Source organism: Carcharhinus amblyrhynchos, chromosome 35 (genome assembly GCF_965287045.1).
Source record: "Carcharhinus amblyrhynchos chromosome 35, sCarAmb.v2.hapA, whole genome shotgun sequence".
In the NCBI taxonomy this organism is placed as follows: domain Eukaryota; kingdom Metazoa; phylum Chordata; class Chondrichthyes; order Carcharhiniformes; family Carcharhinidae; genus Carcharhinus; species Carcharhinus amblyrhynchos.
This window is the reverse complement of record NC_137358.1, coordinates 10,233,829-10,378,007: the sequence shown is the minus strand read 5'-3', so window position 1 is coordinate 10,378,007 and position 144,179 is coordinate 10,233,829. Positions and strand designations below refer to the sequence as shown.

Below are 144,179 nucleotides of genomic sequence, written 5' to 3'. Positions count from 1 at the left end.
CTGAACTGTGGCACGCTGGCACAGTGGTTAGCACTGATGATTTACAATGTCAGGGTCCCTGGTTCAGTTCCAGCCTTGAGAGACTATTTGTGTGGAGTTTGCACGTTCACCCTGTCTCTGTGAGGGTTTCCTCCAGATGCTTTGGTTTCCTCCCACAGTCCAAAGATGTGCAGGTTAGGTGGACTGGTCATGCTAAATTGCCCCTGAGTGTCCAAAGATGTGCAGGTTATAAGGACAGTGGGGTAAATATGTGGGGTTATGGGGATGAGGCCTAGGAGGATGCTCTGTCAGAGAGTCGGTAAGACTGAATGGGCTGAACGGCCTCCTTCCACACTGTAGGTAATTCTATGATTCCATGAAATGACCAATCTAAGCCTGGTACTTTTACTTCAACTACTTTTGCAATACTTTCAATTGTTTCCTTTGTCAGCTGTGATTCTCATTGCTGAGCTAAATACTGCCAATAAAAGTTGAAGATTAATTACAGATTCTTTTATGAACCCAAACAAGGCTATTCAGCCCTTCATACCTATGCTGATTCTCTGACAGTCACAATTCAGTTAGTCTCGGTCCCATTTCCTCAAACACTTCTCAGTTTGCATTTCCAAATGCTTAGTCAGTTTTCTTTCTATGTTTATTATGGATTCTACTGCCACCAAGCTTTCTAATAGTGACATTCCATGATTATATCAACAACAGCATTTATATAGCACCTTTTGTGTAGCAAAATACGCAGGGCACTTCACAGGAGCATTATCAAATAAAATTTGACACTGAGCCACATAAGGGATATCAGGACAGGTTGGTTCAAGAGGTAAGTTTTAAGGAATGCCTTAAAAGAATGGAGAGAGATAGAGAGGTGGAGAGGGTTAGACAGGGAATTCCAGATGGAGTCTAGGTAGTTGAAGGTGGTCAAGGCAGTTGAAAAGGCAATTAAAAGCTAATTAAAGCAAATGTCCTAACCTCTCGCTTTATATTAAAGTAATAATTCCAGTTAATGCTCATTGATCAATGGAAATCATTTTTCCTAATTTGTATCATCAATTTTCACCTAACTTTGAATACCTCGATTAGATCGTCTTTTAACAATCTTGTTCTAAAGGAAAGTTCCCCAATTCCTCTGATTTTTCTTCCTGTCATAGTGAATCATAGGCATACAGCCAGAAAATGCACTGCTTAACACCAGAACTGAGATGTTAGTCATGCCAAAATAAATCGCCACTGGTAGATAGATTGATGGGACTCCCTCCTCCCGCCTCACCAGTGGTTCTGAGAACTTCACCTTTTTTTCTCACATTCTCCTCTTCTCTCTTGAAGGCACTCGCTCTAATGGAATGTGGTTCCCGACATTAGGCATTTGTTTGGTATTTAATTTGCCCGTATCAGCACTTTGCATGTGTGTGGCATGACAGAGTTTGCTGGCTTTGGGACTAAGCTCGATCTGTCCTCCACTCAATACTATAGCGAATTGATCAGGAATGGGAAATTGGCTCCCATTATTTTAAGCACTGTCACCTCCCTATCCATCAAGATCTTGCCAACATCCCTAACCTCCACTTGAAGACCTTTTGGACCCAATGACTATACAGAATCATAGTTTGGCCTCATTTAGAATATTGTGAACAATTTTGGTCACCACATTACTAGAAGGATGTGGAGAGGGTACAGAAGAGGTTTACCAGGATGTTGCCTGGTCTGGAGGGTATTAGCTATGAGGAGAGGTTGGATAACTCAATTTATTCTCACTAGAACAACAGAGGTTGAAGAGTGACCTGATAGAGGTTTACAAGATTATGTGTGGCATGGACAGAGTGGATAATCAGATGCTCTTTCCTAAAAAAGTCAAGTTCTAGGAGACATAGGTTTAGGGTGCGTGGGCAAAAATTTAGAGGAGATGTGCGAGGCAAGTTTTTTTATACAAAGGGTGGTGAATGTCTGCAACGTGTTGCCGGAGAGGTGTTGGGGGCAGGTACAATAGCAGCATTTAAGAGGCATATAGACAAATACACAATTATGATGGGAATGAAAGTATACGGACTCCATAAATGCATACGGTTTTAGTTTAGGCAGGCATCATGATTGGCACAGGCTTGGACGGTCAAAGGGCCTGTTCTTGTGCTGTACTTTTCTTTGTTCTTTGTAACTTCTGGTATTGTGACTTCAACCTTGAAGGAACTTGGAAAAATGAGAAGTTATGAATAAAACACCTTGTGGAGGACCCAACAGAAAATGTCCCTGTTTTTGACCTCCTGCAAGGCTCGTGGACATCCCTAAACCACATCCACACAAATCATGGCACAAATGGAAAGTTAAAAACTCTCCTGTGTGCGACTATGGTCACCCACAACAGAACATGGAACAGATAATCGCAATGCCCCACTCATAAATATAGAATAAAACAAAATTATAGAATCCCTACAGTGCAAAAGGAAGCCATTCGGCCCATCGCGTCTGCACCAACCACAATCCCACTCAGGCCCATCCCCATAACCTCACATATTTACCCTCCTATTCCCCCGATGCTGATGGCCAATTTAGCATGGCCAATCCACCTAACCCACACATCTTTGGAGCACCTGAGGAAACCCACGCAGACATGGGGAGAACATGTGAATTCCACACAGATAGTTACCCAAGGCCAGAATAGATTGTGGGTCCCTAGAGCTGTGAGGCAGCAGTTCTAACCACTGTGCCATCCAAGATAAAGTCGTCATAGTCCCTTTGAGGGGGAGAGCTGACTGGTGGAGATTTAATCTGAGGACTACCATAGCTCAAGCAATCTGCAAGACTGAGAAAGCAAGGACTATTTGGGAATTGAACCTGTGCTGTTGGCATCGGAATACATCACTAATCAGCCATCCAGCCAGTGAGCTAAACTGACCCAAATGTAGGAAGTATTATGATGATACACACCACTACTCCTGATGGAATATTCTGACTTGACTACCTTGATGTTAAAAGATATTGCTGTTCTATATCCAGCCATATGAAAGACGAAGGAGTCATCTTACCTTTGACTCAGAAGGCTGTAGTTTCATAAACTCAGAGATGGTGGCATAGCAGTAATGTTACAAGACTAGATGTGCAAGCTAATGCTCTGGGGACATGGGTTCAAATCCCATTACAAGAGCTGGTGGAATTTAAATTCAATGAATAAACCTGGAATTTGAAGTTAATCCTAACAACAATAATCATGACAACTATCATTGATTGACAACAATCATTGGTCAACTGACAATGATTGTTGTAAAAACCCATCTGGTTCATTAATGTGCTTTAGGGAAGGAAATCTGCCATATTTCCCAGTTTGGCCTACAAGTGGCTCCAGACCTACAGCAATGTAGTCAACTCTTAACTGCCCTCTGAGGTGATCCAAGCTACTCAGTTCAAGGGTAATTAGGGTTGAGCAAAAAATGCTGGCCTTGTCAGTGATGCCTGCAGCCCATAAAAGAATAAAGGAAAAAAACACACTTCCTCCTCCTGTATGGAGCAGCACGTGGCAAGGTAGTTAGCACTGCTGCCTCACAGTGCCAGAGACCCAGGTTCAATTCCAGCTTTGGGTGACTGCCTGTGTGGAGTTTGCACATTCTCCCTGTGTCTGCATGGGTTTCCTCCAAGTGCTCCGGTTTCCTCGCACAGCCCAAAGATATGCGGGTTTGGTAGATTGACCATGCTAGATTGCTCCTTAGTGTCAAGGAACTAGCTGGGTAAATGCGTGGGGTTATGGAGATAGTGGCTGGGTGGAATTGTTGTTAGTGCAGGCTCGATGGGAATGGCCTCTTTTTGCACTACAGGGATTCTACAATTCTATGATTATATTCTTCACATTTATGAAACCCAGTTGTATCCTGTTCTTGTTTATTCTTGCTCAACACCTAACGTGTAAAAATTTCTTTCGTCAGCAGTTCCTGAGTGTCAAGGTTGACTTCTTTCCACTCCAGGGAGGTGGGTTCTGCCATGAATAGACCAATTCTGGGCCACAGTCTCTGCTGCTGGTTTGACAGGTGGTGTTTGGCAAGATGGGTGATTGGAACGCTCTGGATTCTACGCTCTCTCTCCGCTGTTTATACTTTGTTTCTACATGCTCCACCCAATGATGCTCGAAGCACCTTCGCAGATGCTTCTTTTCCAGTTGTGCATTCCAAGGCAAGCCATTCCCACGTGTCTGATGGGCATGTTGCATTTATTTAGGGAGGTTTTCAGCTTTTAGCACTTCCTCTGCCCACCTTGTGATCACTTACCATTGCTGAATAGAGCACTTGTTTTATGTTGGGCATGTGGATAATGTGACCACTATTGCAGCTGGTCAAGCACGACCAGTGCCTCAGTACTGGGGATATCAGCCTGGGAGAGAATACTCATATTGGCATGCCTATCCCGCCAGTGGATTTGCAGGATTTTGCGAAGGCAACTTTGATGCTATCTTTCCAGAGATTTGCTGTACACTGTCCATGATGATGAATGGGATGGATAGGATAGAGGTGGAGAGACTCTTCCCGCTCAGAAAGGACAGTAGGACTAGGGGGCACAGCCTCAAGATAAAGGGCGGGCGGTTTAGAACGGAGTTGAGGAGGAACTTCTTCACTCAAAGGGTGGTGAATCTCTGGAATTCTCTGCCCGTTGAAGTGGTGGAGGCTGCCTTGCTAAATATTTTTAAGACGCGGGTTGATGGGTTTTTGATAAGCGAGGGGATTAAGGGTTACGGGGAGAGGGCGGGAAAGTGGAACTGAGCCATGACAGATCAGCCATGATCTTATTGAATGGCGGGGCAGGCTCGAAGGGCTAGATGGCCTACTCCTGCTCCTATTTCTTATGTTCTTACGTTCCTGATGCATATAGGAGCGCGGAAACCGGCCGCTCTGTAGACCATGAGCTTGGTGCTGGATTTCAGGTCTCAGGCTTAGAAAAGTCTGTTCCTCGGGCTTCCGAACACTGCACTGGCGCAATGGAGTTGATGCTGGATTTCATCATTGATGTCTGCTCACTTCGAGAGGAGGTTCCTGAGGTTTGGGAAATGATCCATATTGTCCAGGGGCTCTCTGTGGATCGTGGGGGGCAGGGGGCATTGTGTGACAGGAGTAGGCTGGTACAAAGAACAAAGAGAACAAAGAACAGTACAGCACAGGGACAGGCTCTTCGGCCCTCTAAGCCTGTGCCGCTCATGCGCCCAACCATTCATTTGTATCCTTCTATTCCTAGTCTGTTCATGTGGCTATCTAGATAAGTCTTAAACGATCCCAGCGTGTCCCCCTCAACCACCTTGCTTGGCAGCGCATTCCAGGCCCCCATCAGCCTCTGTGTAAAATATGTCCCTTGACGTCTGTGTTGAACCTTGCCCCCTTCACCTTGAACTTGTGACCCCTTGTGTTTGTCACCTCCGACCTGGGAAAAAGCTTCCTACTGTTCACCCTTTCTATGCCATTCACAATTTTATACACCTCTATTAGAACATAAGAAATAGGAGCAGGAGTAGGCCATCTAGCCCTTCGAGCCTGCCCCGCCATTCAATAAGATCATGGCTGATCTGTCGTGGCTCAGTTCCACATTCCTGCCCTCTCCCCATAACCCTTAATCCCCTCGCTTATCAAAAACCCATCAACCCGCGTCTTAAAAATATTTAGCGAGGCAGCCTCCACCACCTCAACGGGCAGAGAATTCCAGAGATTCACCACCCTTTGAGTGAAGAAGTTCCTCCTCAACTCCGTTCTAAACCGCCCGCCCTTTATCTTGAGGCTGTGCCCCCTAGTCCTACTGTCCTTTCTGAGCGGGAAGAGTCTCTCCACCTCTATCCTATCCATCCCATTCATCATCTTATATGTTTCAATGAGATCTCCCCTCATTCTTCTAAACTCTAACGAGTACAAACCTAATTTATTCAGCCTCTCCTCATAGCTCAACCCCCTCAACTCCGGTATCAGCCTAGTAAACCTCCTCTGCACTCCCTCCAAAGCCAAAATATCCTTGCATAAGTACGGCGACCAAAACTGCACAAAGTACTCCAGCTGCGGCCTCACCAATGCCCCATACAGCCACAGCAAGACCTCCCTACTTTTATATTCAATCCCCCTCGCTATGAAGGCCAGCATCCCATTCGCCTTCCTGACCACCTGCAGGCTGGGTTTTTGTGACTCCTGCACAAGGACCCCGAGGTCCCTCTGTCACCCCTCATCCTCTGTCTTTCCAGGGAGAACAACCCCACTTTGCCCAATCTCTCCTCATAGCTAAGACCCTCCATACCAGGCAACATCCTGGTAAACCTTTTCTGTACTCTCTCCAAAGCCTCCACGTCCTTCTGGTAGTATGGCTACCAGAACTGGACGCAGTATTCCAAATGTGGCCTCACCAACATTCTATATAGCTGCAACATCATATGCCAACTTTTATACTCCGTGCCCCATCCAATAAAGGCAAGCATGCCATATGCCTTCTTCACCACCTTTTCCACCTGTGCTGCCACCTTTAGGGATCTGTGGACTTGCACACCCAGGTCCCTCTGTGTGTCTATACTTCTGATGGTTCTGCCATTTATTGTACAGCTCCTCCCTACATTAGATCTACCGAATGCATCACTTCACATTTATCTGGATTAAATTCCATCTGCCATTTCTCTGCCCAATTTTCCAGCCTATCTATATCCTGCTGTATTCCCTGACAGCGTTCATCATTATCCACAAGTCCAGCAATCTTTGTGTCGTCCGCAAACTTACTGATCACACCAGCTACATCTTCTTCCAAATCATTTATATATATCACAAACAGCAGAGGTCCCAGTACAGAGCCCTGCGGAACACCTCTAGTCAGACCTCCAGCCGGAAAAAGACCCCTCCACTGCTACCCTCTGTCTTCAATGGCCAAGCCAGTTCTTCACCCATCTAGCTAGCTCCCCTTTTATCCCGTGAGATTTAACATTTTGCACCAGGCTGCCATGAGGGACCTTGTCAAACGCTTTACTAAAATCAATATAGATTACTTCCCTCGTCAATCGTTTTTGTCACCTCCTCAAAAAGCTCAACCAAGTTTGTGAGGCATGACCTCCCTCGTACAAAACTATGCTGTCTATCGCTAATGAGATTGTTCCGTTCTAAATGCGCATATGTCCTATCTCTAAGAATCTTCTCCAACAATTTCCCTACCACGGATGTCAAGCTCACCAGCCTATAATTACCCGGGTTATTTTTGCTACCCTTCTTGAATAACGGGACCACATTTGCTATCCTCCAATCCTCTGGGACCTCACCTGTGTCCAGTGAAGAGACAAATATTTCTGTTAGAGGCCCAGCAATTTCATCTTTTGTCTCCCTGAGTAGTCTAGGACAGATGCCATCAAGCCCTGGGGATTTGTCTGTCTTAATGTTTCCTAAAAGACCTAACACTTCCTCCCTTGTAATTGAGATTTTTTTCTAACGGGTCAACACATCTCTCTGAGACACTACCAGTCAACATGTCTCTTTCCTTTGTGAATACTGATACAAAGTATTCATTTAGGATCTCACCTACTTCTTTGGGTTCTAAGCATAATTCCCCTCCTTTGTCCCTGAGAGGTCCGATCCTTTCCCTGACAACCCTCTTGTTCCTAATGTATGTATAAAATGCCTTAGGATTCTCCTTAATCCTGTCTGCCAAGGACATTTCGTGACCCCTTTTTGCCCTTTGCTTTCTGGATGTTTAGTCTGAAGCCCATTCTCTCATATATCTCAGTGAATGCATCCACGATGGTTTATAGTTCCACCTCTGAGTGTGCACACACACAGGCATCTCTGCAAACTGCAGCTTGAAGACAGAAATTGAGATGGTCTTGGCTCTGGCCTGGAGGTGTTGGAGGTTGACCAGTTCCCTGCCTGTCCATGGAGTTTAGCTCCACTCCAGCGGGGAGCTTTAGAGTGATTGGGTGAAGTGTTGCTGTGAGGAAGTTGGAGAAGAGCATTGGCTGATGACAATGGTCTTGTTCATTTCTTCGATAACCAAATGAGGAAAACTTTTTTTTGGCTCTTAGCATTTGGAATGCACTGTCTGATAAGTGGTGGATGCAGAATAAACTATATTTCAAAAATGAATTGGATAAATATCCAAGTTACATACTCAGATTACCAAATAGTACAGATCAAGTGCTGGAAAATGGCATTAGAATAGATAGGTGTTTGATGGCTGACACAGACATGATGGGCCGAAGGGTCCCTTCTTATGCCATAAAGCTGAATGATTCTGTAAGTCCATAAGTCCAAAAAAGAAAAGTAAGAGTGCAACCAACATGAGCCAAGTCATAAAAGTTTACCACATGTTCTCCTCAAAACCTTTCGGTGAAGCGAATAACAACAGCTTGTATTAGGGCGGCACGATGGTACAGTGGTTAACACTGCTGCCTCACAGCACTAAGGACCAGATTCAATGTCTAGCTCCCTCTCAGTAACACCCACTCCATCACCCTGAATCTCCTTGTTGGACTGGACCTAAACTGCCTTCTGCATGGAGTTTACACGTCCTCCTCATGTCTGCGTGGGTTTCCTCCAAGTGCACCAGTTTCCTTCCATAGTCCAAAGATGAGTGGGTTAGGTGGATTGGTCATGCTAACTTGCCCCTTGGTGTTAGGGGGATTAGCAGTGTAAATACATGGGATTATGGGGCTAGGGTGTGGGTGGAATTGTTGTCGGTGCAGGCTTGATGGACTGAATGGCCGCTTCCTGCACTGTAGGGATTCTATGATTTTATATAGCATTTTCAGCATCATAAAACTTCCAAAGTCACTTCATAAGGACATGATAAAATAAAATACAACACCAAGCTACGTAGGATGTTAGGTCAGATGACCAAAAGACTGGTCAAAGTGTTTGGTTTTAAGAAGCGTCTTCAAGAAAGAAAGGGAGGTGGGGAGATTGAACAAGAGTATTCCAGAGCCTTGGAACTGAGACACTGAAGGCACAGCCACCAGCATTGAGGAAATTAAAATCGGGAATACTCAAGAGGCCAGAGTTGGAGGAAGCAGGTAACTCGGAGGGTTGTTGGGTCAAAGGAGGTCAGACAGGAAGGGATAGAGTCATTAAAGGATTCAAAAGCAAGCTTGAGATTTTTAAAATTAAGACATTGCTTGACCCAAAAGCCAATATTGGCCAGAAAGCAGAGGGGTGCTCGACGATGAGTACAAGTTACATGTGGGACAACAGCTTTTTGGATGAGCTCAATTTTATGAAGCGTTGACTGCAGAAGACAAGCCAGGAGTGCATTGGAATAACAAGAGTCGACAGACAGAGTCACCATATGTAACTATTAAGAGGCATTTCCACTGCTATAATATTCCACAATGTGCTAATTTACCATTTATCACTGTCAGCTGGCACTTAACCTACGTCTAGTGCTTAACTAAGCCTCTCTATGTCAAAACATAAGAACATGTTGAAAGCAGAATTGAATATTCCCAAAGACTTGCATTTCTATAGAGCCTGTCCTAACCCCAGAATGTCCCAAAGGACTCTGTAGCCAGCGAGCACACAAGAAATAGGAGTAGGACAAATACTCTGTCATTTCTGCTCCTATCCCCATATCCGTTTGCAAACCAAATTAAGTACCTTTGAAGTGTACTTACTGCTGGAAGGCAGGAAACGTGGCAGCCAATTTCCATCCAATAAGATGCTGCAAACAGCAACAAAATAATACTTACCGCCAGAATTATTCAACCTCGTTATAGCTGGGATTTTCTGGTTCTGCTGCAGTGAACTGGACTGAGTGCCAATTCTCCGTTCTCGTTGGCAGTGATGGCAGGGTGTACGACATTGGAGAATTCTGGCCCATATAATCACTTGTAATTGGATATAGTTGGAATAAAGAGACATGCCGTCAAAGCTTTCACTTTGAACTCATCAGAACTGTTTTGGGGAGGCGATGGCCTCGTGATATTATCACTAGACCATTAATCCAGAAACTCAGCTAATGTTCTGGGGACGCAGGTTCAAATCCTGCTATGGCAGATGGTGAAATTTGAATTCCATAAAAAAAACTGGAACTAAGAATCTACCAATGACCATGAAACCATTGTTGATTGTCAGAAAAACCCATCTGCTTCACTAATATCCTTTAGGGAAGGTAATCTGCTGCCCTTACCCGGGTCCGGCCTACATGTGACACCAGAGCCACAGTGATGTGGTTGACTCTCAACTGCCCTCTGAACAAGGGTGACTAGGAATGAACAATAAATGCTGGCCAATCAGCGACGCCCATGTCCCACAAATGAATTTAAAAAACTCAAAAGAAACAACAATTTGTTCTGCATGGAAAGAGAATGATGATCGGTTGGCAAGTGGGTCAGTCAAGGGTTTGCCAGGAGAATGCACCAGGGAACAGTAAACTGCCAAGCTGGTGACCAAATTCAAACAAGGCAGGTCGACTTTGATTGGTAAAACTATGCAGGCTGCATGTCAGCTAAGAAGGTGGGGTGGAGGTAGGAGGATGTGCACTAGTCCAAGCATAGTCAAGGGCATGGACATGGAGCAGAGGGGTAGCTACTAACAGTCGCCTGACTGCTCTTGCTGCTGGTCCTCTTATCCCCCCACAAAATAGCCCCTATTTTCTCTGCAAAGCAGTCCCCCACCCCTCCCACTTTCCACAAAGAGCATCTACTTTTTTCCTAGGTCACTCTATAATCCCTAAACTCTGGGCAGCGCTGTTCTGGCTCTAAGCACAGCCTCTTGCTTGGCACTGCTGAGTGCAAGATCTGATGGATTCTGATTTGCCAGCAGCTTTTGGCATGTGGGAAATCATCTTCCAGGGTCCTCATCTGGCAGAAGACTGTAAGAAGTCTGAACAGATAACACACGACAATTGTCAGGCAGGAGTACTCCCTTCCAGTTGGGCAACACTTCAGCAGTCAAGGGCATTCAGTCTCTGATCTTCGGGTAAGCAATCTCTGAGACACACGACAACGCAGAATTGCTAAGCAGAAACTAATAGCCAAGTTCTGAACGGGACCTTGGGTTCATGTCACACTTCACGTAACCCCTACCATACTGCCTGGGTTTGCAAAATTCTACTAACTGCCTTGGCTTGAGACAATCCACACCTCTTTAACCTGTGATTATCCCTCTCTCCACTCACACTGTCTGGATCTGTAAAGACTTGATTACCTGAAAAGACTCACATTCCAACCATTCTTCACATTCCAATCTGTAATTTTCTTGCAATTGTGTCTTTGTTTATATATGCCGTGTTTGTGAATATACCTCTCCACTCACCTGATGAAGGAACAGCACTCCACAAGCTTGTGATTCCAAATAAACCTGTTGGACTTTAACCTGGTGTTGGGATACTATTTACTGTGCCCACCCCAGTCCAACGCCAGCATCTCCACATCATGGTAGAAGACCTGCAGCTGTCTTGATGGGCAGAAGATACAGCAGGCCTGCGACCTCAGAGTCAGTGCCAATGTTTTGCCACTTTTTCAGGCATTGAGGGAGATGCCTGCCAAAACCAGATTCCGCAGACAGAATATTGGCCACACCAACAGAGAGAACTCTGCCCCTTTACTGTGCAAAGTCAGATGGGGAAACAGGATCTCGGTTTAACAACTTGCCTGAACTATAGCACCTCTTCCTCACTCATGGCACTGAAGTGTCAGTAAGGGATTTGTATTCTTTGGAGTGGGACTTGAACCCACAACCTTTCTAGGCACAAGTGCTGCCCACTGACCATAGCTTATACCTCCTACCCAATTGCAGCTTGAATTCCTGCAGTGCTAAGCACATGTTAGATACTTGGGGTGGGATTCTCCGATCTTGTCCGTTCCCGCCCTGCTGCCGGCGAGAATGAAGAATTTGACACTCAGTCAAAACTTTGTTCACTGCAGCAGCAGCACCAGAGAATCCCAGCCCCAGATGAAGTTGGCGGTTATCGGCATTAAACAATTGCACAGGCTTTAACACATCAATATTCTCTGAACTGTGCTGAATGCAGAATAAAGCCCTGCTCTGCGGAGATTCCAATCAAGTGAGATGGCACTAAACAGGGAGAAGGAAGATTTGAAGGGAAGTATCAGGTCGGTAGGCTTGTGGTGCTATGGTAGAATCCCTGCCTCAGAGCCAAGGTCTGGGTTCAAATCCCATCCAGCACTTGAGGGCCAAGGAAAGTGTGTTCATAACGAGACCAAACAGGTTGAGGGTGTAAACCTGCAAAATCCTTCCAATTACACCAAAGGTTGGCGGTTAAAGCAAGAGAGACTTCCGGCTAGCCACACTTGTGATGTCCCTCAAGCTTTAAGCGTCTGGCAACAGACTAGCAATCTATCCCTGGAATTACTAGCTATGGAAATGGCCAGAAGTCTGCCTTAGTGCACCACTGGCTGTGGGAATATAGGAGCATAGAAATTAGGAGCAGGAGCAGACAGTTCAGCCCTTCAAGCCTGCTCAGCCATTTAACATGATCGTGGCTGATCTTATCCTGGTCTCAATTATACTTTCTTGCCTGCTCCCCACAGCTTTTTATCCCCCTTTTCATCAGAAGCATATTTATTGATCTCTCTCTTGAATCTGTTGATTGATTCTGCCTCTGCTGCACTCTGGGGCAGTGAGTTCCACAGATGCACAACCCTTGGAGAGAAGTAGTTTCTCCTCATCTCAGGAAGATAATTGGAATCACGTCTAAGGCACCCAGCTGCAGCAGAGAGTCTCTGACAAGATGGCCTTGTGCCCATCTTCTCCATCTAAAGACATGAAGAAATGGGGATTCACGACGAATGGGATACACCTACGTGCGGAAAGCAAATAAAAATAGCATAGAACAAACAATTACATACACAAAACAGCACATCCTATCGACAGAACTGCACAGAATGTACAGCACACAAGCAGGCCATTTGGCCCAAGTGGTCCACACTGATGTTTATGCCCTGCTCAATCTTCCTTCTATTCTTCTTTATCTCACTCTATCAGTCTAATCTTCTACCTCTTTCTCCCTTGAATGCTGATCTGAAATTTCCCTTTAAATGCTGTTCATTCCGAATGTTTCAAGGCCAACTCAAACCAATTATTGAGGGAAAAGTTATAATATAATAGAAATGCCATGACAGCGATTCAATGTGCAGTTGTTAATTTTAACACTGTGAAGAAAAATCAATGGTTTATTAAGTGATTGAAGTTCTCTGATGAGCATCTTTAAACCTGTCCACGTAACTTCTCTTTCCTGTTTAATATTTCAATGTTCCCTCACTGCATGGGATGTATTTTTAGTGATTCCTTTCTGACTGACTCTGACAGTCATTTCTGATCTGTGGCAAAACTCTCCTCTGAGTTAAAAAAAGAGGCCAGTGAGAAACTTCAAAGAGAAAAGAAAATGAGATGAAATGCCATAAGGAGGGAGGGTGCCTGTTAAAGGTGCTGGATTCGTCCTGTGTTGCCTGTTTCAGCAGATTGAAAACCCAAGCATAAATACAGGGGAGGGAGCGGAAACCAAGGATGACTGACAGGCAAAAAGTGAAGAGAAAAAGGGAGCATTAGAAAAGAATTAAGAAGTATGTGAGAGGAATTGAAAACAAAGGAAAAACTTGCATTCATATAGCGCTTATCGCAACCACTGGACCTTTCATACAATCCCTACAGTGCAGAAAAGGGCTTTCAGCCCCTCGAGTCTGCACTGACTCTCTGACAGAGTATCTTATCCAAGCCCCCTCCCCTGCCCTATCCCGGTAACCCCTATGCATTTACCATGGTGAATTCATCTACACATCTTGGGACACCAAGAGGCAATTTAGCATAGCATATCACCCTAACCTGACTGTGGGAGGAAACCAGAGCACCCGGAGGAAATCCACACAGACATGTGGAGAAAATGCAAACCACACACAGTCACCCAAGGCCAGAATTGAACCCGGTCCCTGGTGCTATGGGGCAGCAGTGCTAACCACTGTACCTCCATACTCCTCTCAAAGTACTTTACAACTAATGAAGTACTTTTATTGTGTAGTCACTGTTGATATGCAGGAACTGCAGCAGCCAATTTGTGTACAGCAAGCTCTCACAAACATCAATTTGATAACGAGATTGTCAACTTTTGTGATGTTGATTGGGGGACAAATATTGACCTGAACACCAGGGAAAACTCACCTGCTCTTTGAACCAGTGCCATGGGACCTTTACATCCACCTAAGAAAGCAGATGAGCCTCAGCTTGGCATCTCACTCCAAAGACAGCACCTCTGACAGTGCAGCACTCCTTTAGTTTGGCAACGGAGCCTCCGCCTTGATTATTGTGCTTAGGTCCTGGAGTGGGGCCTGAATCCAGAGCCTCAAAACTCAGCAATCAGCTGCCAACTGGGAAGTAGGCAGCTAAATCCTTCCCATCATCAGGCCAGATTCACGGCTGCCATTTTCTTATTGACACTGGGCCTAGAAACTAGGTCATGCAGTCCGTACTTTTCAGATATAAAAGGCTCCAAAATGAAGACCAGAAAGAGTGTGTGTTTCCAGTTGGAACTGCACCACCCACCATGTTGGGTAAGGACACTAAAGATGCGTCCTTTACCATGTCTAAAGTAAGTGTCAGGCCCTATATTTGGGTCTAAACATTCAAGGTCACCACTGCAAGTAATTTTCCTTCAGATAGCCAGAACCATTGATCAACCAATGATTCACTTCCCCTAAATATAAAATACCCCCAGCCCCTGCCCTCCTAGTGTCCCCCTCCCCAACCTTAATCAGCATCTCTCCTTATATCTGGGCCATGAAAGGGCAATCCAGATGTTTTCCAACCAGGAACCTGGGCTCGACCATTCCTTAACTAACAATTTAAGAAATAGGAGCAGGAGTAGGCCATTCTCAATATTTCACCTGTTTTTCCTATTTTTTTCAAGCTGCACTTCGAGGCCTAAGGTAGATGTGGGTAAAATTTTCCCTTGGCTGAGGAGTCTAAAACCAGGAGACGCAATTTCAAAATCAGGGAGAAGCCAGTTAAGACCGAAATGAAGAGAAATTTTCTTACACAAAGGGCTGTGAATCTTTGGGATTCTCTATCCCAGACGGCTGTGGAAGCTCAGTGTTTGAGTATGTTTAAAGCACAGATTGATAGATTTCTGATTAACAATAATAAAGGCTTATGAGGATTGTGGGTGTAAAAGGCATTGAAGTGTCTGATCAGCCATGATTACATTGAAGGGTGGAGTAGGCTCGATGGGCTGAATGGTCTACTCCTGTTCTTATGTTGTATGCATGTGTAAGGACTGGAGTCTCCGGAGCACGAGGATTTGACTGGTATTATGGTCACCACAGTCATTACAGCCATTTTAGCAAGGAAATGATGGCTACAGCAGCACTAAATCAAGGAGGCACCAAAGTCACAGCCTAAGCTGAAAGCTCATAAGCAGACTCATGAATCCTAATTCACTACTGCTCAATCTTAAATCTACAGAACACGGACGAGATACGTTTCCTGTCTTTATGAAGTGTACCCTTCTGTCCACTGCCATCAGCTCACAAGACAGTTATTTCCTGTGAAATACATGTGTAAACTCCTGTATGCTCACTAATACATGTGCGATAATAAATGTGTAATATATGTACTTGTAATAATTCTTGTTCTTCCCTTAACTGGTAAACAAGAATTCACCACTTAGGTAAATGACAACTGCAATGTTTATTTACAAATAAGTATAATACAGAGGTTTGCAGCCTGATGGCTGCCAGTCAGCTCCCAAGAAGGTTGTAACTGTTAGTTAAAAGCAGGTTACTGCGGATGCTGGAATCTGAAATCAAAATAAAAAATGCTGGAAAATCTCAGCAGGTCTGGCAACATCTGTAAGGAGAGAAAAGAGCTGATGTTTTGAATCCAGATGATCCTTTGACACAGCTTTGATAAAGGGTCATCTGGATCGAAACATCAGCTCTTTGCTCTCCTTACACATGTTGCCAGGCCTGCTGAGATTTTCCAGCATTTTCTTTTTTGGTTGTAGTTGTTAATTATCTATCTGATGAACCAGGATTATTACAGTGCTGTGTATTAAGCTTGCCCTTCTTTGAAGCCAGTGCATTATGGGATCTAATTATCCATGTTGTTTGTGATAGTTTATTTGCTGAAGTTAAATAAATGGAAGCCGCATAAATCATCTCCATAACTACATGTGTATTGATTGATCTAACAGTGTTAAGATGTGGCAAACTGGCGACAAGATGCCTTATGGTACTCAAAACTATGAGTAAATGGGGACTGTTTTTATAAAATTTACTGTTGGACAGCCATTTTATTTATCTACTTAACATGCAGCAAAATGATTTCTCACCTCACCTTCCATTTCCTCCTGAGATCTACAGGCTTCCAAACACATATCCTTTGCTACTTCTTTCTCATTCACCTGTTTCTCCTCTTTTTTCAAGCTACACTTAGAGGCCTAGGGCCTTTTACCCAGCTTTGTCAATGCACAGAAGCTCTGCACCAAAATTGATAAGAGATTGCATGAGAAAGGTATATCAGAGAGAGACTCAGAGAGTCTCCTGGGCTCTGTGGGAACGTCAACTATTAATGAAAAATGCATTATTTATCAGACAAAATGCTAATCCATAAGTAGCGTAGTTTGTATACAGTCTTTACAGGATAACTGACACAGTGACACAGCTGGATTATCCTTGTTAACCAGGTTCGTCAGCTATTCCCCTGGTGAAACACAAGCTTAAATACGCACAAGTGAGGCCTATGAAAGGTCAGAGATTAAAAATGTCCAGGCATTTGAATTCCACTCATAATATCGACTGCAGCTGACACTTAACTATCTGCCTGTTTGTCACAAGCAAATGGATGGATAGATAGAAAGAAAGATGGATAGAGAGGTAGAGGTAGATCGAGTGATAGATGGGCAAAAGATGGATGAATGTGTAACTAGGTAGCTAGACAGATAGGAAGTATAAATAAAATGGAAAGAACTGAAAGTGCTGAAAACACACATCAGATTTTTCATTACCTAGAAAAAGAATAGATAAATTACTATACTGGATAAATATTTCAGGTCCAGTCTGAACTAACAGGCTGATCATTTCAACTTCTACTCCTAGTTAAATAGACATTTGATGGTGACTTTGGGAAAGAGTTTTGGGTGATTTGGCCCATGCAAAATGCAGCTGCCAGTATCCCATCCTATGCCAACTGGCACCCATCCAATGCCCATGTCCTCAGTAACCAAAGTGACTGCCAATCCTCTTAGTGGTTAATATTTCCAATTGTCAATCTTGAACTGCCTCCGTGGCCTCAGCCCTGTCCATCACTGGAACCTCCTCCCGCGGACAACCTCATCACATCAATTAGCTCTCCTGTCTTTCGAAAGATTTGCTATGAGAATCAATAAAGCAAAGGAGGAAAAAAAGTAGACTGACCGTGTTCTATCAAACACGAAATGGACTGGTGGGAGTTGACAAGACAAAGCACCTAATACCCTCTGGCAACGACAAAACGGGGCAGTATGGTGGCACAGTGATTAGCACTGCTGCCTCACAGCACCAGGGATCAGAATTCAATTTCTGGCTTGGGTCACTGTCCGTGTGGAATCTGCACGTTTTCCCCCGTGTCTACATGGGTTTCCTCCGGATGTTCCAGTTTCCTCTCACAGTTAGGTGTATTGGCCATGGTAAATTGCCCCTTAGTGTACCCAAGCAGATGCCGGAGTGTAGCAATTCAGAGATTTTCACAGTAACTTTATTGCAGTGTTAATGTAAGCCTAATTGTGACAATAATAAATAAACTTTAAAACATGACGTAGCCAAACGTACAAGTGACAAACACCATGGCCGGAATTCTCCCAAAGAATTTGCGTGAAAACTGGAGTAAATCAAGCTATTTTTTTCAATGCAAGTTCAGAGAAGAATCTTCTACAGTGCGCTTCAGTGCACTGAAGAGGTCACTAGCATGTATCATTAAAAATCAGTAGGCGGGATCTAATTCCACTGGAGAGGCCAGCAGCATAGCGCTGAGCGGGCCACTATGCATGCATCAATCTGTCAGCACCGAGATCGGTGCATTACGCAGTAGCCCTGCACTGACAGCCACCTGATTGCTGGCCAGATCGATCGCTGTCCAGCCCAGGGACTCCCGCATTGCTGGCCCTCCGCCCCCATCACAGCCCAATCGCTGGCTTCCCAACCATTTCCAGTCCAGCCATGAACCCACCCTCCCAGCCTGCCCTGGTCTCCAACTCCCCCGTCAATTCCCCAGCCCTGCAGTCCTGACAACTCCCCCCACCCCCCCACCCCTAATCACTGGTCTCCCTCTTTCCCCCAACGATCCCTATGCAGAGTGGCAGTGGAAACCCCACCCCCGTCGGTTGCCCCACCAAGTCTTTCCCCATCACGCTCTGCTCCCTCAGCTTCATCCCCACAGACCATGCCACCTTGGCACTGTCCCGTGCTCCCTGGGCATTGGCACTTTGCTCTTTGAGCAGTGCCAGGAGCCCAGGCTGGCCCTGTCAAGGTGCCAATGCCCAGCAGGCAACTCCAGCCACCACCCTACCCTCTGAGGGCCCCATTTGCTTCCCCTTCATTCCAGCGGAGTCAAGTCACTATTCTCCATTAGTGGGGAGCTACTGTAAGCCCCACTAGAGTGAACCACTCTGGTGGGGAGGATGATGTTGATGGGCCCAGAGACTTCAGTCCTTAGCCCGCTAATTATACTTAAATTGTATTAAAATTACCATTTAAATGGTCTTTGGGCCTTCCCACTAATTTTTGGTGCAAAGCTGACCCCACTGGAAATTCGGCACTGGGAGACACTATCGAGGCAGGAATGCACACGAGCCCCGTGAATCGGCCGACGCGAGAACCTCCCGGCCCACTGCATTGAGACATTAGCACAGCGGGATGGGAGAATTGCCTCCTCCCTCCATTTGTCTCCAAGACAGCTCATCAACATTCTTTCTTCCCAAAGACAATCCCACAATGGAACAGGCCATCAAAGAGAACAGTCATAGCCCCTCACTTGAAATTTTCATGAGGTCTTCAGATTTTTTCCATTTATAAGATCGTTCATCACAGTTACAATATGAGTTGGTTCAACTAACCACATAAATGCAGGGATGTTGTTTCCTCTGACTGGAGGGACTCGAGAACAAGAGGTCACAGTCTCAGGATACAGGGTAGGCCATTTGGGGCTGAGATGAGGAGAAACTTCTTTACTCAGAGGGCGAAATTCTCTGCCACAGAAGGCTATGGAGGTCAAATCACTCAATATATTTGAGAAGAAAATAGATAGATTTCTAGACTCTAAACGTGTCACAGGTTATGGGAAGAGTGAGCGAGTATGGTGTTGGGATAGAGTAACATATTGAATGACGAAGCAGGCATGAAGGGCTGAGTGGCCTACTCAGCTCCTAATTTCTGTGCTCCATCTCTATCATTGGCTTCACTGTCTTCAACTCTTAAGGGAGTAAAATTCTCTCCCTTCACTTCTTTATCCTCCTTTAAGATCTTCCATAAAATGCTTTGCTCAAGGTTATCGATCATCCTTTAGAGGCCTCTGCAAAGTGATTTGGGACACTTTTTCATGCTAAATGCACCATATAGATATAAGCTATTGTTTTTTTTTTAAACTTTATTCCAATCCAATCAAGTCAAATTAAACCCAATTCAGAGTCCCAACAAGTTGGGACATTCCCGATCCAAGCTGACAAGACAGGGCTCTCACCTCCTGTCTTGGGCTTGATCTACATGATCCAAGCTGACTGGAGTAGGTGTAGCTCCTCCTCCAGGGCTTGATCTTATTTGCATCTTAGCCAAATGGCCGAGTTGCCGCTTTAAAAAATTGCTTCAAATGAAGCTGAAATGTAACCTAATGACTTCAACCAAGTGCAGCATGTCGATACTACACTTGATCTTAGCCAAAAGGCCGAGAAGCGATATAAGCTATTGTTGGTGCTGCTGGGCAGTCTGGTTGCAATGCTTGAAACAGCTCCATAATCTACCCTACTGAGGTAGTTCCACAGCACTTAACCCCGACAAAGTGAGGCTGTCGGTCTGAAAGCCACCTTTGGCTTTTTTTCCTGTTTTTTGGTAGATTTAAAACCATCTGAAAGGACAGAAGTTGGGTCATATTCTCAAAATTTCAAGTGACCTTTCGAAGATTGCAGAAGATTGCAGACAACAAAGTAGTGTTTATTTCAATATCCACCTCCCTATGTATTTCTTCATGAGATGGGTGACATTGGTAAAGTCGCATTTCAGTTCCATCTTTAGTTTCCCTCAGCAGGTGATGGTGAGTCTTCTCCTTGAATGAGAATTTTGATTTCGGAATGAAATGAGAACGGCAAGATAGATCCAAGACAGCAAGACTTGGGGGAGGACTTGGAGGAGCATCTGGAGGTGATGGCTATCCACTCTTGCCTACCATTTCATTTTCTTCATAGCATTCTTGCCAGCTTTCTAAAAGCATGTCTAAATTCCAATGGCCTATTAAAATCCAATATAACCGACACAATTCTCCAGCTGCTCATGCCCTGCCGGCGCTGCCGGAGGGGATGGAAAATTTAGTGCTCAGTCAAATCTCCATTAACTGCAGCAGGAAGGGAGAATCCCACTGGCATGAATGATCAGAGAATCCTGGCCAACATATGTTACCTTAGAAACTGGACTGCCATCTATGCGTTTTCCAAGCTGCTCAAACTACCATCATGTTGGCAGGAAATGTGTGCCAATTTATTAGTTTATTTATTAATGTCACAAGTAGGCTTGCATTAACTCTGCAATGAAGTTACTATGAAAATCCCCCAGTCACCACATTCCGGCACCTGTTTGGGTGCACTGAGGGAGAAATTAATATAGCTAATGCACCTAACCAGCACATTAGGAAACTGGAGCACCCAGAGGAAGCCCACGCAGACACAGGGAGAACATGCAAATTCCAAACTTTTAGGCATGGTGTGCAGTGATTAGCACTGCTGGCTCATAGTGCGAGGGACCCTGGATCAATTCCAGCCTCAGTGACTGTGTGGAGTTTGCATGAGGATAGGGCCTGGGTGGATCTGTTGTCAGTGCAGGCTTGATGGGCTGAATGGTCTCCTTCTGCACTGCAGGGATTCTATTATTCTATGATCCACACAGTCACCCAAACTGGGAATTGAACCTGGTCTCTGTCACTGTGAGGCAGCAGTGCTAACCACTGTTCTCCATGCCATTTTAAACAGTACATGGCCACCGTACCGGATAAGGACAAAAAAGGGGCAGCCTATACTCATATCTGAAGCATGTCTGAGGCATTTTCTTTAGGCCAAAAAGTAGGCTCACTGATATATACTTAGGCTGAGTTTCTCTCTGTTCTTGGACAAGCTATTAGTTGCTTTTATATCCATTGATTTCTGATTCCACAAGAGTAGAGGTTCAGTTAGACAAATAAATCTTTTTGCTTTTTCCTTTGCACTAACTTGGCACAGGGTGATGAATGACTTTTAAAGCACATGCGTTTAAATACCAGAAGCTACAAAATTAAACACATTCTACATCCCAAAAGCTACAGCACCATCTATTGGACATCTCCCTCAGCCGTGCTCTATTTTCACGTCATTGCAATTGCTGCATCAGAACTGAAGATTAAACCCATTGTTAATCTGTTGCTATGGAACTGAATGGAAAAGCTGCTACCGACTGCAGACATCCCAAGTCTTCCTCTGGCTCCTGAACACAAGCGTTCGGATATGGTGCCAGTCAGTCACTAGCATCTCATAAAATCGTACAGAGTAGAAGGCGATGATCTAGTGGCATTATCATTATCCAGAAACTAAGCTAATATTCTGGGGACCTGGGTTTGAATCCCACTATGGTAGATGGCAGGAATTTGAATTCAATGAAAAAAATCTGGAATTAAGAATCTACTGATGACCATGAAACCATTGTCAATTGTCGGAAAGACCCACCTGGTTCACTACTGTCCCTTTAGGGAAGGAAATCTGTCGTCCTTACTAGTCTGGCCTACATGTGACTCCAGAGCCACAGCAATGTGGTTGATTCTCAACTGCCCTTGGGCAACTAGAGATGGGCAATAAATGCTGGCCAGCCAGTAATGCCCATGTCCCACAAATGAATACAAAAAATATTCATTCCATCATCCTTGTCCCAGCTTTTTCAAAGAACTGTCCAATTAGTCCCACTGCAAAACCTGTCAAATATTTATTTTCCAATTCCTTTTCAAAATGGAATTTCCTTGCATTGCCTTTTCATGCAGTGTATTTCAAATTGTAACTAAATGTATGGATTAAAAATTCTCCTTGTCTGCCTTCTGAGTCTTTTGCTGATTAGCTGATTCGCCCAAGAGTTCATGTTTCACGTGGAAACCTTTGCAGACGCTTCAATCATAGAGTCCCAGTGCAGACAGTACAGGAGGCCCACCAATTCTGCACTGACTCTCTGACAGAGTATCGTACCCAGGCTCTTTCCCCCACTACATCCCCCTAACCCCACACATTTACCGTGGGTAATACACAACTAGGAACACTAAGGGGCAATTTTGCAAGGCCAATCCACCTAACCTACACATCTTCTGACAGTAAAGGGCAATTTAGCATGGCTAATCCACTAACCTACACATCTTCCAACATTAAGGGGCAATTTAGCACGGTCAATCCATCTAACCTGCACATCTTTCAACATTAAGGGGCAACTTAGCATGGCCAATCCACCCAATCTGCACACCTTTTGACAGTAAGGAGCAATTTAGCATGGCCAATCGACCTAACCTGCACATCTTTGGACACTAAACGGCAATTTAGCATGGCCAATCAACCTAACAGCATGTCTTTTGGACTGTGGAACAGGAGCACTCGGAGGAAACCCACACTGACACTGGGAGAACGTGCAAACTCCAGTCACCCATGGCCAGAATTGAACCCAGGCCCCAGGCACGGTGAGACAGCAGCGCTAACCATTGTGCCACTGTGTACAGGGTGTCTAATATGATGTCAAATCTTGAGTGCAATAAGTCAAGCTTCATAATCAATGACATTCAACCAAAGGTGTAGTGGTATTATTGCAAGACTATTAATCCAGAAACTCAGATAGTGTTCTCGGGATCCGGGTTCGAATCCCCCAACGGCAGATGGTAGAATTTGAATTCAATTTTTTTAAATCTGGAATTAAGAATCTACTGATGGCCATGAAACCATTGTCTATTGTCTGAAAAACCCATCTGGTTCACTAATGTCCTTTAGGGAAGGAAATCCTAAGAGACCTGTCCCGATGACCCAGAGCTCTGACAAAGGGTCATCTAGACTCCAAAAGTTGGCTCTATTCTCTCCCCACAGATGCTGCCAGACCTGCTGAGATTTTCCAGCATTTTCTGTTTTTATGCCAAAGACGTGCAGGATAGGTGGATTGCTCCTTTGTGTCAGGGCAATTAGCAGGGTAAATACATGGGGTTACAGGGACAGGGCCTGGGTGAGATTGTTGTTGGAGCAGGCTCGATAGGCTGAATGGCCTCCTTCGACGGGCAACATGACAGCTCAGTGACTATCACTGTCTGCTGTGCAGATATATGGATTTGGGCCAGTGTCTGTGGGAGTTTGCACATTCTCCCCAGGCTTGCGTGGGTTTTCTCCAGGTACTCCGGTTTCCTCCCACACCCCAAAAACGTGCTGTTAGGCTGATTGGTGTTAACAAATTGTCCCTAAATTAGTTGTCCCTCAATCTGGTTATGGTTCCTTTATTGTGGAGTCCAATAGGCATAGACAAAGGTCGTAGGTAGAAGAGGGCACTCACAATGTTAAAATGCGGCGCGGGCTCGTTGGGCTGAAGGGTCTGTTTCCCATGCTGTATTGTTTTTTGTTCTGCACTGTCAGGACTCTACCCACTCTGTCATTATAGCTTCCATGAGTTTATGCCTGAAAATAAGGGTTAGAAAGGCAGAGATGGTTTGGGCTGTTGAGACTGAAGTTGTATCTGAAAAATCGAGTGATTTGAAAGAATCAATACTCTGCTGTGAAAATTAATGCTTCAATGAAAGATGTGTCCAAAGTATCAGAAACTCAATCTGGTGATTTAAACACAACATTGGAGTTTTAGACTGGAAACAGAGTTAATGACAGTTGGAGACAAATTGAAGCTGTCTGAATTAAAAATACAAGGAAAATGTGACCAAGGGGTGACAAGGCTGATGGAGCTTTACTCAAATTTAATGGTGAAACAATGGAGAAAAGACCTCTGAAAAAGAGTGGCACCACTGCAGCCAACACTGACACCACTGAGCTGTGATGGAAGATTTGTATTCTATAGTGCAAATCAAAACTTCAAAATGATAAAGCAGTGACTCTTGCTTGAAAAGAATTAGACAGAGCTCAAACAGAGTGGGAGAAAGAAACGCAAGAAGAAATTAAAAGCATTTGTGAACTGACTGAAAAGGAGTATCAGAATTGTGGAAAGAAACTTAAAGATAAAAGTGATCCTAAATTTAAACAGGATATGAATTTAATTACCTTGCATGACAATTTGGATGTGTGGATATGGAGACTTCCACAGACTTGGATATTAAAAAAAATCACGCAGCAGAAAATGGAAATCAGGAGTTAAAACATGGGCAGGCTATTTTAAAAATTTAAAATCTTGGTGGGTCGGGTTCTCTGGTCATGCTCACCCCAAAACCGGAGAATCCTGCCCAAGGTCAATGGACCTTTGCATGGTCTGCCCCCTGCCCACGCAGTGGAGGAGTGGGGGAGGTGGAATGAGAGAACTCCCCCCTCGTCATCTCTGCTGGTCAAATTACAAAGCGCCAATTTCAACCCCACAATTTTCCAATATTAGAAATCATAGAAAACCTACATTACAGAAAGAGGCCATTCGGCCCATCGAGTCTGCACCGACCACAATCTCACCCAGGCCCTACCACCATATTCCTACATATTTTACCCAATAATCCCTCTAACCTACACATTTCAGGACACTAACGGGCAATTTAAGCATGGCCAATTAACCTCACCCGCACATCTTTGGACTGAGGGAGGAAACCGGAGCACCTGGAGGAAACCCACGCAGAAACCACACAGAAACTCCACATAGACAGTGACCCAAGCCAGGAATTGAACCCAGGTCCCTGGAGCTGTTATGCAGCAGTGCTAACCACTGTGCCACTGTGGGAAACAGTGGGAAAATCATGACAAAATTTCCAACAGGGCGGCACGGTAGCACAGTGGATAGCACGGCTGCTTCACAGCTCCAGGGTCCTGGATTCAATTCCCAGCTCGGTCACTGCCTGTGTGGAGTTTGCACATTCTCTTCCTGTCTGCGTGGGTTTCCTCCCACAGTCCAAAGATGTGCGGTTTACGTTGATTGGCCATGCTAAGAAATTGCCCCTTAGTGTCCAGGGATGCGTAGGTTAGAGGGATTAGTGGGTATAATATGTAGAGATATGGGAGTAGAGCCTGGGCGGGATTGTGTTCAGTGCAGACTCGATGGGCTGAAGGGCCTCTTTCTGCACTGTAGGGTTCTATGATTCTATGATTAGGTGCTATCAGCAGGACAGACACCAGCAGGAAGTTTGAAAATGAGTGCTAAATCCAGCAGTTTAGTAAGACTAAGGGAGAATGGGTGGGTGCGGTGAGGGTTGAAAGCACATGTCAAAATTTCCTGGGAAAGGGTAAAATGCAGGAGCATTCAGAGTGGAGAGAATCCAATCTGTAAATTCTAACATGCTGAACACAAAATATAATAATCTCGCCTTGCACTCAAAGCAAATTCAAAATCTCTTATCTCTGGCTATGAGGGAATTTAAGTTTTAAAATGAATTAACATGAGAAGAATATGTGAATCATTAAAGTGTTCTTCTGTTTTTTGGTGCTAATGTTATTTATAACGGTTCTCTGAACGTAGCAACAACAGGCCATCTAACGGAATGAAAATGTCAACATTCTGGAGAGAAGAATCATAGAGCCTTATAGCACAGGAGGCCATTCAGCCCACACTGCCTGTACCAGTTCTTTAAAAAAGCTGTTCAATTCGTCCCATATCCCTGATCTTTCATCACAGTCCTGAAAGATGTTCTCCCTTGAATCATTTATCCTCTTTGGAAGTTATTATTAAATCTGTTTCCACAATCCTTATTGGCAATGCATTACTGGCATACAAGTTATTCCCCTCATCACCCCTCTGGTTCCTTTGCCAAGTATCTTAAATCTGCGTCTTATGATTATCAATCTGCTGCCAGTGGAAGCAGTTTCTCCATATTTGCACCTTAAAAACCCTTCTGAATTTTGAACATCTCTATTAAATCACTTATAAGAAATAGGAATCATAAGAATCCCACCTCTGCAGAAGGAGGCCACTTGGCCCATTGAGCCTGCACTGACAATAATCCCACCCAGGCGCTATCCCCGTAATTCCACATATTTAACCTGCTAACTTCCCTCTCCCCTGACACTCTGGGGCAATTTAGAATGACCAATCCACCTAACTTGCAAATCTTTGGACACTAAGGGACAATTTAGCATTGCCAATCCACATAACCTGCACAGCTTTGGACACAAAAGGGCAATTTAACATGGCCAATCCACCTAACCTGCAAATCTTTGGACACTAATTGGCAATTTAGCATGGCCAATCCACCTAAACTGCATATCTTTCGACTATAGGAGGAAACTGGAGCACCCAGAGGAAACACATGCAGACACAAGGAGAATGTGCAAACTCGACACAGACAGTCACCCATGGTCAGAATTGAACCCAGGTGCTAATCACTGTGCCACCGTGCCACCCAAGAACCATCTCTTTATTTACACTATAGTTCAGTTTCCCTTGTTTACGCTATCCAAACCAGCAGTTTGGTAGGATTTTGAACTGAAATCTCCCAGCATCTTCTCAACACAGAGGACAATGCTAGTTTCCATGGTTTATCCTTCTCTTGAAAGCCCCTCAACAGAAGCATTGGAAGGGGCAGGAAGATGGAAGAAACATGACCTTCCTGGCAGTGGGAGGGGTACAGTGTAATTTGAGAGGTGCAGGAATGTGTTCCACTTCAATGCCCATGCCAGGCCCACCATGTTGAACACGAGAAATAGGAGCAGGAGTAGATCACACTGCCAATCTCATTGGCTCCATCATTCAGTGTGCTCACAGCTGAACTTGGGCATCATCTCCATTTTTCTGCCTGCTCCCCATATTCCTTTTCAGTCCATATTAATTGATGGATAGAAAATTATGGGCTGTGGGATATGTAGTTTCCCACATATTGCAAATTTGAGGTCAATTGATGTCAGTCATATGGAACTGAATCAAACCTATAAGGACACCATGGCATATCACATCATAGTCCATTTGCATTGCTACATGGGAACTTAGGAATAACTAGATGATTAAAAGTTTAATAGATAATAGAATTATTAACCAATCACAGTGATCCATCTCTAACAGTGATTCTATAAGGGACGCTAGCATAAAATGAGGATAACTCCCAGTGCTGGAACATTTTGGGAACTATTGCCCCAAAGTCCCTCTCCACAAGTCACATTTCAAATTTCTCATGTACAAAGCGGGAGACGCTTCATTTGGCAAGGTACCAACGAAAGGAGACACTGACCTTCCAAGCAACATTTGCAACGCGTGGCGGAGTTTGCAGATTGCTTATTGCAGTTAGTGTATCAGTCGTGTCAGAACCCATCAGCTGCAGCAGAAGCAAGTCACCCTGAGCTGGGCTGTTAAGGAGAGACTGGTGAGTGAAAGGAAGTTTATTTATTGGTGTCACAAATAGGCTTACGTTAACACTGCAATGAAGTTACTGCAAAATGCCTGTACTTGCCACACTCTGGCACCTGCTCAAGTACACTGAGAGAGAATTTAGATGGCCAATGCACCTAACCTGCACATCTTTCAGCCATAAGAACATAAGAACTAGGAGCGGGAGTAGCCTATCTGGCCCCTCGAGCTTGCTCCACCTCTCAATAAGATCATGGCTGATCTTTTCATGGACTCAGCTCCACTTATCCGCCCGCTTACCACAACGCTTAATTGCTTTACTGTTCAAAAATTTATCTATCCTTGCCTTAAAAACATTCAATGAGGTAGCTTCAACTGCTTCACTGGGCAGGGAATTGCACAGATTCACAACCCTTTGAGTGAAAAAGTTCCTCCTCAACTCAGTCCTAAATCTGCTTCCCCTTATTTTGAGGCTTTGCTTCCTAGTTCTAGTTTCACCCGCCAGTGGAAACAACTTCCCTGCTTCCATTTTATCTAATCCCTTCATAAGCTTATATATGTTTCTATAATATCGCCCCACATTCTTCTGAATTTCAATGAGTATAGCCCCAGTCTACTCAATCTCTCCTCATAAGCCAATCCTCTCAACTCCGGAATGAACTTAGTGAATCTCCTTTGCACCCTCTCCAGTGCCAGTATATCCTTTCTCAAGTAAGGAGCCCAAAACTGTGGGAGGAAACCCACACAGATAAGGAGAGAACATGTAGACTCTGCTCCGACAGTGACCCAAGCTGGGAATCAAACCCGGATCCTAGGCGCTGTGAGGCAGCAGTGCTAACCACTGTGTCACTGTGCATTGTCCAATTTAAATTAATATGGTATTTCTGTCACATTCAGTGATTTATTTTAGTTTGTAAGTTACTTCAGTTAGGAATGTACTGCACTGCTCATGCATGGTACAGTGTCTCAACTCTTTCATTGATTTTTCCTGGCAAAGATAACCCTCAGGAACCTAACTCTGACTTTAACATTGATTCCTTTGGGAGACAATTCTTCACTTAAAGTGGTGATTTTCAGGAACGCGATCACCACTTTTCAGCGAGGACTCCTTGTACTGTGTCGCAGAATGCCTGGGAATTGCCTGGGAAAATAATCCATCTGAGTGAAACAACACAGATTTCTGGAGATAGGAATGATTTCCAGCTCTTTGAACGAGCACAGGTTTAAGGTGTGAGGGGCAAGATTTAAAGGAGATGTACAAATCAACTCGCTACAGGGGGAGATAGTGGAAGCAGATATGATAGTGACTTTTAAGGGGTGTCTGGACAAGTACATGAGTAGGATGGGATATGGTCCCTGGAAGGGTAGGGGGTTTTAGTTCAGTCGGGTAGCATGGTTGGTGCAGGCTTGGAGGGCCAAAGGGCCTGTTCCTGTGCTGTAATTTTCTTTGTTCTTTAATTGTTTTTCCAATATTACTACTGATATTAGTTCAGTAACTGACAGTTCAGTTCTTCCCACTTAAAGAATGGCTTTATGTTTTAGCATGTTTTAGGATGTTCAAACGCTTTGTTCCAAAAAGCCAAAACGCCAATGCACAGACAAGAGGGAGGTGAAAGTATAGTTCTATCACTAGTAATCCCACATCTGAAGGTAATGATCTGAGTTCAAATCCCACCACAGCAGATGGTGGAATTTGAATTCAATAAAAATCTGAAGTCAAATGAAACCATTCATGATTGCATTAACAACCTCATATGGTTTCACAAATGCGCTCTAGGAAAGGAAATCTGTCATCCTTACCTGATCTAGGCTAGACATGACTCCACACACAGCAAGCCACTCAGCTTAAGGGCAATGAGTGATGCCCATATCCCATTAACGAATTTAAAAATCAAGACTGCTGCAAAATTTTTGTTGAATTACTCTCCAGCCTGCAGTCATTTAGTATTAGCACTATTGACCTTTCCAATCAGAAGAGTAATGTGAGCCAGTGATGCAATAGCAACACGTCTGACTATGGCTCAGAACCCAGGTTTCGATCGTTGTGACTGGTTGAAGAAGAATTGTTGAGTTCATTGTAAAAGTATGTTTTCATGGGTGGCATGGCGGCACAATGGTTAGCACATGCTGCCTCACAGTGCCAGTGACCCAGGTTCAATTCCAGCCCTGGGTCACTGTCTGAAGGATGCATGTTCTCCCCATGTCTGCATTGGTTTCCTCCGGGTGCTCTGGTTTCCTCCCACAGCCCAAAGATGTGCAGGTTAGGTTGATTGGCCATGCTAAATTGCCCCTTAGTGTCGGAGGGATTAGCAGGGTGAATACAAGAGGTTATGGGGAACGGTGGGATTGTTGTCAGTGCAGGCACAATGGGCTGAATGGCTTCCTTCTGCACTGTAGGGATTCTATGATTGTAAAGTAAAGTTGTCATTGTCCCAGATGACCAGAGGCGGTTCTCCTCTTTGAGGAGGAGAGCTGACTGGTGGTGATTTAACCTGGGAATCATCACATCTCATGCAAGGAGGAAGGTTGAGAAGGTTAGATGAATAACATGAATTCATGAGTAACCCTTTTTTATTTATTCATTTTTACTGGATGTTGGTGTCACTGGCTGGCATTTCCCATCCTAACTGCCCTCCATTTCAGAGGGCATTTGAGAATCAAGCACATTGCTGTCGGTCAGGAGTTACATACAGACCAGTCCGGGTAAGGATGGCAGATTTCCTTCCCTAAAGAGACATTAGTGACCAAGATGGGTTTTTACGACAATCGACAATGGTCATCGGTAGGCTTTTACTTCCAGGCATTTTTATAAAATTCAAATTTCACCATCTACTATGGTGGGATTCGAACCTGGGTCCCCAAAGCATTACCCTGGGTGTCTGGATTGTTAGTCCCATGATAACATAACGATGCCACTGCCTCCTCCCCCACAACAAGTGTGTTGCCTTAGCAGGATGTGCAAAGGTGGGGGATCACTATATCCCCTGTACACAGACTCACATAAATGATCCTAACTATTGATACTACTGCCTGAATGACACAGAGCTGAAATCTGAGGTAAAATGCAAGATTGTTCAAAAAATGGACAGGCTTCACTGCATCAAAAACAACGTTAGAAAATCTCCTTGTATAAGATTTGGGTCATCTTTCTCACAAGTAAGGCAATGGCACCATCTGCTGCTTCTGTCAAATATAGTCACCTCTAATCTTCTCAACCAAACACATGATAAAGAGAGAACTTGCATTTATATTGTGCTTTTTGGATTTCCAGGTGTATCCCAAACTCTCTGAATCCAACTCTTTACCTGGTGTAACTGTAGGCCCACTATGGCAACATGATAAGTCCTCATTCTTTTAATTTATCCGATGTGGCACTCATTTCTTTTTATTTATTTATGGGATATGGACCTCACTGGCTATGCCTGCATTTATTGCCCATTCTTAATTGCCCCTTGAGACGGTGTTTGTGAGTTGCTTTCTTGAATCCCTGCAGTCTCTGAGGTACACCCACAGTGCTGTTAGGGAGGGAGTTCCAGGATTTAGACCCAACGACAGAAGGAATACCAATGTATTTCCAAGTCAGGATGGTGAGTGACTTGGAGGGAAACCTTCAGCTGGTGGTATTCTCTGTGTCTGCTACCCATGTCCTTCTTGATGGTCATTGTTGTGGGTTTGGGAGGTGCAGATGAAGGAAACTTGATGAGGTCCTGCAGTGCACTCTGTAGATGGGACATACAGCTGCCACTGTTAATCAGTGGTGGAGGGAGTGAATATTTGTAGAAAGAGTACCAATTAAGTAGGCTTCTTTGTCCTGGATGGTGTCAAGCTTCTTGAGTGTTGTTGGAGTTGCATTCATCCAGACAAGTGAAGAGTATTTCATCACACTCCTGACTTGTGCCTTATGGATGGTGGACAGGGGCTTTGGGCAATCAGGAGGCGAATTACTTGCCACAAGATTCCTAGCCTTTGACCTGCTCTGGCAGCCACAGTATTTATATTAGTTTAGTTTATTTATTAGTGTCACAAGTTGTCTTACATTAACACTGCAGTGAAGTTACTGTGAAAATCCCCCAGTTGCCACACTTCAGCACTTATTTGGGTACACTGAGGGAGAATTTAGCATGGCCAATGCACCTAATCAGCATGTCTTTCGGACTGTGGGAGGAAACCGGAGCACCCGGAGGAAGCCCACGCAGACACGAGGAAAACATGCAGACTCCACACAGGAATCGAACCTGAGTCCCTGGTGCTATGAGGCAGCAGCGCTAACCACTGTGCCACCCAATGGCCAGTCCGGTTAAGTTTCAATGGTAACCCTCAGGATGTTGATAATCAATAACTAGGTTTTGATGAGCATCTTAAAGAAGGATAGCAAGATCAAGAGGTGAAGAAGTTTAGGGAGAAAGTTTCAGAGCTTTGTGCAGCTGAAGGCACAGCCACCAATGCAGAGCTGTTCAAGAGGGAAAAACTAGGACACATAGATCCCAGAGGGCTGTTGGGCAGGAGAAGGCTACAGAGACAGGATTCTAAATCCTGGAACTTCCTAACAGCACTGTGGGTGTACCTCAGAGACTGCAGCGATTCAAGAAAGCAACTCACAAACACCTTCTCAAGAGGCAATTAAGAATGGGCAATAAATGCAGGCATAGCCAGTGAGGTCCATGTCCCATAAATAAATAAAAAGAAATGAGTGCCACATTGCTGTTCAAAGGCAATCAGATTGACCAGAGTAATGATACAACTACAGATTACTCACACCTGCAGGTAAACTTCTACCAAGTCCCAATTCAGCACAGGAGTCTGCCAGGGTGCATTCACCAGGAGCCCACCAATGTAATGTACCAGCCCCGTCACGTAAAACCAAAATATTGCTGAAATAAAAACAGAAAACACTGGAAAAACTCGGCAGGTCTGGCAGCATCTGTGGACAGAGTAACAGGGTTAACATTTTAGGCAGGATTTTACAGTCTCGCTCACCCTGAAACCATAAAATCCCGCCTGAGGTCAATAGACTATCCCACAGTCCGCTCGTCACCCACTCCATTCCCGTGGCAGGCGGGGCAGTAAAATTCTGGGTTTTGAGTCAGTGTGACTCTTCTTCAGAGCTGAAGCTGGATAGAAATGTGATGGATTGTATAATTGGAGAGGTGGGCAGAGAAGGTGGAGCAGAATTGACCAGGAAGAGGTCAGTGCTAAGGAGGGATTGCAAAACCTGTCACAGACACAGGACAAAAGGATATTAATGGTAACATTAAGAACTAAAGAAGGTGCAGATAATGGCATTAAGGTCAGACAGCAGAATGTGTTAATAGCAGAACAAAGGTCAGTTCTCAGTGAAAGCAAAACTTAAGAACAAGTGACAGATGGCCCTGTGGCAAGAGCAAAATGAAGTAGTTTAAAGGAAAACTAAGTTCAAAACTTACAATTTATCTTGTGGAGTCAAAAACATCATAGTCTCTCTGCTGGCTGACTCAGATTGGCAAGTCCTGCTGAAATCCCACAACTGGTGTCCAAGGATTAATCTCCCACAGGCTGTCCTAGAAATACAGAACATAAGGTGTCCCTTCATGGTTAATGTTGAGTCCAACAACTCTTCTTCTGTTGCAGTCCCAGTGAGGAGTCCTATTCGTTTCAAAATGTTAACTCTGTTTCTCTCCCCACAGATGCTAATGGGCATGGTGAGATTTTTCCAACACTTTCTGTTGTTTATTTTAGATCACCATGGAACACCCACGCTATTTTGCTTTTATTTTACATATCACAGCATAGGAGGCCTTTGGCCCATTATGCCTGCACTGGCACCCCAAATGAGAATGATCTCTTAGCGATCATTTCTAGCACGAGGGGGCATGGCTTTAAATTAAGAGGTGGTAGTTATAGGACGGATGTCAGGGGTAGGTTCTTTACCCAGAGGGTGGTGAGGGATTGGAATGCCCTGCCTGCTGCAGTTGTAAATGCGCCTAGTTTGGGGGCGTTTAAGAGATCCGTGGATAGGTTTATGGACGAGAAGGGATTGGTTTAGGTTAGTGGGTCATTGTTTTGTAACTGGTCGGCGCAACATCATGGGCCGAAGGGCCTGTTCTGCGCTGTAATGTTCTATGTTCTATGTACTTAGTGCCACCTCCCCCCACCCCTTTCCCCACACTCTTGTTTATTTTTTCTAATAATCATCAGATTCCTTCTTGAATGCCTCCACTGAACCTGACTCCACACCACGCTTCCAGGCATCGCATTCCAGACCCCAAACACTCGCTGTGTGAAAACGTTTGTTCTTACATCACAATTGCTTCTTTCACTTTAAATCTGCGACCCATCATTCTTAATCCTTTATGCTCCCTTATGATGTTGAACGTCTCAAACAAATCTCTCAGCCTTCTTCTCTCCAGGGAGAACATAGAACATAGAACACTACAGCACAAACAGGCCCTTCGGCCCACAAGTTGCACCGATCACATCTATACCTACCAAGCCATAGAACTATCTGTAACTTCCAATGCCATTAGATCCCATATACTCATCCAGAAGCCTTTTAAAAGACCCCAGCGAGTTTGCCTCCATCACCACCGACAGCAGCCAATTCCACTCACTCACCACCCTCTGAGTGAAAAACTTTCCCCTAACATCTCCTCTGTACTTGCTTCCCAGCACCTTAAACCTGTGTCCTCTCTTAGCGATCATTTCAGCCCTGGGAAATAGCCTCCGAGAATCCGCCCTATCTATTCCTCTCAACATTTTATAAACCTCTATCAGGTCACCTCTCAACCGCCATCTCTCCAGGGAGAAGAGACCTAGCTCCCTCAATCTATCTTCATAAGGCATGCCTCCCAATCCAGGCAACATCCTTGTAAATCTCCACTGCACCCTCTCAATAGCTTCCACATCCTTCCTGTAGTGAGGCGACCAGAATTGCGCACAGTACTCCAAGTGGGGTCTGACAAGGGTCTGACAAGGGTCCTGTAAAGTTGCAGCATTACCTCCCGACTCCTAAACTCAATCCCTCTATTAATGAAGGCCAGTACACCATACGCCTTCTTAACCACATCCTCCACCTGTGAGGCTGATTTAAGAGTCCTATGGAACCGGACCCCAAGATCCTTCTGCTGTTCAACACAGCTAAGACTCCTACCCTTGATATTGTATTCCTGCATCCTGTTGGTCCTGCCAAAATGGACCACTACACATTTATCCGTGTTGAAGTCCATCTGCCACTTCTCCGCCCAGTCTTGCATCCTATCTATGTCACGCTGCAACTTCTGACATCCCTCCAGACTATCCACAACACCACCAACCTTCGTCTCGTTGGCGAACTTACTAACCCATCCCTCCACTTCCTCATCCAGGTCATTTATGAAAATGACAAACAGCAAGGGTCCTAGAACAGATCCCTGGGGCAGCAAGGGTCCTAGAACAGATCCCTGGGGCAGCAAGGGTCCTAGAACAGATCCCTGGGGCAGCAAGGGTCCTAGAACAGATCCCTGGGGCAGCAAGGGTCCTAGAACAGATCCCTGGGGCAGCAAGGGTCCTAGAACAGATCCCTGGGGCATCCCTGGAACAACCCCAACCTCTCCTATCTATCTTCATAACAGAAGTTTCTCATCTCTGGAACCAGTCTTGTAAACCTCTTTTGCATTTGATTTGATTTATTATTTTACCGCATCCCAATACACGTGACAAAGTATTGTTTCTTGCGCGCTATAAGACAAGACATACTGTTCATAGAATACATTGGGGAGAAGGAAAGAATGTGGTGCAGAATGTACTGATGCAGTTACAGGTAGGGTGAAGAGTAAGGTCAACTTAATATGTGACAGGACCATTCAAAAGTCTGATGGCAGCAGGGAAGAAGCTGTTCTCGAGTCAGCTGGTACATGATCTTAGACTTTTGTACCTTTTTCCCAACAGAAGAAATTGGAAGAGAGAATGTCCAAAGTGCATGGGGTCCTTGATTATGCTGGCTGCTTTGCCGAGGCAGCAGGAAGTGCAGACACAGTCAATGGATGGGAGGCTGGTTTGCGTGATGGGCTGGGCTACATTGAGACCCTTTGTAGTTTTTTTGCGGTTTTGGGCAGAGCAGGAGCCATACCAAGCTGTGATACATCTGGAAAGGATGCTTTCTATGATGCATCTGTAAAAATTGGTGAGAGTCGTAGCGGACATGCCAAATTTCCTTAGCCTCCTGAGAAAGTTGAGGTGTCGGTGGGCTTTCTTAACTATAGCACCGGCGTGGGGGGACCAGGATGGGTCTTGAAGCAATCTCTGTGGGACAATGCCCTTCAGGTATGAGACAGTTGGACATCCCACAGCGGGATGAGAGACCAGCTGAAAACCTGGACTGAGCAACTGGAATAACTTGCCCCAGTGTCATTAGGAAGAAAGTAGCGTGGTATGGTGGCATAGTGGTTAGCGCCGTTGCCTCACAGTGCCAGGGACCTGGGTTTGATTCCCACTTGGGTCATTGTCTATGCGGACTCTGCATTTTCTCCCCGTGTCTGCATGGATTTCCTCCAGGTGCTCCGGTTTCCTCCCACAATCTGAAAGATGCGCTGGTTAGGTGCTAAATTCTCCCACAGTTTACCCGAACAGGAGCAGAGTGTGACAACTGGAGGATTTTCACGGTAACTTCACTGCAATGTTAATGCAAGCCTACTTGTGACACGAATAAATAAACTGTAAAAATAAACTTTGCAGCCAAGAAACATGGCTCCCAGTCTTCAACTCAAATTTCCCGCCTTGAATTCAATCAGCGGTGCCGTTAGACTCCGAGTCTGAAGATCAACGGTTTTTTCCAGCCACCCAAATTCAAACCCATCGATGGGAATGAACGTTCGCTGCGAGCTGAAGGAGGATTGGACGGGCTGGCGTCAAACGCACCAATGGGAATGGGTCTTCCATGCGAGCTAGGAAATAATTGGATAGCCCGGTGACAAATCCACCAATGGGAATGGAAGTCCGATGAGAGGTGCGATACGATTGGATAGGCTCGCGTCAAATCTACCAATGGGAATGGGTCTTCCATGCGAGCTGGAATATGATTGGATAGCCCCGTGGCGAAAAATTCACCAATAGGAATGGAGGTCCGAGACGAGCTGGGATATGATTGGACCAACTGGTGTCAAGTTAACCAATGGAAATGGGGGTTCGATGTAAACTGCGCCAGGATTGAACGGACCGGCGTCAAATTCACCAACGGACATAGACCTTAGATGCAAGGTGGACCATGACTGTCGACAAACCCACCAATGGGAATTCGCTTATGCGTTTTTGGACGTCCCCGGCGACAGATGGGCCAATCATAATAGAGAATGAATAGCTAGTGGGCGGTGCTTCGCTCAGATCCGGCCAATCGGAAGCCTCAACCTATGCTTAATTAGAAGCAGCTGGGCCAATCAGGGGCCGGGCGGATTATTTTGAATGGTTAACGCTCGGGTGGTGGCTGCGAGTCCCCCGTCACTCAGCCGTCATGGAGCCAGCAGCCAGCCGTTTCAGTGAGCGCTACAAGGCGGCCGCCTCCCGGGGCTTGGAGGCCCTGCGGGTCAAGCAGGCCCGCAGCCGCACCCGCTGCCAGAAGGAGAACCGCGACCGGCAGCTCCGCAAGAGCCGCCGCCTGGATGCGCCGCCTCTGGGCCCGCAGCGGGGAGAGGCCGAGGATGGCGGACCCCCCAGTGAGTGGAAGGAAAGGGAGGGGGAGAGACAGAGGGGGGTGAGATTTGGGGAGGGGGAGGAATGGGATGGGGGGGGTGCTGTGGGTGGGATGCAAATGGGATATTGGGGGGGGGAGGGTGGGATGGGATGGGATTTTGAAGGGGGGGAGGGTGGGATGGGATGGGATTTTGAAGGGGGGGAGGGTGGGATGGGATGGGATTTTGGAGGGGGGGATATGCAGGGATGGGATGGGATTTTGGAGGGGGGGGGATGCAGGGATGGGATGGGATTTTGGAGGGGGGGGGGATGCAGGGATGGGATGGGATTTTGGAGGGGGGGGGGATGCAGGGATGGGATGGGATTTTGGAGGGGGGGGGGATGCAGGGATGGGATGGGATTTTGGAGGGGGGGGGATGCAGGGATGGGATGGGATTTTGGAGGGGGGGGGATGCAGGGATGGGATGGGATTTTGGAGGGGGGGGATGCAATGGGTGTTTGGCCTCAGCTTGACATTCTAGGGAGATTTTGAAAACAAGTCTGGTGTCTGCTGTTACTCTTTGGATCTTTGCTTTCTCACCTGGAGGCTGTAATAGGCTAAAATTTGTTTCTTTTAACTAATGTCCATTATTCTTGTCCTTTTCAGAATCTTTGAGGGCAGCACCACAAACGATGCAGCGTTTGGAAATGTTGCAGCGTTATAAGGAGGAAAAACTACTGCGTAAACTGAAGGCAGAGCGTGAGAAACCCAAGCAAGTCTTCAAAGTTGGGATTTACAGACCAGATGTGGTTCCCTTTCAGTCACAAAATACAGTCAAGCCAAAGGTTAAGGTACAGTGTTTATAGTGGCTATGTTTCTATATTAATATCTTGAAAGAGGGTTAAAACTTCAATTAAACTTTAAACAAAGGTGTCTGCAAGTTTATAGATTTCAGTATTCACTTTAAAACCTGGTCTCGTGAGTGGGCCTCCCTTAGTGTACGCGACCAGGTGTGGTGACTAGGGGATTTTCACAGTAACTCCACTGTAGTATTAATGTCACTGTGTAATTGCTTCAGAATTATATGTAATCATATAATTGCTTCAGAGCAATAATTGCTTAGGTTTGGTGGCCGTTGTTGACAGTGGTGGGGCCGGGTAGAAGAATTTGGAGCTCCTCGCTGAAACTTACAAAAGGACAAATCACAAGGGGTCATGGTAATTTTCAACTGGGGTCACATTTGAAGCAGAGTGCCGGGGGAACACGGCTTGTGTTTAATTTCATTGCAGCGAGGGCTGCCACAGATTCAGTGGACCAAGTGACTATCTCCTGTCCAGTAAAGTTTGTGCATCAAACTTTTTTGTTTTGAGGTGAGATTTGAAGATGGAACCAGGCCAATGGTGTCAGGAAAAGGATTGAATTGGAGGTCCAACCACTGATGCTCTTGTTCCTCCTGTGGAATAGCTGAATGAGTTGAGGGCTGCTGAATAGGAGATGTTGGCAGTTTCACTGTTACTGCACTGGTTCTACAAGTTTGTAGTAAATCTGTCATGGTGTGCAGGCTGTGGGCCCAGTGGATATTGCCAGCTATAAAATTCTAGTTAGAGTTCCAATTGAGGAAGCAAAGATAAATTTGAGTCTCAAAGGAGCTTGGTGATCCTTTATTTTGCAATTCATAGAATCCTACAGAGCATCCGGTCTGTTGTGTCTGTACTGACCACGATCCCACCCAGGCCCAATCCCCATAACCCCATGCACTTACCCTAGCTAGTCCCCCTGACACTAACGGGCAATTTAGCATGGCCCATCCACCTATTCCACACATCCTCAGACTGTGGGAGGAAACCAGGGCACCCAGAGGAAATGCACGCAGACACAGGGAGAACATGCAAACTCCACAGACAGTGACCCAAACCGGGAATCGAATCCGGGTTTCTCAGTGCTAGAGGTCTGGTTCGATTCCCGGCTTGGGTCGTTGTCTGTGTGGAGTCTGCATTTTCTCCCCCTGTCTGCATGGGTCTCCTCCAGGTGCTCTCGTTTCCTCCCACAGTTTGAAAGATGTGCTGATTAGGTGCATTGACCTGAACAGGTGCCAGAGTGTGGTGACTCAGGAAATTTCACAGTAACTTCGTTGCCATGTGAATGTAAGCCTACTTGTGACTAATAAATTTAACTTTATCTTAATGCTAACTGGTGCTGTCAGACAGCAGTGCTTGCCATCGTGCCACCTAATTTGTGCCTTCCACCTTATCCAAGATAGTTTAATAGGCCTGACAATAAATATGTGACCATGGGTGAACTGTAATTGTACTTGTTCTTTTTTAAATTGTAGGCTGTTGTGCCTTCTGCCTCTGAGTCGAGAGTGACGAGATCAATGACCAAGAAGCAAGAGGTGACAAAGGCACCCAGTGTACCCAGATTCACAGCTCCTACTAAGGTAACAACTTCAAAAGGCAGGGCTGTAGCATCAGGAGGAGTTATGCTGGGAGCTGATTCTGATTTTACTGCCAATATATCGCCTCGTTATGGATTATTTTTTAGTAAACAGCATTTCTGAAGGAGCAATGAATTGCCCACTGCCCTGGGGGTGTTTAGTTTGTTGGCTGTAAAGTTGTGAAAACAAGTTTTGACTTTCTGTGTTGTGTCACAGGTGGGTCCTGTTAAAAGCAGCACCATTTCTGCTCGAGGTTCTACGATGGCCACTGGGACAAGGAGTCAGCACCAAACCATTCAAACTGCAGGAGCCAAAGTGTCAACTGCAAAGGAGAAAAGGGGTAATTGAATTTCACTGAGATCACCACGGCAACACTTTGGAGATGTTTTAGAACAAAAAGTTTTAGCATCCAGTGAAAGACACTGGGAAGAGGATTCAAAAAAAAATTTAAGCTTATTATTAGTGTCACAAGTAAGCTTGCATTAACACTACGATAAAGATACTGTGAAAATCCCTTAATCACCACACTCTGGCGCCTGCTCAGGTAGACTGAGGGAGAATTTAGCACCTAACCAGCATGTCTTTCGGACTGTGGGAAGAAGCCAGAGCGCACCAACTTGCAGGTGGTGGTATCCCTAAGTATTTGCTGCCCTTGCCCTTTTAAATGGAAGTGGCCGTGGGTTGCAAGGTGCTTTCTAAGGATCTTTGGTGAATTGCTGCAGTGCACCTTAAGAAGTTTTTTTAAAGTTTCTTTATTAGTGTCACAAGTAAGTTTGCATTAAACTGCAAGGAAGTTACAGTGAAAATCCCCTAGTCTCCACAATCCAGCGCCTGTTCGGGTATACTGGGAGAGAATTTAGCTTGGCCAGTGGACCTAACCAGCATGTTTTCTTTTTGAGTGAGAGGAAATCGGAGCACCCGGAGGAAACCCATGCAGACACAGGGAATACGTGCAAACTCCACACAAACCGTAACCCAAGCAGGGAATCAAACCGCGGTCCCTGGCAATGTGAGACAGCAGTGCTAACCCACTGAGTAAGGAGCCTGTGATTGTAGGGGCTGGTGCAGCCAGTGTGGAAAAGACACTGGTGTTGACTGATTCCATCTACCCCTTGATTATTACTCCTACAAACTCTGCATTGTATTTTCTCTCTCACGGATGCTTGTGGTTTCAGTTGCTTGGCCTCAGAGGCTACAGAGGTCAGAGTCATCTTTAGAATGGCGGAATTCACAAACCAACATGTCGGAAATCTGCCAAGGTGGGGGGGAAATTTCTCATCCCTAACTAAAGCAGATGGATCATCATAATGCTTACTTGGTCTATTGATATTGCCACGAGGTACTCAAAATGCATCAGTTCAATCTATTCTAGTGAGGAAAGCAAGCGTTAAGTACTTCATAGTCATTGGATTCCTGCAGCACTTCATACAGAACACGCTGTCATGGGACAGTTAACTGCATCAGAAACTGCTAGTGTATTCCCCCTTGAATGTAGCTCCCTACACTTGTGCTGTTAAACCAGTCTATCATATCTTGCCACTAAACTCAGCCCTGTATTTGCACGCTCCCAAGGTGAAACACTTTAAACAAGCTCAGCTTTTGGGATCCCCATGAATTTGCACAACTGTCAAGGCAGCCTGACTCATATAGTCACTCGACTGCTGTATTAAGTAATTAAATGTAATATTTATTTACCCTTCAGTGGAGCTTGTATATGTAAATCCTTGTCAAACGGAGCCTGAAATTCTGCAGAACGTTTATCCAGATTCCTGACAACCTGGGGCAGCACAGTGGTACAGTAGCTTAATTGCAGCATTAATGTAAGCCTACTTGTGACACTAATAAATTGTCCCTGGTGTTTAAGTTTATGATTGGAGGAGCAGGACACATATTTTGTATCTTCTTCACAGTAGGAGTCTCTCAAAATATCCTAAGAATAGTAGAAACTCCAGGTAAAAGGGAGGGAGGTGTAGACCGGGTGGTCACAAGGATGCTGCAATGACACCGATCCAAAAGGGGTTTGAGTGTCCAGAACTGCTCAATCTTGTTAAACCTTTTATTGTTAGTACCTGGATGCCAGTTTATTGCAACCCAGTGCTTCTACAAGACAGGCTTCCACCATCACTGAAGATAATGTAATAGGCAGGGGACTTGAGGCTGATGGGTCCTGATGGCCTACGTCCTATGACTTTAAGAGGTTCCAGAGATAGTGGGATACTTTGGTTTTCATCTTCAAGAGACCCCAGGAGATTGGAAATCTGAAAATTTAACACCTAGTTACAATTTGTTTTGTCATAAGTCATCTTACAATGTTGCTATGAAAATCCCCTGGTTGCCACACTCTGGCACCTGTTTGGGTACACTGAGGGAGAATTCAGCAATGTATCTAACCAGCATGTCTTTTGGACTGTGGGAGGAATCCAGAGTATCGGAAGGAAACCTAGGTAGACATGAGGAGAACATGCCGACTTTGCACAGATAGTGACCCAAGCTTGGAATTGAACCCGGGTCCTTGGTGCTGTGAGGCAGCAGTGCTAATCAATGTGCCACTGTAAAGGCATGAGACAGCATAGAAAGCCAATGCCTGTGAAGTATTCTATACAGACCTTTGACTACTTTATTACCCGTGTTTACCTAGGTGCTCTTACTTTGAGACAGACAAAGGACTTAATTTTGTTAAACAGCTTGCAAGATAAAGAGACAGCTCTTACACAAATTAAATTAATCTGTCCCCAAACTAGGCTGACTGCCTGAAAAACATACACTACCCGTTCTGATTAAATTGACCGGGCTGTTGGATTCAATTCACTGGGGCTCGCATTAACAATCGATTATTGAGGTAGTAACAGAAAAGTTAGAAAATAATAACACATTCAGGCAGTGTCCACCCATTTTGTGAAAAATAAATCATGTTTGACACATTCTCATTCTTTAGAGGTAATGAGCAGGATCGATAAAGGCAAGAGTAGATGTATGCTGTTGGTTTTCCAAATTGACCAGTAACAAGTAAAAGTTTACTGTACAGAATGAGTGCTCATGCTGTTATATTAGCATGAATAGTTGGGATAAATACATCATTTTCACATAGTATATAGTGAAATGTATTATTTCTTGCACTCTAAACAGAGAAAGCATACCATTCATAGAGAAGGAAAGGAGCAGAATGTAGTGTTACAGTCGTAGCTAAGGTGTAGAGAAAGATCAATTTAGTGCAAGATAAGTTCATTCAAAAGTGGCAGCGGGGAAAAAGCTATTTGAATCAATTGGTACATAATCTTTTGTATCTTTCTCCCAATGGAAGAAGGTAGAAGAGAGAATGTCCGGGATGCGTGGGGTCCTTGATTGCTGGCTGCCTTTCCAAAGCAGCGGGAAGTGTAGACCGAGTCGATGGATGGGAGGCTGGTTTGCATGATGGACTAGGTTTCGTTCATGACCCCTTGTAGTTTATTGTGGTCTTGGGCAGAGTAGGTGCCATACCAAAGTGTGATACAACCAGAAAGAATACTTTCTACGGTGCATCTATTCACCAGATTCTCTGTCTTTTCTGTTGCACATCTCATCATTGTATGAGATCCAACCCACTACAGTGGTGTCATCAGCAAACCTGAGGGGAATTTGGCCACATAGTCATAGTGTACAAGGAGTATAGTGAGGGGCTAAGGGCACAGCCTTGTAAGGCACCAGTGTTGCAGATGATTGTGGAGGAGGTGTTGTTGCCTACCCTTACTGACTGCAATCTGTGGGTTAGGAAGTATAAGATCCAATTACAGATGGAGCAGCCAAGCCCCAGGCCACAGAGTTTGGAGATGAGTTTTGGCAAACTGAGGGAGTGCAGCAGGAACAGTGCTGAGACCTCAACTTTGTTTCTGACCTATAGCAATCGTTTAAATGAAAGTTTGGTCTTGTACACAGATACAAAGGGTCCCAATGGTACTCTGACAGGTTGAGTGAATGGGCAGATGGAATGACTGAGCAGAAAAATTGGCAGATGGACTATAATGTGGGGAAATGATAGTTGTTCATTTTGCTTTCCTATTCTTCGTGGCAAAATGTTTAGATGGAGCAAGTGCTGCAGTACAGAGAGATCTGGGTATCCGTGTACATGATTCTCCAAGTCAGCATGTATGCGCAGCAGGTAATGAGGAGGGCAAATGAAGTGTTGGCTAGGTTATTGCAATAAGGGTGATGTAGAAAAGTAGGGACATCTTGCTACATTTGTATGGGGCATTGTGAGGCTGCCGCTGGAGTACTGTGTGGTTTTCATCACCTTAAGAGGGTTACTGGGCAAGATGACAGCTCAGTGACTATCACTGATTGCTGTGCAGACACATGGATTTGGGCTGGTGTCTGTGGGAGTTTGCGTGTTCCCCCTGTGCTTGTGTGGGTTTTCTCCAGGTGCTCTGGTTTCCTCCCACACCCCAAAGATGTGCTATTAGGCTGATTGGCAGTAATAAATTGTCCCTAAATTTGTTTCCCTCAATGTGGATGGCCATTAAACATTAGATAAGGGTCATGGGTGGAGGGAGGGGACTGGTGGTGTTAAGATGGCGGCGCAGGCTCGTTGGGCCGAAGGGCCTGTTTCCTGGGCTGTTTTTGTTCTTTTTGTTGTTTTTGTTGTTTGTTCTTTATCATAGAATCCCTACAGTGCAGGAGGAGGCCATTTTGCCCATCAAGTCTGCACCAAGAACAATCCCACCCAGGCCCTATCCCCAGCACCCCATATATCCCCCTGACTAAGGGGCAATTTCGCACATCCAATCAACCTAACCTACACATCTTTGGACTGTGGGAGGAAACTGGAGCACCCGGAGGAAGCCCACATGGAGAATGTGCAAACTCCACACATACAGTGACCCAAAGCTGGAGTTGAGACTGGGTCCCTGGTGCTGAGGCAGCAGTGCTAATGAATGCACCACCATTGCCACACTTATACTAACTACAGTGCAGCCTCATTGTAACGTGGTGGTTGGGGTCCATAAAATGTTATCAGGGTTGCATTGAATCACTAAGCCGGAAAGAGCAAACAAAAGGGTCCATCCATCATATATCATATCTGATTTTGCCCTAAATCAAAGTGAGTAAAATCGGGGTTCTGCTGTATGTTATACTAGCATTCAAAACAGTTCAAAGAAGGATCACTAAGTTAATTCTTGGGATGAAGAGGCTTGTCTCGAGGAAAGATTTGATTTATTATTGTCATATGTACTAACATAAGTAAAAAGTATTGTTACTTGCACACTATACAGACAAAACATACCGTTCATAGAGAAGGAAACTGGAGAGTGCAGAATGTAGTGTTACAGTCAGCTAGGGTGTGAGAAAGATCGACTTAATACAAGGTAATGCAAAGGTTGAGCAAGTTAGACCTATACTCACTGGCGTTGAGAAGAATGAGAAGTGATCTTTATTGAAATATCTAAGTTCCTGAGGGGGCATTGCATTTTGGGGATTCTAGAACGAGGGGACACAGTTTAAAAGAAATAAGTCTCCCATTTAAGCTGGGGAGAAAATTCTTCTCTTGGGGTCAAAGGACAAAGAAAATTACAGCACGGGAATAGGCCCTTCAGCCCTCAAAGCCTGTACCGACCATGCTGCCAGACTTAAATAAAACCAAACAAGATAAGAACAAAGAAAATTACATTGGTCTGGCATTCTCTTCCTCAGTAAGCTGTGATGGCTGGGTGGTTAAGTACGTTGAAAGCTGCGTCAGGCACCTCTTTGATCAAGGAAGAGTTTTGAGGGTTAAGGTGACGGGCAGGGAAGTTGGGTTGAGGCCATAATATTAATTGGTGGGGCAGGCTCAAGGGGCTAAATTGACTATTCCTATTTTCCTATCAATGCATACTGTGCACACTACAGCATTATGTTAGTCTGCAAGCTATGACAGGGTAAAGGTCTGAACTGAGCCAGCTGTTGTGAATACACAAGGTTCTGTGCATGAGTGTGGGAACCAGGCCTGGGATTGTCATAGCAGCACGCAGGGTTCCTTCACCTGACTGAAACTTGAACCCCTACAATGTAGAAAGAGGCCAGTCTGCACCAACTCTGACTATGCCATCCAGACTCTCCCTCCCCCTCCACACTTTCCCCATAACACTGTGCACCTAACGTGGCCAATCCACCTGACCTGCATACCTTTGGACATTCAGGGTGGGCTCCCTCAATTTTTCACTAGGCTGTTGCACCAGAACACCAGTTGTAAGTCTTTCACCTTAGCTCTGTGTACTTTGCTTGATCAATACAGCCTTTTACCTTTTGCAAGGGAGCAAATATTAGGTATTGTCTCTGAATCATGTTCTTTTCAACAGTTGCGTTTATCCATACAAAAAAGAAGTCAATAATATTGGCTTAAAGTTGCACCACAGGATATAATTTGCTTCCAGGGCTGCTTTGGACTGGGAGGAAACCCATGCGGACAGAGGATGGAAAGTGCAAACTCCACACAGTCACCCAAGACATCGTTGAATCCATGTCTCTGGTGCTGTGAGACAGCTGTGCTAACTGCCGTGCCACCCATCTAGGATGTATACAATTCAGCAAAATCATCTTTTGTTGTTGGCACAGACTTTGTCCAGTCTTGCATGTAATAACTGTATGGAAAGATGAAATGTTCATTGGTGTTTTTTTTAAAACTTGGACTTTGTTTTTTGGTAGCCTCTGATTGCTTTTTAAGGTTACTGGTTGGGCCTCACCCAGAACAAGAAAACCTGAGCACTGTTGGATTTCCACAACTAGTCCTTGAACAGGCATTCTATCCCTTAAGAACACTAACAAAGTGCCTATTGCCCTCTTGAGGTGGCCTGAGTATTTTGCCTGTCCCAAAATGGCATTGGACATTTTCCAAGTGTCCTTGAATTCAGGACTTAGCTTTGCATATCTGAATCTGGCAAGGGGCCGACCAAAGCAGATTACCCGAGGGTAAAAGTGAGATGAATAATAGCTGGCGCCAAAATCCTGAAAAACCCACAGTGCTGCTGTAGGTTGACTTTTGTTGCATACGTGAGCTGGAGCTCAGATATCTGTTTTATTGCAGAGCTTCTAACCCAGCTGAAGCCTTTGAACAAACCAGTCTTGAGAACATGATTGTTAATTTCAAAGAACTAGTGTCCCAAATGTGTTGTACAGAACTGCCTAAACACGTGTAAATGCAACCTATCGAAAACCTATTGAAGCATGAAATAACTGATGGAAAATCTATCGGGTTAATCTAACTGACTAACCTCCATTGCATAATCTTTTACTTCAAGTGTCTGGAAAGCAGCCCTGGAAACAAATTATATCCTGCAGTGCAACTTTAAGCCAACATTATTGACTTCTTTTCTGTATGGATAAATGCAGCTCTTGAAAAGACCGTGACTCTGAGACACTACCTGATATTTGTTCCCTTGCAAAAAGTAAAAGGCTGCACCAATCAGGCAAAGTACCCAGACCTTGGATGAAAGAATTAGAACTAATGTTCTAATATGGCAGTTTGAGAAATTGAGGGAGCCCACCCTGCAGTGCCTCAATTGATCAAGTAATGAAAGCTATTAAAGTATGTTTAAAAACATTTGGATGCCACAGATTATCTACAGGATCAACATTGAGAGAAACTAGAACGGCTCCAAAAGCAAGCATGTAAATTTATGAAAAGTGAGATAAAAAGATTGTAAGGGGAATGGTGTTCAGTGTCACCAGTTCTGGAGAAATGCTAATGTTTGCCCATGTGGGCAGGGAAGTGATAGCCTGGTGATATTTTCACTTGACTATTAGTCCAGAAACTCAGCTAACCTGGAGACCCAGGTTCGAATCTTGCCACGACAGATGGTGGAATTTACATTCAGTAAAATATATTTGGAATTAAGAATCCACTAATGACCATGAAACCATTGTCGGAAAAACCCACCTGGTTCATTAACATTCTTTAGAGAAGGAAATCTGCTGTCCTTGCCCTGTCTGGCCTACATGTGACTCCAGAAGCAAGGCAATGTGGTTGATTCTCAACTGCCCTCAGGCAACTAAGGATGGAAAACAAATGCTGGCCAGACAGCAGCATCCATGTCCCATAAATGAATTTCTTTGAAAAGATGATTGTTAGTTTAGAATGTTGTTTGTGTATGGGCAGACACTTCAACCAGTTTGTGTTAAAACACGTGCCCTTACTCATGAGAAGGACAAGTCTTGGTTCACGGATCGACCTGAGTTTTATTAACAACTCCTTAGCGCATCACGCTATTCAAAAACAACTCTTAACTCCCTGAATTACTTAATACTTTATGCTATCTGTCTGAGGTTCCTAACACAATTCAATGAACTTGACCAAGCTGCCAGGTCCAGTTCTGAGCTCTGCTGTCTCTCATCTTCGAACTCCAGATCTTCATGAAGATTGGTCTCGCGTGCTTTTTTTTTTGTATACTTTTTTGGTATTTTGTTCCTAATAAAAAAGCTAATACAAAACAGATCCAAGCTGACAGGACTGGCCATATCTCCCGTTTTGGTCTCAATCAAACGAGATTCAAGTTGACAGGCTGAGGGGTTACTTCTCCTGGGTTTGGTCTGAACTTAACTTTAGCCAAAAGGTCCTGGTGGCTTTTAAAAGATTGCTTCAGGTGGCATCTCGATATTCCCTCTTCTGCCATCTCTGGGTTTCCACCTAGTCTGTGCTGTAGGTGGCCATCAGGTGTCTCCTCTTATCCTTCACACCCTTCAATGGACAGAGGTGTCCATCCCCACGTGCATGTTACTCCTTTCCATAATGGTGGGAATCTGAAGTGCAGGAGAGTCTGGCTGAAACTGGGGAATATATGTCCTCATTTGCTTAGCTGCAGATTCCAATGTTGGACTGGGGTGGGCACAGTATGAAAGCTCATAACACCAGGTTGGACTTTAACCTGGTGTTGTGGACTGCTTATTTGATTGGGGCTGAACACCTCTGGTTCCAACCTCCAGGACAAGTCCAAGCTCGCCCTTGCTTGCCTCTAATCTGTGCCTGTTATTTTTAAACCTGTCTGAATTACCATCAAGCCTGGTCACAGAGACTGTTTATTTTAGATTGTCCAATCCTGTGCTGGGCCTAGTTGCTCAGGCGGTTGACTGCTTGGCCACAAGGAGCTGAAGTAATGTGGATATCCCCAGATAGTTGGAATAAAACTCATTGTGGCTAAAACTTTGAATAAGCTTTGATTAAACAAAATATCTAAGTCGTTTAGGCTTCACTGTGGACACCGTTGGTGGGAATGTTTAGGCTGCTATTGGAAAGGGGTTGACCAGACAGATCAGAAAAGCAATTGTGGAATTATGGTAGATAAAGACCCTTGAGACACCAAGTCAGTCACTGCTATACAAAAGGAATAGGCCATTGGACTGTGAAGCATAATGGCTACTTGTTTTGATTAGTTACAGAGCATTGTGGATGGTGCAGTGGTTAGCACTGCTACCTCACAACGCCAGGGACCCAGGTTCAAATCTGGCCTAGGTCACCGTTTTGTGTGGTGCATGTTCTCCCTGTGTCTGCATGAGTTTCTTCTGTGTGCTCTGGTTTCCTCCCACAGTCCAAAGATGGGCAGGTTAGATGGATTTGCTGTGCTAAATTGATCCTAGTGTCATGAGGGTTACGGAGAGGGGGCCTGGGTGGGATAGTGGTCGGTGCAGCTTTGATGGGCCAAATGGTGTCATTCTGCACAGTAGGGATTTTGTTTGTATGCATTTCTAAAAGACTTGGGGCGAATAAGATCAGAGGGTATGGGGGGGAAGAAAGCAGGATTAGGCTATTGAGTCAGACAATCAGCCATGATCGTAATGAATGGCAGAGCAGATGCAATGGGCCAAATGGCCTCCTGCTCCTACCTCCTAAGTTTCTGTTATAAGATTAGACTGAGCTAGTAAACAATCTACTAAAATTTACATAGGTTTGTGATAAGATGAGAATAGAGCAAAATAACAGGCTGCTTTTGTTCCTGGGCTTTAGGAAGGAGAGTTTACTAATGATTTACTAAAATGGTACCAAGTGTGAGGGGCACTAGTTGTGAAAACCAGAAACTAGAGAAGTTGAAATTGGTTCTCCCTGAAATGGGTCATGGGGAGGTTTGAGTGATCCTCTGATTCAAAATGAAAACGTGAACAGGGAGTGATGTGATTATCTTGATTGACAGTCTGGCTATTTAGAAGACCAGTGGACTGAGTGGTGTAGGGCAGCACAGTAGTTAGCACTGTTCCCTCTCAGTGCCAGGGTTCCAAGTTCAAATCCAATCTCAGATCACTGTGGAGTTTGCACATTCTCCCCATGTCTGCATGGGTTTCCTCCAGATGCTCCAGTTTCCTCCCACACTCCAAAGGTGTGCAGGTTAAATTGGTTTGCTGTGCTAAATTGGCCCTATTGCCAGGGGATTAGCAGAGTAAGTGTGGTTACAGGAATAGGGCCTGGGTGGGATTGTGTTTGGTGCAGACTTGATGGGCCAAATGGCCTCCTTCAGTACTGTAGGGATTCTGTACCATTCTATGCTTGTAAGATTGACAGGAGTTGAAAGGGAAAAGTGTATGCGGTAGTTTACTAAATCAGATTTTGGAACAAATTGATTAGATCGATTAAAATTGGAGCAGTGTTGAAAAACAGCTACCTGATGGAACCTTTTTAAAAAATCATAGGCAGGTGATGCTGCTGTCAATAAATAGTTATACAGCACAGTTTTACAGTCGGCTTGGTTTATGTGTCTGATATCTAGCAGGTACTTGGTTTATAAATAATTCAGCAGCGCTCTTAAAAGCTTTTTTAAAAGCATAGTCAAGCTTTAATGTTTAGTAGAATCAGAATTTTTAAATTTACTGCCTTTAAGAAAACTGAGACTGGCAGCATTTTTATATAAATAATGTAACTCGTAGTACAGTGTGACCCATTTTGATTCCTGAAATGCACACATTAAAATATTGTCCGAAAGTTCTGTTCCTTTTCTTGGTACCTTTTATCTCCATTCAAACACTCTCCTGGTAGCTTGTGCAGCATTTTTTTGTGATAATGAATTTTAATGCAAACTGGAAATATTTCAAATTTTTGATAAAGATATACCTTCCAGGCTATAGCATGGGACTTTCTAGCTTTCAAAAATGGCACAGTGGCTAGTACTGCTGTTTCACGGTACCGGAGACCTAGGTTTGATTCCTGGTTTGGGTCACTGTCTGCGGAGTCTGCATGTTCTCCCCATGTCTTTGTGGGTTTCCTCCAGGTGCTCCGGTTTCCTCCCACAGTCCTAAAGACCTGCTGGTTAGGTGCGTTGGCTATGCTAAATTCTGCCTCCGAACAGGTACCGTAGTATGACGACTGGGGGGGTTGTCACAGTAACTTCATTGCAGTGTTAATGTAAGCCGACTTGTGACACTAAAATGAACTTTTTAAATTTGGAATGTGTGAATTTACTGTTGTTGTGTTATTACAAAAGCTAATCAACTTTAATTCTCCTAACAAAAAATTTCTAGATGTCCAAGCTGCGTCTGTCAAACTGTCGCAGACGAGGGGTCGGGCTGAACAAAAAACTGCACCCAAGTCTCTTAAACCTGTACAAGGTAAGTTCAGCTTGAATGAGTCATGACACACACTAGCTCAGCTAACTAAATCTGAGCAGTTGAACTGGGAAGCTGGGGTTGATTCATAATTTGTGTAGTGGGGCTAATAAAGTTCTCCATTGCTAACTCCAAGTTAGGGGAAGAGAAAAATCTTCCAGAATCCTGGTACTATTTATCATCACCATTGGCTTTTACTGCAATGCCTTCTGCAACTGAATAGTCTAAAAGTAAATGTCACTGGATCCTGTAGCTTCAGTAAATGGTCCATTCAACTCTGTGCCTGCAATGTACTAGTTACACACTTGATATTCAACCAACACTGATATCTGGATCTGGACCTGTTTATGATCAGCTGTAACACATCAATAAACAATGTCCAGAGAAAATAGGCACGAGATGTAGTTAAACATTTTAAAGCTTATTTATTAGTGTCACAAGTGGGCTTACATTCACACTGCAGTGAAGTTACTGTGAAAACCCCCCCAGTCGCCATACTCCAGCACCTGTTTGGGTACACTGAGGGAGGCCCACTCACTAGTCATCTTGCCCATCACTGGATTAAAGTGAAACTAAAACATATAGACTTGCAGGCACCTTTGTTTAACATTTAACTGAAGTCTTAACCCCCAATAGCACATTTGGTGCAGCTGCTATAAACACGGAGAATTTAGCACGGCCGATGCACCTAACCACGTCTTTCGGACTGTGGGAGGAAACCAGAGAACCCGGAGGAAACCCACGCAGACACAGGGAGAACATGCAGACTACACACACAGTGACCCAAGCCAGGAATTGAACCCAGTTCCCTGGCACTGAGGCATCAGTGTAAATCACTGTGCTGCCCCAATCCTGATGCCTTGTGCTTTTAAACTAGACTGAATGAACTAGCAATTATGGTGGGGCAAGAGTTCTGCCTGAAATTTTTAGCTATAGCATTTGCTTACCTAATAAATGGTCCCTTCAAAACAGCGCACCTTTCAGCAAGCAACCCATAAAAGGTTCTAAATATTCATTCATGGAATCCCTCCACTGCAGAAGGAGGCCATTTGGCCCATTGAGTCTGCACTGACAACAATTCCTCCACCCCACCCCCCATATTTATCCTACTAACCCCACTGACACTAAGGGGCAATTTATCATGAACAATCAAACTAACCTGCACACCTTTGGTCTGTGGGAGGAAACCCATGCAGACACAAGAAGAATGTGCAGACTCCACACGAGTGATCCAAGGCTGGAATTGAACGCGAGTCCCTGGCGCTGAGAGTGTGCAGTGCTAACCACTATGCCCCAGTTGACGCAGAAGGCATCTAATAAGTTGATTATTTCTTCATGAAAGAAAATTTATAGCTTTTACAATTGCGTCCCATCTTTAGTGCTGTGTGTCGTTGAAGATTTTTTGATCAATCACTTTATCGTGGGAAGAATTTGTATATTCTGGTGCATTTTTTTTAAATTAAACCAAAGCTGTTCAAGTTTAGAAATCCCCCAGGGCATGGGTCAAAAGCAGACAGATTTATCAGAGCCCAGGATTAAAGAGGGTGTCCAGAAATGAATGGGCAACAAGACTTCCAGCAGTCCCAAAGACATGCTAGTTGGGTACATTGGCCATGTCAGATTCTCCCTTTGGACCCAAACAGGCACCAGAATGTGGTGACTACGGGAATTTCACAGTAATTTCATTACAGCATTGATGTAAGCCTACTTATGATGCACACAAATAAAGTAAATTAATTAACACAGGCAGCATTTTGCAAAATTGTGGGGCTTGTCTGGTTTGAATCTACCTCTGGGGAAAAAGAAACTGGTTTCATTGGGCAATGCTGTCCACTGGAAGGACAAGTCTTCATTGCCCTGTCCCACTTGTATTCAAACAACAGATGAAGTTCAAAGCCGAGCTGTTATCTAGTTGCTGATCAGAGCATTGATGTCCAGAACTCCGTACACTCAAACAAGTTCCCAGTTAACAAGTTTGATTACGATTGACAATTGGTATTCTTGCAATTTTGAGACCAATTTATTTATTTTTTTGGTTTAGCCTCTAAGCCTCAGACAGCTATCAACAAAGTAAGGAAAGCAGGAAAATCGGAGGAGAAATCTAACAGCAAACCGGTGAGGACTATCATCTATTTCAGTAGAATTGCAAATTCCTTGATCAGGCTTTTGGGAGTAGTATTTCCCTTTTCCATTCAAATTGAGATTTTATTTTACTGTAGTGTGCTGTTGCCTACATTTCACAACATCATCTTTGCTTGCATAATTGTAAGTCCCAGGAATATGATGTGTCTGCCATCCCATGGGAAAAATACATCAATTCATTAAGCTTATGCGCATTCAAGAGGGTCTTGGCTGTACAAAGAGGAACAGCAAACAATTGGAAGGCAAATGGCATGTTGGCCTTTGTTGCAAGAGGATTGGAATACCAGCCTAAAAAATCTTGCTAAAATTGTACAGTGACACCATGTCTGGAGTGGACCACAGTTTTGGTCTCCCTATTTGTGGAAGGATATACTTGCATTGAAGGTCTTACTGTGAAGTTTTGGTTCCTGGGGTAAGCATGTTGTCTTCCGCTGCGCTGAGTAAATTGGATCTATTTTTTCTGACCTCGGACTTAGGTGATCTCATTGAAATGTACAGGATTCTAAAGGGGCTAGACGGAGTACACTGAGCTCATTTTCCCCTGGCTGAGACACGAGGGAGCAGCTTCAGAATAAGGGGTTGAGAATTTAGCACTGAGGAAATGCCTTCACTCAAAGGGGTTGTGAATCTTTGGAATTTTCTATTGCAGGGGTTAGGGAGAGTGGCACAGTGGTTAGCACTGCTGTCTCACAGCACCAGGGGCCCGGGTTCAGTTCTGGCCTTGGGTGACTGTCTGCGTGGAGTTTGCACATTCTCCTGTGTCTGCGTGTGTTTTTCTCCCCTCTCCCCTCTCTCTCTCTCTCTCTCTTCCTCTCTCTCTCTCTCTTCCTCTCTCTCTCTCTCTTCCTCTCTCTCTCTCTCTTCCTCTCTCTCTCTCTCTTCCTCTCTCTCTCTCTCTTCCTCTCTCTCTCTCTCTTCCTCTCTCTCTCTCTCTTCCTCTCTCTCCTCTCTCCCCTCCCCCCAACCACCACACACAGTCCAAAGATATGAGTTGGGTTGATTGGCTGTGCTCAATTAACCCTAGTGTTAGGGGGATTAGCAGAATAAATGTGTGGTTACGGGACTAGGGCTTAGATGGGTTTGTGGTCAGTACAGACTCAATAGGCCGAATGGCTTCCTGTACTATAGGAATTGAGGTGCTTCATAATTGAATGTGTTTAAGGCTGAGGTGGACATATTGGTATCAGTGAATTGAAGGGTATGGGATGGAAGTTGCAAAACTCAGTTCAGTTTGAAGATCAACCAAAGTCGTATTCATTGACCAAATAGCATGAGAGATGTATGCTGTGCTCCCAGTTCTTGTAGCCTTACACTAGTGGATCTCCAGTTCTACATGATAGGCCAGCCAATGCACTGTTTTCTAAGGGCAATGTGCACAGCTCTCTAGTTTAAAAAGCAGCAATGTATAATTTGGTGTGCCTTTTAGAGCTATTCTCTCCTGGCGAACATTGTCTTTTTTAATCTAAATGGGGTGTCTCCCAGTTTCATCCTTGAATCATTCTAATTGGTTTGTTTGAGGCCATGGTATTGTCTGAGACAAATGGTATCTGCCACACATTAAAGTGGCCATTCTGATGATCAAACTAAACCAGTTGAGCCCGATTTGCTCTGCTCTTTTATTGTCTGTGTATATTGTTTGCAAGTCTCCCTTGCCCATAGCTTACAGTGAGTTGTTAGGGTTGGGGTGCATAACCAAGAAATCGGTGCGATTGAAACCAGTATTAAACGCTTTTCTACATATTGTAAGCAGACTAATCTTTTACCCACTGCAGTATAACAACTGCAGTCACATAAAGGAACAGCCCTGTGAATCAAGCTACTTAATTCAAAAGCTACGCTTCGGGTTTTCAGATTTCATGCAAAAATGCCATTGTTTGACAATTTAACAATAATGTCACTAGAGGTACCACCACCTCCTGATAGCTGAAGACCAAGGAAGCCTCTATTGTTGGGTTGGTGAAGGATAAGCCTTACAAGTTCCTGGATTCTTGATTTGATAATGTTGGTTCATTAAAACCCTGCAGTGCGGAGGGAAGCCATTTGGCTCATCGAGTCTGCACCGACCATAATTCCAACCAGGCCCTATCCCTGTAACCCCATGTGTTTACCCTAGCTAGCACCCCCAGACACTAAGGGGCAATTTAGCATGGCCAATCCACCTAACCCCCACATCTTTGGACTGTGGAAGGAAACCCACGCAGACACAGGGAGAATGTGCAAACTCCACAACCTAAGCTGGAACCCAGGTCCCAGGTGCTGTGAGACAGCAGTGCTAGCCACCGTGCTGCCTGTGTTGGAATGGTGTTGGTAATGGAACATCTATTAAGAAGTTTTTGTTAACAACAAGTCATTTAATTGCCAATACAGGATTAACACTATCAACATTCTGAAATGAAGGGTTGGGGGAAAATATGCCACCACTTACGAAGTAGAAATCAAGGCCAATGGCTCAGGAGTGAAGTGATCAGGTCTGTTCAAATTAATCCCTCTGCCATCTGTAACAAATTTCTGGGAATATAGTGCACAGTCCCACATTGACCCTGTATACACTAAATCCTTGAATTATAATGTCCTAATTATTTAAAAAGAAATATGCTCCAAAATGACAGCCACCTGCCGTACTTATTTATTGTAGTGAAATGGTGAGGGACATCGCTAACTCATTCAGGCAAAAACTGAGTTCCGGGGGCACTATTAGAAGTGGTAACAAAATGTGGACTTTACAAAGAAAGTGGCAAGGTTTAGGGAAAACACAGCAGAGCTTTGGGCCTGTGTAGTTGGAAGTCCTATTTGGAAAGAGAAGGCATTACAATGCAACAAGAAACCAAAGTTAGGGGTATGTAAAGTTCTTGTAGCACTGGAGATGGGCTAGGCTTAGACCATGAAAAGACTGGAACACAAGATGAAAATCTTAAATTTTGATGTGCTGGACCAGAAGCAAATACTATTCTTAGTAAGGTTTTTGTTTTTGCAGATTACTTGGTCTACAATTTAGTCACTTTTATATGTGAAGGACGTTGTTAGGACTTCTAACTAATGGGACGTTCTATGTGCTCCAGTCTTATCAGAGCCATTGGCCTCCAAATTGAAATCTGGCAAGATACATCAAACCTATTAAATCATTGTTTCCAGTTATAGATCCACAGCTTAATGAAGACAAGTGGTGCGCACACACAGGCCTTTAATGGCTGACAATTCAATCTTCATTATTGTTTCAATTGTACTTGGGAATTTGTCTGCCTGTCTTCTCCTCTTTCATGCAGTCTGTGTCTATTTTACTGTTATTTGTTCCTGTTTGATGAAACTTGAGCGAATTGAGTTGAAGTCTGAAGCAGGGAATTGTGTGATGGCAGAAGTACACGTTGGATATAATTGTTACATATTGCATCAGCTGCATTGTTAAATGTGCCAACATACAGTGGCACAGTGGGTTGGCACAGTGGGTTAGCACTGTTGCTTCACAGCTCAGGGGACCTGGGTTCGAATTCTGCTTGGGTGACTGTGTGGAGTTTGCACGTTCTCTCCATGTCTGCGTGGGTTTCCTCCAGGTGCTCCAGTTTCCTCCCACAGTCCAAAGATGTGCAGGTTGGCCGTATACTAAATTGTTCCTTAGTGTCCCAGGATGCGTGGGTTAGAGGGATTAGCAGTGTAAATGTTTGGGGGTAGGGCCTGGCTGGCATTGTTGTCAGTGCATGCTCAATGGGCCAAATGTTCCCTTCCTGCAATGTAGGGTTTCTATGATTCTCATTATATTTTCATATCTGTGAATCTGGTTACTGACCCTGTTTGCTTGGCTACAAAATGTTCTTGTACGAGTGTGGTTTTAAAGCTGAAAGTTTATTTATCAGTGTCACAAGTAGGCTTACATTAATACTACAATGAAATTACTGTGAAAATCCCCAAGTCACCACACTCCGCCACCTGTTTGGGTACACTGAAGGAAAATTTAACACAGCCAATGCACCATAACCAGCACGTCTTTGGACTGTGGGAGGAAACCCACACAGATATGGAGAGAACATGTAGACTCCTCACAATGACCCAAGCCGGGAATCGAACCCAGGCCCCTGGTGCTGTGATTTTAAAAGGATGATGGTTCAGTTTATATACATGCACACACAACTGGCCCTGAGTAATTTTTAAGATTCCTGTCCAACCTTAAACTGTTACCTTATTAATCTCTGATTTGATGTGTGCAGTACCATAGCTACAATGTAATTTGCTTGTATTGCAAATGGGTCAATTGGCATTTTAATATCGTTTTATGTTTGGTTATATGTGGAAAATGTAAATTGTCCCTTGGCTACTCAACATGTCAGTCATCTGCACACCATGTCATAAAACTGTAATACATTGCTGTAACCTTGCACCTCACCTAAAGCGGTTTAGTCAAAGACGGTGAAGTGAAATTAAGTATCTCATATTTGCAATAAATATTGCTTTGCAGGTTGCTGCTGATGAACCGGAATCTGTCCCTTGTGAAGAACAAAAAATGGAAGTCATCAGCGAGAAAGATCAACCCACAGGTTGTGAGGAGCCGATTCCACCGACTGCAAACGACGATGGGCATCAAATGTTGCCAGTCTTGCGTTCTGGGCGCCTGGGCAAGAGAGTCTCCTTCGCTCCTGAAAATTACATCTTCGCACCGGTGGCCGGACTGTCCGAATTCAAATTTCCCCCACTCAGCCCCCACAGTGTAAAAAATTTCTTTACATCTTGTTCTTGGAGTCCCGTTGAACATAAAGTGTAAGTAGCTGCTGCTTTTGCAAACTCTGCTAATGACCCTCATGAAGCACAGTTAGCAAATCTACACAGCGCAAACTTGTCAAAGTTCAGTTCTTTACAACTTATCCCTATTTGGTCTAACATGTCCTTGCGCAGTATCCACAGGCCATCCCGCTAGGGTGTGTGCTGGCTAGCAATCGGGAAAGGGAACACCGGCTGCTGCTCATTTTCCTTCTCGATCTTCTGTTAGTCAAAACAGTGAAGCCACACTGGCAAAGGGCCACAATTCAGTCATCTGTGCCAAATTAACTGATTATGTTTAGGTCAACAGTTGGGACTATTTGGCCCTTGGCCCACTTGGATGTGGCGTAGGAAATTTGGCTGTAGATGGTTCCAGCAATTCCTGATCAACATCAATTCTCCTTTTTGCTGGAACTGCATAATATTTTGCAAAAGCAAATCAGGTACATCGCTCCCTCTGGACACATCAGTTCCTCGCTGGGGTACAGTTCTAAAGTGTCACAAATCACTGCAATAAAGTTACTGAAAATCCCCAAGCCGCCTCACTCCAGCACCTGTTCGGGTACACGGAGGGAGAATTTAGCATGGCCAGAGTGCCTAACCAGCATGTCATTTGGACTGTGGGAGGAAGCTAAGCAACTAAGAAATTAAGTTGATCTTATCAGCCAAATGGACTGATAACTCCCCATCAAGACTCGCATTTATACGTGAATGCTGACCATTAGGTGTGAAGTACTGGGGAGTGGGATGACATGGTGGCTCAGTGGGTAGCACTGCCCCCTCATAGTGCCAGGTTTGATTCCTGGCTTGGGTCATTGTCAGTGTGGAGTCTGCACGTTCTCTCTGCGTCAGGTGCTCCAATTTTTTGGATTTGATTTGATTTATCATTGTCACATGTATCAGTCTACAATGAAAAGTATTGTTTCTTGCATGCTATACAGACAAAACATATCGTTCATGCAGAAGGAAATAAGAGTGCAGAATGTAGTGTTACAGTCACAGCTAGCATGTAGAGAAAGATCAACTTAATTTCTTAGTTTCTTCTCACAATTCAAAAGATGTGCTGGTTAGGCACTTTGGCCATGTTAAATTCTCCCTCAGTGTACCCGAACAGGTGCCAGAGTGTGGCGACTAGGGCATTTTCACAGTAACTTCATTGCAGTGTTAATGTAAACTTACTTGTAACACTAATAAATAAACTTTAGAACTGTACCACAGCAAGAAGTTGATGTGTCCAGAGGGGGTGGGGGGGATGGAATTAGCATTTCCATATAATTGCTTCAGAGCTTTACAGTGCTTAGAAATAGCTCTTCACCCCATTTAACAATGGCCATCAGGTCGAAGTGACGATAGCATTTCTTCACGGTTTCCATTTGTGTGGTGACCTTTTTCAAAATGTTTCCAGCAAAGCTGCATCGGTGGCACAGTGATTAGCACTACTGCCTCTCAGCTCCAGGGACCCGGGTTCAATTCCTGGCTTGGGTCACTCTGCAGAATTTGCACATTCTCCCTGTGCCTGCGTGGGTTTCCTCTGGGTGCTCCAGTTTCCTCCCACAGTCCAGAGGTGTGCATTGGCCATACTCAATTGCCCCTTTGTCCCGGGATGCATAGGTTAGAGGGATTAGCAGGGTAAATATGTGGCGTTGCAGCGAAAGGGCCTAGGTGGGATTGTTGTCAGTGCAGACTCGATGGGCCAATTGATCTCCTGCACTGTAGGGTTTCTATGTTAATGGGGTAAAAGCAAAATGCTGCAGCTACTGGAATCTAAAATAAAAATGGAACATTCTGGAGAAATTCAGCTCTAACAAAGGGTCATCCAGACTCAAAACATTGGCTCTGTTCTTTCCCCACAGATGCTGTCAGACTTGCTGAGATTCTCCAGCATTCTGTTTTACTATCTGTTCATAGTGCAGAAAGAGGCCATTCAGGCACCGATCAAATCCCTACACCCATAACTCCATGCATTTACCCTAGCTAGTCCCATGGTGCCTAGGGGGCAATTTAGCATGGCCAATCCAACTAACCTGCACATCTTTGGACTGTGGGAGGAAATGGGAGCCCCCAAAGGAAACCTGCGCAGATATGGGGTTTTGCTATGGGTACCTTAAGTGTTATTGAGAGGGGGGGATTAGCCCCAACAAGACTTGTAATGTTTGCCATCTATTGTGCACTCCGTTTTTTCCACTACCATCTCCCCAGCTGTGCTATTTTGTTAGCTATCTCTGATCCATTTCTTTTTGCTGCCCCCTCTGAACCTTATTGCCCTTTCTTCCTGCATGAGCATGCTTTTAATGTCTTAATTAAATTCTGTACATGTGGCAGACACTATTGATATTCCCATGTGGTCGCCTGTGCTATTTACTGACTATCCATAGTAACACTACTAATTTATCTGATCCCTGATTTTTTTTTTTTGAGTGCCACTTTTTTTTGCCTGTTTACTTGGACTTTGTACCTTAATTCTCATGCCCTACCCTGATCCTGCCAAAAGGATGCGCTTAACTTGATTCCTCTTGCTCTGTCCAGGAACACTAATGTTTCTTCTGCAACAAAGAATTCATTAACCAGAACCAGGAGAAGTAAGTTTGCACCGGAAATTGAATCTGAAAGTCTACCCGAAGCAAAGAATGAAGACACTGTTAATGCTGGTAAGCTGACGGGTCTCGACAAGTGAATAACTCATCCTGTGGCAGTATAATGCTGTGGTTCCTGTCATATGTGTTGTAAAATCTCTTACAGTATCCTTTTAACATGATGGAGCTAACCAAAGACTGAATGAGACACTGCAATTAAATTTGAGTCTTATTACCCAAGGGACTTACAAAAATTAGCCTACTGGCCTTCAATCTGCATCACCTGCCTGTGCTTTGTCTTCTGAATTAGTGGAATTACTGATTTTTAAATTGAAACCATCTTTTTTTAAAATTACTCTTATTTGCCTCTATCAAAATTTTTTGGTCTTAAGTTGTCTCTGGGTTCACTTAGATGGACTCCCAAAGTCCACTCGCTGTTCCAAATAGTTTTCAGATCTGCCTCTTTTCTTCACCCCACCCCTTTTTCCCTTAGTGATCGAAGATGTACCGGTGCCTAACAAACTCCAAGATTTTTCTTCAAGCTCTGTAGTCAATATCAACGGACCAGTGCACGACGTTGCTTACTTCAGGTAGGCCACAAAGTTGATATTATCATGCAGTGACAATGCCTGTAACAGTGATGTTTGGATGCATCACATCAATTTACCAGATTAATTTTCTGAGATTAACGTGCCCTCTAATGACATTGAGGAGATGTCAATTTGGAGGCAAAATGAATGTCCTCTATCTTCTAAAAACCAAGAGGAGATCTATTGCAAATTTTGAGTGGTTTGGCTGGATTTATATTTTGCCTCTTTAAGACTCCTTTTTATTCTTCCAGAATTTTCAGGTGTGGGCTCTGAATCTGTCATACATTTGTGTCTCTGCTTTCCTACAAGCAAGGCGGTTGAAGGATGGTGATTTGGAAAGTCACACACCTATTTGTTCTTTGTTATTCATTCATGGGGCATGGGCATCACTGGCTGGCCAGCATTTATTGCCCACCCTTAGTGTAGAGTCAATCATGTTGCTGTGGCTCTGGAGTCGCACGTAGGCCAGACCAGGTAAGGACAGCAGATTTCCTTCCCTGCTGCAATGTGCGTCCAAAATATCGGGTTTTGGTTTTCCAAATGAGTTACCAATTAGCCAAAAGAACAGTCATAGATTGGCTTCATGTTTTCCTATTTCTTTTAAAAAAGAATTGCTCACAGACCAGCTGGTTTGGCCTGCTGCTTGTCTCCTAGCTCACGGCCGTTATTACTTCGTAGCAGAATACTTTAAAGAGGCTTAAAGCTTTGCAACAGATGTAAAGACCTGGAAAACAGAAAATGGGTCGCTGTTGCTATCAGCTGCGAACAGGCATGTTAAGTTTTTTTTTCCCCCCTGTAGTGGCATCAACTGTGGAATCGTTTGTTTGCCTGATAGCATTGCAATAAGATGCAAATCGCTTTGTTATCCTTGTATTGAATATTTTATGAATTCTTATTATTGTTAGTTGAGAAGATCACAATGTATAAAAAGTGGTGGGGATATTTTACATTTTGCTAGTTCATAGAATCCCTACAGTGCAGAAGAAGGCCATTCAGTCTGTCAAGACTGCACTGACAACAAACTCACTTAAGCCCTATCCCATGTATTTACCCTGCCCCTGCAACACTAAGGGGCAATTTAGCATGGCCAATTCATCTGACCTGCATATCTTCGGAGTGTAGGGGGAAACTGGATCACCTAGAGGAAACCCAACCACACACGGGGAGAACGTGCAAATTCCACACGGTCACCCAAGACCCGGGTCGAACTCGGGTCCCTTACACTGAGGCAGCAGTGCTAACTTCTGTACTACCGTGCCACCTGGGGATTCTAAGTTAGAACATAACAGCCATGAACTTGAACGCCCCAGTCAGGGCTTAATTAGCTGAACTGGATTGCAGTATGGCTGTTACAGCTTGTCTCAATGTGGTGGCTTCTACAGGGGATAAAAGGAACATTCCTGATTGCTGTCCACTGATCTGTTATGAAGTGTGTTTGCATTGACAGGAGTAAGCATGGTTGGTAAATTTTTTTTGAGGGCACAAAATTAATAAAAGGGATGTCCACACCAGAAAGTGTGCATGTATAACAATATCACCTCGTTTTGTTACCATTTGAGTCAACCAACAAATACTGTAAATACTTGGAGTGGGCACCATGCCAAAGCAGAACTGACCCAGGGAAAATGAGTTGGATGGTTTTTAACGTGAATGTGTTCTTTTGCAGGGGAATAGTCGTGTCGGAGACAGAGAGCCTGACTGGGCTCTGCCAGCTGTGGGAGGGCTATGCTAATTCCTCTGAGGTTCCAGATGGCGGTAAGATAAATTTTACCAATAAATCCCACTGTCTTAAGGCAATTTTCACAAGCTGGTCTTGGATCCTCTCTAATACTATGATTTAAGAGCGATCTGGTTTTGTTTCACTTCCTGATTGTAAAATGTCGTTACTCTGACAAATTTGCACCTCCCAAGTTAATTTATCAATGGGTCAGTATGTTAATAGGAGTGAACGCCACTTATTTAAGCACATTAAAAGTGACAACATCCAAATGATTATCATTTGTGTTAAATTGCACATTCCTTTTTCTTGTAGGCAAAAATGATTAACCATCATTGTGCCGAGGTGACTATTTAGCTTGGCTTATTTCTGTAGCCTGGAAAAAACATGCAACAAAAAAAATGCATTGCATTCCAGATGGGAGGAGAGAGTAGGCAAGGCATCGATATTTATTTATTAGTGTCACAAGTAAGGCTTACATTAACACTGCAATGGAGTTACTGTGAAAAATCCCCTAGTCACCACCTCCAGCGCTTATTCGGATGTGTAGAATTCCTACAGTGCAGAAGAAGACCATTCAGCCCGTTGAGTCTGCACCAACCACGATCCCATCTAAGCCCTAGCCCCATAACCCCATGCATTTACCCAAGCTACTCTCCCCAACACAAGGGCAATTTAGCATGGCCAATCCACCTAACCCACATGCGGGAAGAAACCGGGGTACCTGGAGAAAACCCACACACATGGGGAGAATGTGCAAACTCCTCACACAGTGACCCAAGTGGGTAATCGAACCAGAGTCCTTAGCGCTGTGAGAGAATTTAGCATGGCCACTCTTTCAGACTGTGGGAGGAAACTAGAGCACCTGGAGGAAACCCACACGGACACAGGGAGAAGATGCATACTCAAACAGGCAGTGACCCAAGCTGGGAATCGAACCCAGGTCCCTGGCACTGTGAGGCAGCAGTGCTAACCACTGCCACCTGTATATTTGTATATTTTGATAACAATTATTTGATAATGCAGATAAACTTCTTGTATCACATTGGTGTTTATTCCTTAAATTTCACATGTTTGTGTTCTTGGCATGAAGCCAGGTTTACTGAAATTATTCCATTTTTTTCCCCCTTCCTTTGCATCCACTGGGTGGCACTGTATGACATGTTACTGACAAGTATTTGAAATGAGCTTGATCCAATCCGTAAAGGCTAAAGTATTTTTGAACGCTATTCTTAAAATTGCAGCCTGGATGACAGCACTGTTAGGCAAACTTGCCTTTCATAAATCTTCCATGAAGTATATGAATTTCTAGTCTGCGTGTGAGTGATTGGAGCTGTGATTTGACAAGCAACTCTGCCTTTTTGAAGTCTGCTGTCACAACCTGTGGTTGGATGTCAGTTAAATTTTATCACCAATCAAGCATAATTAGATTCTATTAGTTAACCTCCACCAAATGGTCAATTCTAGGCAAAAGGTAATTTTTTTTACAGGCTCTGAATGGAAGCGTGGATGCAAAGAAAGTCTACAGTAGCATAAAAAGTAGCTCCAAAGATGTGTGGGTTAGGTTGATTGACCATGCTAAATTGACCCTAGTTATCAGGGTGACTAGCAGTGGCGTTACAGGAATAAGGCCCGAGTGGGTTTGTGGTTAGTGCAGACTCAATGGGCTGAATGTCCTCCTTCTGCACTGTAGGGATTCTGACTGAGGTGCTGGACTAGGCCATTCAGTCCTCCGAGCCTGCACCACCATTCACTATGATCACGGCTGATCATGCACTAAGTATCCCACTCCCACTTTCTCTCTGTACCAAATGATCCCTTTAGCCGCAAGGACAATATCCAGCTCCCTCTTGAACACAAAAAAGACAGTAGGACTAGGGGGCACAGCCTCAAGATAAAGGGGAGGCGGTTTAGAACGGAGTTGAGGAGGAACTTCTTCACTCAAAGGGTGGTGAATCTCTGGAATTCTCTGCCCGTTGAAGTGGTGGAGGCTGCCTCGCTAAATATTTTTAAGAAGCGGGTTGATGGGTTTTTGATAAGAGAAGGGATTAAGGGTTATGGGGAGAGGGCGGGAAAGTGGAACTGAGCCACGACAGATCAGCCATGATCTTATTGAATGGCGGGGCAGGCTCGAAGGGCTAGATGGCCTACTCCTGCTCCTATTTCTTATGTTCTTATGTTCTTATAACTTCCCCAACAGCTTTCTGTGGTAGAGAATTCCACAGGTTCACAACTCCCAGTCAAGAAGCTCTTCCTTATCTCAGTCCTGGGCGGCTTACCCCTTATTCTTTACTGTGATCCCTAGTCCTGGACCTCCCCAACATTCTTCCCACATCTAGTCTGTCCGGTCCCATCAGGATTTTGTACGTTTCTCTGAGATCCACTTCCATTCTTCTAAATTGCCTAGTCGATGCTGTGTCTCTTCATATGTCTATCAAGGACCAATCTCTCCCATTGCCATAGAGGTTTTGCAGGCTTTGATGTTCAGTCTTTTAATTGATCACAACTTTACCCTTCCAAATAAAGTCACAGAGCTATTTTAATACACACTATAAAGTCACAGGTTAATGCTGGTAACTAGCCAGAGTACAGTATTCAGGAATATATAGGCAATTGTAGTTTCAAATTCAATTTCAAGTAATTAGCACATACCAATCAAGATATGAGTTATCTCTGTCCATTCATAGCTGCTGATTAATGTTACATTACATTGGTCTTATTGAATGGCGGGGCAGGCTCGAGGGGCCAGATGACCTACTGCTCCTAGTTCTTATGTACATAAGGTACAGATATTAAAACCAATCAGTTATCACATGCCTGCTTAATTATAATATACAACCAGTGTAAAGATCTATCATGTTAGCTGACCTAATTCATCATCTTTACAAGTTATTAGATGTCCCAGTCTGTGTACATCATTCCTCCTCCGCCTTTGTCTAGATGTTTGATTTTAAGGAATTCTCTGACTAAAGACTTTGGAGCTTATCTGTGGAGACTTTTATTGAGGCTTTTTTTTTCAACCTCATAACAGCTTATATTATTTTTAATCTTGTGCGATTATTAGAGAATGGGCTTTGGTAATTAAAATACAGAAATGTTCCACTCTCTCATGAAAACCCTCGCTGTTCCTCTTTCCAGAAGGTGATCATCCTGCCTCTTTTCCCTCATCTCAGTGTTGATACACAAGCAACACTGGCGAGTGTGATCATCTTTCTTTGTGAGAGAAATACTCCAGATACCGAAGCGTTTTGTTCTTTTGACCCCTATTGACCTTTTTTGAACAAAAAAATACAGCACAAGAACGGGCCTTTCAGCCCTCCAAGCCCTTGCCAATCATGATGCCCTAACTAAACTTGAAAATAAAAGCATCTGCCATTACAGGACCCTATCCCTCTATTCCCTCCCTATTCATGTACACAGCCAGATGCCTCTTAAATGTTGCTAATGTGCCTGTTTCCAGCACCACCACTGGCAGCATGTTCCAGGCACCCATCACTCTCTGGGTGAAACCTCTACCTCTACCTCCACCCACCTTACATATCCCCCTTAAACTTTTCACCTTGAACCTGCGCTCCCTTGTAATTGACACTTCCACCCTGGGGGAAAAAGTCTCTAACTATCCACCCTGTCTATGCTTCTTATTATTTTGTAGACTTTTATCAGCTCTCCCTTTCCTGGGATCCCTTGAGTCATGCCCTGTTGAATGCTAGCCTGATAGACTACAGTACATTTTCCTGAACTTATTCTGCAAGTAGTTTTTTTCTTAAATACAAGATCTCACCTGATTTCCTGCCTTTTCACTTGTGCATCCCAGTCAGCAGAAATGAAATGAAAGACCTGTAAACTTGTGGTTCTATTTGAGTATTTTGCTTTTGTGCCATAATCCAATTTGAGAATTCCCACGTGGCACCATCAAGTTATCCTTTTCCTTGTCCAACTAAAACTATCAAGTCAAAGCGAAAAAATCTGCCTTGCTTAAAGTTATGTTTTCATCTAGTTAAGGACTTGGTTCGCACAACAGTAGGACAAGCGCGCCTTCTGATGTCTGAGCGATTCAAACAGTTTACCGGGCTTGTCGACAACTGTGAATTCAAGACAAGTGAAAAAGAAGTAACCTGCACAGATTTGGAAGGATTCTGGGACATGGTCTATTTCCAGGTATTAATTACAGGTTTTCTTAGCGTGCCAGTCACTGATTTTCCCCTTCGGTTGTTCTAACTAGATGCCATAAACTTGATTTTTTTTTTGTTTTAAAATCGGTTGCTAAGTGCAAACTCTACCCTCCACTCATTCTGCATGGCTCTCCTCAAGAGATTGGCTGACGTGCAGCAAGCTCCCTCAAATGGCTCCTGACTAACATATTACCAGGGCATTAGCAAGACCACATCTCAGACACTGTGCAGTTTTTGTCTCCTTATTTAAGGAAGGTTGTAAATGCCTTGTATGCTTTTTCAGAGGAGGTTTACTGGATTGATACCTTCTACATAAGTAGTAGGAGCAGGAATAGGCCATTTGACCCTCGTGCCTGCTCTGCCATTCAATAAGATCATGGCTGATCTTTTCATGGACTCGGCTCCACTTACCCGCCTGCTCACCATAACCCTTAATTTCTTTACCATTCAAAAAAACCTGTTTATCTTTGCCTTAAAAACATTCAATGAAGTAGCCTCAACTGCTTCACTGGGCAGGGAATTCTACAGATTAACAACCCTTTGGGTGAAGAAGTCCCTTCTCAACTCAGTCCTAAATCAGCTTCCCCTTATTTTGAGGCTACGCCCCCTAGTTTTGGTTTCACCCGCCAGTGGAAACAACCACCCTGCTTCTATCTTATTTCCTTCACTTCCCCACTCCTTTCTTCTAAATTCCAATGCGTATAGTCCCAGTCTACTCAGTCTTTCCTCATAAGCCAAATCTCAACTCCGGAATCAAGATGGAATGTGTGGTTTGTCTGATGAGGAAAGGTCAGGCAGACTGGGCTTATTTCCACTGGAATTTAGAAGTGATGGGGTGAATTGATTGAAGTTTATAAGATCCTGAATGGCCTCGACAAGATGGACGTGGAAAGGATCTGAAAGACATGCATTGGCCATGCTAAATTCTCCCTCAGTGTACCCAAACAGGCACCGGAATGTGGCGACTGGTGGGATTTTCACAGTAACTTCATTGCAGTGTTGATGTAAGCCTACTTGTGACACTTTTTTTCAAATAAACTTTAACTTTTAACTTTAAAACAATATTGTCTTTTTCCTGGTTTGAAGGTTTTCCTCTTGTGGTTAAAGCCCAAAACTAGGGGAGTGCTGTTTTACAATTAGAGGTTGCCATATTGGACAGAAATGAAGTGAATTTCTTTCCCTTAATGGGATGTGTGACTTTGGAACTCTGCACCTCAGAAGGTGGTGGAAACAGGGTCTTTAAGAATATCTATTGGGGGTAGGCGGGGACTGGGGGACTCTGGAACTCAACATTAACAGATCAGTCATGATCTTAGTGAATGGCAGGACAGGCTCGATGGACCAAATGACCATAAGTAACAGCAGGAAATTTTAACTGAGTTCAGGGTGAAGGATCAGGCAAAATCCTTTCTTCTCACTCTTGCAAAGAACAGTAAGCAACAGGTCCTTTAGCCCTCCAAGCCTGTGCTGAACACGTTGCCCTATTTAGACCAACCACCTGTATCCCTCTATTCCCCGTCCGTTTATATGTCTATCCAGATGCATATGTACAAATGCATGTGCTAGTCATCAGAATCAGCAACCCTGGTGGCATCCCATTCTTCTCTTCCCTTCCCTACTCCCAGACACAGAGACTGCAACATGCTATCCAGTAGCTCAACGCAGTCTGGGAATCAACCAGTGATTTTCCGAAAGCAAGTCAGCAGGAAATGAGGCAAGCGCAAGAGGTTAGCCAAAATAAAACTGAAGGAAATGGCTTTAGCTTGCTCTGCACGGAGCTGTAGTGATGGAAGAAGTTTGTAATCTTTTCCTTGGCCAGCTTATGCACAATGACCGGGGTTATTAAAAGTCAGGTTGCTTCTATAAAACGACTGGTGGAACCTCAATTTTTGATTAACTGGCAGTTCAATGAACTGACAAGCTGAGCAAAATGAACCTGGAGTCAACAAAGGATTCTCTATATGAACGTGGAAAGATGCTGTTAGAAAACCATATCCCAATTTGGGCAGCGTGGTGGCACAGTGGTTAGCACTGCTGCCTCACAGCGCCAGGAACCCAGGTTCAATTCCCAGCTTGAGTCACTGTCTGTGCAGAGTCCGCACATTCTCCCTGTGTCTGTGTGGGTTTTCTCTGGGTGCTCTGGTTTCCTCCCACAGTCTGAAAGGCATGCATTGGCCATGCTAAATTCTCACTCAGTGTACCCAAACAGGTGCCGGTATGTGGTGACTGCCAGGATTTTCACAGTAACTTCATTGCAGTGTTAATGTAAGCCTACTTGAGACACTTTATTAAATAAACTTTAAAACAATATTGTCTTTTTCCCAGTTTGAAGGTTTTTTTCCTTCTTCCAACCGGAAACACAACTTTTTATTAAATAAAATGGGATTTCCCTCTAGCCTGCCTTTCCTCATTTTTACGTTGGTTCTACCTTTGTTCCTAATCCAGGTTGAAGACGTGAACAAAAAATTTGAGCGTTTGAAGAAGCTTCAAGAGAATAACTGGCAGGAGCAGAATGTGTTGCCAACGTTACCCAAAAAAGTAGTCAAGGTGAGGAGCAAGAGATGAGGAATTGGTCACTCCCTCCAGCACAGGTGCCTCATGGTCTTCAGCATTTGTAAATTGGCAAAATAATATTGGTGGTCAGTCAAGAATGCTCAACTTTAAGGGCAGTAAGAAGTCTCTCAACACCACTTTAAAGTCCAACGGTTTAGAACAAAAAATTACAGCATAGGAACAGGCCGTTCAGCCCTCCAAGCCTGCACCAACCATGCTGCCTGACTGAACTAAAACCCACTACCCTCCAGGGATCATATCCCTCTATCCCTATCCTAGTCATGTATTTGCTAAGACACCTCTTAAAAGTCACTACCATATCCGCTTCCACTACCTCCCCCAGCAACAAGTTTCAGGCACCCACTACTGTGTTTTCAAAAAAAAACTGCCTTGTACATCATCTTTAAACCTTGCCCCTCGCACCTTAAACCCGTGCCCCCTAGTAATTGACTCTTTCACCCTGGGGAAAAAACTTCTGACTATCCGCTCTGTCCATGCCCACTTAATCTTGTAGACTTCTGTCAGGTCGCCCCTCAACCTCTGTCTTTCCAGTATGAACAAACCAAGTTTCTCCTACCTGTCCTCATAGCTAATGCCCTCCATACCAGGCAACATCCTGGTAAATCTTTTCTGTATCCTCTTCAAAGCCTCCACATCCTTCTAATAGTGTGGCGACCAGAATTGAACACTAAGTTCCAAGTGCGGCCTAACTAAGGTTCTATGAAGCTGTAACATGACTTGCCAATTTTTAAACTCAGTGCCCTGGCTGATGAAGGCAAGCATGCCATATGCTTTCTTGACTATCTTCCCCACCTGTGTTGCCACTTTCAGTGACCTGGGTACCTGTACACCCAGATCCCTTTGCCCATCTCTTGTGGGTTCACTTACAGTATATTTCTGATCTGTATTAGACCTTCCTCATTACCTCATGAACTTTTGGAGCACTGCTCCTTTATCGGATGAGTGAAGGCACCAACTCACCTGATGAAGGAGCAGCATTGCGAAAGCTTGTGATTCCAAATAAACCTGTTGGACTTTAACCCGGTGTAGTGAGACTTCTTACTGTGCCCACCCCAGTCCAATGCCGGCATCTCCACATCACAACTTTAAGAATAAATGGATATTGGCGAAACATAATGCAAGTTTCTATCTACCCAAAACTTGCATCCTGATCATCAGACCAGGACCCACCAGCAACTGGTCTGATGAAACAATAAACTTGTCCTTCTCTTTGGAAACCACTTCTATAAGCTGCTTATGCACTTCCTTCATGCATCACATGTGTTCAGAAGATATATATTCCTTGTAAAACATATAAAATATCAATCTCCCCCCAAGCACTCTTTACTTTGAAAAGAAAATATCTCTAAAATAGATATTGTGTGACTGAGTCCTATAAAGATTAGAACAGAATTGGAGGAGCCAGCCTGACAGTATACGGGAGTTTTTCAAATGTAATTCAAGTCTTTTATTCCTGTAGTGTATGTGAACTCTTGAGTTTTTGAGTTTTTTCATCTTGAAAGTAGCTTTATCACATAGCACTGAATTTGTTTTATTCATTCAAGGGATGTGGGCTTCACTGGCTTGGCTAGGCTAACATTCGTTGCTCATCCCTAATTGCCCTTGAGACGGTGATGAGCTGCCTTCTTGAGCCATTACGGTTTGTATGGTGTAGGCCCACCCATTGTGCTGTTAGAGAGGAGCTCCAGGATTTTGACACAGAGCGGCGGCACAGTGGTTAGCACTGTTGCCTCAGTGTCGGGGACCCGGGTTCAATTCTGGCCTCGGGTCACTGTGTTGACTAGGTGTTGCACGCTCTCCCCATTTCTGTGTGGGTTTCCTCTAGGTGCTCCAGTTTCCCCCCACAGTGCAAAGATGTGTGGGTTAGGTTAATTGGCCTAACTAAATTAACCCTAAATGTCAGGGAGGTTAGCAGGGTAAATATGCAGATTACAGGAGTAGGGCCTGGGAACGGTTGTGGTCAGTGCAGACTCAATGGGCCGAATAGCCCCTTCTGCACTGTCGGGATTCTATGAATGGCGATACATTTCCAAGTGCCTTGGAGGGAAATGTCCAGGTGCTGGTGTTCCCGTGTATTTGCTGTCCTCGTTTTCTAGATGATAGTGGCCGTGGGCTTGGAAGGTGCTGTCTAAGGAGCCATGGTGAGTTTTGGATAGGGTTAAGATGGCAACATAAGAGTAACAAATTTGTCATGGGTTTGAACAGGTGTGCCTTGTCAATTTGTTAATTTCACATTGATCTTTTTAGAAAAAGGTTGCCGTTCCAAAACCCGCAGAAGGCCTTGTAGTTAAAGCCAATGCATCACACAGCCGTCTCGCTGCCTTGAAGGCATCTATGAAAGCCAAGCTGAAACAGGAGGTGGCAGGCTCCAGCAGTAAAGACACTGAAAAGGATAACATTATTGTATTTGACGCTGGATTCTTCAGAGTGGAGAGTCCTGCAAAGAGCTTTGCTGGTAAGATTTATTTCACTCAAGTGGCTGCAAGTGTCCTATTTTAAACAAAAAGTGCAGTGATGCAGGAAGTCAAGATGGGAGAAGTTTGATGGCAGCTTCTGAGAAACTCTTGGAAAGGCTTTACTACCAGTGATTGAGGATTGTTGAAAAGCTAGTTTGCGTATGGGGTACGGTTTTAGTTTCATTTCAGCTAAATTCTGCAGAAACTTTATTCCCGCTCACTAGTCAGTGAGTACTGCCTCTCCTGAGCGTTACAGTAAAATCTCAACCTCAGGCTTTTACGTTTCTGACCACTTTTCTTTCAACCTCTAAAGGAGTGCTCAGCCTGGTACTTCTGCAGTATTCATCAGACGCTATGTGCATCATGGGTCTGTTTTGAACATTTAGTGAACCTAATGCTGTTTCCAGGAGAGTCCAAGGTAATGGTGCCAATATGACGTCCAGATTACATGCAACTGGTACTGAGAATTAGTGTTCTGGTGTGTGCTGTCATAGGCTGATTTCTTTTTCTCTCTCTCTCTCTCTCTCTTCTTCCTCACCCCCACCCCTCCCCCAAAACACACACACACGCAGTCTTGAACTGTGCAGTGGGGTATAAGCTTGGTGTAAAGTAAAAGTTTACTTATTAGCCACAGGTAAGGCTTACATTAACACTGCAATTAAGTTACTGTGAAATTCCCCGAATTGCCACTCTCCAATGTCTGTTCGGGTCAATGCACCTTAACCAGCACATATTTCAGACTTTGAGAGGAAACCGAAGCAGACGTGAGAATGTGCAAACTCCACACAGACAGTGACCAAAGCTTGGAATCGAACCTGGGTCCCTGGCGCTGCGAGGCAGCAACACTGACCACTGTGCCGCCACACACACGGCATTTGTTTCTGTTGCAGCTGGCATAAGAACAGCTCCTAAAAGCAGACTTTGGAATCACAGCACTCGGCTGTGAATTAAGTTATTTTATTGACAGCATGTCTTTCTTAAATAAATGAAACTATTGCAACCTTCATCCTTGCAAGGGTAATTTAACAAATGAATGTGATCATGCCATTTAATAAAAAAAACAATTCTCAGGGTGTGAATGTTGCTGGCAAGACCAGTGTGGATTGTTTGCCCAATCCAATTGTCTAAGAAGATAGTATTAAGCTGTGTTCTTAAACTGCCACGGTAGCAATTAGTGCAACTGATTGACTTGCTAGTTTCAGAATCGGCCCTGTCAACGTGGGGCTGGATTGCATGTCAACCAGATTAGAATGGCAGGTTTTGTTCCTCAGGCATCAGAAACTCTATGCAGATTGCCCTGATGGGGTGTGAACTCAATGGGCGAGATTTTCCAGCCCTGCTTGTCCCAAGACCGGAGAATCCTGGTCAACAGACCTTTTTGTGGCCCGTCCCTTGCCCACTACGATCCCTGTGGTGGGCAGGGCGGAAAAATTCCAGCCATTGTTTTAGTTCACTTTACTGTGTCACACAACCCCATAACCACCACATTTAACATGCCAAGGAGTAACCAAGATATCACAAGCATGCAGCTGTAACCAATGTTGAAGGAAATAAACTAGATTAATAAAATGAATGGGGAAAAAATAGCGTTAATTATAGAATCCCCACTGTACAGGAGGAGGCCATTCGGCCCATCGAGCCTACGCTGGTGATAATACCATCCTATCTCCATAGTCCCACAAATTTACCCTGCTAATTCCCCTGAAAGGTCATTTTAGCATGGCCAATTAATCAAACCCGCACATGGTTGGACTGTGGGAGGGAACCCATGCAGATGGGGAGAACACGTAAACTCCACATAGATAGTGAGCGATCCCAAACCAGAAATCGACCCTAGGTTCCTGGCACTCTGGTCATGCTAAATTCTCCTAATGCACCTAACCATGTTTTTCGGATTGTGGGAGGAAACCGGAGCACCCAGAGAAATCCACGCAGACACGGGGAGAACATACAAACTCCACATAGACAGTGACGCCAGTGTGCCATAAACTGTCAATTTATAACTTTGGGAATCAACAAGCACATCAAATCAACAGTTCGTTGAAAATTGACTCCAATTTGTGTAAAGCGAATGCCGCTAAATCTAGCTCTAATCCTTCCCTCCCTGCCTTCTCTAGTTCTGACAAGTTTTCGATCGTTACATTATAAACAAGCTTTCACATAAACATGAGAGGTTGCCAGTCTCAATGAGTTTAAGTATGTTGAATAGTTGGAATGGGATCAGAAAATCCAGTGTTGCGGGAATCTGGGATTATGTCCAATGCAGACTCGATCAATCTAGAGTTACTAGGATTCTATCCAGGGACTTGATGGTTTGAGTTATAAAAAGAGGCTGGATGGACTGGAAGTTTTTCACTGGAGCACAGGAGGCTTAGAGGTAATCTTATAGAGCTCTAAAATAATGAGGGGCATTGATCAACTGGATAGTCAGTATCTTTCCCTCAAAGATAGGGGAGTCTAAAACTGGAGGGCATAGGTTTAAGATGAGGGGGGAGAGATACAAGAGTCCATGGGGCAATTTTTTCAGTTAAAAAGTCTGACAACACCAGGTTTTAATCCAACCGATTTATTTGATAAGATATTATTATTGATATTATTTTATTTGGAGAGTTCTGGCCTCAGACAGAGGTTAAAGAGATGTGTATTGTCTCCAGACAGTACAGTAAGTGAGGTTTTGCAAACCCAGGCAAGTCACAGGGGTTACAGATAGTGCGACATGAACCCAAGATCCCTGTTGAGACCGTCCTCATGTGTGCGGAACTTGGCTAATAGCTCTTTAACCTGTGATCAGTGCTCCTTCCACTCACATTGTCAACCACTTCAGGTCTTGAACAGCAGGTTAGGTGTAAGGATTCGCATTCTAATCAGTAATCTCTAAACAGTCTGTGCTTTATATGCTCTGTCTGAGGCCAGAACTCTCCATTCACCTGATGAAGGGACTAACCCCGAAAGCTTGTGCGTTTACTATCAAATAAATCGGTTGGATTAAAACCTGATGTTGTCAGACTTTTTACTGTGTTTACGCCAGTCCAACGCCGGCATACCCACATCGCAATTTTTTCACACAGGGTGGTGAGTGTCTGGAACAAGCTGCCAGAGGTAGAAATAGAGGAGGGTACAATTTTGTCTTTTTTAAAAAGCATTGACAGTTGCATGGGTACAGAGGGATATGGGCCAAACATGAGCAATTGGGACTAACTTAGTGGTTTAAAAGGGGGGCAGCGTGGACAAGTTGGACCAAAGGGCCTGTTTCCATGCAACGAACCTCTGACCCTATCTCAACACTGACCTTGTCGTTTGGACACTGAGTGCTCGGCAGTATTTTCCAAGCAGCAAGTTTGCAACAAAATTGAGGCTCGAATGTAAGTTTGATGTGTAGAGATTTAAGGTGACTGATTTATGTTTGGGATGGCAAATAGGCTCATTTTAAATAATGTTTGCACAGCATCCCCCAGCACTTCTGTGATCAATCTGGCATCAAGGCAGCAACTGAAAGAACAGTGCACCCCTACTACAAGAGTTGCGTGCAATGCTGCCCCTACCTCTCCCATGCCCTGTATTGATAAAAGCCAAAATCAACAAGCTTCAGAAGTCTTGCCGGAGACTGAATTGCCTGTAATGATGGCTGAAGAGAGGTGAGTCTTGCTTACCTACCTTTATTTCTATGTATTGTTTCTTAAAAACTAGCGATGAATATTTATGTTGGTCTCTGGAAACAGTGCCAGCCATAATACTGACTCTTTTAAAGTTAATTTGTGGTTATGAACATTGCTGCCTGGCTAGCGTTTATTGCCCCTCTCGGCACCCTTGAATTGAAGGACTTGTTAGGCCATTTTGTAAGACAGTTGAGAGTCAAGCACATTGCTGGGGCTCTGGAGTCGCAAGTAAGCCAGACTGGGTAATGACCGATGGCACACTGCTGCCTTACAGCGCCAGGGACCCGGGTTCAATTCCAGCCTCAGGAGTGGAGTTTGCACATTCTCCTCGTGTCCTGCGTGGGTTTCCTGTGGGTGCTCTGATTTCCTCCCACAATCCAAAGGTGAGATTAGGTTGATTGGCCATGCTAAATTGCCCCTTAGCATCAGACAGAATAGGGCTGTAAATATGTGGGGTTACAGGGATGGGGCGTGGGTGGGATTGTTGTCGATGGGCCAAATGGTGGCCTCCTGTACTGTAGATTCTATTCTATGACAGCACATTTCTTTCCCTAAAGGACATTAGTGACAATGGTTTCATGGTCATCAGTAGATTTTTTTAATTTCAGATTTTGTTTATTGAATTCAAATTCCACCATCTGTCATGGTGGGATTTTAACGCAGAACATTAAGTTTCTGGATCAATAGTCTAGTGATAATACCACTAGGCCATTGCTCAGATGTTGAGGCCATTTGCAATACCCCCAACCTCACCTATCAACAGCTAACTACATGGCTAGGAATCAAGGAAATTCAGCATGTCCATGGCGACTTGAATTTGGCAACTTGAAACATTGGCTCTATTCTGTCTGCACAAGTGCTGTCAGACCTGCTGCGATTTTCCAGCATTTTCTGTTTTTGTTTCAAATTCCACAGTAATTTGCTTTTATCCCAGAACATTAACTGAGTTTCTGGATTAATAGTCTAGCAATAATACTACCAGGCCATTGCCTCCCCTTGCTACTTACTTGACTGCATGGCTTCTCTTAATCTTGAATTGAAAGTTACCTTCTCAACACGTACTGTGTTCTTGACTTCCAAATTGGCACTAAAATTTAAATCATTTGCAACAAGGAAGCAGCTGTGTGTTTGGGAGTTTGAATCTTTGCACTGTGGCACATTTTTCAATGATAATGCAGCCCACTTCCTGGCCATAACAGTAGGGGCCGGACCACTAATAGCTTTGGGTTCCCACTCATAGTCTGAGAAACCAACTGCCGTGCAGTTGAATGGATGCATTCATGAGCTTGTTGTTATCTGAGCAACCTTGGATAATAAGATTGGGTTCTATTCATTTTCATTAAACTGAAGACACCTCCTGGGCACAGATTTTTGTGCAGGTGAAGGTTATTTTATACTGAGTGTGTTCTCAAGACCTTCCTCCTTTTAAACAAATTGGTCCAAACGGCCTTTACAGAGGGGGTTCTGCATCCATCTATTGCAGAGCGCACAAAGTGGGGGCCAATGTTTGTTTTTGTGTGGCTCGGATAAACAGCAAACCAGCTGTTATATTCTTACCCTTTGTATGCACTTCAGTTGGAGTGAATGGATAGCTCGGAGGCACTTGTTCCAAGCAGCAACTATAGGAATACAGCTTATTCTCTCTAACTGGTAACAAAATAATCTTTTGGTCTCGTTAAACTTGGTTGGTTGAATCCCAAACAACTTAGAATTGTAAAATCCTACAGTGCAGAAGGAGGCCATTCAGCCCATCGAGTCTGCACTGACCACAATCCGACCCAGGCCCTATCCCCATAACCTATGTATTTACCTCAAAAATGTACCACAGCTAGTCCCCCGAAACTAAGGGGCAATTTACCACAGCCAATCCACCTAATCTATACATCTTTGCACACTAAGGGGTGATTTAGCATGGCCAATCCGTCTAATTTGCACATCTTTGGACTGCTTAACTCTTAACTGCTTACACCCAGCCACCAGGGGACCTCTCTTCACTGCTACCGCAATGTGCATTTTTTGAACTGTTATTTCCACTCTGCTTTTGTTTTTGAACTGTTGGTAAATCAAACTGTTAAGCTGGGGGTATCACCATTATTCCTAGCTAATAATGGATCTCTTAAATATCTAATATATTCTTTTTTGGGTGAGATCATCTCGAGTCTGCATCAAAGTACTTGTTTTGTTAAATCCTATGCTACCCAGTGGCAGGATGCAGATTTTGTGCAAGTATTTTCTGAGCAGTTTGACTTTTCTGCCGTGGAGAGCACTGAGCAGTTTAAAGAACATGGCTAGAAGGAAGTGAAATTTGCCTTTGTAGCAGATGTGCTGGTTCAATGCCTGGCTCTTCCCCCTTGCGTGTTTTCTAATGAGCATTTTCTTTGCCTAGCACTGCACAGGAGGCTATCACTTCTGGAAAGAGCGCTGAAGAGGTAGGAAGAAGTAATTGGTGACTTTCTCTTAACTAATTGTTTTTTTTTCTGTTTTTCCATTTTAATCCAGTGCCAAAGATTGTCAACTGTGCAGCGAGTAGCTGTGCTGAGAATCACGCTGTGCCACTTGCAAATTTGATACTGGAAGAGGGCTGGGAGGAAGTTGCTCATTCTTGGCTAGGGTTACCTTAACATAGATATTGAGTGTAAACAGCCAGACTTTTACCAACGGAAAATGTCATGCCAGAACATCGAAATTATTTATCACAAGTAGCTATTGAGATAGAAATGTGGATAGATAATTGCTTGAGAAGGAAGAACGAGTAAGGAGTGGGAGGTAGTGGTGAGCATTGGATTAAGATAAGGAGCAGGCTGCACAGTGGTTAGTGCTGCTGTGTCCCAGCACCAGGGACCCAAGTTCAATTCCTGCTTGGGTCACTGTCTGTGTGGAGTTTGCACATTCTCCCCTGTGTCTGTGTGGGTTTCCTCCCACAGTCCAAAGATGTGTAGGTCAGGTGGATTGGCCGTGATAAATTATCCATTAGTGTCTGGTGTGTTTGTGGGGGGGGGATGTTATTTAGCAGGGTGAATATATGTGGTTGCAGGGATGGGCCTGGGTGTGATTGTTGTTGGTGCAGCCTCAATGGGGTGAATGGCCTCCTTCTGCACTGTAGGGTTCTGAATTTTAGAATGCACGCATTGGCAGGTTTCCTTCTTTTATATCTTGCTATGCAAGAATGGGACAAGTTTAAGCAAGGCACTTGAACTTTTCTTTCTTGGATAGGTGGAATTACTACCCCCCCCTTCAAAAAAAAAAGGGGGTTGAGATGAAGCCACTTCACCCAACCCGAGTTGCCAGGGTCTGATCTTGCTGGGATTGATTTGGTTTTAAGGCTGTCTGGTATTTGAATATTTCAAAGAAATTTCAGTATTTCTAAGATGCTTCCCTTATGTGCCCCAGGTGAATGCTTCATTGGAGTTCTCAAAGTATCTCCAGCCCAGGAGCTGTGACCGTGACGTGCCAGAGGTCTTACAGCCTTCGTTTCATGATGGGTCCGAGGCCAAACCCTTTTGCATGGAAGATAATTCTACACGTGGTGTTGAAGCGTCAGAGATGTCACCGTCTGTACTGGATTATGAAGATGTGGAAATGAGGAGTCCAGTGAGTAAGCGATCGTCACCAGCCAATGCCCACCCCATTCCACAAGAGGAAGTGCTTCAACTGAGCAGTAGTTTGGGTAAATAAAATTGTTGCGTGCTCCCCTAGCTGGGAGTTGATATGTGTCGAACAGAATGATATTGATGATAAATGCAGTTTGGGAGGTTGAGGAACTAATTTGAATTCCACAGGAAGCCTTGCAGCTATAGAATCCTACAATGCAGAAGGAGGGCATTCAGCCTATCAAATCTGCACTGAACACAATCCCTCCCAGGCCCCATCCCATAACTCCCCTGACACTAAGGGGCAATTCAGCATGACCAATCCACCTAACCTGCGCATGGCTGGAAGAAACCCACACAAACACAGAGAATGTGCCAACTCTGCACAATGACCTGAGACTGGAATTGAACCCAGGTCCCTGGTGCTGAGAGGCAGCAGTGCTAACCACTGTGCGACGATGCTGTCCCTAGTTCATGTCCTTTAGGTGTTCAGAATGGCTTATTACAAGGTGAAGATTGAATATCAGGTTAGTTTGAAATTCGCAACTATCCTGGCCTGTGATTCAAAGTTACCTGTTCAGAACAGTAACCTTGTGTACACTGGTTTCAACTACCAGTTGTGCTTTGTTCTCTGCAGAAAACATGAATATCGTCACTGCAGTTTTTTATTAAATCTGCTATGATGAATGCTTTATTCAGTTAATGCCAAGTTCTGATGCAAACCTATGTTGAAGGCACTGGGTTAATTAGTAGAAATATGAACAAATGATCCGTGCTTCTGATTTGAATTTAAATACAGCCAGAATTGATGAGGTGAAATATTATGTGGACTCTCTTATAACTGCTGAGATTTAACATTTGGGATTCACGTACCTGCAAAAGCAGGGAAGTCACGTTGGAGTTGTGTAGAACTCCAGTGAGGCCACAGCTAGACTAAGTGCAGTTCCAGTCGCTACATTATAGGAAGGGTGTGATTGCACTAGAGGGGGTGCAGAGGAGATTCACCAGGATGCTGCCTGGGATGAAACATTTAAGTTATGAAGTGAGGTTGGATAGGCTTGGGTTGTTTTCATAGGAGCAGAGAAGACTGAGGGGCAACCTGATTTGAGGGGCATGGACAAAGTGGATAGGGAGCAGTTTTCCCCTCAGTTAAAGGGTCAGTCGTGAGGGCCAGGAGGTTTAGGGGGATGTGAGAAAAATCTTTGCTTACCCAGAGGATGGTGACAGTCTGGAATGTGCTCCCTGGGAGGATGGTAGAGACGGGTTGCCTCGCATCCCTTTTTAAAAACAAAATAGTACCACCCTGGATGAGCACTTGGTACATCATAACGTTCAAGGCTATAGACCAAATGCTGGTAAATGGGATTAGATGGGAGGGCAGGTATTTCTCTCATGTCAGTGCAGACTCGATGGGCCGAATGGCCTCCTGCACTGTATGCTTCTATCTGACACAACAGGTGATATGTACAGAGGGGAGGGTGGCATCCCATTCCTATGCATTGGCGATGGTCACCCACTGGTGAAGACATCAGATTGTTCAGTTCAGTAGATAAGGAATCTGAGCTCAGAGCAGGAAAAATTATTTAAAAAGCTGCAAAATAACATTTTAAAGAACAGCCCAGGGCAAAACACCCTGCTTGATTGGCACCCCACCCACAAACATTCACTCCCTCTACCACAGTGGCAGCTGTGTGTACTATCTACAAGATGCATTACAGGAGCTCCCAAAGGCTCCTTACACAACACCTTCCAAACTTGTGATTGTTGCCACCTGGAGGGACAAGGGCAGTGGAAATGTAGGACCAACATCACATGAAAGTTCCCCTCAAAGCCACACACCAATCTAACTTGAAATATTTTGCCCTTCTTTCACTGTCACTGGGTCAAAATCCTTTGTCCCTAACAGCACTGTAGGTGTATCTATACCACATGGGCTATGGCAGTTCAAGGAAGCACCTCACTACCTTTTTTTTTTGAGGGAAGTTGGGGATGGGCTTCAGTACATGAGGAGTTGTGACAATCATCAGCAAAATAGCCCTGCTTCTGGCCTTTTATGATTGCAATAAGATTATTGAAGCAGTTAAAAGATGATTTGCCCAGACAGTCCCCTTAGGAACTCCTGCAGTGATGATTGACATTGCCTTTTGTAATTTCTTAATTCAATTGTGGCTTTGTTTAAAACGTGCACACTAAACTTCTCATAATTGAATGTTCTTTGGGCCCTAGCGCAATGCTGCGGTAACATCTGTGTTGTAACACATGAAACTGTCTGTTAACAGTTTGAACCTTTTTTCTGGACTCGACACCTTAGTATCCAAGAAGTTCATTAACCTGCAGTGGTTCAATGAACCTGTGATAGCTTTAATTTCATCCTTCACCATCGTTTTGGGTTTTTTCTTTGTTTGCAGTGTTTGACCAACTGTTGGAAGTGTGTGCAGTAACTATGGTGGAAAAGCAACCAGTTAAAGTTTTAAAATTTATTTATTAATGTCACAAGTAGGCTTGCATTAACACACTCTGCCACCTGTTTGGGAAAACTGAGGGAGAATTTAGCACGGCCAGCACGGAGAACGTGCAAACTCGGCACAGACAGTGACCCAAGCCAGGAATCGAACCTGGGTCCCTGGTGCTGTGAGGCAGCTGTGCTAACCACCGTGTCGCCCAAGATGGATGGCCCAAGAGATGTTGTTACTTAATTTCCTTTGAAATGAAACTGGAGTGAAGCCGAATAACATGTTTTGCCTTGCTTTGGAAAGTTGCTTGCTGTTGTAGTGTAAGGTTTCATAATCTCTCCAGGTGGTCCTCCGTGAGACAAGTTAAATAAGAGCAGAAAAGCAAAATCTAACCGTTCTGTTTAGTAGCTGCAAAATAAATGGCATTCATCCAATAAAATGAGTACTGTTGCTGTCAGGGACACATTTTAATCTGTTGCCCACTAGGAGTCAGTACTTTCAAAATCATTATTCCTGTTCCTCACTCTTGATCACTTTGTTCTTTCCTAGGTCTGACTGCTAGTTTTACTTCAGCCAAACGAGGGACTCCGTCCTTTAATTCACTTAATGATCTGATGATTGCAGGAACTGCTCTCCACAGTGTGGTAAGAAAATGATCGCTGCGGCAATTAAACTGATTTCTCTTTTCCTCCACCACCACCACCCACCACCCTCACTGTTTCTCATCGCTGCCAAAGCATTCAGCAGATGACGCACTTCCAGATCTCATCAAATGCTTCTCTGAAAACGGTCATCATGTATAGGTCAGTGGCCTGGATTGTTGCTGTTTTCCATCCTTCCGGCGTTCTTTACTGCAAGACGTAGCTTTAAGGGAAGGAAACTATAACTTCATGCATGGTGGCACATAAATAATTTCCTCTCAAGATCCTCAAATCTATTGATGCAATTCAATTCATACCCTATTCTATTTTCCTCAATTCCTTCAGTTTCTGGAAGTTCATGCAACTGCACCCATGGATTGTTTGCCTCATGCACAACTCTGGCTCACTGTTCAGAAGATGGGTTGTTACATTAGACTTGTATTTCCCCAAGTCTAGAAGATTTCCTCTGAAGGAGTCAAAACAGGGAGGTGTAGGTTTTTTAAAATTCAGTAGATCTGAAGTTACTGAATCAAGCTGGGTGAGTGGAGGGAAGAATAGGAACAGCTATGATCTAACTGGTGGCACAGTGGTTAGCGCTGCTGCCTCTCAGAGGCAGGTTTGATTGCCAGCTTGGGTCACTGTCTGTGTGGAGTCTGCATGTTCTCCCCATGTCTGTGTGGGTTTTCTCCCACAACCCAAAGATGTGCCTGTTAGATACATTGGCAATGCTAAATTGCCCCTTAGTGCCAGCAGGACTAGATAGGATGAATACATGGAGTTATGGGGGTAGGGCCTGGGTGGGATTGTGATCAGTGCAGACTTCATGAGCCGAATGACCTCCTGCATGTAGGATTCTATGCACTGAATGGCAGGAATGGTCTTCTATTCCTGTTTCCAGCCCTCTGGAAATGCGAACGGCATGATAGCACACTGGTTCGTACAGGATGCCTCACAGGAACCTGGGTTTGATTCCCAGCTTGGGTCACTGTCTGTGTGGAGTTTGCACATGCTCCCCATGTTTGGATGGGGTTCCTCTGGGTGCTCCAGTTTCCTCCCACAGCCTGAAAAACATGCTGGTTAGTGCATTGGTCATGCTAAATTCTCCCTCAGTGTACCCAAACAGTCACCAGAGGTTGGCAACTAGGGATTTTCATAGTAACTTCACTGCAGTATTAATGTAAGCCTTACTTGTGACACTAATAATTAAGCTTTGAACCCTTCCATACTTTCAATATTCCTCCGATTGTTGATTGCTTCCCATTTTTGTGCTCGTACGCACAGCCAGGAGACTTGCAGATTACTGAAAGGCCTGGATTAAGTGAACGTGGGGAAGATTCCTCCATTAGTAGGCGAGACTAGGATCTGACTAGGGACGACCCTTTAGAACCGAGGAGAGGAATGTTTTTCAGCCGGGGTGATGAATCAGTGGAGGTAAGGTCATTGAGTATATTGAAGATAGACGTCCTTGATTGGTAAGCAGTCTAAGATGGGAAAATGCGGGAGAATGGGATTGAGAAACATCAGCCATAATCAAATGGCAGAGCAAACATGATGGGCCAAATGGCCTAATTCAGCTCTGATATCTTATGGTCTTATAAGACACTTTCCTATTAATAGTGGTAAGCAAGTTCAATATAGTTGAGTAACTTACCATTTTAAACCAGGGCCTGGGAAGTAGTTTTGTGAGGATTCTTACTATTTAGCCAGTCTATATTTGCATGGGATTCTCCAGGTGCATTTGAAATGGAGTTGGATGTCTAATCGGAGGCATAGACCACAGCTTTGTGAAGGCTTCCTTTTCCCCTCCCTAGCCTTAAGGATGGTTTTGAAAAATTGCCTTCCTACCTGAAGTTACTCAACTGTTTGTTCTATCGCTGGAATCTGATTAGAATGTGTGACTCATTGCGTGTGCTGAAAGGCAATTTTAGTTTGTGTTTCCTTCTAAGATTTTCACTCCTATTCAGTCTGGACTTTTCTGTTCTGGATGCATGGTTTCTCCAGTTTAATAGCCACAGCCATTTTGATTTGATTTTATTATTTGTCACATGTATTAGTTTACAGTGGAAAGTATTGTTTCTTGCACGTTATACAGACAAAAGTATCGTTTATAGACAAGGAAAGGAGAGAGTGCAGAATGTAGTGTTAGTCATAGCTAGGGTGTAGAGAAAGAGAAACTTAATGCAGACTAGGTCCAGTCAAAAGTCTGACAGCAGCAGGGAAGAAGCTGTTCTTGAGTCGGTTGGTACGTGACCTCAGACTTTTGTATCTTTTTCCCAAAGGAAAAAGGTGGAAAAGAGAATGTCTGGGATGCGTGGGGTTCTTGATTATTCTGGCTGCTTTTCCTGAGGCAGTGGGAAGCATAGACAGTCGATGGATGGGAAGCTGGATTGCGTGATGCATTTTGTAGTTCCATGTAGCTTTGGGCAGAGCAGGAGTCATACCATTTGCTTTCAAAGTTCTCGGAGCTTGAATTTTCTTTATAGTCATCCAGTTTTTGGATATTTTTAACTTGGCTAATGTAAATGCATAAAATTAACAAATCTTGTGTTTTTAAGCATTCTGCAGGAAATTGTATGAGTCCCTTTGAGACAATGGCCAGAGGCAAAGACCGGCAAGTGCTCCCACTTCAAGTAGCCCTCCAGGATTTGATATCGTTCAGTCCCAACGAACACCTCAATGTTGATGACTAGCCATCCTTTAACAAGAAATCCATCGCAACTGCTGCCCTTTCTTTCAGTGTCTGAACACAAAGGACTTGTCACTAGACGCTTCATAACTGGTTACAATACTATGCACTCCAGCTGAATGGAGATTCTTCTCTTCAATGAAGAAAAGCACTGAATGCCAAAGATCAAAGCCTGTATTTGGTGCATGATTTTGCCATTGACTATGAAGCTTCAAGTTTAGTCCTCTAGGGACCCCAACTCAGTTGCTCTGTGACCAATTGCTGGAATAAGAACTTTATAGAGGGTTTGTTGCCATCAGGTGGCCATATGTCAACACTCTAGATGACATTTATGCACTGACCTGGTTTTCTGTTTATCAATGTTTTTGACATCAGTAGGTCTCCTTTTATGAAAGGTGTGGATTCCAGAATAATTCTGGACTAAATGTGAAGGATTTCAATGGAAAGAAGTATTGTGCATGAGTGGTGGGGCTGTTGGCTTCATTCCTGCCCATCCCTATCTACATGCCCTCCAAGTTCCAAATAGCAGCCCCTTCCTTGTAGGAAAGGAGAAAATGCCAAGAAGTGAGGAGGCTCTTAGTTCCTCCTCCCTAACCCTACCCCAAGTGCCATCTCATTCCAATTTCAAAGACGTTAGAAGGGCAGCAGCTCACCATCCCTTAAGGCTGAAGCCTGAAAAAAAATTGAATAAATCGGTAGAACTTGTGTAGGGAATTGGTGAATTTAACCATCTGGAACACTGCCTGTTTTTTTTTAAAGCTTTAATATATGGATCATTGCACAACCCGCAAACGTTTTGACAGCTAACATTTCAATGCTGTTTTTAAACAAACTCCATTTCAGGAGCAGTAAAAGTTCTGAGGAGGGTGCATTTCAGGCACGTGGGCTGTGTAGTAGACTGCATGAAGCAATTTTTATTGTCTTCAGGATTTCTCAAAGTATCTGTTGTATGCTGTTGACTCCTCCATACAAATATGACTTGAGTTGCAAACACATCTGTCAAATACCCATCCAGAATGTAATTGATGTAATTCCCATCACAGCAATTAAAACTGAACTACAAACCCCCTCCCCTTTTGCTCCTATAATGAGTTAATGCCCTATAAAATGAAAGCATTTTATTGAAGTATACAGTTGTGCCAGCTAACATCCCAGCAGGAACAAATTGTATTTGTATGAAATCTGCCTGATTAATGCTGAGGCTGTTATTGAAACTATATAGGTTGTCAGCCCATACCCAAGGGTAAAAATCCAGTGTTGTGACCATCCAATCCCCTAACCATAAATAAAACTAGGTGCTCCAAACCAATGGGACTTGCCAAACCACCACGCTGTGCTCCTGTACTGGAAGGTTTTACTGTGTCAGAAATTTTCTGGTGTGGGTCTGTACATATTCCCTATCTGCTTCCAAGGACTCCACAACTGAAGTCATGCCTTGGATTGATTTACGTGTTCAACATAACTTGCTTGTTTTGACCTCCGCTGCCCAAATTTGTGAATGGCAGCAGCAGCAAATGTAGCGGATGTTTATTGTGCCATTTCTGTACAGAAATTTAATGAGGAAAAGATAAAATTATGCAGTTGTCAATTTCTTATTGCATTAGTGAGGAACCTCTTGCCTACATATTAGTTTTGTATGTCTGTTGACCAAAAATAAAACTGCATGGTTTCAGTTGGGAACTGTTTTAATTGAACATCCTGTGAGCTGGGTGCTGTTGCGTTGTTTGTTCATCTTTCTGGCACCTTATATTTCTATGTTTCTTATTCATTTGTGGCACATGGGTGTCACTGGCTGGCCAGCATTTATTGCCCATCCTTAGTTGCCCAAGAGCAGTTGAGAATCAACCACATTGCTGTGGCTCTGGAGTCACATGTAGACTGGACAGGTATGGATGACAAATTTTTTTTCCCTAAGAACATTAGTGAACCAAATTAATTTCCTGACAGTCAACAATGGTTTCTTGATCATCATCAGTCCTTAATTCCAGATAGTTTTTAATTGAATTCAAATTCCACTATCTACCATAGTGGGATTTGAGCCCAGGTCCCAGAACATTAGCTGAGTTTCTGAGTTAATAGTCTAGTGATAACACCACTAGGCCATTGCCTCCCCTTTTATATGTAATCAAGGAGAAGTGGTGAAGACTTGCCCATTGCTCCTTGAGCCTTTAATAAAGTTTATTTATTAGATACAAGTAAGGCTTACATTAACGCTGCAATGAAGTTACTGTGAAATTCCCCTAATTGCCATACTCTGGCACCTGTTCGGGTCAATGCACCTAACCAGTATGTCTTTCAGAATGTGGGTGGAAACAAGAGCACCTGGAGGAAACCCATGCAGACATGGGGAGAACATGCAAACTCCAAGTAGAATCCTGTAGTGTAGAAGGCCCGTTGAGTCTGTACCAACCACAATCCCACCATGCCCTATCCCCATACATTTACCCTTCTAATTCCCCCCCGACACTAAGGGGCAATTTAGCATAGCCAATCCACTTAACCTGCACATCTTTGGACTAATGGGAGGAAACCAGAGCAACCCCATATGGACACAGGGAGAATGTGCAAACTCCACCCCCACACACACTCACTGACCCAAGCTGGGAATTGAACCCAGGTCCCTGGAGCTGTGAGGCAGCAGTGCTAACCTCTATGCCACCATTAAAAGATCTGATGGTCGGAAATGAGCTCTGCCAAAAAAGCCTTTAAAATCACTTGGGTTGTGTGTTGTGAGATATTGTGCATGTTTTATTCAGTAAGTAGGACAGCCTGTGTACTTTCAAGCATTTTGTCCAGCATTTATTAACCCTTTCTCCTGGGGATTTGTTTTACCTGCATGACTACAGGTGAGGGGAAGTCTGGTTTCTAATCTCCAGTTGTTTAGTGTTGTGTTTTAGACATCAGACAACTCATGCTAAAGTGTGTGAAGTTCAGTTGTGACACTTAATTAGGAGCCCAAACTCCCCTTGTGTACAATCCATCATTTCATAGTACTACTATATCAGCAAAATGTGGTAGACAATCATTATACACCTGCAACATCCTACAGCAACACTGTGAAATTAGAGATAACTATTACTTAGAGGGGACGGGTTAGTGCTACATCCTCAGACTGATGTGTTCTTTACATTAAAGCTGCAGTGACATGCGAACAGGATCTCGGTTTAAATGGCATCACTAAACTAAATGTTTAATAGCAGCACACTGGCACGTTGGTTAGCACTGCTGCCTCTGTGCCAGGGACCCGATTTCCCCGCTTGAGACACTGGAGTTTGCATGTCCTCCCTGTGTCTGTGTGGGTTTCCTCCCACAGCCTGAAAGATGTGCTGGTTAGAGTGCATTGGTCATGCTAAATTCTCCCTTAGTGTACCCAAGCAGGTACCAGAGTGTGGTGACCAGGAGAATTTCACAGTAACTTCATTGTGGTGTTAATGTAAGCCTACATGTGACACTAATAAGCTTTAAACTTACCATTGGTTTGCTGAAAGTGTGACAGAGACTTTGTTGTAATGAAGTCTTTCCAACTTAAGGTTGCCTAACTGTTTCTAATTCACACAAATTTGCATGCAATTGCTTCAAGAGCTTTTAAATTTGATTTAGACTTTGCTGAGAGTGCCTATTGTCTCCTGAAACAGACTTTACTTTGCAGATTTGTGTTGCATCGCGTTCATATAAAAGTTTTTAAAGTTTGTTTGTTAGTGTCACAAGTAGGCTTGCATTAACATTGCAAAGAAGTTACTGTGAAAATCCCCTAGTTGCCACACTCCAGCACCTGTTCAAGTACATTGAGGGAGAATTTAGCACCTAACAGCATGTCTTTCAAACTGTGGGAGGAAACTGGAGCACCTGGAGGAAACCCACACAGACATGGGGAGAATGTGCAGACTTTGCATAGACTGTGACCCAAGCTGGGAATCGAACCCAGGTCCCTGATGCTGTGAGGGAGCAGTGCTAACCACTGTCATCACTGTTACATCACACAAACAAAACATTTGGCCCAATTGCTGTTTCTACATGAGCCTTATCTCTCACCTACTTCATACCTTTATTAGCACACCTGAAATGAAAGCAAAATTCTGGGAACACGCAGCATCTGTGACTGCTGCCTCAGCGCCCAGTCCCCAGGTTCGATTCCTGGCTTGGGCCACTGTGTGGAGTCTGCACCTTCTCCCTCTACCAGCATGGGTTTCCACCAGGTGCTCCAATTTCATCCTATGCTCCAAAGATTTATAGGTTGGGGAGATTAGCCATGGTAAATGCGTGGGGATAGGGTGGGGAGGTGGGCCTGGGTAAGATGCTGTTTTGGAGAGGCAGTGCAAACTCGACAGGCTGAATGGCCTCTCTGCTTTGTAGAGATCCTGTGAGAAATGGTTAGTGTAGATAATCAACCTGAAACATTAACACACTCCCTCCAGAACTGCTGAGTATTCCCTGCGTTTTCTGTTTTGGATTTTGAGCAGCTGAATACATTCTTTGAATTCCTTTTCTCCCTCCATTATCTTACTTTCCCTTGAATGCAGCACTGTTTGACTAAATTACTCCCATGTTGAAGCAAATTTCACAGTATGGCTCCTAGCTTTGGATTTTGGTGATAACGATATATAAGGATAGTTACAGGAGTAGGTAATTTAGGTCACCAAGCCAGTTCTGCCAATCAATGATATTATGGCTAATCTTTGACACTACTCCACAACTTTGTCGTTGTCCCTTGACACCATCTGTAGAATGGGAAATCTAACATTCCATTTTAACAATTGATTTTGCATTAACTGCTTGAGTTCCAAGCTTCTGCCACCTAACTTTGCTCCTGGGAGCTGTCTAGACTCTGTCCCCTATTTCTAGATTTCTCCAATCTCAGTGAAAGCCTATCTTTATTACCTTACAATTTAATCCAGCCCTTAAGTGAATTTTGCATCCAATTTCTCACTCCCTCTACTTCATGCAGCCCAGTTTGGGAATTGAGTTGAATGAGAAAGAGAACAGGAGGTAAGAGAGGAGGGGGAAGTTGTGATTTTGATTAGGGAGAACATCACAGCAGTACTGAGAGGAGATTTATCTGAGGGTTCCTCCATTGAATCTATGTGGGTAAAACAGAAATAAAGAAGGGGGAAGATCACTTTGATAGGAGTGTTATATAGGCCCCCAAATAGAGGGAATTTAAGGAACAAACATGTAAGGAGAAAAATAGGGGACTTTAACCTTCCCAACATTGACTGGGACAGCCATAGCATGAGGGGATTGGATGGAGAGAAATTTGTATGTGTTCAGGAGGAATTTCTCATTTAGTATGTGGATGGTCTGACTAGAGAGGGGGTAAAACATGACCTCCTTGGGAATTAAGGAAGGGCAGGTGACAGAATTGTTAGTGAGGGACCACTTTGGGACCAGTGACCATAATTGCATTAGTTTTAAGATAGTTATGGAGAATGATAGGTCCAGCACAAAAATTTCCCCTTTGTGTCCAAAGATGTGCAGGTTAAATGAATTGGCTGTGCTAAATTGTCCCTTAGTTTCCAAAGATGTGCAGGTTGGGGGGGGATCAGTCATGGTAAATTGCCCCTTAGTGTCAAAAGATATGCAGGTTAGGTGGATTAGTCATGCTAAATTTACACATTCTCCCTTTCTCTGCATGGATTTTCTCCAGGTGCTCTGGTTTCCTCCTGCAGTCCAAAGATGTGTGGGTTAGGTTGATTGGCCATGCTAAAAATTGCCCCTTAAGAGTCCTGAGATGTGTAGGTTAGAGGGATTAGCGGATAAATATTTCAGGATATGGGGGTAGGGCCTGGGTGGAATTGTGGTTGGTGCAGACTTGATGGGCCAAATGGCCATTTTCTGCACTGTAGGGTTTCTATGATTCTATGCTCCTTAGTGTCCAAAGATGTTCAGGTTAGATGGATTGGTCATGATAAATTGCCCATCAGTTTCGAAAGATGTGTAGGTTAGGTGGATTGGCCATCCAAATTGACTCTTATTTATGTAGTTAATTCAGCTCCCACTATATGGGATTATGAGGATCGAGCCTGATGGCCCGAATTGCCCCCTTTTGCACTGCAGGGATTCTCTGATATCATGCAGCCATTATTAAGCTGAATTTTGATTTTAAATGTGCCTAAGATTGTAAGAGGAGGGCAGATTGTGGGGGAGGTGGATAGTGAAATAGTCATGAGCAATGAGCGTTTTACAGGTCAGAGAAAGAAGGGGCTGAAGCCTGGCCTTTGCCTGAATCGAGTTCAAGGCGCAGTTTATATCTGTAACATCATGTTTTAAATGTATATTCGCACAATGGGACCTGCACAGAGAATGAAGCCTCCCACAGCCTAGTCAGCTGCCTTGTGTATGTACAGTCACACCGCTATCCTTTTTTCAGTTGGAGAAAAAGTTACCACGCAGGCAACTATCTGAAGAACCCAGCTGGAATTTTAACTAACTCGTGTATGGGAAAAAATATTTCAATTGTAAACTGTTTAGTCTCAGCTGAGAAAGCAGGTTTTTGGCTATCCTAAAACTACAAAATATATACAATGTGTTAATGGTATTTAGAATCATAGGGCAGCACAGTGGTTAGCACCGCTGCCTCACAGCACCAAGGACCTGGGTTTGATTCACGGCTTGTGTCACTGTATTCGATTTGATTTATTATTGTCACGTATTAGTATACAGTGAAAAGTATTGTTTCTTTTGCGCTATACAAGTAAAGCATATCGTTCATAGAGAAGGAAAAGAGAGTGCAGAATGTAGTGTTACCATCTGTGTGGAGCCTGCATGTTCTCCCCGTGTCTGTGTGGCTTTCCTCCGGCTGCTCCAGTTTCCTCCCACAGTCCGAAAGACGTGCTGGTTAGGAGCATTGGCTGTGCTAAAGTCTCCCTCGGTGTACCCGAACAGGCACCAGAATGTGGCAACTAGGGGATTTTCACGGTAACTTCATTGCGGTGTTAACGTAAGCTTACTTGTGACACTAACAAAATAAAGTAACTTATTTCGAAAAGCAATTTAGTTCATTCGCCCCATTCCCTTCCATCTCCCCCATGCAAGACAAGAGGAGGCTGGATTCAGGAGCAGGGATAAGCAAAAGTAAGGTTGCTATTACTGTTACATGTGAGACAGGAGGAGCATGCAGATTACCCAGCTCTGTTATGCAGGTCGTACCATTAGTTTAGAGATTTAATTTACTCACCAAAATAGCCAATTCAGTTCTGGTGCCCAGAATAAACAGACTTTAACCAGTTTCTGTCAATAAACTCAGAACGGTTGATTTGTTATAAAACAAACCATTTTAACAAGTTGCAAGAAATGGTTGACATACAGACGGAACCTGGAACTATAATTTTTATATCTCAATCCACACACAAGTGCACACTGTCAAAGGACACGCAAGTAATCTCTGCAGAGATGTGTGGCTCAGAAAAGTTCGTTGGGTTCAATACTATTGATCTGGAGCACCCCCTGCCACGTGAAGACAGATTAGCAGGGTAAATGTGTGACGTTACAGAGATAGGGCCTGGGTGAGATGACGTATGTGTAGGCTTGATAGACCGAAAGGCTGCCTCCTGCAAAGTAGGGATTCTATTCTATTCTATTTGATTATATTCTGATGCAAAGTGTTGCGTGTAGTTAAAAACTTGGAATGTGGGTCGGTTGATTGTGTGAAGGGGTTAAAAATTGAGTGCAGCGAAGTTCCTGGGAAACTGCTGGTGCTGCAAGATACAGCTGTAAAAACAATAGACAAGGGGGGGGCTTTGATAGACCCCCGGAGGGCTGTAGCTACATCACTGCATTCCAGATAACAGGCAGGGACTGCAAATCTGTGTTGATTGACCACAAGGAAGCTCTCAGTCACTGCTCAGGGTACCACACAGGCAAGGACCACAGACACATGTTGCTGATAGTATTGCTAAGTGTATGTGACTTGTTGGCAATTGGACTTTGTAATTAGTCAAGTATAGATCAATACAATCCTATAGAGCAGAGGGAGGCCCATCAAAACTACACTGAGCACAATCCCACCCATACCCCCATATATTGACCCTAGCTAGTACCCCTGACACCATGGTTAAGATGAGTATAGAGGGATATGGGGCAAATGCGGGCAATTGGGATTAGCTTAGAAGTTTAAAAAAAAAGCAGCATGGATAAGTTGGGCTGAAGGGCCTGTTTCCATGCTGTAAACTTCTGTAACTAAGGGGCAATTTAGTATTGCCAATCCAACTAACCTGTATATCTTTGGAGTGTGGGAGGAAACCGGAGCACCCAGAGGGAACCCATGCAGACTCAGGGAGAACATGCAAACTCCACACAGGCAGTGACCCAAGATGGGGATCGAACCAGGGCCCCTGGCACTGTGAGGCAGCAGTGCTAATCATTCTGCCACTGTGCCACCCTAGAATTGCTGTAATTGGGTAAATGTTACTACGGGAAACAAATTATGTATTTTTTTTATGTTAATTTGTGGGACATGGGCTTTGCTGGCTGGGCCAGCATTTATTGCCCATCCCTAATTGCCTGAGGGCAATTAGGAGTCAACCACATTGCTGTGGCTCTGGAGTCGCATTTAGGCCAGACCGGGTAAGGATGGCAGATTTCCTTCCTTAAAGGATATTAGTGAACTCGTTGAGTTTTTTTCTGACAATCGACAATGATCGTCAGTAGTTTCTTAATTCCAGATATTTTTTATTGAATTCAAATTCCACCATCTGCTGTGGTGGGGTTCGAACTCGGGTCCCTGGAACATTAGCTGAGTTTCTGGATTAATATTCTAGCAATAGCCATTGCCTTCCCTGTTAAACTATTAATTATGATTTATTTGAACGTGGTCAATATCCAGTGTACAATTTTGATTGGCGTATGTGAATTACTTGTAGTTGAGCAGAAAGGTATAAATTGTCATTGTTTTCATTTGTTTGGGGAACTTATCGGCTTATGTGGTGGGAACCAAGTCCCCCGCTATAGCTTGAATAAAGATCTCAAACAAGAACTCTAGTGTGTCCTCTGGCCTCTCGACGGGAATGAGGAATGAGGTATCTGGATAGCTTGTGGACTTCCCATAACACCGTAAGGAATAGCATTAGGCATGCTGCACCATTCAGTGATATCATGCAAAATCCCAATGTGGCCCCACACCATTTTGCTGCCTGCCCCACATACCATGACTCCATCATAGATCAAAAGTCTGTCTATCTCTGCCTTGAATATATTCAATGATCCAGCCTCAACTGCTCTCTGTGGAAGAGAATCCTAATCACTAACAAACCTTTGAGGGAAGAAATTCCCATTCATCTCCTGTCTTACTTTGAAATTCTGCCCCTAGTTCTAGATTCTCCGATGAGAGAAAACAGAGCAGTGCAAAAAACAATACTTTTCATTGTCTACTAACACGTGACAATAATAGATCAAGTCAAATCAAAAGATGGTGGCACAGTGCTCAGCACTGCTGCCTCACAGTGCCAAGGACCTGGGTTTGATTCCTGCCTTGGATGACTACTGGAGTTTGCACGTTTTCCCTGTATCTGCGTGGGTTTTCTCCGGTTTCTCCCACAGTCCAAAGATGTGCAGGTTAGGTGGATCGGCCATGCTAAGTTGTCCCTTAGTGTCCAAAGATGTGCAGGTTAGGTGGATTGGCCATGCTAAATTGTCCCTTAGTGTCCAAAGATGTACAGGTTAGGTGGATTGGCCATGCTAAATTGTCCCTTAGTGTCCAAAGATGTACAGGTTGGGTGGATTGGCCATGCTAAATTATCCCTCAGTGTCCAAAGATGTACAGGTTAGGTGGATTGGCCATGCTAAATTGTCCCTTAATGTCCAAAGATGTACAGGTTGGGTGGATTAGCCATGGATTACAGGGAGAAAGCAGGAGTGGGCCTAGGTAAGATGCTCTTTCAGAGAGTTAGTGCAGATTCAATAGGCCAAATGGCCTCCTGCTGTACCCTAGGGGAACAATTTCATTGTCTCAGCATCCCTCAGAATCTTACATGGTTCAATATGGTCATCTTAAACTCCAATGAGTATAACGCTGATATTTTTCTCGTAAGACAATCCATTAATTCAAGCAATCAGCCGAGTGAACTTTGAACCTTCTCACTTTTAAGAGTAGTGCTTTCCATCTACGTCAATTTTAATTAATACTGGGTGAAAAGGATAGACTTAAAATGTACTTGGTGTATTACAGGATTTATCTGTCGATTCACACATCAACATCAGAGGCCCAATGGAAGGCACAAAATCATTTCTTCCCTTCACTGAAAGCCCGTATGGTGTGCGTGTGGGGGGTAGGTGCAGTTGGAAGTGTCCATGATGAATCTACATACATCAAAGCCCTTGGGCTGTCTCTATAACATAGGAGGACTCAATGTGAGCAGGGAGCCAATACACGGGAGGCGATGGCCTAGTGATATTATCAATCGATTATTAAACCAGAAACTCAGGTAATGTTCTGGGGAACCTGGCTTTGAATCCCACTATGGCAGCTGGTGGAATTTGAATTCAATAAAAAAAATCTGGAATTAAGAATCTACTATTGCCGATTGTTGGAAAAATCCATCTGGTTCACTTCCTTATTTTAGGGAAAGAAATCTACCATCCTTACCTGGTCTGGCCTACATGTGAGTCCAGAGCCACAGCAATGTGGCTGCCTCCAAGGACAACTAGAGATGGGCAATAAATGCTGGCCAGCCAGCAACACCCATGTCCCATGAATGAGTTAAAAGAAAACTACAGTGAGTCGCAGCTGAACCTGCTTCCATTTTCACCCAACCGCCCAATACTTTCTTCCCAGGTTTCCAATATGGAGAGAAGAATGATTTTCCTCCCCCCCACCCACTAGCCCTTGATCTCCTCCCCCGATATTTACAACTCAGAATCACCCCGATACATTTGCTTCCTGAAGCACTCAGGGAACTAAGTCCACTCTTCAGATTGCTTTAAACCAAGTTCTACGCGTGGGGACAATTTTGGTTCGACACTGATTAATGGCTATGATTCCCTTAGGGAGCAAACTAACAACTTCACACACACAACGTCATATAGAGGGAGTAAATGGAAACTGATTGTCCCTCCACGAATACAGATCCTCACTTTAATAACTCCAGGAGTTGACTGTAAAGGAACAGCGCTTTACTGCACAAAATAAAGGAAAGCAAAACCACAGACCTGTGGTGAACACAAACAAGTCCCAACAGGGACAATGCAACAAAGGGAATTCCCTTTGTCTCTTTGTTTATGCCAGCCCACGGTGGCACAGTGGTTAGCACTGCTGCCTCACAACACCAGGGACCCGGGTTCGATTCCCAGCTTGGGTCACTGTCTGTGCGGAGTCTGCACGTTCTCCCTGTGTCTGGGTGGGTTTCCTCCGGGTGCTCTGGTTTCCTCCCACAGTCCAAAAGATGTGCTGGTTAGGGTGCATTGGCCATGATAAATTCTCCCTCAGTGAACCCGAGCAGGCACCGGAGTGTGGCGACTCAGGGATTTTCACCGTGAATAGTTAATTAGTCACAAGTAAAGTTTACATTAACACTGGAATGAAGTTATTGTGAAATTCCCCTAGTGCCTGTTCGGGTAAATGCACCTAACTTGCATGCCTTTCAGAATGTGGGAGGAAACAGGAGAACCCGGAGGAAACCCACGCAGACACGGGGAGAACGTGCAAACTCCACACGGTGATCCAAGCCAGGAATCGAACCCGAGTCCCTGGCGCTGTGAAGTAGCAGTGCTAACCACTGTGCATCCCCTCATTACAGTGTTAATGTAGGCCGAATTGTGACACTAATAAATAATCTTTAAAGAGAAACTATCAACTACCGCTGCCCCAACCTCTCTCATCCTCACAGTATAAATCTTGTCCAATTTTTCTTCTCTTCCGTTCTGATGAAGGGTCATCCAGACTCAAAACGTTGGCTCAATTCTCTCTCCACAGACGCTGCTGAGATTTTCCAGCACTTTCTGTTTTTGTTTCAGATTCCAGTATCCGCAGTAATTTGCTTTTATCTTTAAATAGCAGTCACTGTTCCTCAATCCAATACCAAATTAGTCATTCCCACAAAAAGGCAGAGATGACAGAGCGCAGCAATAGATCATTTGGCCCTTCTGTATCCATGCCAGCTCTTTACAAGAAATATCCAATTAGTCCCTTACTCCTTCTCCCCTTTGGAAAGTTATGGAGGGGCTTTAGGTAATGATAGGATTCATCATTGAATCCCTACAGTGCAGAAGGAGGACATTTGGCCCATTGAGTCTGCACTGACTTTCCGACAGAGCACTTCACGCAAGTGCAACCTCACCACCAACCGTTCACCCCACCAATCCACCAAACCTGTGCATCTTTGGGCACAAAGGGGCAATTTGGCATGGCCAATCCATCTAACTATCGCATCTTGGGACACTAAGGGGCAATTTAGCATGGCCAATCCACCTGACTATTGCATCTTGGGGACACTAAGGGCAATTTAGCATGGCCAATCCACCTAACTATCGCATCTTGGGACACTAAGGATAATTTAGCAAGGCCAATCCACCTAACCTGCACATCTTTGGACGTTGAGGGGCAATTTAGTATGACCAATCCAGCTAACCAGCTGTCTTTTGGACTGTGGGAGGAAACCGGAGCACCCAGAGGAAACCCAAGCAGATATGGGGAGAACATACAGTCTCCATACAGACAGTCGCCCGAGGCTGGAATTTAAACCCGGGTCCCTGGCGCTGTGAGGCAGGGGTGCTAACCACTGTGCTGCTCCCTTTATGGGAGAGCTTCCATGCTCCTGGAATTGTGTTTCAAGGATCCCTTTTGGAGGGAAGACGAACAAGGCCTCAATGTATCTATAGCACAGCATCCCGAACAGCACTTCCCGTAATAATCCACCAAAGTCGGGATTGCACACTCAAGTTTTGTGGTAGGACTTGAACCCACAGCCAAGTGACTCAAGGGTAACACAGCTACCGTTGAGCTAATTAGACAGGCATGACAAGCCAGCTCTTCCAGTCACAGGGAGGAGCTTGCTGCTAACAACTGCAGTCATTTGGCACTCTCTGCAGTGTTTTGATGCCACCAGCCAGGGCCTGCAGGAAGAAAGGGAAACATCTCTGAAGCCGTTCCCCCCGGAATTTCAAGAAGATGGGACAGGTAATGTTAATCAGAGAAGATGTCTGTGTGAGCAACAAAGCTTGAGTGGGTGGTGCTGAGCGAACACTCAGGCGGGAGGCTGAAGGAGTAGGTGCTGGCTAATGGGAAATGGAAACTGAAAATGCTGGGAATTTTCAGCAGGTCTGGCAGCATCTGTGGAGAGAGGAACAGAGTTAATGTTTCAGGCTCAAAACCCATCTCTGGGTGGAATTTTCCCTTCCCGCCCACCACGGGAATCATTGGGGAGGGGGGTGCAAACTATGTAAAGGCTTGTTGACTTCAGGGGGATTTCTTGCTCTTGGGGTGGTTGGAAAATCCCGCCCTCTGTCTCTCTCTCTCTCTCTCTCCATTGACTCTGCCTCCATATTTCCAATCTGTTCTGTATTTATTCCTAGAATCGTAGAATCCCTACAGGGCAGAAGGAGACCAACATAGGAACTTAGGAATTGGGAGCAAAAGTAGCTCATTCAGCCCTGCTCCACCAATCAATCAGATCATGGCTGATCTCTTCCCGGTCTCACCTCCCCACCTGCTCCTCCCATCCCATTAACCCATTTTTAAAAATCAGAAATGTATCTATCTCCCTCTTGATCCCATTCAATGATTCAGACTCCACCGCACTATGGGGCAGCGAGTTCCACAAATTCATCACCCTCTATGAGAGGTAGTTCCTCCTCATGTAGGTTTTAAATCTACCGCCTCTCAACCTATACCTGTGACCTCTTGTTCGAGATTGTCCCACAAGGGGAAACATTTGGTCTACATTTACTTTATCAATCCCTTTTAGTATTTTATATCCCTAGATCAGATCCCCCCTCATCCTTCTAAACCCCAGCGAGTATAAGCCCAAACTGTTTAATATCTCCCCGTACGCCAACCCTTTCATCCCCTGAATCAATCTGGTGAACCTCCTCTGAACTGCCTCCAATGCCACTACATCCTTCCTCAAATATGGAGGCCAAAACTGGACACAATACTCCAGATGTGGTCTCACCAACACCCGATACAATTGTAACAACACTTCTCTACTTCTATACTCCAGTCTCTTTGTAATAAATGCCAACATCCCATTTGCTTTTTTTATTAAATGTTGCATCTGCATACTGACTTTCTGTGATTCATGAACAAAGACACCCAGATCCCTCTACCCAGACACATTTTGAATCTGCTTTCCATTTAGGTAATAATTTCCTTTCTATTTTTTTCAGCCAAAGTGGGTAACCTCACACTTATCCACATTAAACTCCATCTGCCAAATTTTGGCCCAATCTTTTAGCCTATCTATATCCGTCTATAAAATACTTAATCATCTCTCTTTCTTTCTCCTCCCTCTCTGAGAGAGAGGAGAGAGAGAGAGAATAGAAATGAGAGAGAGGCAGAAAAGTTATTTTATATGTGTGAGACAGAGAGAGAGGGACAGAGAGAGAAGGGGTGGGGGGGGAGAGAGAGAGAGAGAGGAGGAAAAAGAAGTGTTGAGAAATGAAAGAAAGGGAAAGAGAAAGAGAGAGGTGATTTGAGAAGAGAGAGAGAGAAGAGAAGAGGAGGGAGAAAGAGAGGGGGGAGAGAGAGAGAAGGAAAGAGAGAGAGAGGGGAGAGAGAGAAAGAGGGAAGAGAGAGAAGAAGGAAAGAGAGAGATAGAGAGAGTGAGAGAGAGAGAAGGTGACAGAGAGAGAGAGAAGGAGACAGAGAGAGAGAGAAGGAGAGAGAGAGAGAGAGAGCAAAGGGGATAGAGAGAAAGAGAGGAGAGAGAGAGGAGGAGGGAGAGAGACTGAAGGAAAGAGAGAGAGAGAAGGAGAGAGAGAGATGACGAGGGATTGTGGTCATTTAAAATAGTTGAAGTATTTTATCCACTAAAAGCATGATCAGGAAATAGAAGTTAACGTGTGGGTGGGAATGCTGACTCAGAGACAAGGGCAGCTTTCAATCAATTTTATATGAGGTGGCAACATGAGAACGGACAGACACTTAAACTCCCAGAATGGAAGTAAGAAAAATGGTCCAAATGGTTTTGCCATTGGGCTGTGCCTCAAGACATTAACTTAGAATCATAGAATCATGTCAGTGCTGAAGGAAGCCATTTGGCCCATCGAGCCTGTACTGACAACAACCCCACCCGGGCCCTATCACCGTAACCCCATGTATTTACCCCACTAACCCCCCCAATACTAATGAGCAAATTAGCATGGCCAATCCACCTAACCAGCATTGTCTTTCCGATTGTGGGAGGAAACCCACGCAGACATGGGGGGAATGTGCAGACTCCACACAGACAGTGACTCAAGGCCGAGAATCGAACCCGGGTCCCTGGTGTTGTGAGGCAGCAGTGCTAACCCACTGTGCCCCCCCAACTTCCCAATGAAGAGATCAAAATAAAGGAAAAGAGAAACACAAACAACCCGATTGGTTTAGTTGGCATCACAGGTAATAAATTTAGGCTGGTAGGGAAGATGGTGACGGGGTGGTAATCCCAATGCCCAGACTAAAACCCTGGGGACATGGCCTCGAATACCAGAATGGTGGAATTTAAATTTGATTAATCACGCTGGAATTGAAAGCTAGTCTCATTAATTGTAACCGTGACAAGTATCAATTGTAGTAAAGAACGTATCTGGTTCACCAGGCAGCACGGTGGTTAGCACAGCTGCCTCACAGCACCAGGGACCCGAGTTCGATTCCCAGCTTGGGTCACTGCCTGTGAGGAGTCTGCACATTCTCCCCGTGTCTGTGTGGGTTTCCTCCAAGTGTTCCAGTTTCCTCCCACAGTCATGCTGGTTAGGGGGATTGGCCATGCTAAGTTCTCCTGCAGTGTACCCAAACAGGGGCCGGAGTGTGGCGACTAGGGGATTTTCATAGTAACTTCATTTTGGTGTTAATGTAAACCTATTCGTGATGCTAATAATAAATAAAAATAATTTCCTTCCTTTAGGGAAGGAAATCAGCCATCCTTACCCAGTCTGGCCAACATGTGACTCCAGACCCACAATAAGGTGGTTAACTCCTAACTGCCCTGCTGGAATGGCTGGGCAAACCACTCAGTTCAAGGGCAATGAGGGATGGGCCAGCCAGATAGAATGACCCTGGCAGGGGTGCACTTCTCAGTACTTTGGCTGAGTCAAGACCAGGTCAAACCCAAGATGGGATACAATGCTTTTTTTTGTCAGCTTTTTTTATTCATTCGTGGGACATGGATGTCACTGGTTGGTCAGTCTTTATTGCCGATCCCAAATTGCCCCTTAGAGGGCAGTAGAGAGTCAACCACATTGCTGTGGCTCTGGAGTCACATGTAGGCCAGACCGGGTAAGGATGCAGATTTCCTTCCCTAAAGGGCATCAGTGAACCAGATGGGTTTTTCCGACAATCGGCAATGGTTTCATGGTCACCATTAGATTCTTAATCCCAGATTTTTTTTTATTAAATTCAAATTCCACCATCTGCTGTGGCGGGATTCGAACCTGGGTCCCCAGAACATTAGCTGAGTTCCTGGATTAATAGTCTAGCGATAATACCACTAGGCCATCGCCTCTCCAATCTCTGTCTTGTGGGAACCATGAATTAGATTCAATTTGAATTGGATTTTGGGGCAAGCAGGGAGATGGATTAAGAGTTCTCCCTGTCCATTCCACGCATTGGTTTTGCAACTTTAAGGATGGAGGAAATTTAAAATGCAAACAGAATGGTTTCAGTTAAAAATGCATCAGAATTTTTTGCATTTTTTGCTGATACAAGTCAGACTGTACAATGAACTGCAAGTTAGCAAAGCTGTGGAAGAGGGAAAGTCACAGAAGAATGGGTAGAAAGCATCTGATGCATGGGAGGGGGAGATGGGAGGAGGCTCGTGCAGAGCATGTACTAGTTGGGCTGAATGGCCTAATTGTGTCCTGTAATTTTGTGTGTGTTCCATGTAAGAATCATAGAATCCCAGCAGTGCAGAAGGAGGCCACTCGGTCCATTGACTCTGCACCGACTCTGACAGATGGGATGAAAGTTTACTGCCTCACTTGTCCCGAACTTGTAAAATCTCGCCTGAGGTCAACAAACCTTCCCACTGTCCGTCCCTGGCCCGCTCCAATTCCAGTGACGGAAGGGGCAGTAAAATTCCGGCTAAAATTTTACCTTAGCCCACCTCCCCACTCTATCCCTGTGACCCCGCACATTTTACCATGGCCAGTACACCTAACCTGCACATCTTTGGACACTAAGGGGCAATTTAGCATGGCCAATCCACCTAACCTGCACATCCTTGGACACTAAGGGGCAATTTAGCATGGCCAATCCACCTAACCTGCACATCTTTGGACACTAAGGGGCAATTTAGCATGGCCAATCCACCTAACCTACACATCTTTGGACACTAAGGGCAATTTAGCATGGCCAATCCACCTAACCTACACATCTTTGGACACTAAGGGCAATTTAGCATGGCCAATCCACCTAACCTGCACATCTTTGGACACTAAGGGCAATTTAGCATGGCCAATCCACCTAACCTACACATCTTTGGACTCGAAGGGGAAATTTAGCATGGCCAATCCATCTAACCTGCACATCTTTGGACACTAAGGGGCAATTTAGCATGGCCAATCCACCCAACCTACACACCTTTGGACACTAAGGGCAATTTAGCATGGCCAATCCACCTAACCTACACATCTTTGGACACTAAGGGGCAATTTAGCATGGCCAATCCACCTAACCTACACATCTTTGGACACTAAGGGCAATTTAGCATGGCCAATCCACCCAACCTACACACCTTTGGACACTAAGGGGCAATTTAGCATGGCCAATCCACCTAATCTACACATCTTTGGACACTAAGGGCAATTTAGCATGGACAATCCACCTAACCTGCACATCCTTGGACACTAAGGGGAAATTTAGCATGGCCAATCCACCTAACCTGCACATCTTTGGACACCAAGGGGCAATTTAGCATGGCCAATCCACCTAACCTGCACATCTTTGGACTGTGAGAGGAAACCGGAGCACCCGGAGGAAACAGGGGGAGAACGTGCAAACTCCACACAGTCACCTAAGGCCAGAATCGGGTCCCATGGATTTAAGGCAGAATTTCTTCTCTCAGAGAGCAATGTATCTTTGGAATTCTTTCCCTCCAGAAGCTGTAGGGACTGAGGCTTTGAACATTCTCAAGGCTGAGATCGATAGGTTTTTAATCAGTAAGGGTTACAGCAAGAGCGCAGGAATGTGGACTTAGTGAGGGTTTGATTAGCCATGATCTTATTAAGTGGCAGAGCAGATTTGAAGGGCTGAATGGCCTGTGCCTTTTCCCAGCCAATGCAAAGCCTCTTCCTTGCCTGGCTAGTTCAGTTGGTAGAGCATGAGACTCTTAACCTCAGGGTCATGGGTTTGTGCCCCACGATGGGCACCATTATTTGCTCCATAATAAGTAGCACAATGGTTAGCACTGTTATCTCACAACACCTGGGACCAAGGTTCAATTCCAGCTTTGGGTCACAGTCTGTATGGAGTCTGTACATTCTCTTCTCCGGATTTCCTCTGGGTACTCTGGTTTCCTCCCATAGTCCAAAGATGTGCAGCTTAGGGTGATTGGCCATGCTAAATTAACCCTAGTGTCAAGAGGCTTAGCAGGGTAAATGTATGGAGTTACAGGAATAGGGCCTGGGTGGGATTGAGGTTGGCGAAGACTCAATGGGCTGAATGGCCTCCTTCTCCACAGTAAAGATTCTATGATTCTATTTAGAACATAGAACAGTACAGCACAAGAACAGGCCCTTCAGCCCACAATGTTGTGCCGAACATGATGCCAAATTAAAATAATCCCTTCTCTTGCCCTTGCTCCTCTTTTCCTTGCATATTCATGCGTTTATCTAAAAGCCAGCCCCCATCGTATCTGCCTCCACCATCACCCATGCCAGCGCCTACCACTCTCTGTGTAAAAAACTTGCCCCCCACATCTCCTTTGAACTTTCCCTCTCACCTGAATTGCATGCCCACCTAGTATTAGACGTTTCAACGCTGGGGAAAAGGATTCCGACTGTCAACCCCATCAATGCCTCTCATCATTTTATAGCCTCCTATCAGGTCTCCCCTCCGCCTCCGCCGCTCCAGAGAAAACAACCCTAGTTTGTCCAGCCTCTCCTTATAACTCATACCCTCCAGTCCTCTTCCGCGCCCTCTCCAAAGCCTCCACATTCTTCCTATAATGTGGCAACCGGAACACAATACTCTAAGTGCGACCTAATGAGAGTTTTATAAAGCTGCAACGTGATATCACGGGCAGCATCATGAGGTTGGCACGGTGGTTGGCACTGCTGCCTCAACGCCAGGGACCAGGGTTCAATCCTGGCCTGGGGTCACTGTCTGTAAGTTGCACATTCTCCCCGCGTCTGCGTGGGTTTCCTCCGGATGCTCTAGTTTCCTCCCACAGTCCAAAGATATATGGGTTAGGTTGTTTGGCCATTCTAAATTGACCCATGTATCAGAGGGTTTAGCAGGATTATGGGAAGACGGCCTGGGGTCAGTGCAGACACAATGGGCTGAATGGTCTCCTTCTGCACTGTAGGGATTCTATGGTTCTACGATCGTGACCATTTATGATCTCCTTGCCTTCCCAAAACGCCCGCCATTATTGTTGCTCGCATCAGAGAGAGCAAACAGATCTTCACTCTGGAACTGCCCCATGCCTGAAGCGCGCCCACAAGACAGAATATAACTCTGCGACATGGCAAATCTGTGTCACAGCGGAGGGCAAGATGACCTAACAACCTGCCATTGTGACTCACGTGACATGGTTTGACTTTGCTGTCACAATGTGAAGCTCATTCGCCTCCTCACACACCGTCATGTTCAGTCAGCTGCCCAGCCTCTCCTGCTCCCTCACCAGGTTCGCCACCAGCGTCAAGGAGAAAGATGGCACGGTTTGTAAAAGCGACGCCCCGCGGGCCCCCTCGCGTGGAATAGGAAGTGCGCCGAGAACTGAGTGTCGCTGAGCGCAGCATAAACGCGGGCTTCAGATATCTGTCACAAGGGGAGGTGTTCTGAGGGCGGTGAGACAGTGAGGGAGCACAAAATTGAATGGACGGGATCACCCACCACACTCCAGGAACCCGCCCACCCAAACTCAGGAGCAATTTCCCAGTTGGGTGGACAAGGACTTAGACAGGAAACCTGCCCATTCACCTGTTCAGGCCCTTTAGTTGTCACTTAATGTCCTTTCCCTGTTTAGTCTCAATCTTCAGGTGGGCAGGTGAGTGTAGTTAAAGTTTATTTTATTAGTGTCACAAATAGGCGGCACGGTAGCGCAGTGGTTAGCACTGTTGTTTCACAGCTCTAGGGATCTGGGTTCAATTCCCGGCTTGGGTCACTGTCTGTGTGGAGTTTGCACGTTCTCCTCGTGTCTGCGTGGGTTTCCTCCGGGTGCTCCGATTTCCTCCCATTGTCCAACAATGTGCGGGTTAGGTTGATTAAATTGCCTCTTAGTGTCCTGAGATGTGTGAGTTAGAGGGATTAGTGGGTAAATACATGGGGGTAGGGTCTGGGTGGGGTTGTGTTTGGCGCAGACTCAATGGGCCAAATGACCTCTTTCTGCACTGTAGGGTTTCTATGATTCTAGGCTTACATTAACAGTGCAATGAAGTTACTGTGAAAATCCCCTAGCCACTGCACTCCAGCGCCTGTTCAGGTACACTGAGAGAGAATTTAGCACGGCCAATGCATCTAACCAGCACACCTTTGGGACTGTGGGAGGAAATCAGAGCACCTAGAGAAAGCCCATGCAGACACAGGGAGAATGTACACAGACAGTGATCCAAGCCAGGAATCGAACATCTCGCCCCTGGCGCTGTGAGGCAGCTATGCTAACCACTGTGCCACTGTGAAGTTTGGCTGTAAAATGACATCCATAAATGGGGCTATAGAAATGCAAATTATTTCTTTCCCTTGAAAGAAAAGTGATACAGAGTAGAAGGAGGCCATTCAGCCCATCTTGCTGGTGGTGACTCTTGAACTATCCAATTCTTCCTATTCCTCCAAAATCTTTGTGAATATTTGCCCATCTATTTAATTTATTTGATTTAATTACTTTTTCTTTAGATCTTGGGGCTAAAGGGTTCAAGGGATATTAGGGTAAGGTGGGATCAGGATATTGAATTTGATGGTAAGCCATGGTCAAAATGAATGGCGGAGCAGGTTCGAGGGGCCGAATGGCCTACTCCTGCTTCTAGATTCTATATTTCTATGTTTCTGTGACATAGATCCTGAAGGAACCACTTTGTATGTGGTCAATATTAGTCTTGTTTCCGGCCTCAATGATGTGTTGTCAGTAGAAGCAGGGGAGAGAGAGGAAATTTTGGGATTCAGCCTTCTTCTTTCTTGGTACCTTTGAATCCTTGGCGGAGGTTCCTGAGTTGAACATACGAGGAACCCAATATGCTCCGGAGAATTATGGTATTGCCTCCGGATTCAGATTTCCTGGGAACAGACCCCGGGAACTAAGCAAATAAATATCTAAGCCTCTAACAAACCATTCTGGGTATTTGAATTTTTTTCATGCGCAGGGAGACAATTCCTCTTTTTCTTTGTAAACTGGATTAATGGGTCAACTGCTGCTTGTGGGATCTTGCTATGTGTAGATTGGTTGCCATGTTTAACAATAAGACTGTAGAATCTGCACTTCAGAATTGGTTTTGAGGTCCTGAGGTCATGATAGAGCACTTTATAAATGCATCTTGTGACACTACTGTGGTTTTAAGAAATGTATTTTTATCATGATTCTTATAAGGGATATGTTTGAAAGACAGCTCTGTTTTGTACGGTGCCAATTTGTTTGCAACAGGCAGCTCAAATGTTGAGAATACAGGATAATAGTTGGTTTTAGCTGATTTTAGCTAGGGATGTGTTCATTTAAATGGGGTTAATGCATTTTTGTTTACATTGGTTTCCCTTGGAGATTCAGAGTCGGGCTTTGGTGAGGTTGATGGACAGAGTCATGTGATTAATAGGAGGAGCTAAGCTTGCAGGAAAGACAGTGTTTTAGCCTCATCTTGTTATAAAAGTGGTTGAAAGTGGTGGCTTTCTCACTCCCTCTGGAAAATCTCCCTCTCTCTCTCCAGAGGTGATCAAAATGTTTTAGGACTGTTAACAGGTACAAACATGTAAGACTGTGCTGTTTGCTGATTTTGAAGACGGGTTTAAAGCCTATAAGGGGAATATTGCTTGAATTGGAAGTAATAGAGATAGGTTAGCAGTTAAGAATTGTATCTGGTCATGTTTAAGTATATCGATTGGTAAATGTTAAGCTAATTCATTTGTTATAGTTAAATTGACTTGTTAAATATAGTTTGTTTTGATAAAAGCTTCCTAGTGTGTCAATAGAATCACACCCAGAGTGAAGCATAGAAAATAGAAACATTATTGGAGTCTAGTCTGGCTTCATAATATACTTTACAGTTTCTGAGCCATAGCCTAACAATTTTAATTATTTTCTGAGCAGTTCGCCGCCAAAGCTACCAATTTAAATAAAGCCATTGACAGCAGTTGCTTGAAGAGATTATCCATCCACTATGGGGGGCACGGTAGCACAGTGGTTAGCACTGCTGCTTCACAACAAAAGGCATCCGAGTTCGATTCCCAGCTCGGGTCACTGCTCCCTGTGTCTGCGTGGGTTTTCTCCGGGTTCTTTGGTTTCCTCCCACAAAGGTGTATGGGTTATGTGGATTGGCCATGTTAAATTGACCCTCAGTGTCGAGGGACTAGCTAGGGTAAAATTCATGAGGTTATGGGGATAGGGATTGGATGGGATTGTGGTCGGTGCAGACTTGATGGGCCGAATGGCGTTCTTCTACACTGTAGAGATTCAATGGCTCTATTGCTGCCCTTTGACCCAGCCTCCTGCTGTCCGTGGCAATCAGTTAAGGATGGAGTCAGGCTCCCTATCTTTGTGACTGCCTTCAGCACTGCAACACTCTGAGATGTTGACACTCCTCTAATTCTGGCCTCTTATGTATCCCCGATTGCAATCGCCTCACTATTGTTGGCCATGGCTTCAGCTGCTGGGATTCTAAGCTTTGGAATTCCCTCCCTAGCCGTAGAACGTTGGAGCAGAAGTAGGCCATCGAGTCTGTTCTACCATTCAGTGACTGATCTGATGTGATAAAACTCTTCATATCTCCAATTGTTCTTCTTTACAACATTCCTTAGACCCTACGTCTTTGATCATATTTTTAATCAGCTGATCTAATAGCCCCTGGGGAAGTAGGCAGTGTCACTAGACTACTGGGTTGGTCACTGGGGCATCACAGTAGTGCAGTGGTTAGCACTGCTGCCTCACACAGCCAGGGACCCAGGTTCAATTCCAGCCTTGGGTGACGGTCTGTGTGGAGTCTGGATGTTCTCCCTGCATGGGTTTCCTCCGGGTGCTCCGATTTCCTCCCACTGTCCAAAGATGTGAGCCTGGGTAAAAAGCTTTTGCAGAGAGTCAGTGCAGTCCAGATGGGCTGAATGGCCTCCTTCTGCACTGTAAGGATTCTATGATGACCAGGGGTTTTTCTCTGGGGACCCAGCTTCAAATCCACCAGGGTAGATGGTGCAAGAATCCAACAAACCTGGAATTAAAAGTCTAAATGATGACCATTGTCGATTGTCGAAAAAATCCACCTTGTTCACTAATATCCTTTAGGGGAGGAAATCTGCTGTCCTCACCCGGCCTGGCCTACATGTGACTCCAGAACTGCAGCAATATGACACTTAAATGCCCTCTGAAAAGACCAGCAAACCTCTCAGTTCAAGGGGCAATTAGGGATTGGCAACAAATGCTGACCCAGCCAATGAATCCAGGCAATCCAGGGTCCAGGCAAATGGCCAACAATGGGGAGGGAGATGATTGTAATCAGGAATGTGCAAGAGGCTAGGATTCGAGGAGTGTAGGTATCTCGGCGGGTTGAGTATTTGACACGCCATAACATTCAAGGTTATGGGCCAAGTGCTGGTAAGTGGGGTTAGATGGACAGGTCAGGACGACCTTTAATGCATTGGTGCAGACTCGATGGGCCAAAGGGCCTCTTCTGTATTGTATATTTTGTGATTCTGTAAATCCCATGTCCCATGAATGATTTTATTTTTAAATGTGATTGTACTTTTGAATAATGCAGTAGCTTGGGACATTCGATACTGTGAAAGGCGTCACACGAGTGTAAGTTGTTGTTGTTGTTGTATGCTAGCGGTGGGGCACAGCGTGCCAACAAACACTGAGAGGGCAATACAGTGGTTAGCATTTCTGCCTCACAGTGCCAGGGACCTGGGATCGATTCTCGGCTTGGGTCACTGTCTGTGGGGAGTTTGTACATTCTCCCCGTGTCTGCGTGGGTTTCCTCTGGGTGCTCCGGTTTCCTCCCACAGTCTGAAACACATGCCAATTAGGTGAATTGGCCATGCTAAATTCTCCCTCAGCATATCCAAACAGGCACTGGAGTGTGGCGACTAGGGGATTTTCACAGTAACTCCACTGCAGTGTTAATGTGACTTATCACACTAATAAATAAACGTTTAAAACTTGTGCATGTGGGTGAGATACCAGAGGATGTTGAGTGCTTGTGGGATCAAGGCCATTAGGAGATTTGATTTGCTTTTTGATTTGATTTGATTGATTTACTATTGTCACATGTATTAGTATACAGCGAAAAGTATTGTTTCTTGTGCGCTGTACAGACAACACATACTGTTCATAAAAAAGGAAAGGAGAGAGTGCAGGATGTAGTATTACAGTCATAGCTAGGGTGTAGAGAAAGATCAGCTTAGTGTGAGATAGATCCATTCAAAAGTCTGATGGCAGCAGGGAAGAAGCTGTTCTTGAGTCAGTCAATACGTGACCACAAACTTTTGTATCCTTTTCCCGGTGGAAGAAGGCGAAAGAGGGAATGTCTGGGGCACGATGGGTCCTTGATTATCCTGGCTGCTTTTCCAAAGCATCGGGAAGTGTAGACAGAGTCAATGGATGGGAGGCTGGTTTGCGTGATGGACTGGGCTTCGTTCATAAACCTTTGTAGTTTCTTGTGGTCTTGGGCAGAGCAGGAGCCCATACCGAGCTGTGATACAACCAGAAAGGATGCTTTCTATGGTCCATCTATAGAAGTTTGTGAGAGTCGTAGCAGAAATGCCAAATTTCCTTAATCTCCTGTTAAAGTAAAGGAATTGGTGGGCTTTCTTAACTACAGTGTCGGCATGAAGGGACCAGGACAGGTTGTTGGTGATCTGAATACCTAAAAACTTGAAGCTCTCGATCATTTCTATTTTGTCCTTATTGATGTAGACAGGGACATGTTTTCCACTACGCTTCCTGAAGTCAATGACTGTCTCCTTTGTTAACATTGAGGGAGATATTATTGTTGCCGCACCAGTTCACCAGATTCTCTATCTCATTCCTGTCTTGTCATTGTTTCAGATCCGATCCACTAAGGTGGTGACATCAGCAAACCTGAAAATGGAGTTGGAGGGGAATTTGGCCACACAGTCATAGATGCATCAGGAATATAATAAGGGAATGTGGACACAGCCTTGTGGGGCACCGGTGTTGAGGATGATCTTGGAGGAGGTGTTGTTGCCTTTTCTTAGTGATTGTGGCCTGTGGGTTAGGGAGTCTAGGATCCAGTCACAGAGGGAGGAGCCAAGCCCCAGGCCACGGAGCCACGGAGTTTGGAGATGCGTCCCGTAGGAGTAATGGTGGGAGGAGGGGTGTGTGTGTGTGTGTGTGTGTGTGTGTGTGTGTGTGTGTGTGTGTGTGTGTGTGTGTGTGTGTGTGTGTGTGTGTGTGTGTGTGTGTGTCAGGCGGGGGTGTGGGAGGGGGAGGTTGGGGGGAGGGGGGAACGGATGCTGGGGGAGAAAAATGTGATTTTCATATATAGTTAGGCCTGTGCGTGATGCGGTGCAAATCCGTTTGTGGATGTATTCTTTCTCCCTCCTTGGTTACGGCACCTGGGCAAAACAAGTTTGACCTAAATTATGTCATTGCTAAGGTGTGAATTCCCAGATCTATGAGTTAATCTTCCTTTCTTCCCCATCTCCAACCTGCACGCAACAATAACTACACACCGGCGTTTTTTTTAAGCTGCGAATTTGTAACATAAACAACAACATGGCTGCCCAGAAAGGCAAGCAATCGCTTAGACAGGGAAAAATCTCAGGCCTGTTAAGTAGGCCTCTACTGTTAAATAAAGTCACTACAAATTGATTTGTGTCATAGCTACACTTCATTAACACAAGACAAACCTTCTAGCCTTGCAGGCATTTACTTTATTAAACACCATGTGGAAAAATGTTGAATTTCAAGTATTCAAATTCCAAAATTATATATTTAAATTGAAAGCAGAACTAGCAATCAAATTGAAATCAAGACCTCTTACACCTCATCCTAATTCAACTTCATTTTAATTCATTTTCATGGAATAGCAGCAACGCTGGAAAGGTCAACATTTATTGCCCCTATGTATGATTTTTAAAAAAATTTTACTTCATTTTTACAAAGCCAATGTGCCGAGTGGACCAGAAAAACCCATCTCCTTGCTGGCTCCAAAAAAGCAAATTCAAATTAAATCCCATTCCATATACCCACAAAAGCGACAAACAAGATCCAAGCTGACAAGATAAGGCATCTTGGGCTTGATCTGAGCCAAAAGGAACATAGGAAGATAGCAAAGTGGGGAGCCATTTAGCCTGTCCAGCAACTGCGTGACTTGTTAATGCCATTTTAGCGGGCAGCTAAGAGTCAGCCACTTTGCTGAAAACATTTATAATCCAGATTGAGAAAGCATGACAGATTTCCATTCTAAGGGACATTAGTGAATCAAATGCGTTTGACCACAATCATTTATTCCAGGTGTGTTAAAGTAATTAAATTTCCCAGTTTCCTGGGTGGGATTTGAATTCCTATGGAGTCAGAATCATAGAATCATACAACACAGAAAAGGCCATTCGGCCCATCAAGCCTGCACCGACAATAACTAACACTAAAGTCGTGTTAATCCCATTTTCCTGCATTTGTTCCATATCCTTGAATGTTGTGATATTTCAAGTGCCCACCCAGATACTTTTTAAAGGTTGTCAGGTTTCCAGCTCCACTACCTTCCCAGGCAGCGCATCCTAGATTCTCAGCACCCTCCGAGTGAAAACTATTTCTCAAATCCCCTCTGAATCTCCTGCCCCTCTCCCCAAAACTCTGCCCCCTCGTGATTGACCACTCAACCAAGGGGGAACAGCTGCTCCCTACTCACCCTGTCCCTAGTTTTGGTCGCCGTACTTACGCAAGGATATTTTGGCCTTGGAGGGAGTGCAGAGGAGGTTTACTAGGCTGATGCCGGAGTTGAGGGGGTTGAGCTATGAGGAGAGGCTGAATAAACTGGGCTTGTACTCGTTAGAGTTTAGAAGAATGAGGGGAGATCTCATTGAGACATAAAGATGATGAATGGGATGGATAGGATAGAGGTGGAGAGACTCTTCCTGCTCAGAAAGGACAGTAGGACTAGGGGGCACAGCCTCAAGATAAAGGGGGGGCGGTTTAGAACGGAGTTGAGGAGGAACTTCTTCACTCAAAGGGTGGTGAATCTCTGGAATTCTCTGCCCATTGAAGTGGTGGAGGCTGCCTCGCTAAATATTTTTAAGACGCGGGTTGATGGGTTTTTGATAAGCGAGGGGATTAAGGGTTATGGGGAGAGGGTGGGAATGTGGAACTGAGCCACGACAGATCAGCCATGATCTTATTGAATGGCGGGGCAGGCTCGAGGGGCTAGATGGCCTACTCCTGCTCCTATTTCTTATGTTCTTATGTTCTTTTCTCTCATGGTCTTATACATCTCAATCATGTTCCCCCCTCTGCTCGAGAGAAAACAATCCAAGCCTATCCAGTCTCTCCTTGTAGCTCAAATGCTCCACCCCAGGCAACATCCTGGCGGATCTCCTCTGTACCCCCTCTAGTGCAATCACATCCTTCCTATAGTGAGGTGACCAGAACAACACACAGTACTCCAGCTGTGGCCCCACCAACACTCTGTACAACTTCAATATTACTCCTTGCTCTTAGACTCAACACCACAACTGATGAAAGCCAGCGTCCCATTTGCCTCCTTAACTATTCTATTCCCCTGCTCTGCTGATTTCAGGGATCTGTGAATAATTACCCCAAGATCCACCAGTTTCTTGGAGCTTGCCAGTGTCCTGCCATTTATTAAATACTCTCTGATCTTGTTCCTTCTTCCAAAGTACATCATCTGATCAGGGTTAAATACCATCTGCTACTGCTCTGCTCATCTGGCCAACCCATCCATAATCTTCCTGTAACCTAGGACCATCTTCTTCATTATTAACGACCCTTCCAATATTGACATCGTGTGTAAACATACTCAACGTTCCCCCCCACATCATCATCTATATTATTTATGTATAAAATAAACAATAAGGGTCCCAGTACAGATCCTTGAGGTACTCAATCTCTGCACTGATTAGTTGAAGTCTTCACGATATTGTATCCCTAAATCCCTTGCACTGGTTCTTACTTTAACGCATTTGTTCCCACGACCTCACCTTCCTTTCTCAACCCTTTAATCATCGGCCAACTGTAGTGTCAATTAATCACTATATCCTCATTGTCTTCTCATGTTCTGCTCTGCACTGTGACCTTTGACTCTTCACCCTGTTGTTTTTTTCATTCTTTCATGGGACATGGGCTGTTATAGAAGAATTCTTACAGTGCAGAAGACTATTTGGCCCATTGAGTCTGCACCAACCACAATACCAGCCGGCTCTATCCCTATTACACCGCATATTTACCCCGCTGGTCCCCCCTGACAGTAAGGGGCAATTTAACATGGCCAATCCATCTAGCTCGCACACCTTTGGACTGTGGGAGGAAACTGGAGCACCTGGAGGAAACCCATGCAGACACGGGGAGAATGTGCAAACTCCACACAGACAGTCATCCAAGTTGGGAATTGCACCCAGATCCCTAGCGCTCTGAGACAGCAGTGCCAACCATTGTGCCATTATGCTGCCCAGGGCATGCTGGCTGAACCAGTATTTATTGCCCATCCCCAGTTGCCCAAGGGCAGCTGAGAGTCAACCACATTGCTGTGGCTCTGGAGTCACATGTAGGCCAGATCAGGTAAGGACGGCAGATTTCCTTCCCTAAAGAGACATTAGTGTACCAGATGGGTTTTTCTGACAATTAACAATGGTCATCATTAGACTGTTAATTTTAATTCTAGGTTTTTTTGAATTGAACTCAAACTTTACCATCTGCCGTGATGGGAAAGGAACCCACATTCCCAGAGCATTACCCTAGGTCTCCGGATTACTAGTCTAGTGACAATACCACTATGCCATGGCCTCCCTTAGATGGAGTGGTGGATCACTGGCTGTCTGTGTTTTATCAGATCGCTGGAGCAAACCACTACCAGCCTCATATAGAAATTCAAAAGTCGTTGGCTGGATTTCACATATGGGATTGTGGCTGTGTGCAGTTCTGGTCACCCTATTATAGAAAGGATGTTATTAAACTAGAAAGAGTGTGGAAAAGATTTACTTGGATGCTACCGGGACTTGTTGGATTGAGTTATAAGGAGAGGCTGGATAGACTGGGACTTTTTTCTTTGGAATGTAAAAGGCTGAGAGGTGATCTTATCGAGATCTATAAAATAATGAGGAAAATAGATCAGCTAGATAGTCAATATCTTTTCCCAAAGGTAGGGGAGTCTAAAACTAGAGGGCGTAGGTTTAAGGTGAGAGAGGAGAGATACAAAAGGGTCCAGAGGGGCAATTTTTTCACACAGAGGGTGGCGAGTGTCTGGAACGAGCTGCCAGAGATATAAGTAGAGGCGGGTACAATTTTGTCTTTTAAAGAGTGTTTAGACAGTTACATGGGTAACATGAGTATAGCGGGATATGGGCCAAATGTGGACAATTGGGATGAGCTTTGAGGTTTCAAAAAAAGGGGCGGCATGGATAAGTTGGGCCGAAGGGCCTGTTTCCATGCTGTAAACCTCTATGACGATGACATCTGTACGGCAAGGTTGCTGACAGCATATAAACCATGTGCGGTGGATTTGTAAGGATGCATTTGGAGGATGCATAGGGAGGGGTGTTGCTGAGCCTGGGTGGGGGGAACAGGGAGAAAGGACAAGATGCTCTGTGGGGTAATTCAGTCAGATGGCAGTTTCCTGTCACCGACACCATTTATTGTGCACCAGAGGAAAGGGTTGGTCCTGCGTTTCCTCCCACAGTCCTGATTCAATGCGTCAGAATTAGCTATCTGGATTGCAGGCTGGTTTTCCAGAAGGTATTTGTAGGCCGTCAAACACCAGGCCCAGCATTTTACCTGAGTGGAGGCAATGGGGGGTGGGGTTTTGCCTTGTCCTCTCTGAAGAAGCCCAGTCAGGGTTTATGGTCGGTATTTATACAAAACCATCGACGATAGATGTATCAATGGAACTGCTTCACCTCAAATACAACGACTAATCCTTCTTTCTGGATTTGAGAATACCTTCGTTCTGCATCCAAAAGGGTCATGGGGACTTACACAATGGGCTTTCCCATTTGGTCTTTTCAGCAACGTGACCGCACTGCACTAACGTTATATGGAAAAATGCCTATATGCCACACACCAATCTGTCCCGCAATGTGTCATTAAGAGGCGGCCCAAATTTGCAGTATTTGGCTAATTTCTGCAAACTAGCTGAGAACTCAGTGACAGATTCCACAGGAGTTCTCCCAGCGACGCTGAAGCAATATCTCTGGATAAGAAACCTGATCTTTCTGGGTGACTCAAAAATTTTCTAATGAACCGGTGGACCCAGCAAGAAAACCAAAGCCCCTGTAATTCGCCAGAGATATCGCTTCACCCTGGCCGAAACGTGACTCAAGACCCAACAGCAATGTTTGTGACTCTTAAATACTCTCTGAACAAAAGGAATAAGTGCTGACCTAGCCATTGATACATGTCTCTCGTAAGTGAATAAAGAGAAAACATTGTATATCTACCCTCTCAGGAGGATGACACAATTGAAATGAACAAAGGACAAAGAAAAATACAGCACAAGAATAGGCCCTTCAGCCCTCCGAGCCTGCACCGACCATGCTGCCTGACTGAACTAAAACTCCCGACCCTTCCGGGGACCATATCCCTCTATTCCCATCCTACTCATGTATTTGTCAAGACACCCCTTAAAAGTCACTATCGTATCCGCTTCCACTACTTTCCCTGGCGGTGAGTTCTACTGTCTCCTTTAAACCTTGCCCCTCACACCTTAAACCGGTGCCCCCTAGTAATTGACTCTTCCACCCTGGGGAAAAAGCTTCTGACTATCCACTCTGCCTCTCATAATCTTGTAAACTTCTATCAGGTCGCCCCCTCAACCTCTGTCGTTCCAGTGAGAACAAACCAAGTTTCTCCAACCTCTCCTCATTACTGATGCCCTCCATACCAGGCGACATTCTGGTAAATCTTTTCTGTACCCTCTCCAAAGCCTCCACATCCTCCTGGTAGTGTGGTGACCAGAATTAAACACTATATTCCAAGTGCAGCCTAACTAAGGTTCTATAAAGCTGCAACATGGCTAGCCAATTTTTAAACTCAATGCCTTAGCTGATGAAGGCAAGCATGCCATATGCCTTCTTGACCATCTTCTCCACCTGCGTTGCCACTTTCAGTGAACCGTGTACCTGTACACCCAGAAAGCAGAGTTCTAACTGGTGTCCTGACCAAATATTCATCCCCCAGCCAACATCTGTAAAAATGGATGATCTGGCCGCTATCAAGTTGCAGTTTGTGTGGGAGTTTGTTGTGCATAAGCTGGGCAGCACGGTGCACAGTGGTTAGCACTGCTGCCTCATGGCATCAGGGACCCAGGTTCACTGTCTATGTGGAGTCTGCACATTCTCCCTATGCCTACATGGGTTTCCTCTGAGTGCTCCAGTTGAAAGTTTATCTATTCATGCCAGAAGTAGGCTTACATGAAGCCACTGTGAAAATCCCCTCCAAAGATGTGCAGGTTAAGTGGATTGTCCATGTTAAATTGTCCCTTAGTGTCAGGGGGACTAGCTGGGCCTTCATGGGATTGCTCTTGGTGCAGACTGGATGGGCCAAATGGCCTCATTCTGCACTGTAGGGCTTCTATGATTCCAACAATAACTTTAAAAGTACTTCTTTGATTTGATTTATTATTGTCACATTGATTTGGATACAGCAAAAAATATTGTTTCTTGCTTGCTATACAAACGAAGCATACCATTCATAGAGAAGAAAAGGAGAGGGTGCAGAATGTAGTGTTACAGTCACAGTTAGGGTGTAGAGAAAGATCAACTCAATGCAAGGTGCATCCATTCAAAAGTCTGATGGCAGCAGGGAAGAAGCTGTTCTTGAGTCGGTCGGTACGGGACCTCAGACTTTTGTATCTTTTTCCCGAAGGAAGAGGGTGGAAGAGTGAATGTCCGGGGTGCGTGGGGTCCTTGATTATGCTGGCTGCTTTTTCGAGGCAACGGGAAGTGTAGACGGAGTCAATGGATGGGAGGCTGGTTTGTGTGATGGATTGGGCTACATTCATGACCCTTTGTGGTTTCTTGCGGTCTTGGGCAGAGCAGGAGCCCATACCAAGCTGTGATTCATCCAGAAAAGATGCTTTCTATTGGTGCATCTGTAAAAGTTGGTGAGAGCCACATGCCGAATTTCCTTATCCTGCTGAGAAAATGGAGGCGTTGGTGGGCTTCCTTAACTGTAGCATCGGTGTGGAGGGACCAGGACAGGTTGGTGGTGATCTGAGAAGTACTTGCTTGTTGGTGAAGCGCTTTGGGACGCTGGAAGATTTTGAAAGGTGCTATATAAATGCAAAGTCATTCTTGTCATTCCCACCGCCAGCTGGCTATCACCCTTCTTGGCGCCGCCTCTTAAAATCTACCTCTTTAACTGAGCTTTTGGTTATCTACCTCTCTGACTTGGTGCTAAAATTTGCCTTTTTGCTGAGGCGAACCTTGGAATGTTTTGCGAGCGGTGCTACAGTTGATGTTGTAAAATACGATTGCCTCAGTTGATAAGGGTCCTGCTGTATGCTCCGAGCCCTTTCTGCTTCTAATTTTTTGACTTGTAGAAAGTGTGATATCCTGGTTTTATCTGTATTGCGGCTGCAGCCTCGATGGGTTGAAGGGCCTTTCCTGCGCTGTGTGATGTCATGGGTAGAATTTTCCCATCATGCCCACCACGGGAATCGTAACCAGGCAATGGTCTATTGACCTCCAGTCTTGGGGGGTGAGGGCGGCCCACCTATAACTCTACTTTTATAGGCAGAGGGATTGGTAACCAGATTCAAGATCAATAGCAAATGACTCAGGGGCGAGAAAGGGAATTTTATTGCAGAACTAGTAGTCAGAAATTGAAACGCTAATGAGGAAATGAGGCAAAAGCAGTGATTTTCAAAAGTCAGGTATATTCCTCACAGGAATATTTTTCAGGACTGCAGGGAAAGAGTGGGAACGTAGGGCTAAGTTGGATTTTCAAAAATTCATTTGTGGGACATGGGCATCGCTGGCTGGGCCAGCATTTAGTGCCCACTCCTAGCTGCCCTTGAGTGGTTTGCTAGGCCATTTCAGAGGGCAGTTGAGAGTCAACCACATTGCTGTGGCTCTGGACTCATATGTAGGCCAGACCAGGTGAAGACGGCAGATTTCCTTCCCTAAAGGACTTTAGTGAATCGGATGGGTTTTTCTGCCGATGGTTTCATGGTCATTAGTAGATTCTTAATTCCAGATATTTTTTATTGAATTCAAATTCCACCATCTGCCGTGGCAGGATTCGAACCCAGGTCCCCAGAACATTAACTGTGTTTCTGGATTAATAATCTAGTGATAATACCACTAGGCCATCGCCTCCCTCAAAGAGTTAGCATAGTCAGGAGGGACTGAGCGGTCTCTTTCTGTGCCAGTTGAACCATTAGACTCTTAAAGCTATTTATACTCTCCATCCATTCCCTCATCCATCTACCCCTCCATAGTCCCTTGTCCATCTCCCACCCCCCAAGTTCCCCATTCATCCCCCCCGCCTAAGCCTCCCCAGCCCCCAATGTTGAGAAGTTGTTTCCACTCATGGGGGAGTGTGGAACCAGAAGTTATAGTTGCAGAATAAGAGGAGGTCATTTCGATAGAATTGAGGAAGAATTTCTTCACTCAGAGAGCGGTTAATCTTTGGAATTCTTTACCCCAGGAAGTCACAGAGGCCAAGGCTTGAACATCCCAAGGCTGAGATCGATTGGCTTTTAATCAGTTGGGGAATTAAGGGTTACGGAGCGAAGGTAGGAAAGTGAACTTGGTGCGGGTTAGATATGCCATGATCTCATTAAATAGCAGAACAGGTTTGAAGGGCTAAATGGCCTAGTCCTGTTCCTATTTCTTATGGACTTATCCGGCCCCTCATCCCTCCATCTAAACCCCCCCCAGTACCTCCCAGCCCCCACGCCTCTCCTCATCCACCCTTCTCCCAGCTAATTTTCTCCAGGTGCTCTGGTTTCTTCCCACTGTCCAAAGATGTGTGGTTAGGTGGATTGGCCATGCTAAATTGTCCCAAGATGTGCAGGTTTGGTAGAATTGCCATGGGAAATGTGTTGGAGTTTGAGGGTACAGAGATGGGCGAGAGAGACGGGGGTAAGATACTCTGTCAGTGGGTTGGTGCAGACTCAGTGAGCCGAATGGCTGCTTCTGCACTGTAGGGATTCTATTCCGTGATACTGGGTTACAGGGCCCGGTTGGGATTGTTGTCAGTGCAGGCTTGATGGGCCGAACTGCCTCCTTCTGCACTGTATGGATTTTATGATTCTGCTAACTTGCATTTATGAAGCACCTTGAAATGCTCCACAGCCAATCAGCCACATAATTGCTGTTTCTCAGTCCAATATCATATTAATCATTCCCACAGAAGAGCAAAGTCAGAGATGAAACAGCACCGAGAGAGACCATTTGGCCCATCTGTGCCTGTGCCAGCTCTTTAGGTGCATTGGCCATGTACAATTCTCCCCCAGTGTACCCGAACAGGTGTCGGAGTGTGGCAATTAGGGGATTTTTCACTGTAACTTCATTGCAGTGTTAATTTAACTTGTGACACTAATCAAAAAAACTAATTTATGATTCTCTTCCCTGATGCCAACAACTTCACTGTTTTAAAGTTTGTTTATCAGTATAATAAGTAGGCTTACATTAATACTGTAATGTAATTACTGTGAAATTGCAGTGTTAATGTATGCCTGTGGCAGAGCGGTTAGCACTGCTGCCCCACAGCGCCAGGGAGCCGGGTTCGATTCATGTCTTGGGTTACTGTCTATGTGGAGTTTGCATGTTCTCCCCGTGTCTGTGTGGGTTTCCTCTGGGTGCTCTGCACCCCCCCCCCCCTCAACTGTCTGAAACATCATGCTGGTTAGGTGTATTGGCCATGCTAGATTCTTCCTCAGTGTGCCCAAACAGGCGCCAATGTGTGGTGACTCGGGGATTTTCACAGAAACATAATTGCAGTGTTAATATAACACTACTTTTGACACTAATAAATAAAGCAACTAAGTTATGATTCTCTTCTCTGATGCCAACTAGGGATTTCCACAGTAACTTCATTGTTTTAAAGTGTGTCTATTAGTGTCACAGCCTTGTGGATTTTCACAGTAACTTCATTGCAGTGTTAATGTAAAAGTTTTAAAGTTTACTCATTAGTATCACAGGCAGGCTTACATAGAACATAAGAAATAGGAGCAGGAGTAGGCCATCTAGCCCTTTGAGCCTGCCCCGCCATTCAATAAGATAATGGCTGATCTGTCGTGGCTCAGTTCCACATTCCCGCCCTCTCCCCATAACCCTTAATCCCCTCGCTTATCAAAAACCCATCAACCCGCGTCTTAAAAATATTTAGCGAGGCAGCCTCCACCACTTCAACGAAACTGCACACAGTACTCCAGCTGCGGCCTCACCAATGCCCTATACAGCTGCAGCAAGACCTCCCTACTTTTATATTCAATCCCCCTCGCTATGAAGGCCAGCATCCCATTCGCCTTCCTGACCACCTGCTGCACCTGCAAGCTGGGTTTTTGCGACTCATGCACAAGGACCCCGAGGTCCCTCTGCACCGTTGCCTGCTGCAGTTTTTCGCCACGTAAGTAATAGTCCTTCCTACCATTATTCCTACCAAAGTGGACCACCTCGCACTTGCCAACATTAAATTCCATTTGCCATTTCCTGGCCCATTCGCCCAGCCTATCTAGATCCTTCTGCAGACTCTCCACACCCTCCGCGCAATTTGCCGTTCCACCAATCTTGGTGTCATCAGCAAATTTCGACACCATACACTCGGCTCCCTCCTCCAGATCATCTATATAAATGGTAAATAGCTGAGGCCCCAGCATTAACACTGCAACCATATTTCCCGATTAAAGTTTAAAGTTTATTTATCAGTGTCATAGATAGGCTTATTTTAACACTGCAATTTCACAGTAACAGTGCAATTTTCACGGAAGCTTCATTGCAGTGTTAATGTAAAAGTTTTACAGTTTACCTACTGCTGTCACAGGTAGGCTTACAATAACACTGCGATGAAGTTTCTGTGAAAATTCCACTGTTATTGTAAAATTTCAGTGTTAAAGTAAGCCTATCTGCGGCAGTGATAGATAAACGTTAAGCTTTAATTGAGAAATATGGTTGTTCAACGGTAATTGCCGCTTTAATTCTCCTTCTCCCCGCCCCGCCCCCCTCCCCCGGAGGTGGATGTCCATCCGGGACCCGGCTCGCCCGGTGACGTCAGTGGGCAGGCCGGCCGCTGGTAAATAATGGCGAGTCTCTGAGAGAGGGGTAGGTTTGTGCTGTGCGGCGCCACAATCCCTTTCCATCCGCCCTCATCCCGGGCTCGCGGCAGGGCGACAACCGGCGGATCAGAGGCGCCGCTTCCCCGTCTTCATCCCGGGGCCGGTATTGAGGAGGGTGGGCGCTTTTTAGTCCGTTATATCGGCGGGGAAAGAAGCCCTTGTCCTCTCTCTCTGTCTGTCTGTCCCCTCCCCCCTCTCCTTGTCTTTCCCCCCCTCCCCCAATGAGCAGCAATGGCTGCCAGCCTCCAGCCACAAGGGGCTGCCTCCCCCAACCATCAGAAGGGGGTGTACAAACTAACATTGTCTCTCCCTCTCTTTCCCAACCCAGAGCAAAATAAAAATGGAGTTGAGAGTTGGGAACAAGTACAGGCTGGGCAGAAAGATTGGCAGTGGCTCTTTTGGTGACATTTATCTGGGTAAGTTCTGTGTGTGTGTTTTATTTTGAAACATATCACTTCTAAAAATGTAATTTCTACAGAAACACTTATAAACATTTAATTTCTACAAACAATCTCATTTCTAATGTCTAAAAATGTAAATTTTACAAACAATCACGTTCTTAATGTCAAAATTTAATTTCATTCATATAATATCTGAAATTCTATCATTTCTAATGTCTAAACATTTAATTTCAATAAACAATCTCATTTCTAGTGTCTAAAAATCTGATCTTTACAATCATGTTCATAATGTCAAAATTTAATTTCAATCAGGTTTATAATGTCTAAAATTCTATCATTTCTAATGTCTGAACATTTAATTTCCATAAACAACTACATTTCTAGTGTCTAAACATTTAATTTCTACAAATAATCACATTTCTAGTGTCTAAAAATGTAATTTTTACAAATAATCACATTCCTAATGTCAAAATTAATTTCAATCACATTTATGATGTCTAAAATTCTATCATTTCTAATGTGTAAACATTTAATTTCTACCAAATCATGGTTCTAATGTTTTAAATTTAATACCTATTGTATTTCTAATGACTAAAAATGTAATTTCAACAAATAACATATAATTTCTACAATCACATTGTGATTGAAATTAAATTTTTAGACACTGCGTTAAATGATAGCATTTCTAATGTTTAAACATTTAATTTCTACAAATAATCGAATTCTAATGTCACATTTTATGGGGTGAATCTTGCTCTTTTTAATTTAGTCTTTCTTCTCTTTGGAAGCAATTTGTAATTTTTCTTTGGGGAGCACAGATTTTTGGGTGAATCTATCTTAACATTTTTGACATTTGGGGTTGTGGATTTTTCTTTTTGTGTAACTGCCTTGTTCATGGTTTGTCCCATTCTCTTCAGCCCCCCCTCCCATTCTCTAAAAGGAAGCAGCTGTTAAAGTTGCTGTCGGGTCTGTCTGGCTGTTGCCAGGACTTGCCTTTTGATTAAACAGGAACATAGCTTTGTGTGTGAGTGTCTTCCTCCTCCCCCGCGTGTGTGTGTGTCTGTCTCGCTCTCTCTCTCTCTCTCTTTCTCTGTCCCCCGCGCGTGTGTGTCTCTCTCTCTGTCCCCCCCCGCGCGTGTGTGTGTGTCTGTCTCTCTCTGTCCCCCCCCGCGCGTGTGTGTGTGTCTGTCTCTCTCTGTCCCCCCCATGTGTGTGTGTGTCTCTCTCTCTCCCCCCCGTGTGTGTGTGTGTCTCTCTCTGTCCCCCCCCGTGTGTGTGTGTCTGTCTCTGTCCCCCCCCCGTGTGTGTGTGTCTGTCTCTGTCCCCCCCCCGTGTGTGTGTGTCTGTCTCTGTCCCCCCCGTGTGTGTGTGTCTGTCTCTGTCCCCCCCCGTGTGTGTGTGTCTGTCTCTGTCCCCCCCCGTGTGTGTGTGTGTCTGTCTCTGTCCCCCCCCGTGTGTGTGTGTCTGTCTCTGTCCCCCCCCCGTGTGTGTGTGTCTGTCTCTGTCCCCCCCCCGTGTGTGTGTGTCTGTCTCTGTCCCCCCCCGTGTGTGTGTGTCTGTCTCTGTCCCCCCCCGTGTGTGTGTGTCTGTCTCTGTCCCCCCCCGTGTGTGTGTGTGTCTGTCTCTGTCCCCCCCCGTGTGTGTGTGTCTGTCTCTGTCCCCCCCCGTGTGTGTGTGTCTGTCTCTGTCCCCCCCCGTGTGTGTGTGTCTGTCTCTGTCCCCCCCCGTGTGTGTGTGTGTCTGTCTCTGTCCCCCCCGTGTGTGTGTGTCTGTCTCTGTCCCCCCCCGTGTGTGTGTGTGTGTCTGTCTCTGTCCCCCCCCGTGTGTGTGTGTGTGTCTGTCTCTGTCCCCCCCCGTGTGTGTGTGTCTGTCTCTGTCCCCCCCCGTGTGTGTGTGTCTGTCTCTGTCCCCCCCCGTGTGTGTGTGTGTGTGTGTCTGTCTCTGTCCCCCCCCGTGTGTGTGTGTGTCTGTCTCTGTCCCCCCCGTGTGTGTGTGTGTCTGTCTCTGTCCCCCCCCGTGTGTGTGTGTGTGTCTGTCTCTGTCCCCCCCCGTGTGTGTGTGTGTGTCTGTCTCTGTCCCCCCCCGTGTGTGTGTGTGTGTCTGTCTCTGTCCCCCCCCGTGTGTGTGTGTGTGTCTGTCTCTGTCCCCCCCCGTGTGTGTGTGTGTCTGTCTCTGTCCCCCCCCGTGTGTGTGTGTGTGTGTCTGTCTCTGTCCCCCCCCGTGTGTGTGTGTGTGTGTCTGTCTCTGTCCCCCCCCCGTGTGTGTGTGTGTGTCTGTCTCTGTCCCCCCCCGTGTGTGTGTGTGTCTGTCTCTGTCCCCCCCCCGTGTGTGTGTGTCTGTCTCTGTCCCCCCCGCGTGTGTGTGTGTCTGTCTCTGTCCCCCCCGCGTGTGTGTCTCTCTCTCTGTCCCCCCCCCCCGTGTGTGTGTGTCTCTCTCTCTCTCTGTCCCCCCCGCGTGTCTCTCTCTCCCTGTCCCCCCCCGCGTGTGTGTGTGTCTGTGTCTCTCTCTCTCTCTCTCTGTCCCCCCGCGTGTCTCTCTCTCCCTGTCCCCCCCCGCGTGTGTGTGTGTCTGTCTCTGTCCCCCCCCGTGTGTGTGTGTGTCTGTCTCTGTCCCCCCCGCGTGTGTGTCTCTCTCTCTGTCCCCCCCCCCCCCCCCGTGTGTGTGTGTCTCTCTCTCTCTCTCTGTCCCCCCCGCGTGTCTCTCTCTCCCTGTCCCCCCCCGCGTGTGTGTGTGTCTCTCTCTCTCTCTCTGTCCCCCCCGCGTGTGTGTCTCTCTCTCTCTCTCTCTGTCCCCCCCCCGCGTGTGTGTGTCTCTCTCTCTCTCTCTGTCCCCCCCCCCCCCGCGTGTGTGTGTCTCTCTCTCTCTCTCTGTCCCCCCCCCCGTGTGTGTGTGTGTGTCTCTCTCTCTCTGTCCCCCCCCCGCGTGTGTGTCTCTCTCTCTCTGTCCCCCCCCGCGTGTGTGTGTCTCTCTCTCTGTCCGTCCCCCCCCGCGTGTGTGTGTCTCTCTCTCTGTCCCCCCCCCCCCCCGCGTGTGTGTGTCTCTCTCTCTGTCCCCCCCCCCCCGCGTGTGTGTGTCTCTCTCTCTGTCCCCCCCCCCGCGTGTGTGTGTCTCTCTCTCTGTCCCCCCCCCCGCGTGTGTGTGTCTCTCTCTCTGTCCCCCCCGCGTGTGTGTGTCTCTCTCTCTGTCCCCCCCCCGCCCCCCCGCGTGTGTGTGTCTCTCTCTCTGTCGTCCCCCCCCCCGCGTGTGTGTGTCTCTCTCTCTGTCCCCCCCCCCCCCCGCGTGTGTGTGTCTCTCTCTCTGTCCCCCCCCCCCCCGCGTGTGTGTGTCTCTCTCTCTGTCCCCCCCCCCCCCGCGTGTGTGTGTCTCTCTCTCTGTCGTCCCCCCCCCCGCGTGTGTGTGTCTCTCTCTCTGTCCCCCCCCCCCCCCGCGTGTGTGTGTCTCTCTCTCTGTCCCCCCCCCCCCGCGTGTGTGTGTCTCTCTCTCTGTCCCCCCCCCCCCCCGCGTGTGTCTCTCTCTCTGTCCCCCCCCGCGTGTGTGTCTCTCTCTCTCTCTCTCTGTCCCCCCCCCGCGTGTGTGTGTGTCTCTCTCTCTCTGTCCCCCCCCCCCGCGTGTGTGTGTCTCTCTCTCTCTCTCTGTCCCCCCCCCCCCCGTGTGTGTGTGTGTGTGTCTCTCTCTCTCTGTCCCCCCCCCCCGTGTGTGTGTGTCTCTCTCTCTCTCTCTGTCCCCCCCCGCGTGTGTGTGTCTCTCTCTCTGTCCCCCCCCCCCGCGTGTGTGTCTCTCTCTCTCTCTCTGTCCCCCCCGCGTGTGTGTCTCTCTCTCTCTCTCTGTCCCCCCCGCGTGTGTGTCTCTCTCTCTCTCTCTGTCCCCCCCGCGTGTGTGTCTCTCTCTCTCTCTCTCTCTCTCTCTGTCCCCCCCCGCGTGTGTGTGTGTCTCTCTCTCTGTCCCTCTCTCTCTCTGTCCCCCCCCGCGTGTGTGTGTGTCTCTCTCTCTGTCCCCCTCCCCGCGTGTGTGTCTCTCTCTCTGTCCCCCCCCGTGTGTGTGTGTGTGTGTCTCTCTCTCTCTGTCCCCCCGCGTGTGTGTCTCTCTCTCTGTCCCCCCCCGTGTGTGTGTGTGTGTGTCTCTCTCTCTCTGTCCCCCCCGCGTGTGTGTCTCTCTCTCTGTCCCCCCCGCGTGTGTGTCTCTCTCTCTGTCCCCCCCCGTGTGTGTGTGTGTGTGTCTCTCTGTCCCCCCCGCGTGTGTGTCTCTCTCTCTGTCCCCCCCGCGTGTGTGTCTCTCTCTCTGTCCCCCCCGCGTGTGTGTGTGTGTGTGTGTGTGTGTGTCTCTCTCTCTCTCTGTCCCCCCCGCGTGTGTGTGTGTGTCTCTCTCTCTCTGTCCCCCCCGCGTGTGTGTGTGTGTCTCTCTCTCTCTGTCCCCCCCGCGTGTGTGTGTGTGTCTTTCTCTCTGTCCCCCCCGCGTGTGTGTGTGTGTGTCTCTCTCTCTCTGTCCCCCCCGCGTGTGTGTGTGTGTGTCTCTCTCTCTGTCCCCCCCGCGTGTGTGTGTCTCTCTCTCTCTGTCCCCCCCGCGTGTGTGTGTGTGTGTCTCTCTCTCTCTGTCCCCCCCGTGTGTGTGCGGAGGGTGTGGAGAGTCTGCAGAAGGATCTAGATAGGCTGGGCGAATGGGCCAGGAAATGGCAAATGGAATTTAATGTTGGCGAGTGTGAGGTGGTCCAGTTTGGTAGGAAGGACTATTACTTACGGGGCGAGAAACTGCAGCAGGCGACGGTGCAGAGGGACCTCGGGGTCCTTGTGCATGAGTCGCAAAAACCCAGCTTGCAGGTGCAGCAGGTGGTCAGGAAGGCGAATGGGATGCTGGCCTTCATAGCGAGGGAATTGAATATAAAAGTAGGGAGGTCTTGCTGCAGCTGTATAGGGCATTGGTGAGGCCGCAGCTGGAGTACTGTGTGCAGTTTTGGGCGCCGCACCTGCGCAAGGATATTTTGGCCTTGGAGGGAGTGCAGAGGAGGTTTACTAGGCTGATACCGGAGTTGAGGGGGTTGAGCTATGAGGAGAGGCTGAATAAACTAGGCTTGTACTCGTTAGAGTTTAGAAGAATGAGGGGGGATCTCATTGAGACGTATAAGATGATGAATGGGATGGATAGGATAGAGGTGGAGAGACTCTTCCCGCTCAAAAAAGACAGTAGGACTAGGGGGCACAGCATCAAGATAAAGGGGGGGCGGTTTAGAATGGAGTTGAGGAGGAACTTCTTCACTCAAAGGGTGGTGAATCTCTGGAATTCTCTGCCCGTTGAAGTGGTGGAGGCTGCCTCGCTAAATATTTTTAAGAAGCGGGTTGATGGGTTCTTGATAAGAGAGGGGATTAAGGGTTATGGGGAGAGGGCGGGAAAGTGGAACTGAGCCACGACAGATCAGCCATGGGGCAGGCTCGAAGGGCTAGATGGCCTACTCCTGCTCCTATTTCTTATGTTCTTATGTGTGTGTCTCTCTCTCTCTCTGTCCCCCCCCGCATGTGTGTGTCTCTCTCTCTCTCTCTCTCTCTCTCTCTCTCTCTCCCCCGCGTGTGTGTCTCTCTCTCTCTCTCTCTCTCTCTCTCCCCCGCGTGTGTGTCTCTCTCTCTCTCTCTCCCCCGCGTGTGTGTCTCTCTCTCTCTCTCCCCCGCGTGTGTGTCTCTCTCTCTCTCTCTCCCCCGCGTGTGTGTCTCTCTCTCTCTCTCTCCCCCGCGTGTGTGTCTCTCTCTCTCTCTCCCCCGCGTGTGTGTCTCTCTCTCTCTCTCTCCCCCGCGTGTGTGTCTCTCTCTCTCCCCCGCGTGTGTGTCTCTCTCTCTCTCTCTCCCCCGCGTGTGTGTCTCTCTCTCTCTCTCTCCCCCGCGTGTGTGTCTCTCTCTCTCTCTCTCCCCCGCGTGTGTGTCTCTCTCTCTCTCTCTCCCCCGCGTGTGTGTCTCTCTCTCTCTCTCTCCCCCGCGTGTGTGTCTCTCTCTCTCTCTCTCCCCCGCGTGTGTGTCTGTCTCTCTCTCTCTCTCCCCCGCGTGTGTGTCTGTCTCTCTCTCTCTCCCCCGCGTGTGTGTCTGTCTCTCTCTCTCTCCCCCGCGTGTGTGTCTGTCTCTCTCTCTCTCCCCCGCGTGTGTGTCTGTCTCTCTCTCTCTCCCCCGCGTGTGTGTCTCTCTCTCTCTCTCTCTCCCCCGCGTGTGTGTCTCTCTCTCTCTCTCTGTCCCCCCCGCGTGTGTGTGTCTCTCTCTCTCTGTGTGTCCCCCCGCGTGTGTGTGTCTCTCTCTCTCTGTGTGTCCCCCCGCGTGTGTGTGTCTCTCTCTCTGTGTGTCCCCCCGCGTGTGTGTGTCTCTCTCTCTGTGTCCCCCCGCGTGTGTGTGTCTCTCTCTCTCTGTCCCCCCGCGTGTGTGTGTCTCTCTCTCTCTCTCTCTGTCCCCCCACGTGTGTGTCTCTCTCTCTCTCTGTCCCCCCGCGTGTGTGTGTGTCTCTCTCTCTCTCTCTCTCTCTCTCTCTCTCTGTCCCCCCCGCGTGTGTCTCTCTCTCTCTCTGTCCCCCCCGCGTGTGTCTCTCTCTCTCTCTCTCTCTGTCCCCCCCGCGTGTGTGTCTCTCTCTCTCTCTCTCTGTCCCCCCCGCGTGTGTCTCTCTCTCTCTCTCTCTGTCCCCCCCGCGTGTGTCTCTCTCTCTCTCTCTCTGTCCCCCCCGCGTGTGTCTCTCTCTCTCTCTCTCTGTCCCCCCCGCGTGTGTCTCTCTCTCTCTCTCTCTGTCCCCCCCGCGTGTGTCTCTCTCTCTCTCTCTCTGTCCCCCCCGCGTGTGTCTCTCTCTCTCTCTCTCTGTCCCCCCCGCGTGTGTCTCTCTCTCTCTCTGTCCCCCCCGCGTGTGTCTCTCTCTCTCTCTGTCCCCCCCGCGTGTGTCTCTCTCTCTCTCTCTCTCTCTCTGTCCCCCCCGCGTGTGTCTCTCTCTCTCTCTCTCTCTCTCTGTCCCCCCCGCGTGTGTCTCTCTCTCTCTCTCTCTCTCTGTCCCCCCCGCGTGTGTCTCTCTCTCTCTCTCTCTGTCCCCCCCGCGTGTGTCTCTCTCTCTCTCTCTCTGTCCCCCCCGCGTGTGTCTCTCTCTCTCTCTCTCTGTCCCCCCCGCGTGTGTCTCTCTCTCTCTCTCTGTCCCCCCCGCGTGTGTCTCTCTCTCTCTCTCTGTCCCCCCCGCGTGTGTCTCTCTCTCTCTCTCTGTCCCCCCCGTGTGTGTGTCTCTCTCTCTCTCTGTCCCCCCAGCGTGTGTGTCTCTCTCTCTCTCTGTCCCCCCCCGCGTGTGTCTCTCTCTCTCTCTCTCTGTCCCCCCAGCGTGTGTCTCTCTCTCTCTCTCTGTCCCCCCCGCGTGTGTCTCTCTCTCTCTCTCTCTGTCCCCCCCGCGTGTGTCTCTCTCTCTCTCTCTCTCTCTGTCCCCCCCGCGTTTGTGTCTCTCTCTCTCTCTCTCTGTCCCCCCCGTGTGTGTGTGTCTCTCTCTCTCTCTCTCTCTCTGTCCCCCCCACGTGTGTCTCTCTCTCTCTCTCTCTCTGTCCCCCCGCGTGTGTCTCTCTCTCTCTGTCCCCCCCGCGCGTGTGTGTGTGTGTGTGTGTCTCTCTCTCTCTCACTGTCCCCCCTGCGTGTGTGTGTGTCTCTCTCTCTGTCCCCCTGCCTGTGTCTCTCTCTCTCTCTCTCTGTCCCTCTCTCTCTCTCTCTCTCTCTCTCTGTCCCCCCGCGTGTGTCTCTCTCTCTCGCTGTCCCCCCGCCTGAGTGTGTCTCCCCTTCCTTTGCTTTGGTGCAGCCCCCCGCCATGGTGGTGCAGTTACCGACATCACCAAAGTAGCTTAGCAGGCAAGGAACCCCTTTTGCTGGGGGTTCCTGTGGTGGTAAAAGTTGGAGGAAAATTCTTCAGGAATACTCCCTAGCAAAAGTATTTTCTACTGACTTCTTCCCCCGATTCCCTTTCTTTGTGTCAATGAGGTGTGAATTTTGAGTTAGTCAGACTAACATGACGTCTAGTGTAGAATACGCACACATCCTGAATTTTTTTCTCCAAGTTTGATATATTTGGTTGCTGACACACAATCTGTTGGTAGCAGCCGATCTGACGTGTCCCAACAGCTTGGCTTTATTTTTAATACATTAAAATGCTGAAATGGTGTTTTCTTTTTAATATGGCACCCATCCCTTTTGTAAAGCCCAGGGCTTCAATTCTGGTGCTACCTGATTTTCTAGCTCTGGCTGTTGTGACCATGGTTAAGGGGCTTGTGTCTGGCTCCACACTATTGGAACTTGAGGTGGATGCTCTTGTCTGAGCAGGTAGGTTAAATTTAACATCACGTCAACCTGAAAGTCAGAAACATGCTCTTTGTTGCACTTTCTGTCAACATATGATGCTTGACTTGTCAAAGACATTCGACATGCTGCCTCAGTGCCATCCCGGAAAGGCTTAAATATTACAAAAATATTGCAAAGTAAAATGTTACGGTGATTTTTATTTTTGTTGTTTCTGGGCTCTGATGTTTTTTTCGATCAAGTGGTCCCTCTTGATGCCTTTTGACCTCTTTCTTTCCCAATTGGGGAAGCTCTCCTACAATTGAAACTGGAAAAAATAATTCCAATGTTACGCTTGGATTTTTAAGAAGTGGTACCAGCATATAGCAAGAGAAATTGACTAGTTTGGGGAAGTTTGCATTTTGATATCTCGTTTCGCAAGTCTTAATGTGTCCCAAAGTGCTTTACAACAGGGTGGCATAGTGGTTAGCACTGCTGCCTCACAGCACTAGGGGCCTTGGTTCGCTTCCCAGTTTGGGTCACTGTATGGACTTTGCACGTTCTCCCTGTGTCTGCGTGGGTTTCCTCCCACAGTCCGAAAGACGTGCTGGTCAGGTTTCATTGGCCGTGCTAAGTTCTCCCTCAGTGTACCCAAACAGGTGCTGGAGTGTGGCGACTAGGGGATTTTTACAGCAACTTCATTGCAATGTTGATGTAAGCCGACTTGTGGCAATAATTAAATGAGCATGCCTGTTGGTCAGATCTGCAACAGCCAATTTACCAACAGCTAGGTCTTACAGACAGTGATGTGATAATGAGGACCCTTATCATGTTGAGGGATGGATGTTTGCCAAGACATGATGCTCTTCTAAACACTGCCATTGGGGTCTTTTACATCTACCTGTGAGGACACTGGAGGTCTCAGTTTAATGTTTCACCCAAGCACTTCATGACAGTGTGGTACTCCCTCCATGCTTCACAGGAATGTCAGCCTGCTCAAGTTTAAAATGGAACTTGAACCCACAACTTAGGTGGGCAAGCGTGGTGGCATAGTGGTTAGCACTGCTGCCTCACGGCATCAAGGACCGAGGTTCGATTCCCGACTTGAGTCGCTGTCTGTATGGAGTTTGCATATTCTGTGTCTGCATAGCTTTCCTCTGGGTGCTCTGTTTCTTCCCGCAGTCCAAAGACGTGTGGACTAGGTTGATTTGGCCATGCTAAATTGACCCTCGTATCAGGGATTACCAGGGTAAATATGTGGGATTATGGAAATAGATCCTGGGTGGGATTGTTGTCGGTGCAGGCTCGATGGGCCAAATGGCCTTCTGCATTGTAGGGATTTTATGATTATGTAAGCTAAAGCCCTAAGTGGCTGTGCTATGAAATTTTAGTCTCTGATGCAGTAAGCCCACCACTTGCTGGTTTCCTCCAGCCGCCCGAATTGAGGACTGAAATCTCCACATTTGTGCTGTCACATTGACTTCCATCAAGTGTGGAAATTTTTCACTCACCGAGATTACTGAAATCATCTACCGCGCTTACGTTCGCGGCCAGTTGTCCCTGGAGAGGCAGCATGCGGTGTCCGCGGGCACAGTCGACACCTTTCACGTCCGCTGGGCACAGCAGGGGCTGAGGTGCATTATAGACCCCGACAATCACTTTTTGATTTGACATGTCTTAAGTTTCCTTTGTACTTTTGTTTTCATTCGGGCTGTTCCCCTTCCTTTTGGGGAGCTGCCCCTTTTCCTTTATCCTAATTTAATTTGTTTGTTTATTTGGTTTGACCATAAGAGAGGGCAGCATTTTAATCCGAGGTAGAACCTTGCTCTGTAACTGGGTTGGGGGGGAGGAAAGGTGGCAGGGTTTGATATGGTGTAAGGGGAGGAAGGGGTTGGAAACTGTCTGACTAGATAATCTGATATTGGTTGAGGGCTTTAGTGTTGGATTTAGATGAGCATTTATAAAAATCTAAATAGTCCCTTGAACCTAGATGTATTTTTGCTTTAGATGTTTCCAGGTGCCTCCTGAATGGAATTGTTCTCTTGCTAATTTTTTTTTGCCACAGTCATTGTGTCAAAATTTCAGTTCCCTTAAAACAAGGAAGGGAAAGAACATGGTAGTCAAAGTTGCAATAACAACTAAGGGAAGTAAAACTCTAACTTTTCACTAACTTGGGGGTTCTTTTTGACAACCTGAGTTCTACCTGATACAGTGATGGGAGCAGGGACCTGATGTTTCTGTGGTTGAGGATCCTGAGATTGAGTTGCTCCTGCAAAAACCATTGGCCTTGGGGAAAATTCACTGCTTGACTATGAGTGAACCCTTGAATGTTGGCCAATAGAGTTGGGAGAAGAGAACCTGCCGAGGGAGGCAGTTTCTGGGTGTTGGGCCAATGGCCTGTCCGCCGGATTTGATTCTGCAGGAACGGGGCTTCGATGCCGATGGACGTGTTTCACAGAGGATGCTGACAGTCCTCCCACTTTATCCCCAGGATTCAAGCAAACACCAGTGATAGAAGCTCTCCAGGATCTTGCTGTGGTGTCAATAGACAGTCCAGGTTTTGCCACAGTAGAGAAGGGTGGTCAACACAATGGCCTTATGATTCTGTGCTGGATGCTCCAAGGCAGCTGAAGGAAAAAATACAAGGCCTCACTGAAGGCTGCCCTAAAACAGCATTATTACTGGGAAGAGGAGGCTGTGGACCACTCGGCACAGCTCCACCTGGTCCATCAAGATGCAAGCCGCTCTCAGGCTCAGCATCTTTGACAGTGAGACAGAGCAACAGAAACTGAAGGAGAAGGAATGCAACCTGGGGTGTCAATTCCACTCCCCTGCGCAATGACTTGTCCCCACTGCAGAAGAATTTGTGGCTCCAGAATTGGGCCTCTCAGGCTTCTGAAGACTCGCCATGCCTGATGGGAATCTTCCTAGATTTTGAGGGACAGCCACTGGTGATTAGTGAACGTGTTTTGTTTTTGGATTTCTGTGCTGTTTCATTCAGAAGGCATTCCTCTAATTCAAATAAATTAGTGAATGCAGGAATTTCATACTGCGAAACACACTGATTTTCATAATGTAGGGAAAAGCCATCAACGCTTCAGGTGTATGGGTAATTCGAGACACAAGGATGCCAAACAAAAGGAGATAGTCATAGTAGTGACCAGTAAAATACAGGTGGTTTTAAAGAGAATCTGGAGAGGTTTTAAAGGGGCAATTCCAGAACACAGGGCCTTGTCAACTTAAGGTGCAGCCACTAACGATGGGGCAAAGGGAGGAGATTCCCACAAGGAGAGGCTGAAATTAGAGGGACAGAGAGTTTAGCGAGAGGGGATTTTGGATGCCGAGGAGTGAGACTGCAGGGCAACTGGAAACCCCGTTCATCCGACTGGGTTAGTGAGGGCCACTGGTGAAGGGTGATGAGGTCTTGGTGCAGAGCAATATGGTAGCAACAGAGTTCTCGATGAGCTGAGGGTTATAGAGCTTGGAAGATAGAAACTCAATTAGAAGAGTTTTGAAGTGAAAACAACATGTGCATTGGCTTCAGCCGTAGATGGACTTGGTAAGGGCAGAAGCAGGTTACGTTATGGAGTTGAGTAGGCAGTCATAGAATAGAATCCCTATAGTGCAGAAGGAGGTCATTCAGTCCATCAAGTGTGCTCTGACAATCCCACACAGGTCCTATTCCTGTAACCCCTGCTAATCCCCTAATACTAGGGTCAATTTAGCACAGCCAATTCACTTAACCCACACATTTTTGGACTGCAGGAGGAAACCCACGCAGACACTGCGAGAACATGCAAACTCCACACAGTCGTCAAAGGCCATAGTTGAACCCGGCTCCCTGGCACTGTGAGGCAGCAGTGCTAATCACTGTACCACATCATTTGGAGGAAGCAGTGTCACAAACACAGCTTGGTTTAGCAAGATGCTGAGATTGCAGATAGCCTGGTTCAGCTCAAGACAGTGACTGGGAGGGAATGCTTTTTTAATGGTGGGGGTGTGGGAAAGCCAAAGATCATTGATGTTGGTTTTTCCAGCACCGCAAGAGGAAATTGTAGGTTCCCTCCAGGTTGAACAGATGCTGTGACTGAAAACCAGATGGGGAAAGTATGGTCCTGTTGAGGACAGCGCAAGAGAAGGCGTTTAAACATCAGCAATGACACATCTTGCAGGAAGGACAAGGATAAAATAAACTACAATGACTAAACGCATCCTTTTGGGGCCTTTGAGAAAGGCCCCAAATCAGATTTTTGTTTCTTTGGGAGAGATGAATATGTCAGGATGAAGTTTCAATAAACTGCGGGACGTGGAAGGTTGGAGATGGAGTCTTTGCAAAGAGGTTCAGGGTTTTAAAATTTTAATGGGGTAATGAGTAGCTAATGAAAAAAGGAAGATCATTGAGGAGATGAGGGAGCCAACCACTTAGAATATCAGCATACGAGTGTCAGGAAGGGAGGTTGGATGATGGCAACATTGGGGTGGGTTCTGGGGAACAGGCAATCGCTCAGCCTTAAGATAATGGAAAGGAATCGATGTGTTTGGATAGGGGAAGTTGCAAAGTGTTTGACCAAATGGGACACAATTGACCATGTTTAATGTTGTGGTGAGAAGGCATGGTTGATCTGTGGACTAAAGAAGTTTAGATTGCAAATGCCGTGTGAGATGATCCTTGTGTAGTGGATGGTTTTGGCAGAAGAGACTGCAGTATTGTAGAGCTTGATGTAATCTAGCCACATCTGGTGATGCATGCCTGAATCAGTGATGTGCCAAGATATGAGGTTTGCACCCTGTGGATTTGAGGGAATGATAACGGTGGTGGAGGCGAGAGACTTTGTTTGTTTTTTCTTTCTTTGTTTCAGGGTGAGAGATAGTGGTTTTGCTGGTGATGAGAATGCAAAAGATAGTCTGCCCAAGGTGAGGCATTTGAAAGAAACACTGAAATAAGGAAGGGTAACATGTTGAGAACCTTGCACCATCTTAAAAATTTTGGACAGGGCGCTGGGTGTGTAGCCAGGTATAGAGAAGCTTTGGTAAGGGGCAAATTCAGAACCCTACTCAAATGTCAAGTGTTACTTGGATCTTTTTGCCTCATTAAAACTGCTTAGAATCATAGAAGCTACAGTGCAGAAGGTGGCCATTGGGTCCATTGAGCTTTTAGTGATGGCGATCCCACCCAGGTCCTTTTTGCATTACCTTGCATATTTACCCTCCCAGTCCCTCTGAAACTAAGGGGCAATTTAGCCTAACCCGCACATCTTTGGACTGTGGGAGAAAACTGGAGCACCTGAAGGAAACCCACGCAGTCATGGGGAGAATGTGCAGACTCCACAGCGATGCAAGGCTGGTATTGAACCCATGTCCCTGGCACTGAGAGATAGCAGTGCTAACCACTGTTCCACCGTGCCACTGAGGTTGAGACTTCAGACATCCTAACTCTGGTACTTTGCATTCAGATCAGGTTTCTTTTGTACCTTGAAGTGTGGCAGAAATATTTTGTGGCTGATGGGAAATACATGCAGCTGTCGTGTTTGAGTTAGGAAAAAATAAGGTTGTGCACCAGCCTGAAAAACTTTAATCAAGATACACTCTGTAGATTAAAATTATAAAGAACGAGCGCTGGAAATTCTTAGTTGGCTAGGCAGTATCTAGACTTTCTGTGAAAAGGACTTGCTTTGGTAAAGTTGCACATGTGGGCAGTTTTAGTGCTTCTCTATCTCTTTTCCCACTCATCACAAGATCTCAATTTAAATTAAGCCTGCATGACTCAGTGCAAACTAGTCTCTAGATCGAGACACATGAATTAGTTCTGTGACATACACATTTGGGTAATCCTATAACCTGCTTGGGAAGGTTCAAATGGAGAATTTTCCCATGTATAACTTCTACTGTGATTTTTCTGTTCCTTTCCAAATTTGGCATTGTGAGCACCTCTAGCCATCAGTTGTTCTTGTGCGCTTAGTGAAAACCCTCCTGTGGTAATCCCCATGCGATGCTGAACCATTTTCTTTTTTGAACATAGCATGGTTGTTGTGATTATATATGGGATTTGGAATGTGTACCTGATAGGGTGGTGAATAGCGATTCAAAGTAGCCTTTGGAAAGAAATTTACTAAATGCCTGAAGGAGGGGGGAAAAACAGAACACTTGGGCGATAGGGCATGGCTTCAGAATAAAGAGATGACCCTTTAGAACTGAAATGAGGAATTTCTCCAGCCAGACAGTAGTGAATCTGTAGAATTCATTGCCACGGAGGGCTGTGGAGGCCAGGTCATTGAGTGTATTTAACAACACCAGGTCAAAGTCCAACAAGTTTATTTGGAATCACGAGCTTTTGCAGTGCTGCTCCTTCATTTGGTGATTTGGTTCCTTCACTCACCTGATGAAGGAGCAGTGCTCCGAAAGCTTGTGATTCCAAGTAAACCTGTTGGACTTTACACTGGCATTATGAGACTTCTTACTGTGCCCACCCCAATCCAATGCCAGTATCTCCATATCATGGTGTATTTAAGAACAGGTTCTTGATTGGTAAGGGGATCAGGGATTACAAGGAGAATGGGGTTGAGACATATATCTGCCACGATTGAATGGCAGAGCAGACTTGATGGGTCGAATGACCTAATTCTTCTCCCATATCTTATTGATTGCTCTTTGGAAGAGCCAGTGCTGTGTTGATGGGCAGAATGGTGGTTTTCCTGTGCTTTACAATCCAATATATACCAATCCTTTACAGTGGAGTGCAGATTTCAAAATGGGCCGAATGATGATGATGACGAGGATCTAGTTTCATTTGAGCATGGAACGTTTTTTTAAGCACATTCCTCCTTCTGCCACACCTTTCCCTTCCCAGCCTATGCTTTCCAATTGCCTGCTGGCTGACTTTCGGGGGTTGATGGGAGGGGTCGGTTTTTCTGTGCTGTGGTTTCATGGAATGTACATTGTGGAGAGATTTTTGTCAGCTTCCCCAGCAGAGTTGGGGTGGGCCGCCTGGTCTTGCTCGACCAGTTTTGTTTGGCTCTGAGGACCTGTGAAGTTTCGCGTTTTCCTGCTTTGTTGAAATCCAGTAAATTATGATCTTAAGCCTTGTATTTTCTTTAACTGAAGTATTAGAGATATAATTTTCTGATGTCAGGTGATGCGTTTCATTGGAAGGGGCTTAAATTGCCGCCTCTTCTTTTGATCATCAAATTCATATTTTGGCCATTCCAGCTGGTGTGGCAGGGACTATTGTGGCTTCAGAGCAGGATCGGAAACATTTCAGAAGCATTTTGTATTTAGATGATAAAATTCCATATTCATGCAAATTCTTCACTTGTCCAACAGTAATACTGTCCAGTTGTCCCTGTCTCAAGTGCTCACAAAAGCAATCAACTCCCATTTTCCAATTAACAATTTCTCTCAAAAGAGAAATTCTCATGGCCTCTCTTCCTCTGTTTCTAATATTAGTGCTCAGTTTTTGTTCCTTTCTTACCAAATCTCCCCAGTAAAGAGGAAATATAACCCCTACAGCGTAGGAAGAGACAATTGGCCCATCAAGTCTGCACCGACTGTCCGAAAGAGCATCCCTCCCATCTGCCCTATGTTCGTAACCCCGCTCATTCACCATGACCCAACCACCTATCCTACACATCCCTGGACACTAAGGGGTAATTTAGCACGGGCAGTCCACCCAACCTGCGCATCTTTGGACTGCGGGAGGAAACTGGAGCGTCTGGAGGAAATCCACGGAGAAGCAGGGAGAACATGCAAACTCTACACAGTCACCCAAGACTGAAATTGAACCCAGGTCCCTGTGAGGCAGCAGACCCCCCAGCCCTCTGCTCCAATTACTATAACCCTAATTTTTCCAAGAGGTTTTTCATAACCATATTCACACACTTATTTTAGATTCTGATTCGGTTCTGGTATCCTTTCACCATTTGTATGCCCAAATCTGGGTGTCGCTGGCTGGATCAGCATTTATTGCCCCATCCCTAGTTGCCCTTTTTAGGAGGTGATGGTGAGCTGTTGCCTTGCACCTCTGCAATGCCGTTAAGGAGAGAATTCCAGGATTTTGCCCCAGCGACAGCTGAGGAAGGGCCATGTATTTCCAAGTCAGGATGGTCAGTGACTTTGAGGGGAACCTACAGGTGGTGATGTTGCCAGGTATCTGCTGCTCTTATCCTCCTAACGTCTAGTGTCTAGTTAAGGGAGAAACAACAGTCTATTCTGTCAGGAACAATTGGTGTACAGTAACTGAAAAGGCCACATTCTGTTTTTTGTTTTGAGATGTTTTTTGAGATTATGTTCTTGGAACTCTTCCCATTCTCTCTCCAAACATCTGCAATGTTTTTTTTGAACAGAATCAAGATAGCAAATTAAAAAAAAAAAATCGCCCTGTGTTTATGTGGCATCTGATCACTTGCTTGGGGCATCCCAAGCACGAATGGTCCAATTTTGCAATGCGGCTATATGAAATGAACAATTGCATAGGCTGGTTTACACAAATGACCCACAGACAGTAAATGAGTTGGACTGGCTGAGAGGTAATTGCATGCTTCCCTGTTCCTCTTAATTGCAGATAAGTCCAATTCTTAAAATTTACCATGTACTGCTCCTTCATCAGGAGGCACTCATCTGATGAAGGAGCAGCACTCCAAAAGCTCGAGCTACCAAATAAATTGGTTGGACTTTAATCTGGTGTTGAGACTATTTACTACCCCAGTCCAGCACCAGCAACTTCACATCAAGTGGAGTTCAGATTCTGATATTAAAATTGTAGGAACTTTTATGCAGAAGGAGGCCATTTGCCCCATGAAACTGCGTCAACAACACTACCATCCAGGCTCTATCCCCATTACACTCCTTTCTTCACTTACTCTGCTAAATCACCTGACACTAGGGTGATTTAGCATGGCCAATCCACCTAAACCTATGCAATATTTGGACGTTAAGGGGCAATTTAGCACAGCCAGTCAACCTAACCAACGTGTCTTTCAGACTGTGGAAGGAAACTGGAGCCCCTGATGAAGCCCATCTCACCAGGGGGAGAATGTGCAAACTCCACAGTCACCTGAGAGTGGAATTGAACCTGGGTTCCTGCCACTGAGGCAGCAGTGCTGACCATGTGCCACCTCTGCTAAAAACAACAGTGCTGTGCATAAATGAAATTAATATTCAACAATATTTTCGTGTGCAACTCATCAGCCTTTTGCCCTGATTTTAAAAAAAATTGTTTTTGTTGCCTTTCGTTTTTAACTGTCCTGAGCAAATTGTTAGCAGTTTTTATCCAAATTTTTTCTTCCATCTGGGACGAAAGGCCAAGATGTGGATCGAGAACAAATCTGATTAGTTAAATTATTTATGGATACAAACCAAAGCGGGCAACTTTCATTAGCACACCACACTACTTCTGGAGGAGGGAGGATTTTCCAAGCTCAATTATCTCCATGATTTAAGGAGCAGCATTGTATGAAAAGGAAGGCCATGTTTTAATCGGGAAGTATCCAACGTGTTGAGCATAGCTTTGCGGGTCAGATGAGGTACACAGCTTTCATAAACATTGGCAAGACTTGACAGGCTTGCACATAAGTTAGAACATAGAACAGTACAGCACAGTACAGGCTCTGGCCCTCGATGTTGTACCGAGCTATGTCCGAACCCAAGATCAAGCTATCCCGCTCCCTATCATTCTGGTATGCTCCATGTGCCTATCCAATAACTGCTTGAAAGTTTCTAAAGTGTCTGACTCCACTATCACAGCAGGCAGTGCATTCCACACCCCAACCATTCTGAGTAAAGAATCTACCTTGGAAGTGGGTTATAGTTATGCCCCCTAGTAATAGCTACATCCACCCGAGGAAATAGTCTCTGCGCGTCCACTCTATTTATCCCCCTCCTCGTTTTATAAACCTCTAAGTCGCCTCTCATCTTCCCCCACTCTAAAGGGAAAAGCCCCAGCTCCCTCAACCTTTCCTCAAAGACCTATCTTCCAAACGAGGCAGCATCCTGGTAAAACTCTTCTGCACTCTCTCCGAATCTTCTACATCCTCCTTATAGTGAGGTGGCCGGAACTGCATACACTATTCCAAATGTGGTCTCACCAACATCCTGAACAGTTGCAGCATAACCCCATGGCTCTTAAACTCAAACCCCTGTTAATAAACACTAACAGACTATAAGCCGCCTTCGTGGCTCTAACCACTTGAGTGGCATCTTTCAGAGATCTGTGGGTATAAACCCCAAGATCTCTTTCTCCACGTTCTTCAGAACCCTGCCATTGACCCTGTAATCCACATTCAAGTTTGCCCTACCGAAATGAATCACCTCGCACTTATCAGGGTTAAACTCCACCTGCCACTTTTCGGCCCAGCTCTGCCTCCTATCAATGTCTCAAAAGTTGATTGGGATTTTTGCTCTGCTATTTTGCTGCCGACTTCAAAAGGATGTGAACGTGGGAAAGAGCAGAGAACAGCAACTGAAATGGCAAAATTTTTGCCCGGTATTTGACCCTGACGACACAAGTTCTCAAATTGGAAACCTCATATCCTTGCCTGCCATGCTAGTGACACAACTGCCTTTGTTGTGGATGGAGCTGCCAATAAGTGCCAGTTGCTGATGCCAGTGAGGCTCGAAAGACCATTCAGCTAATCCAGCTTGGTCTTAAGTGAGGCCGTCCAGGTGGCCACCTGATACTAGATCTGTCAACCGCACCTGATGAGTTCCACACCTAACAATGGCACAAGGAAGATAATCGGCCCAACAATGTCCCAGAAGTTTATTTTGCTTAACACCCCTGCACAGCCTAGCTCAGAAGTTCACTTGAAGCCCCACACATTCAAGTATGCAGTGATTAGAATGGAACTTGGCTATCATACTCCGCTGAGAAGGATGCATTATCCTGCAAAGGCTGTTTGGCTCACTACATATCCAGCATCACTGTGCAGAGTTCTGATCACCCTTTTATAGAAAGGATATTATTAAACTAGAAATAGTGCAGAAAAGATTTAATAGAATGCTACAGGGATTTTGTGGTTTGAGTTATAAGGAGAGGCTGGCTAGACTGGGACTTTTTTACCTGGAGCATATAAGGCTTCGGGGTGATCTTTATAGAGGTCTCTAAAATAATGAGGGGCATAGATCAGCTAGATAGTCAATATCTTTTCCCAAAGGTAGGGGAGACTAAAACTAGAGGGCATGGGTTTAAGGTGAGAGGGGAGAGATACAAAATGGTCCAGAGGGGCAATTTTTCCACAGAGGGTGGTGACTATCTGGAACGAGCTGCCAGGGGTGGTGGTAGAGGGGGATATGATTTTGTCTTTTTAAGTGTTTAGGCAGTTACACAGGTAAGATGGGTATAGAGGGATATGGGCCAAATGCGGGCAATTGGGCCTAGCTTAGGGGTTTTAAAAAAAAAGGGTGGCACTGACAAGTTGGGCCGAAGGGCCTGTTTCCATGCTGTAAACTTCTGAGTGTCACTGTTTTCCTCAGTGGCATGTCAAATTTGAATTTGGTGGGAGGGAGGAGGGGGGAAGCGTGGAAAGAGATGACACCCACTTTCCAATGAAACATCACTAAGTTGCTGAGCTGAGGAAGGGGGGCATGGAAATGATGCGAAGCTTTAGACTTGGATTGTGGTTGGATCAGGTCGGTGATTGGCAAAGAGTGGGTGGATAAGAACAGAATGAAACAAGTCTGAATTAAGGAACATAGAAACTTCACAGTTCCAAGTAGTGGTTTGTTGGAACTGGTTTTAAGCAGAATACACTGAAGCTTTCAGGAAGCGCATGTTGATGGTGCACTTCAGGGGGCCAAAAACACAATGCTGATTGAAGGCAGAGGCTCTTTAACTAGGTTTTCTTTCCCGACACTGATTTAAATCATTGTACCCATTGTGTGGGAAGGTGGTGGAATAGTGGTAATGTCACTGGACTTGTAATCTAGAGGCCCAAGCTAAAGCTCAGCGCGTGTGATCCAATCCCACCACGATAGTGGGATAATTTCGGAAGTATAAAGCTGGCCTCAGTAATGGTGATCATGAAGCTATGATTAATTGTCGTAAAGTCCCATCTGTTTCACGAATGGCCTTTAGAGAAGGAAGGCTGCAGTGGTTACCTGGTCTTGCTTATATGTAACTCCAAAGCCACAGCAGTGTGGTTGACTCTTAACTGCCTTCTGAAATGGCTGTGCTGGACACTCAGTTCAAGGGCAATCAGAGGTGGGCAACAATCGCTGGCCTTGCTGGTGACACCTGCGTCCCATCAAAGAATTTAAAAAAACACTAGGAATGTCTATCATTGATCTGGGCCTAGAATGCACTGCCTAGAAGTGTGACGGAGACAGGTTCAACTGAAGCGTTCAAGAAGACGTTTGTTATGGGCAGGAGTATGGCAGTAAGCTCTGTTTGCTTGGAGAGCAGGTGTAGACATGATGGGCCAAATGGTTGCCACCTGCATCGTGACAATTCTTGACATTCAGGTTTTAAGTCCAAAAAATTGCCATCTCTTCCCAAATCGACAGCACGTAGGCTGCAACCGCTGCCACTTGAGGTGGCTTGATCAAAACCTTTTGATCTTGAGGAGTCTGATCTTGACGGGGTGGATGTGGAGAGGATGTTTCCTCTTGTAGGAGCATCTAGAACCAGTGCTTGAAAATAAGGGGTCACCCATTTAGGACAAATCATAGAATCCTACAGCACAGAAGGAGCCTATTTGGCCCATCGAGTCTGCACCAACCACAATTCCACCCAGGCCCTATTCCCATAAGCCTACATGTTCACCCTGCCAGTCCTTTGACATTGAGGCAATTTAGCATAGCCAATGCACCTAACTCCCGCAATCTTTGGAGTGTGGGAGAAACCCAGAGGAAACACATGCAGACATCGGGGTCCTTGTGCATGAGTCGCAAAAACCCAGCTTGCAGGTGCAGCAGGTGGTCAGGAAGGCGAATGGGATGCTGGCCTTCATAGCGAGGGGGATTGAATATAAAAGTAGGGAGGTCTTGCTGCGGCTGTATAGGGCATTGGTGAGGCCGCAGCTGGAGTACTGTGTGCAGTTTTGGGCGCCGTACTTACGCAAGGATATTTTGGCCTTGGAGGGAGTGCAGAGGAGGTTTACTAGGCTGATGCCGGAGCTGAGGGGGTTGAGCTATGAGGAGAGGCTGAATAAATTAGGCTTGTACTCGTTAGAGTTTAGAAGAATGAGGGGAGATCTCATTGAGATGTATAAGATGATGAATGGGATGGATAGGATAGAGGTGGAGAGACTCTTCCTGCTCAGAAAGGACAGTAGGACTAGGGGGCACAGCCTCAAGATAAAGGGGTGGGGGGGGGTGGCGGTTTAGAACGGAGTTGAGGAGGAACTTCGTCACTCAAAGGGTGGTGAATCTCTGGAATTCTCTGCCTGTTGAAGTG

The 144,179-nt window shown here is 45.4% G+C and overlaps 1 protein-coding gene and 1 non-coding gene across 2 annotated transcripts; one reads left to right on the top strand and one right to left on the bottom strand.

Moving 5' to 3' along the window:
* Positions 1-19,652: 19,652 nt before the first annotated feature.
* LOC145361808 (U2 spliceosomal RNA) lies at positions 19,653-19,844 on the bottom strand. Its single transcript, XR_013889872.1, has one exon. It is a non-coding gene; the product is annotated as a U2 spliceosomal RNA (small nuclear RNA).
* Positions 19,845-37,047: 17,203 nt separating this feature from the next.
* Positions 37,048-86,885, top strand: dlgap5 (discs, large (Drosophila) homolog-associated protein 5). Its single transcript, XM_080217668.1, has 18 exons — positions 37,048-37,272; positions 37,896-38,080; positions 39,562-39,666; positions 39,880-40,003; positions 51,112-51,198; positions 53,237-53,310; positions 57,785-58,083; positions 60,610-60,731; positions 61,150-61,246; positions 62,913-63,001; positions 66,961-67,121; positions 69,581-69,682; positions 71,957-72,164; positions 75,611-75,800; positions 78,208-78,250; positions 79,212-79,488; positions 82,414-82,508; positions 85,061-86,885. The coding sequence occupies exons 1-18, from the start codon at positions 37,071-37,073 to the stop codon at positions 85,193-85,195; spliced, it is 2,595 nt and encodes an 864-aa protein (XP_080073794.1). The 5' UTR covers positions 37,048-37,070; the 3' UTR covers positions 85,196-86,885.
* The last annotated feature ends 57,294 nt before the right edge of the window (positions 86,886-144,179 follow it).

Coding starts and splice junctions, on each gene's coding strand:
- dlgap5 (XM_080217668.1), top strand. CDS start 37,071: ATGGAGCCAGCAGCCAGCCGTTTCAGTGAGCGCTACAAGGCGGCCGCC. Junction 53,311..57,784: donor AGAAATCTAACAGCAAACCG/GTGAGGACTATC, acceptor ATTGCTTTGCAG/GTTGCTGCTGATGAACCGGA. Junction 63,002..66,960: donor CTCTGAGGTTCCAGATGGCG/GTAAGATAAATT, acceptor GTTTTCATCTAG/TTAAGGACTTGGTTCGCACA.